At 35.1% G+C, this 121,896-nt stretch overlaps 4 protein-coding genes and 9 non-coding genes across 13 annotated transcripts in view; 11 read left to right on the top strand and 2 right to left on the bottom strand.

The window, feature by feature from the left end:
• Positions 1–292: 292 nt before the first annotated feature.
• On the top strand, positions 293–14,848 carry LOC127861835 (enhancer of split mgamma protein-like). The gene is made up of 3 exons (XM_052400515.1): positions 293–410; positions 1,008–1,103; positions 14,228–14,848. The coding sequence occupies exons 1-3, from the start codon at positions 360–362 to the stop codon at positions 14,846–14,848; spliced, it is 768 nt and encodes a 255-aa protein (XP_052256475.1). The 5' UTR covers positions 293–359.
• A 675-nt stretch (positions 14,849–15,523) lies between these two features.
• On the top strand, positions 15,524–15,595 carry Trnac-gca (transfer RNA cysteine (anticodon GCA)). Its single transcript has one exon. It is a non-coding gene; the product is annotated as a tRNA-Cys (tRNA).
• A 6,194-nt stretch (positions 15,596–21,789) lies between these two features.
• Positions 21,790–21,861, top strand: Trnac-gca (transfer RNA cysteine (anticodon GCA)). Its single transcript has one exon. It is a non-coding gene; the product is annotated as a tRNA-Cys (tRNA).
• A 7,380-nt stretch (positions 21,862–29,241) lies between these two features.
• Positions 29,242–29,313, top strand: Trnac-gca (transfer RNA cysteine (anticodon GCA)). Its single transcript has one exon. It is a non-coding gene; the product is annotated as a tRNA-Cys (tRNA).
• Positions 29,314–33,010: 3,697 nt separating this feature from the next.
• Trnac-gca (transfer RNA cysteine (anticodon GCA)) lies at positions 33,011–33,082 on the top strand. Its single transcript has one exon. It is a non-coding gene; the product is annotated as a tRNA-Cys (tRNA).
• A 7,661-nt stretch (positions 33,083–40,743) lies between these two features.
• Positions 40,744–40,815, top strand: Trnac-gca (transfer RNA cysteine (anticodon GCA)). Its single transcript has one exon. It is a non-coding gene; the product is annotated as a tRNA-Cys (tRNA).
• Positions 40,816–45,981: 5,166 nt separating this feature from the next.
• Positions 45,982–46,053, top strand: Trnac-gca (transfer RNA cysteine (anticodon GCA)). The gene has a single exon. It is a non-coding gene; the product is annotated as a tRNA-Cys (tRNA).
• Positions 46,054–49,751: 3,698 nt separating this feature from the next.
• Positions 49,752–88,961, top strand: LOC127861612 (uncharacterized). Its single transcript, XM_052400262.1, has 31 exons — positions 49,752–49,993; positions 53,722–53,806; positions 55,574–55,771; positions 56,672–56,802; positions 57,368–57,476; positions 58,533–58,690; positions 61,132–61,254; positions 61,755–61,866; positions 62,339–62,520; positions 62,861–62,968; positions 63,700–63,780; positions 65,164–65,287; positions 65,576–65,740; positions 66,087–66,323; positions 67,528–67,649; positions 68,872–68,908; positions 70,094–70,191; positions 73,840–73,951; positions 74,844–75,007; positions 75,792–75,902; positions 77,239–77,319; positions 77,875–77,998; positions 78,935–79,111; positions 79,796–80,023; positions 81,591–81,709; positions 83,764–83,830; positions 84,237–84,473; positions 85,397–85,657; positions 86,309–86,545; positions 87,004–87,090; positions 88,083–88,961. The coding sequence occupies exons 1-31, from the start codon at positions 49,988–49,990 to the stop codon at positions 88,322–88,324; spliced, it is 4,323 nt and encodes a 1,440-aa protein (XP_052256222.1). The 5' UTR covers positions 49,752–49,987; the 3' UTR covers positions 88,325–88,961.
• Positions 88,962–107,353: 18,392 nt separating this feature from the next.
• The window catches only part of LOC127861624 (profilin-1-like), a 368,553-nt gene continuing 354,010 nt past the window's right edge, over positions 107,354–121,896 (top strand). Inside the window, exon 1 of the mRNA XM_052400286.1 lies at positions 107,354–107,670. The gene's annotated coding sequence lies outside the window, so the exon portion shown is untranslated. The remainder of the gene's footprint in view (positions 107,671–121,896) is intronic.
• On the top strand, positions 107,856–108,290 carry LOC127861834 (profilin-1-like). Its single transcript, XM_052400514.1, has one exon. It carries the CDS (start codon positions 107,856–107,858, stop codon positions 108,288–108,290), a length of 435 nt encoding a protein of 144 aa, XP_052256474.1.
• Trnas-aga (transfer RNA serine (anticodon AGA)) lies at positions 110,724–110,805 on the top strand. Its single transcript has one exon. It is a non-coding gene; the product is annotated as a tRNA-Ser (tRNA).
• Positions 112,692–112,773, bottom strand: Trnas-aga (transfer RNA serine (anticodon AGA)). The gene has a single exon. It is a non-coding gene; the product is annotated as a tRNA-Ser (tRNA).
• Positions 113,832–113,913, bottom strand: Trnas-aga (transfer RNA serine (anticodon AGA)). The gene has a single exon. It is a non-coding gene; the product is annotated as a tRNA-Ser (tRNA).

The following is a 121,896-nucleotide window of genomic DNA, read 5'->3' as shown; positions in this document are numbered from 1 at the left end:
CTAATTTGTAATTTATTAATAACATTTATTGTTTGTAATTGCGTCATACTTTGTGAAACATTACTGACTCGTTTAACTTTAAGTGTTCAATTTGTCATGCGTGTCTCGCTAATTAAGGATGTCCAAGCGAGGTGTTAATGGCGATTAACACGTGTCTTTAATTGGCACGCGTCTATTAAAAACTATATAAGGCCTGCTAAGTTTTCCACCATACAGATATTTGTGTTGGGATCTACAGATTTAATTATATAAACAAGCTATAAAGAGTGCACCGACTTCTACACTTCATTTGCTGTAACAATTCTTACATGAATTATATACAAGACACTTTATTGGTAAACACTCATTGAACAATCGTAATGGCTGCCATTAAGCATGAGCGACACGATACTACTCGCTACTTAAGAAAGGTAAGGCATCTTTTCATAAAATAATCACAACGGGACTGTATACCTAAAACCATATTTTAAAGTTGGCCAACGTCAAATAAATTGTATATGTAAACGCGAACATAAAGTAAGTAGAAATAATTAATCGTCAAAAAAAATGCAAACTGTTTACGGATTAATTATGTAAAAATTACTTTTGCATGCGTGGTATTTGCTGTCAGACTTTTAAAGTGATACTACTTTTGTTACTGATGAATATTTTTGTTTGTTAATTTATATCATTCACTAATTTTCATGTTTCCTTAAATCCATGCATTACACTTGTTTTATATTGTATTTGACTAAAAAGCGCTCGTATGCGAGCTAATAAAAATAATTGTATTGTCCAGTTTTCCTTTTTAAAAGCAAACATCGAACGCTCTTCTATAATAACGTCTAATAATTTAAAACATGAAATCATTATAGCATGAACATCCACTTCATTTTTTTTGCAAATGTTACACGCAAGGTACATGTTATCCGCTAGCTAAACTGACTGAATAAATATTCAAAACGGCGAAGAATCCAATAAGCATTCACACGTTTACTTAATAAATGCACAATATTTTCTCTTCTCAGATCCGCAAGCCGCTTGTCGAGAAACAGCGGCGAGAGCGAATGAACAAAAGCATCGACCAACTAAAGCTTCTTATAGCGGACACGATCAAAGAACAGGTATGAATCACGTTCAATAAATTCTTAATATGGATTTCATATATGATTCGCACAACACAATTGTATACCTTGAATCCGTTCTGATAATTTGAAATTATCGTAGAAGTTTACAACTTCGAAAATGAGTGAATGGGTTGTCTTATCTTTATATTATGTTTACCCTTCAACTCGGCATAAACTGACAATTACTCATGATCAACTTGATAAATGGCTAGAAGTTGTTTACATGTTTGTATACAGTTAAACCTGAATTCAGCGGTCAGTCAAGGGAAATGACCAAAGTGACCGTTGTCCACGGGTGGCCGTTGAATTCGGATCACAATTTTAAGACGGTTTGTCAGTCGGTAGTTTTGCTACGTCGTTACCCCACCCAGTCGTTTGCATACGGTGTTAAACAAATGCTCATTGCCGTTAACTAAGCATAATAACAGAATTTACGTACATTGAAAAATACAGAATAATATATTATAGATTGATTTAATTTCATATTGTTATTAAACTAAAGCACTGACTTTATCAATGCTAGTCTAATTGTTTACTCATGCATCTTGATCATTCAATAAATAAAACTTGTCACGTGCCGTTGACGTCACGTCCGTACAAGTCTAAAAAGCGGATTTGCATTCATAAATCGATAGTACGGTGATATTGTACCGTTCTAATAAAAAAAGACGCAAACAGTTTGTTAAAATTTATTCGTACGCAAACATCACACAAAAAGCAATTTTAATTCAACAACCTCATACAAAATACAACGCTTCAAACTCACATTTGCATTCGATTCATACTCCTACATCATTTCTCGCTTATGCTTAAGCACGCTCTGCACTTGCGTACGTCCAACACAGAGCTCACTTGCTATTACACGCGAACTTTTTCCATATTCAAACAGTTTCAAACACTTGACTCGCTCCTCTAATGTGAGGAACTTACGTTCACCACTCATTGTTATTCCGTGATTTATTATTCCGATTGCTTTTAAAAGTGTTGTGAACGCTAGAAAGCTCTTTTAAAGAATGATCCGAAAATTTTACTTTTAAATCGATACTCAATATTATAAGTAAAATGTACTAATTAGTGGTCATTTAATTTGCGATTATTACTTTAAACGTGTCAAAAACTCTGACATATTTTCTGTTGAAGAAACCCCCACAATTATCCCGGGAAAACAAACCTTCTCAACACCTTATTATTTGTTTACTCGCAGCGGGCCGTTTTTATAATATCAAAGGCAATTACCGCTATCAAACGCTATAACCGCAAAATAGACGGACAAATGATGTGCAGTGTTTTTAATTTCGCGACTCGAGACGATTGACGCCTGACCGTTGATTTCAGTTCAAACATGAATTTCGGAGTTGAATATAGTGGCCGTTGGCCGTTATGGACAGGTGGCCGTTAAATTAAGGTGTAATATAGAGTGTTTTTCGTCGGGGGGATTCCAGACTGACCGCTGTCTGCAGGTGACCGGTAAATTCAGGTGGCCATAAGGTCAGTTTCGACTGTATAGCGAAATATGCTTATGTGGTTGCTGTGTAATATGTCAGAATCCGTTACAAATTTCACTTCAATCCAGTAAAATAATGTGATTTGGTGTCCGCCATAAGTTTTGCTTACATCCGATACTAGTATACACCCCATTATTAAATATATATAAAGAGCAACACATTCAAAACTAGTTTCAAATAAATCTTTTATATTTTATATTTTGGTAATTTGTTACATTGTCACTAATAAAAATTCTGATAAATATATATTTTTCCAGGCCGCGCCGATGACACGTGTAGACAAGGCCGATATTCTCGATCTCACAGTGTTTCACTTGACAACGCGTCAACAACAACATCGTTCAGCGGCCATGGTTTCGGAGACTGTAGCTTACAACGCCGGGTTCAATGACTGTGTCAGAGAGGTCATGACCTACTTATCAGCTTGCAAGGTCACAGACGTGAGTTCGGCCTATTATTTGAGAGCTCATCATCATCAGACGCTTACTGAGAAAATCAGATTTAATCCAAACAAAGGCAATGCAAGTGGACGTACCGCAAATATCTTAATTTCAACTCCAGCCAGAACCCGGGTGTCCCCTATTTTTAAGACGCTCATGATAGTAAACACCATCTTGCTATTTCTGTCAAGGGTATTTTAACAAAAACATATTTCTTTTGTCGTCATAAGACGTTCTTTAATCAATAATATGTACTGTTTTATATATTAAATTTGCATTTTTCTTTTATGGAAATGTGTTTGAATGTTTATTTGTAACCTTGTTACAAAAAATGCCTCGCAGTGCTCGCGGAAATAAGTACTTAACTTGTCTGCCCGTACGTTCGTTCTTTCTAACGCACGTTATCTCGTACGTCATAAATTGTTGTCGGAAATGTTAATCTCTCGTAGATCACTCAATCAAAAATAGCAGGCTACAAAGGTAGACGGCTGAAAATGTTAAGATTAAAGTTTGTGTAGACACAAATACATTTTTTAGAGCCGATTACCGTACTGAATTTGGAGATGTGTCACATAGTATCGAATTCGACTGCAGGTCGAGAGGTCTCTGGTTTGACCCCGGATGTTCCCTAACTTAAAATAACAACTACATCCGACAATCTAAAGACCATCAAAGCGGACACAAGCAGACTGTTTCCGTCTTGGATATTTACACAAATAAAACATAACATCGCGTCAAAAAACGCTTAAGTGACCCGAACTGTGGTTGGCATACAGTAATTAACTGGTCTCACGGTACGTGTACCCGTTCGAACGCACGTACGGTCGTACGTCATGAAGTGTTGTCCGGACGGTATTTTACTTGATTGAACATAAATTCATAAATCATCACCATGTCAAGACAGCGTGACACTGGCAAACCTTTCCAGTAAAGTCACGATCACGATCTAAACCAACGGTCAAAATGGAAATTTAAAACAACTGGTTTGAATCACACCTGTATTATCTATCAGAGTTTCCAGATACTTTCCACACACGATATTACCACGTTGAGAACAGAACAGAACATATATTTTATTTGATTTGTACAAAGTACAACATCATATACACATATTATTATATGACAATTTATAACATCACGTATATCAGTATAACATATAAACACGAATTAATGGACATTTCAATATAACATAACACAGCATGTAAACAGGATGATCAGTTTTCGTTAAAATTTGTAATTTTCTTTCTAATTTCCAAGCTTTCTTTAATATATTTTGCAATTTAAACCAATACAGATTTGTTTTTCAGTTTTCTATAGCTCAATAAATGTTGACATTGATGGTCGTACATAATAATGTTTCTTAATATATTTCTTACGTATATTGCTAAAACAAGGACAAATAAGAGTGAAATGGTACTCGTGTTCAATATCAAGGGAATTACAACATTGACAGTATCGCTACTTTCTTGGTATTCTATTTCTACCGAATCTACCAGTTTGAACTCTTATAAATAGAATGTGCAGATAATCTTATTCTAGTGACAAAGAACCATAAACTACTTGGCAATACATCTAGATATAGTTCATATGACAGGAAATCTTTACAATTTTGTAACAAATCTAATACACTACTATTTTCATCAGAACTATGCCAGTTTTGCTTATAAGTATCAATCAATCTTTGTTTAAATATATGTGGAAACGCTTTACAATCAAGAGCATCACTATTTCTAAAGCAATCAGCAAATCCATATGTTTCTAACAACTTTTTAACATTTGATACCCAATTATTATAAACTTTTGAACACTCAGATATACTTTGTTGATAAATCGTTTTCATTATAATATTATCAGTATTTAACAATTTACACCAATACTTAATTATCCTAATATATCGAGAAATATATAACGGGTACCTTCCTAAATCACCACATACACCTGCGTTACAAGTAATCAATCTGATCTTTAAAACACTTTTACAAAACTTGAGGTGTATACGCTCTATTTTTTTAGATTTAATTGCGACCCATACCTCGGCAGAATAATTCAATATTGAACCTATAAAGGAATCAAATAGCTGGCATTGTAATTTGGGTTTGATATCATATTTTCTACAGTTAAACATAAGTAATGTTAATGCTTTTAATGATATACCAATTAAAATTGTATCAAATGCTATTGATTCAAAGCGAAATTGCCAGTGTAATTGACAGACAGACATACAGACAGACATACATACAGACAGACATACATACAGACAGACAGACATACAGACAGACAGACAGACAGACAGACAGACAGACAGACAGACAGACAGACAGACAGACAGACAGACAGACAGACAGACAGACAGACAGACAGACAGACAGACAGACAGACAGACAGACAGACAGACAGACAGACAGACAGACAGACAGACAGACAGACCGACAGACAGACAGACAGACAGACAGACAGACAGACAGACAGACAGACAGGAACAGACAGACAGACAGACAGACAGACAGACAGACAGACAGACACGACAGACAGACAGACAGACAGACAGACAGACAGACAGACAAGACAGACAGACAGACAGACAGACAGACAGACAGACAGACAGACAGACAGACAGACAGACAGACAGACAGACAGACAGACAGACAGACAGACAGACAGACAGACAGACAGACAGACAGACAGACAGACAGACAGACAGACAGACAGACAGACAGACAGACAGACAGACAGACAGACAGACAGACAGACAGACAGACAGACAGACAGACAGACAGACAGACAGACAGACAGACAGACAGACAGACAGACAGACAGACAGACAGACAGACAGACAGACAGACAGACAGACAGACAGACAGACAGACAGACAGACAGACAGATTTTTTATTCAAGACTTATACAAAGTACATCGTCAATATATATATACAATCGCACATATATATTGTCACGTGATTTTATACAAAAATAAATAATAAGAACAAATATGTTAAATACAAAAAAACAACAACACAAAAAGCAAAAATCGTGGTTTTTAAAATAAGATTGTTACAAATGCAGTTGGAAATATATTACATACATCATAAGTATACAGGAGATGAATATTTTATGATATATCATTAATCAGTCTTCAGCGTATAGATAGCGCGTTTTTGACAAACAGTGACAGATTAATAAGTTCAATTTTATCCACCGTTTTTAACAAATTCAAGTATTTATAAACAGATGGTTTGATATAATAGTTGTTTTTTATGTATTTTTTTCTAAAATCATTATACCTAGGACATAAACAAACAAAATGATATTCATCCTCAATGTCATTTAAATCACAGAACATGCAGTATCTTACAGATCTTTCCACTACATTTCAAGTAACACGGTCATAGATCAATGGAAAACAGGTCAAATGCCAAATATGTTCCCAATAAAGCTCCTTAAAATATGTTATATTATGATGAATCTTCTAAATCATGCTTTGTTTGTTTCGTTATTCTGACGACGTACATTGTGCAAGTCATAATGAAAAGCATGTTCTGTTCTGTTCTGTTCTGTTCTGTTAGTTTTTCTATGTCCATTTGCTCTTATAAGTTATAAATAAAGTATTTACGGTTTCATTAAGTCTCATCAAAATAATACCATGTTAAAACTAAAATTTATTACACACGCGAATAACACTGGAGATGTGTAGATCAAAATAATAAATCTAAAACCCCCAGAAACGTGCGTATAGTCGAAATAATATTGCCGTTCAGTAACAAATATTACACACAATTCTTTATTATAAATATAATTGTGCTTGTATTATTTATCACCGTTAAATGCACTTCTTGAATGCACATCTAGTAATGTAGAACAACCTGATTGTTTTCACTGGTATCATCGAAGGTTCAATTGATATTATTAAATAATGGGCTTGGAAATTAAAATTGCGAATGGTATAATCGCTAATTTATTACTTAAATAACTCCTTATAATTAACGATAATTTGTTGAGCTTGGACAAATTTGTGACCATACATTATCATGTTTGAATTAAGTGATTGAGAATTGCTTAATTAAAACTTAAAGTAAGTGGGTCGCATAGATACATTACAACCTGATAATTATGGATGTCTGCGTGTCATGTACTACTTAATTACTCGTGCTTATAATTAACACGTGTTAAGTGTGCCTATTAAAGACAAGTTTGCAGCTTTATTCGTCAGAATATTTGGATTCAAACCCGAAGTTTTAAACTAAAAATTATCAATAGTGATGCAAAAAGCTGAAATAAATCCAAATATTACAATATATTTCCATAGACAAAATTTATTGTAAGATAATTTTTCATGCTATATTGCTCAACGATCAAAGATGGTTAGAGAGAGGAATTCAAATAACTGCGACCAGAGCATCCTCAGAAAGGTGCACTATTTCGTGGGATTAATAAATTATGCAATTTTGCACTCTATACAATTTATTAACATTGCATTTTTTTATATTCTAAAAACTCACACACAACTTACTAATTTATTTCTGAGCATGACAATTAAATGAAATATCAGAATTTAAAAATGGTATATGCTTGTTTACCATATATTTAAGTACTGGTGTACCATGAATACAACTTTAATATGATTGTGAATTATAAATGCCTCTCAAGCTATGGTTCTAATTGTTCATTCTTTATAAAGCAACACTCATATTTTAATTTTTAAAGATCCGGAAGCCGCTGGTGGAGAAACAGCAACGGGAGAGAATGAACAAAAGTATCAACCGACTGAAGCTGCTCATAGCAGATACAATCAACGAACAGGTATAAATATGTTAGATTTTAAATTGATTAAAATATCACGACTGGTATATTACATTACTTGAAATTTTTTCATATTTTCAGTATATTCGGTATTAAAAATTCGCGATGTGAAATCGATAGTACATAGCGAAAATAGGTGACATAAATATATACACACGATAAATAACGCAAGTAGATTGATCATTTTATATATAAAATATATACAATTTACTACTCATGCACAATTTGCATTCCTGGGTTTACCATGTGACGACGATAATCATTCTACTTGCGTTATTTATAGTAAACTGGTAGTTACCTAGCTGGTACACATACCCACTAAAATTGTATTACCTAATATACTAAAAATATGAAAACTTAACAACTTTTTCAAGTAATGTAATATACCGGTCGTGATATTATTTCAATATTAACTAATAATTGTAAAAAAATACGGTATTTTAGAACTTTTCTTTTTTTCGTCAATCTGGTTGACAAAAACACTATTGAATAAACGTACATGATTTTTATGTGGACACTTAAGTTTATAATAGGCTCTTAAAAATTCTTATCTTAATAAATAAATCATAAATATGTTTAGAAAACAACACTATTGTCATTGTTCGTTTTTGCGATTAAATTGTATACATATCATGTTGTTCGATTTTATGAATGACACTATTGAATAAATACATATTTTTTATGTGGACACTTAATTTAATAATAGGCTCTTAAAAATTCTGACTTTAATAAATAAATCATAAATAATTTTGGAAACAACAATATTGTATTTTTTGCGATTAAATTGCATATCATTTTGTTATAAACATATATGATCTCGCACGAGTTGTCATATCAAACCATATTTTATTAAACGAGTTCAGGAATTTTGTTGGTAAGCGAGCCTTTGCCGAGCTTACTAACAAATTTCCTGGACGAGTTTAATAAAATATGGTATGATATGACAACGAGTGTCAGATCTTTTTTTATCACATGCTTTTAAATGAGCAAATTAAATACATATTTACGCAAACATAATGATAAATCTCGAATATTGTTTACATTTCCTGACGTCATTTGGAATGCCTTAGCTTAAACAAAGCAAAATAACAAAATGCGATTGGTCAATAAAAGAAAACTAAGCCAATGAAAACGCTTAAAAATGTTGTATTACACATGTGTAATAAAAATAAATGTAATGGTTGTATTACATTGGAAACAGGGTATAGCATGTGATAAAATGAATTTACTCAAACCGCCGCTGTCATTTAAGGTCGCACCTATGACACGTGTAGACAAGGCCGATATACTCGAGCTCACTGTGTTTCACTTGACAACGCTACATCAACAACAACGTTCATCTACCATGGTTACGGAGGCTGCAGCGTATAGCGCCGGGTTCAAGGACTGTGTCAGAGAGGTCATGACCTACTTATCAGCTTGCAAGGTCACAGACGTCAGTTCGGCCAATAATTTGCGTAATCATCTTTATCAAACGCGTATAAAGAAAGGAAGATTGAATCCAAATGAAGACAAAGCAAGTACAGGTACCGAAAATCACTTATTTTCAACTCCAGCCAGAAACAGTGACGTCATTTTTATGACGTCATCTTCCCTTTATACACCAAAGATGTCTCCAATTGTTTCGATTAGTTCGACCAAAGGATATCTTCGAACAAACTTGTGTACAACAGAGCCTGGAAACACAAGCGAAGCCATGAGTTTCCGTTACGACAGCAGTACCGACTCCTGTTATTCCAGCATGGACGTCTCTATGGCCACCGATTATGGCTACACATCCGGATCAGAAGATGTTGTCGTCATTGGCAACGGTGACAAAATTGGCCATGTGATCAAGGACTCTTTATGGAGACCGTTCGTGGCATAGCCATTTGGCTATTTAATGATTTGTTTCTGTTAAGTTTTATTGCACATATTTTGTTTCATTGTTGATTAATAAATTATTACTATAGTAGTGTTGTTTGTGCTGATTTTCAGCATTGTCAATTCTAAGAAGTTTATTCTTAGTTACAACATGTAAAGAAAAGATAAGTATTATCGTCATTGTTAATGATTTTTTTAACCAACATTAATACTTACCACAATTTTACAAATAGGCTTTTTTACGAAGGGTTAAAGTTCTAACAAGAAATGTCTTTTAAATTGAACATTCGATACGATTGTAAACGCGTTAGCAAATAGCATTCACACATCACTATAGTACGGCATACGGATAGTGCCACCTATAATCTCGCGCTTCTTTCATCAAGGGCGACACTAGACACACGAAGCGATACACGATATTTTTCGCGACAGTCGCCTCGACGCACGATATTTTTCGCGACAGTCGCGGCGACGTATATATCGCCCATGTGTAGGTAGCCCAAAATGCGATATATCGTGTTAAATATATCGTGTGTCGCCGCGACTGTCGCGCAAACTGTCGTAAGTCGCCGCGACCGTCGCGAAAAATATGGTTCGTCGAGGTGACTGTCGCGCAAAATAGCGTGCGTCGCCGCGACTGTCGCGAAAAATATCGTGCGTCGAGGCGACCCAAAGCTGTATCGCGTGACAATGTGGATGTGTCCAATCACGAGTACCGGTATCTAATTTTGTTCAGACTGTTCGAACGTTGGAACAAACCTCAATAATTGCCACAATTTCCAGCTATCCGGTGTGTAACTCACATACACATTCTAATCAGCGGTCTTCTGCTCTTCCAAAACACAGTATCTGTTGGAAACTCCACCTGCCCGATATCGATATCTTATATTTTTATAATATAGTTGTTTTATTTTGCGTTGATTTACATCAATTGCAGCTGGACAATTATTATTATTTAATATTGTCTCATACACATGTACTTCATTACAAAGCATAAAATCTACAACATTATACAATAATCAGACATGGACATTCATAAAAGAATTATAGGGGACAGTACATCACATAGGCAATGTAAATACAATGCTAGTATCACTTGATATCTATCAACATTATACCCCCGTCACACCGGACTGGCGTCCTTACTGCGTCCTTACGGCGACCCAGGTCGCAGTGAGAACGCCATAGACGCCGGAGGGACGCACTAAGGACGCAAAAGGACGCGGTGAGAACGCCGAAAATTGCTAAGGACGCGAACCCACGGCGACCACTTTGAACATGTTCAAAGTAATCGCCGAAGTCCGGCGTTTTACGGCGTTCTGTTAAGGACGTCTTAGGGACGCCGTAGAGACGCAGTAGTCGTAGTAGGGACGTGGTATGGTGGCTGTAAGTTCGCCATGGACGTCGTGTGGTCGCCGCTCAAACCCACAGAAAATGATCATTGACTGCAAGGCGACCTTACGGCGACCTTATTGCGACATTAGTACGTGCTTTGTACGTCTATGGCGTCCTCAGAACGACTGTGGTCGCAATAAGAACGCCAAGGACGCTGCTCAGACGCCGTATGGTCGGCTTTGGTCGCCGTAAGGACGCAGTACGAACGCGGTAAGGTCGCCAGGAACTTATTAAGGACGCCATGAGGAGGCGCAGAACGCCATAAACCAGGACGCTAATGTAACGGGAAGGCGAAAAACAGCATTTTACCGAAAACATCATTGGCGTCCTTACTACGACAGTCAGAAATTTCCAGAAACACTGTCTTATGTCGCTGTAAGAACGCCAGTCCGTTGTGACGGGGCTATTAAAGACATTTACTAAATATTTGACGTGATGCAAGATTAATTACATATCTACAAGATAAAATATTTAAAAAACAGCTTCATTCCTTTAAAATACATGTTCATAAATTGTGTCTGTCGATTTTATTTTTTAATTTCCTAAATACAAACTGCTCACGTCTTCAATTAAAGACACGAGTGCCGTTAAATCTTGTTCAAAACCTCACATAGTTTTCCTTTATTATCGAAAACGAGACAAACAATGTATTGGCACTTAAAGTCAAACGAGTCAGTAGTTTTTCTTTAAGCGTATGATCAATCAGTAACCAATTAATTCCAACAATCAACACTGAAAAGATACACGTACGCAACTAAATTAAGTTACACTTATGTTAATTATTATCTAATTAAAATATCAGTAAAATATTAGTGTAGCCTTCGCACAAAACGAATTCTTAATCAAAGAGATGATACATTTTAAATAGCGTTATTTTAAAGAGAGTATACACGTTAAAAGTAACAATGTTTGTTCGTGTGCGTTATATTCGTAAATATGCACAAAAGTATGTATTCAAAACCGTAATTAAATGGACTCAATCTTTAAGGGACTGCCATTAAGAATGTTTTTATGTAAAAATATAGATAACAACTTAACATTGTCTTTAATGTTTTTACTTTACCTTTAAATAACGCTCGGAGAGAGCATATATCAATCAGTAGAAGTATGTATGTAAACATTAAACATAGTACATGTTTTAAATATATGTTACAAAAACGATGTTTTCTTTATTTCATCATTTCATGAGTTATATATTTTATGTAATATTTTCGGTAAAATGAATTAAATATTGATATGCTCCCAATTATAAATGCATCTTGATTAAAGTTCCATTTAACTATTTTTGGATAAAAGATTAGTTAATATATTTGATTTTGTTGTGTTATCGTTGTTGGTTTTCGATGTTGCTCCAACAATTGAATATAATTTGATAACTAGGGCAGAAGTTAAACATTACAACACAATTATACTGTACATTTTGAATTGTTCGACGCAATATACTTTTGAAAATTTTGAATTTACATCAAGTAATAATATAACACAATAAATTGACATTTTCTGAGAATACTCTTGTTTATTATGATACTAATTTGTAATTAATTAATAACATTAATTGTTTGTAATTGCGTCATACTTTGTGAAACATTACTGACTCGTTTAACTTTAAGTGTTCAATTTGCCATGCGTGTCTCGCTAATTAAGGATGTCCAAGCGAGGTGTTAATGGCGATTAACTCGTGTCTTTAATTGGCACGCGTCTATTAAAAACTATATAAGGCCTGCTAAGTTTTTCACCATACAGATATTTGTGTTGGGATCTACAGATTTAATTATAAAAACAAGTAATAAAGAGTGCACCGACTTCTACACTTCATTTGCTGTAACAATTCTTACATGAATTATATACAAGACACTTTATTGGTAAACACTCATTGAACAATCGTAATGGCTGCCATTAAGCATGAGCGACACGATACTACTCGCTACTTAAGAAAGGTAAGGCATCTTTTCATAAAATTATCACAACGGGACTATATACCTGAAACCATATTTTAAAGTTGGCCAACGTCAAATAAATTGTATATGTAAACGCGAACATAAAGTAAGTAGAAATAATTAATCGTCAAAAAATATGCAAACTGTTTACGGATTAAATATGTAAAAATTACTTTTGCGTGCGTGATATTTGTTGTCAGACTTTTAAAGTGATACTTCTTTTGTTACTGATGAATATTTTTGTTTGTTAATTTATATCATTCACTAACTTTCATGTTTCTTTAAATCCATGCATTACACTTGTTTTATATTGTATTTGGCTAAAAAGCGGTCGTATGCGAGCTAATGAAAATAATTGTATTGTCCAGTTTTCCTTTTTAAAAGCAAACATCGAACGCTCTTCTACAATAACGTCTTATAATTTAAAACATGAAATCATTATAGCATGAACATCCACTTCATTTTTTTGCAAATGTTACCCGCAAGGTACATGTTATCCGCTAGCTTAACTGACCGAATAAATATTCAAAACGGCGAAGAATCCAACAAGCATTCACACGTTTACTTAATAAATGCACAATATTTTCTCTTCTCAGATCCGCAAGCCGCTTGTCGAGAAACAGCGGCGAGAGCGAATGAACAAAAGCATCGACCAACTAAAGCTTCTTATAGCGGACACGATCAAAGAACAGGTATGAATCACGTTCAATAAATTCTAAATCTGGATTTCATATATGGTTCGCACAACACAATTGTATACCTAGAATCCGTTTCGATGATTTGAAATTATCGTAGAAGTTTACAAATTCGAAAATGAGTGAATGGGTTGCCTAATCTTATATTATGTTTACCCTTCAACTCGGCATAAACTGACAATTACTCATGATCAACTTGATAAATGGCTAGAAGTTGTTTACATGTTTGTATATAGCGACATATGCTTATGTGGTTGCTGTGTAATATGTCAGAATCCGTTACAAAATTACACTTCAATCCCGTAAAATAATGTGATTTGGTGTCCGCCAAAAGTTTTGCTTACATCCGATACATGTATACACCCCATTATTAAATATATATAAAGAGCAACACATTCAAAACTAGTTTCAAATAAATCTTGTATATTTTATATTTTGGTAATTTGTTACATTGTCACAAACAACAATTCTAATAAATATATATTTTTCCAGGCCGCGCCGATGACACGTGTAGACAAGGCCGATATTCTCGATCTCACAGTGTTTCACTTGACAACGCGTCAACAACAACATCGTTCAGCGGCCATAGTTCCGAAGACTGTAGCTTACAACGCCGGGTTCAATGACTGCGTCAGAGAGGTCATGACCTACTTATCAGCTTGCAAGGTCACAGACGACAGTTCGGCCTATTATTTGAGTGCTCATCTTCATCAGACGCTTACTGAGAAAATCAGATTTAATCCAAACAAAGGCAAAGCAAGTGGACGTACCGCAAATATCTTAATTTCAACTCCAGCCAGAAACAATGACGTCAGTTTTATTACATCATCCTCCCTTAATACGCCAAACATGTCTCCAATTGTTTCAAATAGCTCAATCAACGGATTTCTTCAATCAAAGATGTGCACACCTGAGCCAGCAAATACATGTGACGACATGAGGGTCCGTTATGATAGCTGTACCGACTCATGTTTTTCAAGCATGGACGTCTCCATGGCTAACAGTTTTGACGCGACATCCGGATCAGAAGATGTTGTCGCCATAGGCAACGGACAAGATGACAAAGTTGGTCACGTGATAAGGGACTCTTTCTGGAGACCGTTCGAATTATAGACATTTGACTGTTATATGATTTGTTTCTGTTAAGTTTGTATGCATAGTTTGTTTCAAGGTTGATCAATAAATTAATACTATACTGATATTGTTTTTGTTGATTTCAGAATTGTCAATGCGGATTTTATTCTAAGCTACAATATGCACGAAACAGGAAAGTCTTATTGGCAATATTAATATACCGGTACATGTATATGTATGTTTGAAAACAACATAAAAACCAATATGGTGCAATTGGTTATTTAGCCCAGTATTTCACTTCTAACAAGATTATTTTTTAAAGATTAAAAATGTGACTTTGTGATTTCACATTTGTTTTTCTAACAGTATATATTAATAGTGATTATCTTACACACGGACATTTATACGCACTTTGCCACAAGTAAGCATCTATTTCAAAAGATTATATTTTGAGCCTAAATCTTCAGCTTACTTCATCAAAAAATGTTTTTATTTATATTTTTTTTTAACATTCGACCACTCAAAAAATACTTACGTTAATGTATTAAATAAAAGACGATAGAAACAGCGTTCGCAAAAGTATTCACACAGCAATATCGCGAACTCAAAATTCAGTAAATAATTTACGAAGTGTCCAATGAAAAGGTTTTAAAACGAAGACCTAAATCAACGTTTGTTACCTTATCTCCATACCGGTTGTCGTTTTTGAAATATGGGGATATAGCTCAGTGGTAGAGCATTCGACTGCAGATCGAGAGGTCCCCGGTTCGAACCCGGGTGTCCCCTATTTTTAAGAAGCTCATGATAGTAAACACCATCTTGCTATTTCTGTCAAGGGTATTTTAACAAAAACATATTTCTTTTGCCGTCATAAGACGTTCTTTAATCAATAACATGTACTGTTTTATATATTAAATTTGCATTTTTCTTTCATGGAAATGTGTTTGAATGTTTATTTGTAACCTTGTTACAAAAAGTGCTTCGCAGTGCTCGCGGAAATAAGTACTAAACTTGTCTGCCCGTACGTTCGTCCTTTCTAACGCACGTTATCTCGTACGTCATAAATTGTTGTCGGAAATGTTAATCTCTCGAAGATCACGCAATCAAAAATATCAGGCTACAAAGGTTGACCGCTGAAAATGTTAAGATTATAGTTTGTGTAGACACAAATTCATTTTTTTAGTGCCGATTACCGTACTGAATTTGGAGATGTGGAACATAGTATCGAATTCGACTGCAGGTCGAGAGGTCTCTGGTTTGACCCCGGATGTTCCCTAACTTAAAATAACAACTACATCCGACAATCTAAAGACCATCAAAGCGGACACAAGCAGACTGTTTCCGTCTTGGGTATTTAAACAAATAAAACATAACATCGCGTCAAAAAACGCTTAAGTGACCCGAACTGTGGTTGGCATACAGTAATTAACTGGTCTCACGGTACGTGTACCCGTTCGAACGCACATACGGTCGTACGTCATGAAGTGTTGTCCGGACGGTATTTTACTTGATTAAAAATAAAATCAGGGCCGTACCCAGGATTTTTTTACTGGGGGGGGGGGGGGCCCAACCGGGGAAGGTTTGGGAGGGATCCCCCCTCCCTTTATATGTACTTTTTTAAATTTGGCACTTTGCAAGGTGAATTTTAATGCTTATAAAAAACGTATTTTGTGATATGAATTAATGGAATATAACAAGTAAATCAGCACATGTCGGAAGTCTTAAACTTTAAACATTGGTGTGAATCCACAACAATATTAAAAGCTTTAGATTTCCGAAACTTACAGAACTCCTGTAGCAGTTGCTTCCATTCGCTGCACGTATCAAAATACATGTTACATCAACCATCGATAGATGAAGCATTCATGATCACAATGGGGGACTGATCGGGGATGTGTGTACAAGGCGATAAGAAAACATTGCCTAGAGGCTTATCTCGATTGGCGAGCGTTAATCCCCTTGTTTATCAAGGACAATAAAACATAGCTGCTCTTTCGTTTTGAGGGAAAGTGTACTGTGGGCCCGTGCACGAGAGAAAAAATTGCAGTGGGCCGATTATTTAAAAAAAATCATAGTTCGACAGCCAGCTGGGGGGGGGGCCCGAGCCCCTGGGCCCATGGCCTGGGTACGGGCCTGAAAATCATCACCATGTCAAGACAGGTGACACTGGCAAAACTTTGCCGTAAAGTCACGATCACGATCTAAACCAAAGGTCAAAATGGAAATTTAAAACAACTGGTTTGAATCACACCTGTATTATCTATCAGAGTTTCCAGATACTTTCCACACACGATATGACCATGTTGAGAACAGAGCAGAACAGAACAGATATTTTATTTGATTTGTACATAGTACAACATCATATACACATATTATTATATGACAATTTATAACATCACTTATATCAGTATAACATAGAAACACGAATTAATGGACATTTCAATATAACATAACACAGCATGTAAACAGGATGATCAGTTTTCGTTAACATTTGTAATTTTCTTTCTAATTTCCAAGCTTTCTTTAATATATTTTGCAATTTATATCAATACAGATTTGTTTTTCAGTTTTCAATAGCTCAATAAATTTAAACATTGATGGTCGTACATAATAATGTTTCTTAATATATTTCTTACGTATATTGCTAAAACAAGGACAAATAAGAGTGAAATGGTACTCGTGTTCAATATCAAGGGAATTACAACATTGACAGTATCGCTCATTTCTTGGTATTCTATTTCTACCGAATCTAACAGTTTGAACTCTTATAAATAGAATGTGCAGATAATCTTATTCTAGTGACAAAGAACCTTAAACTACTTGGAAATACATCTAGATATAGTTCATATGACAGGAAATCTTTACAATTTTGTAACAAATCTAATACACTACTATTTTCATCAGAACTATGCCAGTTTTGCTTATAAGTATCAATCAATCTTTGTTTAAATATATGTGGAAACGTTTTACAATCAAGAGCATCACTATTTCTAAAACAATCAGCAAATCCATATGTTTCTAACAACTTTTTAACATTTGATACCCTATTATTATAAACTTTTGAACAATCAGATATACTTTGTTGATAAATCGTTTTCATTATAATATTATCAGTATTTAACAATTTACACCAATACTTAATTATCCTAATATATGGAGAAATATATAACGGGTACCTTCCTAAATCACCACATACACCTGCGTTACAAGTACTCAATCTGATCTTTAAAACACTTTTACAAAACTTGAGGTGTATACGCTCTATTTCTTTAGATTTAATTGCGACCCATACCTCGGCAGAATAATTCAATATTGAACCTATAAAGGAATCAAGTAGCTGGCATTGTAATTTGGGTTTGATATCATATTTTCTACAATTAAACATAAGTAATGTCAATGCTTTTAATGATATACCAATTAAAATTGTATCAAATGCTTTTGATTCATAGCGAAATTGCCAGTGTAATTAAATTGTACCGATATAGTTGAAGTTATTTACGGTTTCTAACAAGTTCCCATTGTAACTCAACTTCTTATTTGGAAGTACTCTGCCTTTTTTTCTAAAAACCATAACCGTTGTTTTTGAGTGTTTATCTCCAGACCCCAACAGTTACAATAATCATATAAACTGTGTAAGCTATTTTGTAAGTCTTCTTGTGTTTTACCCAAAATTGCCATATCATCAGCAAATAACAATAATGTTAACAAAATATCCTCAAAATATAAACCTGGATCTAAATTACTTTGTAAATGTAGTTCTAGGTCTTCCACGAATAAAGAAAAGAGCAGAAGCGAAATTACCTCCCCTTGACGTAATCCAACAGCGTAGCTGAAAAAGTCTGAGTACGAATTACAACTGCGAATGCGATGGTGTGTCACCAATATCAAATTGTAAAAAGGTCATCTAGATCAATTGTACACAGGTCCAATGCCAATATATTCACAGTACAGCTCCTTTAAATATGTTATATTATGATGAATCTTCTAAATCATGCTTTGTTTGTTTTGTTATACTGTCGACGTTCTGTTGATGGTTAGAGGTCCATTTTCTCTTAAAAGTTAAAATAAATTATTTACGGTTTCATTAAGTCTCGTCCAAATAATAGCAGGTAAAAACTAAAATCTATTACACATGCGTGAATAACACTGGAGATGTCTAGGTCAGAATAATAAATCTAGTAACCACAGAAACTGTCGATTTAATATTGCCGTTCAGTAAAAAATGTTACTCGATATTATTTATTATAAACATAATTGTGTTTGTATTATTCATCACCGTTTAATGCACTTCTTTCATGCACTTCTAGTTGTTGTAAAACAGCATGCTTGTTTTCCCTGGTATCCTGGAGGTTTCAATCGATAGGATTTATAAAATGGGCTTGGGCATTAGAATTTCGAATGGTATATTAATAAACCGCTAATTTATTACTAAAATAATGCCTTATATTTAACGATTTATTTGAGTTGATAATTTGTTGAGTTTGGGCCAATTTTTGGCTATACATTATCATGTTTGAATTAAGTGATTGAGAACTGCTTAATTAAAACTTAATTAGTTAAGTAAGTGCGTCGCATACATACATTACAACCTGATAATTATGGATGTCTGCGTGTCATTTACTACTTATTTACTCGTGCTTATAATAAACACATGTTAAGTGTGCCTATTAAAAACAAGTTTGCAGCTTTATTCGTAAGAATATTTGCATTCAAACCCAAAGTTTTAAACTATAAATTATCAATAGTGATACAAAACGCTTAAATTAATCCCAATATACCGAGATATTTTCTTTGTCAACATTATTGTAAGATAATCTTTCTTGCTATATTACTCAACGATCAAAGATGGTTAGAGAGAGGAATTAAAATAACTGCGACCAGAGCATCCTCAGAAATGTACACTTTTTGTGGGATTAATTAAGTATGCATTTTTGCACTCTATAAAATGAATTAACATTGCATTTTTGAATTTTATAAAAAATCACACATAACTTTCTTATTTATTTCTGAGCATGACAATTGAATGAAATATCAGAATTTATAAATGGAATATGCTTGTGTACCATATATTTAAGTACTGGTGTGTCATGAATACAACTTTAATATGACTGTGAGTTATAAATGCCTCTGAAGCGATGGTTCAAATTGTCCACCCTTTATATAGCAACAATCATACTTTTTATTGTTTAAAGATCCGGAAGCCGCCGATGAAGAAACAGTGACGGGAGAGAATGAACAAAAGCATCGACCGACTGAAGATTCTCATAGCTGATACCATCAAAGAACAGGTATTAATATGTTCGATTTTATGAATGACACTATTGAATAAATACATATTTTTTATGTGGACACTTAATTTAATAATAGGCTCTTAAAAATTCTGACTTTAATAAATAAATCATAAATAATTTTGGAAACAACAATATTGTATTTTTTGCGATTAAATTGCATATCATTTTGTTATAAACATATATGATCTCGCACGAGTTGTCATATCATACCATATTTTATTAAACGAGTTCAGGAATTTTGTTGGTAAGCGAGCCTTTGCCGAGCTTACTAACAAATTTCCTGGACGAGTTTAATAAAATATGGTATGATATGACAACGAGTGTCAGATCTTTTTTTATCACATGCTTTTAAATGAGCAAATTAAATACATATTTACGCAAACATAATGATAAATCTCGAATATTGTTTACATTTCCTGACGTCATTTGGAATGCCTTAGCTTAAACAAAGCAAAATAACAAAATGCGATTGGTCAATAAAAGAAAACTAAGCCAATGAAAACGCTTAAAAATGTTGTATTACACATGTGTAATAAAAATAAATGTAATGGTTGTATTACATTGGAAACAGGGTATAGCATGTGATAAAATGAATTTACTCAAACCGCCGCTGTCATTTAAGGTCGCACCTATGACACGTGTAGACAAGGCCGATATACTCGAGCTCACTGTGTTTCACTTGACAACGCTACATCAACAACAACGTTCATCTACCATGGTTACGGAGGCTGCAGCGTATAGCGCCGGGTTCAAGGACTGTGTCAGAGAGGTCATGACCTACTTATCAGCTTGCAAGGTCACAGACGTCAGTTCGACAAATAATTTGCGTAATCATCTTTATCAAACGCTTATAAAGAAAAGAAGATTGAATCCAAACGAAGACAAAGCAAGTGCAGTCACCGAAAATGCCTTATTTTCAACTCCATCCAGAAACAATGACGTCAGTTTTATGACGTCATCTTCCCTTTATACACCAAAGATGTCTCCAATTGTTTCGATTAGCTCGACCAAAGGATATCTTCGAACAAACTCGTGTACAACAGAGCCTGGAAACACAAGCGAAGCCACGGGTTTACGCTACGACAGCAGTACTGACTCATGTTATTCTAGCACCGGCGTCTCTATGACCACCAATTATGGCAACACATCCGGATCAGAAGATGTTGTCGTCATTGGCAACGGTGACAATATTGGTCATGTGATCAAGAACTCTTTATGGAGACCGTTCGAGGCATAGCCATTTTGCGGTTTAATGATTTTTTTCTGTTAAGTTTTTGCACATAAATTGTTTCGTTGTTGATTAATAAATTATTACTATAGTGGTTTTGTTTGTCCTGATTTTCATCATTGTCAATGCGAATTTTATTCTTAGTTACAACATGTACAGAACAGATAAGTATTATCGGCATTATTAATTTTTTTAAGCAACATAAATAATTATCACAGTTTTACAAATAGGCTATTTGATGAAGGGTTAAAGTTCTAACAAGAAATGTCTTTAATATTGAACATTCGAAGCGATGGTAAACGCGTTAGCAAATAGCATTCACACATCACTATCGCGTACTTACAATTCATGAACTCATTCACTTAGTGTGAACTGATAAGATTCTTACAGTACTAGTAATTTTAATAGAATGAAAGAAACCTTTGAAATGTTATCTGTACCGAACGTTGCTATTAATATATGGGGATATAGCTCAGTGGTAGAGCATTCGACTGCAGATCGAGAGGTCCCCGGTTCAAATCCGGGTGTCCCCTTCCTTTTACCATTTTAAACGAACCACTGCATCGTCAAACTAAAGACACTTATAGCGGACATCAACGCACTGTTTCTGTCTTGTATATGTAAACAAGTGGATCTTATAGATTTGCTATGCTAAGAATACTGTTATATCAATCACATGTTCTAATTAATATTACTAGTTCTGTCATCAGAGTATTTTTTATATTGCTTAATAACATCGCGTCACAATTAACGTTTACATGACCAGTTATCGGCATAAAGTAATTGACTTTTATCTCCCAAGGTATGTCCGTTCGTATGCACGTTATCTCGTACGACAGACATACAGAAAGACAGAAAGACAGACAGACAGACAGACAGACAGACAGACAGACAGACAGACAGACAGACAGACAGACAGACAGACAGACAGACAGACAGACAGACAGACAGACAGACAGACAGACAGACAGACAGACAGACAGACAGACAGACAGACAGACAGACAGACAGACAGACAGACAGACAGACAGACAGACAGACAGACAGACAGACAGACAGACAGACAGACAGACAGACAGACAGACAGACAGACAGACAGACAGACAGACAGACAGACAGACAGACAGACAGACAGACAGACAGACAGACAGACAGACAGACAGACAGACAGACAGACAGACAGACAGACAGACAGACAGACAGACAGACAGACAGACAGACAGACAGACAGACAGACAGACAGACAGACAGACAGACAGACAGACAGACAGACAGACAGACAGACAGACAGACAGACAGACAGACAGTTTATTTCAATCCAATAAGGCATTTAAGCCCACGAGGACATATATACAATACAAGTGTTGACGAACAGTGTAGACTAAAATACAAAATTTTAACAAAAGTTGTAGTTGTATGTTTCCAACATTTGGAGATGATCACTTTGAGAACAATATTTCAAAAAACATACATGCAAGATAATTCTGGAACGTTTTCTAAGCGTTTAACCAATCTATTTTAAACTATAATACACTATAATCTTATCTTAGAGTTTTTTTCAATCAACTACTTTGGGTAGTATAATACATTTATTTTTGTCCTTGTACCGATTACTGGATGATATTCTATTAACAATTTAGAAACATAGAAATTGGCTTTTAAAATGTAGCATACATTTATCCTAATTTGTTTCGTACTATCAAATATTATCATATAAGCATGATAGTATGTTGTTTAAAAGAAGCCTTTTAGGACTGTATTCTAAACATATACATCGATTTAACAAAGAATGACAAAAGGGTAGTAATATATACACATTTACATACATATGCCATATAACACCACTTTATCCTGCATTAAATGGTTTCTCTAAATCGGCCTCTACGGATATGTTTATAAATTAAGTTCAATTTTACTATTACGAAAAACAAGTAAAATAACCAATCGCAAAGAAACCTTTAAATACAATAATATAATATACATTGTAGTTTAATCATTTAACTTGTATGAATTATATATCTATCACAGATGGTATTTTAACATCTATGGAATTAACATTAAGAGTGCCATAGATATATATGCCTTACCGAAACGAAAATGTAAGACTGATATCATAGGCAACTGCTATCACTAACATCTGTACTTAAAAATGTATATCCACTTTTCATATATATTTGTCTTACCGAAAGAAACATGTAAGACAAATATTGTGGAAACTAGACTTATAATGACACGTTATAATACATTAATTGTAAGATCTTGAACTACATTATGATTTAACGAGTAAGACAGACATTATAGATGTTTTTGTCATATCTATTCATACGATAGAACGCTTATATGGTGTCATATTAACATAAACAGCAGAATTAACTTTGCTTTAACAATTTCAGATTAGTTCACTACAATACTTTAAAGTTGTACAGAGCAACGCTATTATAACCTGGTAAATATAATAATACAAAGGGTATTAAGGCAACATGTCTTATCTATTAATCGTAATAGAAAAATGCATGTAAATGTTATAATGCAATCGTATTTCACTACAATACATTACAGTTGTAAAAAGCAACGCTATCATTGTCTGGTATACTTAACAATTAAAACGGCATAAAAGACTCATATCATCTTTATTATCCGTATTACAAAATGTATGTGACAGTAACCAACAGAGTTTTAAACATAGTTTGCGTATGGTTTCTGTAATATACCAAGGAACATATATAGTACATCAGACATATTAACAGTTTCAGCAGAAACACATAGCAAACATGAAATATATACAATTCAAGTACAAAAAAACACATGGAAAGCATGTATTTACAGTATCACACGAAACACATTGTGCATCAAATTTACCATGCCAATGTCTATACATTACCTCATATCTAATAATAAATGCTTAATGAATATAGGTTCCTAAGTTTTTAAGTATATTCTAATTTTTGACTTTATAAGATCTACAAATTTAGCCATGCTAGGTCTAAACCAATATTTTCTGCCAATATATTTTTTCCTAATGTCAGTATACATTACACATTCCATAACAAAACGATATTCATCCTCAATTGTATTGCACCTTGCACATTTTCTATCACTTATTGGGGTACTCAAAGGTCTGGTCCATCGACCAGCCTCAATATACAATCAATGCGATGAGACTCGAAAACGAGAAAACGATTGACAAAACTTACTAATATTAAAACATTCGAGATATGGTTGAAATCTAAAAGATGAAATTGTGTTGTAGAATAAAGCTCTACTAGACTGAGTTAATCTGGCGTACCAGTTCTGTATAAATTGGTCATTTAATCTCTGCTTAACAATATATAGAAACATGTCATTATTACCTACACCTTGAAAAGTCCAGGCATGAACAAAACCAAGCGAACATAATAAGTTATTCAAGAAGGAGCACCAATTTGTTTTATTGGGAATTTGGGATACAATTCTAAATCATTCTTTAATAAATTATACACAAGAAGAATATACTTATTTTTTCTTTCGTTTGAAGAATTCGTAGCCAATATTTAATAGCCTTATACATATGTATAGTTTTAAAAGATACTCTGCCTAATTCGCCATATATAAAATCGTTCTGAGTAGTTTTCTTCACACCAAGCAGTTTTTTGCAAAATCTCATATGTAATGTCTCAATTGATAAGTCATTCGCAAAACAACATATTTCACAACAATAATTCAAAATTGGCGATACAAGCTTATCGAAAAGTTCCAACTTGTGTTTTGGCGATATATAAGTAAATTCATACAAGTATTTATTCAAAGTAAAAATGGCTTTCTGTGCCTGTCCGGCCAAAGTACTTTGTGCGGTACTAAGCGAACCCCCTGTAGTAAAAACCACACCTATATAACAGAATTTGTTAACTATTTCAATTGGTTCGCCATTATAATAAAAAGCAATGTCATTTGGAATAGAACCGCCTTTTCTAAATATCATAACTTTTGTTTTAGCAACATTTACCTTCAGTTTCCATGTTAAACAATAATCATATAATATATCAATACTACGCTGTAATGATTCAGCCGAATTTGCAAAAATGACAATGTCGTCGGCATACAGTAACATAAATATCTTAAACATATTAACATCTATACCATCTGCATTGTTATGAATAAACATATCTTCTAAATCATTGATAAACATGGAAAATAAAAAGGGAGATAAGCACTCCCCCTGCCGTACCCCAAGAGTGCATGTGTATTCATCACTTAACTTATTGCAATGCTTAACTCTAGACTTAACAGAATCGTATATTGATTTAACAATGTTGAGTATATTACCTCTAAGTCCCAGCTGTATCAGCTTAAACCAAAGATTTTCACGAACCACATAGTCAAACGCTTTAGTATAATCAACACATAATGTATAGAGTTGTTTCCCTTGATTCAGAACATGTGTTATTAAACCGTTAAGCACACATATATTATCTACTGTACTCATATTTGCCCTAAATCCTGCTTGGGCTTCTATATACACGTTATACTTTTCGGCCCATGATTTCAATCTATTATCTATAATCCTAGTAAACAGCTTACCTAAACTACTCAATAAAGTTATACCACGATAAGTATCCACATTATTTATACTGCCTTTTTTATGAAGTGGAATCACAAAGTCTTCCGACCATCGCTCAGGGAAATATGCGTTTTCAAAAATCTTATTAAACAATGTATAAAAAACGTTCATCAATGCATTTTTACTGACAGTAAACATTTCGTTTATTAAACAATCAGGACCACCTGACCTGTTGGTTTTCAACTGGTTAATGGCTGCTGTTATTTCCGTAATCGTTATACATGTGTTTAATTCACTTAACATAATTTTAAAATCATCATTACGTCTTCACATGTTGAATGCAGCTCACTTATTGATCAGACAATTCAGAATAGCTTGCCACATTTTATCACCATGTCGAGACAGCGTGACACACGCAAACCAAGTTCAAATCTAAAGATGAGGCTTAGAACAAATGTCAAAATATCCATTTAGCGAGTAATAGAACCAAATAGAACATGCCCAAAATCACAACTTTATTATTAAGCCGCCAATCTTAAATACTTGCCACAAACGATCACCACAGTGAGATTGTATGCTACAAACACGCCGCAAGGAAAAAAAGTCAATAGCACACAGTTGAAAAGCTAAATATGGACTTAATACAGCTTGTTACAGTTTGTATTATGTTCAGTTTTACAGGTCCGTATTATCTAAAAAGTGAAGAGAGTATTTTCGATGTAATAAGATGTCAAGTACCGGTAACATGTATAAACTAAAATCGATTACACATTCATAAATAACAATGGAGATATATATGCAAGAACATGAACTTAAAATTTCCAGAAACTGAAGCTGAAGACTGTAAACAACAGTAAGATATATTTTGTATACTTTAGTCGAAAACAAATGTTGCTATTTTCTTGTTTATTTGAAACATGGTACTAATTATTGGTAACGGCAGAACAATAATACTCAGAAAAAGTAGAAAATACACCAAATATTATATTTTAAGTTTAAACAGTATCAATTTTATTGTAGGAAAGCGGTACATTTTTATCTTGTTGTCGATTAGTTGAATGAGTCGTAAATTATAATACAAGATTACCAATTTTATTTTCAACCAATGACACGACTTCTTTCCGTAACACCGCTTCTGCCTAAAATGGTGGTCGTGATGGTGCGAAGTACACTAAGTGTTGTTTCTTATTAATGTCCGACTTTTTACCGTTCAACTGGGACCACGGACTCTAGATCAATATACGCTCCGTGCTGGGACTTAAGAACGACATATTACGAAGAAACTGTTTGTCAATGAAAAACGTACGTGGAGTTTATATCAAAGTTTTTGTTTAATTGTTAAAATTCGACCAAAAATAGCCTTCCGCAATAACTGATGATTTGGTCGTCGAGAATTATACACTCCGATTTCACTCCATCATATTTGTTAAACTTTTAACTGTTTTGGATATAATTTGTCAAATAAACGGTGTTTAATCATTGATGGACGTTTCCTGCTGGCAACAACAACGACATATGTGTGCATTGTTTGATTTTTCATGTTGTTTCATGGTGTTATTCAATACACCTATGAAATCATCGTTGGATACCTTTTCTTTTATTATATATATATATATATATATATATATATATATATATATATATATATATATATATATATATATATATATATATATATAAGGATCATTTTTTTCAAGTACCTGCGAGTGCAACAACCTCCGCGAAGAGATTTGACGGGAACCAGCATCGCTGGATCAAATTGTATGTGAGAGAAAGGAACGACAACTCAGCGTGGAGATTGGTACCGCAAATCACTTCATTCCAACTCCAGCCTGAAACAGTGACGTCAATTTTTTGACGTTTTCTTCCTTTTTTTACGCCAAAGATGTATCCAATAGTTTCAAATAGCTCAAACGGATTTCTGTAAGTAAACTTCTGCACAACAGAGTAGAAAAATACAAGAGACGTAATGATTTTTCGCTACGACAGCAGTACCGACTCATGTTATTCCAGAATGGACGCCTCTATGGCCAACAGTTATGACGCCTCATGCGGATCAGAAGATGTCGTCGTCATGGGCAACGGACACAATGACAAAATCGGTTAAATGACATACGATTCTTTTTGGAGAATATTCGAGACATAGAAATTTGACTGTTTAATGATTTGTTTCTGTTAAGTTTGTGTAAGTTCGAACCCGGTAGTCCCCATTTTTATCAACTTAAACGAACCACTGCATCGATTAACTTAAGACGCTAATGATAGCGAACACCAGATGTCGTCTCATAGTACATATTTTGTTTTAAGGGTGATCAATAATTAAATCGTTATTTAAGTGGTTGTGTTTTATTGTTTTTGCTAATTGTCAATGCGACTTTTATTCTTAGTTTTGAACTTAACAGAAAAGAAACGTCTTATTGAACACATTAATGCATTCCTGTGACAGCAAATTTAATGAGGCCACGATTTCACAAACCAAGAGGATACAACTGGGTATTTCGCGAGCGGTTTTAAGCGTAAAGGGGTCCCTGTTTGGACCCGACAGTCTCCTTCCTTTTACCATCTTAAATGAATCACTCCATAGACAAACTCAAGACGCTCATAGCGGACATTATCGTACTGTTAGATATTAGACATTATCGTACTGTTAGATATTAGACATTATCGTACTGTTAGATATTATACATTATCGTACTGTTAGATATTAGACATTATCGTACTGTTAGATATTAGATATTTAAGTAAATCAAACTTATAGATTTCTCATGCGTTACGTCACTGTGTTGCTTTTTGTGACGTCATTACACTTTTTCATGTGTTTTCCAACGAAAGAAAAAACCTGTAACTAGGGTGGTATATAAAAGAAAACAAGGTTAATAGATGATAATAAAAAAATTAATCTTGCATCAAAAGATTACATTCTAGTCTCAACTCTTGATAGAACATGGGATACAAATTTCAAAAGTTCTTACATAAAACCATTCATAGTTAAACCAAGAGTAGCAACATCATTTCAAATCCAAAACACAAAGTGAAGGATTATCTTATACGCGGACATTTATACGCACCATAAGTAAGCATCTACATTTGTATTTCAATATATAATGTTTTGAGGCTAAATCTTCAGCTAACTTCATCAAAAATAGTTTTTTTTTAGTTTGTTTTTTAAGCATTCAACCACTGTAAAAAAAAACCTACGTTAACTTTTTAAATAACAAAGGATAGTAACAACGTTCGCAAAAGTATTCACACAACAATATCTCGCTCTTATTCTTTTTAAATAATTCACTAATTGTTAAATGAAAAGGTTTTAAAACGTAGACCTAAATCAACGTTTGTTACCTTATCTGTAAACAGACTGTATTAATTAAAATATGGGGATATAGCTCAGTGGTAGAGCATTCGACTGCAGATCGAGAGGTCCCCGGTTCGAACCCGGGTGTCCCCTATTTTTAAGACGCTCATGAAAGCGGACACCATTGTGCTATTTCTGTCATGAGTACTTTAACAACAAAAAACTTATATATTTCGTTTGCTGTCATAAGACGTTGTTTTATCAATAAAATGTATCGTTATATATAATATGCCTATTTCTTTTATGGAAATGTTTTGAATGTTGTTTTGTAACTTAGCTGCAAAAAGTGCCTCGAAGTACTCGGAAATAAGTAATTAACTTTTCTGTCCGTACGTTCGTCCTTTCTAACGCATGCTATCTCGTACCTCATTAAATGTTGTCGAAAATGCGTAAACCACGCAATCAAAAATATCTGGTTTTGAAAATGTTTATATTTTAGTTTGAGTTAACACAAATACACTTTTTCGCTGCCGATTGCCGTCCTTAATGATGGAATATAGCACAGTGGTTGCACATTCGACTGCAAGTCAAGAGGTCTGTGGCTCGACCCCAGGCGTTGCCGAATTTTTTTTACTAACTTAAACTAGCAACTACACCCGACAATCTAAAGACCATCAAACGGACACCAGCAGACTGTTTCCGTCTTGAATATTTAAACAAATACAACTTATATTTTTATTATGCTGATGACTTATTATAACACATACGTTTACTTAAAAAAATTCAAATAAATATCCTTATTATCATTACACTTACTTATTAATATAACTGTATTAGTGTTCGCAGTGTTTTTAAAAATACTATTTTATAACATCGCGTCAAAATACGCTTAGATGGCCCTAACTGTGGTTGGCATACAGTTATTAATTTGTCTCTCGGGACGTATACCCGTTCGAACGCACGTACGCTCGTACGTCATGAAGTGTTATCTGGATTGTATTTTACTTGATTAAAAATAAAATAAGTCATCACCATGTCAAGACAGGTGACACTGGCAAAACTTTCCCGTAATGTCAAGATCACAATCTAAACCAAAGGTCGAAATGAAAATACATCTGGTCCGAATCACAACTGTATTATCAATCAGCAGAGTTTCCAAATACTCGCCACACACGATAACCGCGTTGAGATGTTGTGTTACAAATTGTAACAAGGTCATAGATCAATGGTACACCGGTCCTATGCAAAATATGTTCACAGCACAGCTCCTTTAAAGATGTATTATTATTTTGGTTTGTTTATTGTTATAGGTCCATGTGCTATTAAAAGTCAAAATAAAGTATTTACGGTTTCATTAAGTCCCATCCATATAATAGCAGGTAAAAACTAAAATCTATTGCACATTCGTGTAAAACACTGGAGACGTCTGGGTCAGAATAATTGATCTAGTAACCATAGAAACTGGAGCTTTAGGCTTTCCACAAAGATACATTTCGTATAGTCGGAATAAAAATGCCGCCAGTGAGTCGTTCAGTAACAAATGTAACACAAAATTCTATATTATAAATATAATTGTGTCTGTATTATTCATCACAGTTTAATGCACGTCTTTAATGCACTTCTAGTTGTGTAGAACAGCATGCTTGTTATCCTTGAAGTTTCAATTGATATTATTTATAAAATAAGCTTGAACTTGCAAGGAATTAGAATTGCGAATGTTATATCAATAAACCGCTAATTTATTACTTAAAAAACTCCTTTTAATTAACGATTTATTTGAGTTGATAATTTGTTGAGTTTGGACCAATTTGTGGTTATACATTATCACGTTTTAATTAAATGATTGAGAAGTGCTTAATTAAAACTTCATTAGTTACGTAAGTGCGTCGCATAATACATTACAACTTGATAATTACGGATGTCGACGTGTCATGTACTACTTATTAACTCGTGCTTATAATTAACATGTGTTAACTGTGCCTATTGAAGACAAGTTTGCAGTTTTATTCGTCATAATATTTGCATTCAAACTCAAAGATACAAACTATAAATGTTCTATAGTGGTTCAAAGCGCTGAAGTTAATCCAAATCTACCGAGATATTTTCTTAGTCAAACATACTGAAGATAATATTTTTTGCTATATTGCTCAACGATCAAAGATGGTTGGAGCGAGGAATTCAAATAACGGCGACCAGAGCTTCCATAGAAAGGTACATTTTTTGTAGGATTAATAAAATTATCCAATTTTGCTCTCTATAAAATGTATTCACATTGTATTTTTGTATTTTTTTTAAATCGCACACAGCTTATTTATTTCTGTGTATGACAATTTAATGAAATATCAGAATTTATAGACGGAAAATTCTTGTGTATCATACATTTAAGTACTTGCGTGCATGAATACAACTTTTATATGATTGCGAATTATAAATGCGTCTTATAGAGGGTTCGCATTGTCCATTCTTTATATAGCAACAATCATATGTTTTATTGTTTAAGCCGCTGGTGGAGAAACAGCGACGGGAGAGAATGAACAAAAGTATCGACCGACTGAAGCTGCTCATAGCAGATACAATCAACGAACAGATTTAAATATGTTAGACTTAGATTTAATCAATAACACTATTGAATAAATATATATGTTTTTTATATGTGGACACTAAAGTTAATAATAGGCTCTTAAAAATTCTGACTTTAATAAATGAATCATAAATATTTTTGGAAAACAACAATATTGTCATTTTGCGATTAAATTGTATATCATGTTGTTATGTACAGGAATTTTCTTAAACCGCCGATGTCATTTAAAGTCGCACCTATGACACGTGTACTCAAGGCTCACAGTGTCTCACTTGACAACGCTGCAACAACAGCAACGTTCAGCTACATGTACCATGGCTACGGAGGCTGCAGCGTATAGCGCCGTGTTCAAGGACTGTGTCAGAGAGGTCATGACCTACTTATCAGCTTGCAAGGTCACAGACGTCAGTTCGACTAATAATTTGCGTAATCATCTTTATCAAACGCTTATACAGAAAAGAAGATCTAATCCAAACAAAGACAAAGCAAGTACAAATAACGAAAATCACTTATTTTCAACTCCAGCCAGACACAGTGACGTCAGTTTTATGACGCCATCTTCCTTTTTTACACCAAAGATATCTCCAATTGTTTCGATTAGCTCGACCAAAGGATATCTTCGAACAAACTTGTGTACAACAGACCCTGGAAACACAAGCGAAGCCATGAGTTTCCGCTACGACATAAGTACCAACTCATGTTATTCTAGCATGCACGTTTCTATAGCCACCAATTATGGCAACACATCCGGATGTTGTCGTCATTGGCAACGGTGACAAAATTGGTCATGTGATCAAGGACTCATTATGGAGACCGTTCGCGGCATAGCCATTTTGCTGTTTAATGATTTGTTTCTGTTACGTTTTTGCACATATTTTTTTTCGTTGTTGATTCATAAATTATTACTATAGTGATTTTGTTTGTCCTGATTTTCATCATTGGCAATGCGAATTTTATTCTAAGTGTATAGAACAGATAAGTATTTTCGGCATTATTAACGATTTTTTAAGCAACTTAATTTAGCAATTTTACAAATGGGCTATTTGATGAAGGGTTAATGTTCTAACAAGAAATGTCTTTTATATTGAACATTCGATGCCATAGTAAAGGCGTTAGCAAATAGCATTCACACATCACTATCGCGTACTTACAATTCATGAACTCATTCACTTAGTGTGAACTGATAAGATTCTAACAATACTAGTAATTTTAATAGAATGAAAGAAACCGTTGTCATGTTATCTGTACCAAACGTCGCTATTCATATATGGGGATATAGCTCAGTGGTAGAGCATTCGACTGCAGATCGAGAGGTCCCCGGTTCAAACCCGGGTGTCCCCTTCCTTTTACCATTTTAAACGGACCTCTTTATCGACAAACCGAAGACACTCATAGTGGACATCATCGTTCTGTTTCCCTGTTTGATATGTAAACAAATGAAACTTATAGATCTCCTCTGCTTAAAATAGTGTTATATCAATTAAGTGTACTTTCAAATTATATAATAGATCTATTGATTACTTTGACACTTAATAATTAATATTAATATTTCTGTCGTCGGAGTTTTTTGTTATATTGTTTTATAACATCGCGTCACAATTAAAGTTTCAATGGCCCTAACAATTGTCGGCATAAAGCAATTGACTCTCCCAAGGTATATCCGTTCGTACGCACGTTATCTCGTACGTCCTGGCATGTTGAATGAAGCTCAATGATTGATCAGGCAATTCAGAATAGCTTGCCACAGATTATCACCATGTCGACACAGCGTGACACACACAAACCAAGTTCAAATGTCAAGATGAGGCTTAGAATCCGATCGACTGAAGATGCTTATAGCGGATACTTCTTTTGTATGAAATAAAGTAAGTAATATGCTGTTTCAATATGATTTAAATAAATAAAACATTAATATCATCAGAATATAAACATAATGTAAGGCTTTCAGTTTTGCGATTTAATCGTTTGAGTAATTGTGATAAACAATTTTCTGTGTTATTTGATGTCTCCACCATAACACGTGCAGACAAGGCCGATATTCTGAATCTCACAGGGTTTCACTTGACAACGCTACAACAACAACACTGTTTAGCTCACATGGCTACGAAGGCTGCAGCGTACAGAGCCGGGTTCAATGACTGTGTCCGAGACGTGATGGCCTACGTATCAGCTTACAATGTCACAGATGTCAGTCGGATTAATAATTTGAGTGATCATCTTCATTTGTCGCTTTTCGACATCAGCAGACTTAATCCAAAGGAAGGCACGGCAAGTGCTGCACGTACCGCAAAACACGTCCTGTAAACCCCGTCCAGAAACAATGACGTCTGTTTTATAAAGTAATCTCTTAATACGCCAGATTTCTGCGAACAAACTTCTGTACAACAGAGTCGGGAAATACAAGTGACGTCATGAGTTTCCGCAGGGATATCCCTATGGCAAACAGTTATGACGCCCCATCCGGATCAGAAGATGTCGTCGTCATGGGCAACGGACATGATGACAAATTCGCTCACATGATTTACGACTCTTCATGGAGACCGTTGGAGATATAGAAATGTGATTGTTGAATGATTTGTTTCTGTTAAGTTTGTGTACATATTTTATTTCAAGGGTGATTAATAATTAAATTATTACTAAAGTTTTGTTTAGTGTTTTTGCGCAATGTCAATTCTAAACATTTATTTTTGTCCTTGTACCGATTACTGGATGATATTCTATTAACAATTTAGAAACATAGAAATTGGCTTTTAAAATGTAGCATACATTTATCCTAATTTGTTTCGTACTATCAAATATTATCATATAAGCATGATAGTATGTTGTTTAAAAGAAGCCTTTTAGGACTGTATTCTAAACATATACATCGATTTAACAAAGAATGACAAAAGGGTAGTACTATATACACATTTACATACATATGCCATATAACACCACTTTATCCTGCATTAAATGGTTTCTCTAAATCGGCCTCTTCGGATATGTTTATAAATTAAGTTCAATTTTACTATTACGAAAAACAAGTAAAATAACCAATCGCAAAGAAACCTTTAAATACAAAAATATAATATAGTTTAATCATTTAACTTGTATGAATTATATATCTATCACAGATGGTATTTTAACATCTATGGAATTAACATTAAGAGTGCCATAGATATATATGCCTTACCGAAACGAAAATGTAAGACTGATATCATAGGCAACTGCTATCACTAACATCTGTACTTAAAAATGTATATCCACTTTTCATATATATTTGTCTTACCGAAAGAAACATGTAAGACAAATATTGTGGAAACTAGACTTATAATGACACGTTATAATACATTAATTGTAAGATCTTGAACTACATTATGATTTAACGAGTAAGACAGACATTATAGATGTTTTTGTCATATCTATTCATACGATAGAACGCTTATATGGTGTCATATTAACATAAACAGCAGAATTAACTTTGCTTTAACAATTTCAGATTAGTTCACTACAATACTTTAAAGTTGTACAGAGCAACGCTATTATAACCTGGTAAATATAATAATACAAAGGGTATTAAGGCAACATGTCTTATCTATTAATCGTAATAGAAAAATGCATGTAAATGTTATAATGCAATCGTATTTCACTACAATACATTACAGTTGTAAAAAGCAACGCTATCATTGTCTGGTATACTTAACAATTAAAACGGCATAAAAGACTCATATCATCTTTATTATCCGTATTACAAAATGTATGTGACAGTAACCAACAGAGTTTTAAACATAGTTTGCGTATGGTTTCTGTAATATACCAAGGAACATATATAGTACATCAGACATATTAACAGTTTCAGCAGAAACACATAGCAAACATGAAATATATACAATTCAAGTACAAAAAAACACATGGAAAGCATGTATTTACAGTATCACACGAAACACATTGTGCATCAAATTTACCATGCCAATGTCTATACATTACCTCATATCTAATAATAAATGCTTAATGAATATAGGTTCCTAAGTTTTTAAGTATATTCTAATTTTTGACTTTATAAGATCTACAAATTTAGCCATGCTAGGTCTAAACCAATATTTTCTGCCAATATATTTTTTCCTAATGTCAGTATACATTACACATTCCATAACAAAACGATATTCATCCTCAATTGTATTGCACCTTGCACATTTTCTATCACTTATTGGGGTACTCAAAGGTCTGGTCCATCGACCAGCCTCAATATACAATCAATGCGATGAGACTCGAAAACGAGAAAACGATTGACAAAACTTACTAATATTAAAACATTCGAGATATGGTTGAAATCTAAAAGATGAAATTGTGTTGTAGAATAAAGCTCTACTAGACTGAGTTAATCTGGCGTACCAGTTCTGTATAAATTGGTCATTTAATCTCTGCTTAACAATATATAGAAACATGTCATTATTACCTACACCTTGAAAAGTCCAGGCATGAACAAAACCAAGCGAACATAATAAGTTATTCAAGAAGGAGCACCAATTTGTTTTATTGGGAATTTGGGATACAATTCTAAATCATTCTTTAATAAATTATACACAAGAAGAATATACTTATTTTTTCTTTCGTTTGAAGAATTCGTAGCCAATATTTAATAGCCTTATACATATGTATAGTTTTAAAAGATACTCTGCCTAATTCGCCATATATAAAATCGTTCTGAGTAGTTTTCTTCACACCAAGCAGTTTTTTGCAAAATCTCATATGTAATGTCTCAATTGATAAGTCATTCGCAAAACAACATATTTCACAACAATAATTCAAAATTGGCGATACAAGCTTATCGAAAAGTTCCAACTTGTGTTTTGGCGATATATAAGTAAATTCATACAAGTATTTATTCAAAGTAAAAATGGCTTTCTGTGCCTGTCCGGCCAAAGTACTTTGTGCGGTACTAAGCGAACCCCCTGTAGTAAAAACCACACCTATATAACAGAATTTGTTAACTATTTCAATTGGTTCGCCATTATAATAAAAAGCAATGTCATTTGGAATAGAACCGCCTTTTCTAAATATCATAACTTTTGTTTTAGCAACATTTACCTTCAGTTTCCATGTTAAACAATAATCATATAATATATCAATACTACGCTGTAATGATTCAGCCGAATTTGCAAAAATGACAATGTCGTCGGCATACAGTAACATAAATATCTTAAACATATTAACATCTATACCATCTGCATTGTTATGAATAAACATATCTTCTAAATCATTGATAAACATGGAAAATAAAAAGGGAGATAAGCACTCCCCCTGCCGTACCCCAAGAGTGCATGTGTATTCATCACTTAACTTATTGCAATGCTTAACTCTAGACTTAACAGAATCGTATATTGATTTAACAATGTTGAGTATATTACCTCTAAGTCCCAGCTGTATCAGCTTAAACCAAAGATTTTCACGAACCACATAGTCAAACGCTTTAGTATAATCAACACATAATGTATAGAGTTGTTTCCCTTGATTCAGAACATGTGTTATTAAACCGTTAAGCACACATATATTATCTACCGTACTCATATTTGCCCTAAATCCTGCTTGGGCTTCTATATACACGTTATACTTTTCGGCCCATGATTTCAATCTATTATCTATAATCCTAGTAAACAGCTTACCTAAACTACTCAATAAAGTTATACCACGATAAGTATCCACATTATTCATACTGCCTTTTTTATGAAGTGGAATCACAAAGTCTTCCGACCATCGCTCAGGGAAATATGCGTTTCAAAAATCTTATTAAACAATGTATAAAAAACGTTCATCAATGCATTTTTACCGACAGTAAACATTTCGTTTATTAAACAATCAGGACCACCTGACCTGTTGGTTTTCAACTGGTTAATGGCTGCTGTTATTTCCGTAATCGTTATACATGTGTTTAATTCACTTAACATAATTTTAAAATCATCATTACGTCTTCACATGTTGAATGCAGCTCACTTATTGATCAGACAATTCAGAATAGCTTGCCACATTTTATCACCATGTCGAGACAGCGTGACACACGCAAACCAAGTTCAAATCTAAAGATGAGGCTTAGAACAAATGTCAAAATATCCATTTAGCGAGTAATAGAACCCAATAGAACATGCCCAAAATCACAACTTTATTATTAAGCCGCCAATCTTAAATACTTGCCACAAACGATCACCACAGTGAGATTGTATGCTACAAACACGCCGCAAGGAAAAAAAGTCAATAGCACACAGTTGAAAAGCTAAATATGGACTTAATACAGCTTGTTACAGTTTGTATTATGTTCAGTTTTACAGGTCCGTATTATCTAAAAAGTGAAGAGAGTATTTTCGATGTAATAAGATGTCAAGTACCGGTAACATGTATAAACTAAAATCGATTACACATTCATAAATAACAATGGAGATATATATGCAAGAACATGAACTTAAAAATTCCCAGAAACTGAAGCTGAAGACTGTTAACAACAGTAAGATATATTTTGTATACTTTAGTCGAAAACAAATGTTGCTATTTTCTTGTTTATTTGAAACATGGTACTAATTATTGGTAACGGCAGAACAATAATACTCAGAAAAAGTAGAAAATACACCAAATATTATATTTTAAGTTTAAACAGTATCAATTTTATTGTAGGAAAGCGGTACATTTTTATCTTGTTGTCGATTAGTTGAATGAGTCGTAAATTATAATACAAGATTACCAATTTTATTTTCAACCAATGACACGACTTCTTTCCGTAACACCGCTTCTGCCTAAAATGGTGGTCGTGATGGTGCGAAGTACACTAAGTGTTGTTTCTTATTAATGTCCGACTTTTTACCGTTCAACTGGGACCACGGACTCTAGATCAATATACGCTCCGTGCTGGGACTTAAGAACGACATATTACGAAGAAACTGTTTGTCAATGAAAAACGTACGTGGAGTTTATATCAAAGTTTTTGTTTAATTGTTAAAATTCGACCAAAAATAGCCTTCCGAAATAACTGATGATTTGGTCGTCGAGAATTATACACTCCGATTTCACTCCGTCATATTTGTTAAACTTTTAACTGTTTTGGATATAATTTGTCAAATAAACGGTGTTTAATCATTGATGGACGTTTCCTGCTGGCAACAACAACGACATATGTGTGCATTGTTTGATTTTTCATGTTGTTTCATGGTGTTATTCAATACACCTATGAAATCATCGTTGGATACCTTTTCTTTTATTTTATATATATATATATATATATATATATATATATATATATATATATATATATATATATATGTATATATATATATATATATAAGGATCATTTTTTTCAAGTACCTGCGAGTGCAACAACCTCCGCGAATAGATTTGACGGGAACCAGCATCGCTGGATCAAATTGTATGTGAGAGAAAGGAACGACAACTCAGCGTGGAGATTGGTACCGCAAATCACTTCATTCCAACTCCAGCCTGAAACAGTGACGTCAATTTTTTGACGTTTTCTTCCTTTTTTTACGCCAAAGATGTATCCAATAGTTTCAAATAGCTCAAACGGATTTCTGTAAGTAAACTTCTGCACAACAGAGTAGAAAAATACAAGAGACGTAATGATTTTTCGCTACGACAGCAGTACCGACTCATGTTATTCCAGAATGGACGCCTCTATGGCCAACAGTTATGACGCCTCATGCGGATCAGAAGATGTCGTCGTCATGGGCAACGGACACAATGACAAAATCGGTTAAATGACATACGATTCTTTTTGGAGAATATTCGAGACATAGAAATTTGACTGTTTAATGATTTGTTTCTGTTAAGTTTGTGTAAGTTCGAACCCGGTAGTCCCCATTTTTATCAACTTAAACGAACCACTGCATCGATTAACTTAAGACGCTAATGATAGCGAACACCAGATGTCGTCTCATAGTACATATTTTGTTTTAAGGGTGATCAATAATTAAATCGTTATTTAATTGGTTGTGTTTTATTGTTTTTGCTAATTGTCAATGCGACTTTTATTCTTAGTTTTGAACTTAACAGAAAAGAAACGTCTTATTGAACACATTAATGCATTCCTGTGACAGCAAATTTAATGAGGCCACGATTTCACAAACCAAGAGGATACAACTGGGTATTTCGCGAGCGGTTTTAAGCGTAAAGGGGTCCCTGTTTGGACCCGACAGTCTCCTTCCTTTTACCATCTTAAATGAATCACTCCATAGACAAACTCAAGACGCTCATAGCGGACATTATCGTACTGTTAGATATTAGACATTATCGTACTGTTAGATATTAGACATTATCGTACTGTTAGATATTATACATTATCGTACTGTTAGATATTAGACATTATCGTACTGTTAGATATTAGATATTTAAGTAAATCAAACTTATAGATTTCTCATGCGTTACGTCACTGTGTTGCTTTTTGTGACGTCATTACACTTTTTCATGTGTTTTCCAACGAAAGAAAAAACCTGTAACTAGGGTGGTATATAAAAGAAAACAAGGTTAATAGATGATAATAAAAAAATTAATCTTGCATCAAAAGATTACATTCTAGTCTCAACTCTTGATAGAACATGGGATACAAATTTCAAAAGTTCTTACATAAAACCATTCATAGTTAAACCAAGAGTAGCAACATCATTTCAAATCCAAAACACAAAGTGAAGGATTATCTTATACGCGGACATTTATACGCACCATAAGTAAGCATCTACATTTGTATTTCAATATATAATGTTTTGAGGCTAAATCTTCAGCTAACTTCATCAAAAATAGTTTTTTTTTAGTTTGTTTTTTAAGCATTCAACCACTGTAAAAAAAAACCTACGTTAACTTTTTAAATAACAAAGGATAGTAACAACGTTCGCAAAAGTATTCACACAACAATATCTCGCTCTTATTCTTTTTAAATAATTCACTAATTGTTAAATGAAAAGGTTTTAAAACGTAGACCTAAATCAACGTTTGTTACCTTATCTGTAAACAGACTGTATTAATTAAAATATGGGGATATAGCTCAGTGGTAGAGCATTCGACTGCAGATCGAGAGGTCCCCGGTTCGAACCCGGGTGTCCCCTATTTTTAAGACGCTCATGAAAGCGGACACCATTGTGCTATTTCTGTCATGAGTACTTTAACAACAAAAAACTTATATATTTCGTTTGCTGTCATAAGACGTTGTTTTATCAATAAAATGTATCGTTATATATAATATGCCTATTTCTTTTATGGAAATGTTTTGAATGTTGTTTTGTAACTTAGCTGCAAAAAGTGCCTCGAAGTACTCGGAAATAAGTAATTAACTTTTCTGTCCGTACGTTCGTCCTTTCTAACGCATGCTATCTCGTACCTCATTAAATGTTGTCGAAAATGCGTAAACCACGCAATCAAAAATATCTGGTTTTGAAAATGTTTATATTTTAGTTTGAGTTAACACAAATACACTTTTTCGCTGCCGATTGCCGTCCTTTATGATGGAATATAGCACAGTGGTTGCGCATTCGACTGCAAGTCGAGAGGTCTCTGGCTCGACCCCAGGCGTTCCCGAATTTTTTTTACTAACTTAAACTAGCAACTACACCCGACAATCTAAAGACCATCAAACGGACACCAGCAGACTGTTTCCGTCTTGAATATTTAAACAAATACAACTTATATTTTTATTATGCTGATGACTTATTATAACACATACGTTTACTTAAAAAAATTCAAATAAATATCCTTATTATCATTACACTTACTTATTAATATAACTGTATTAGTGTTCGCAGTGTTTTTAAAAATACTATTTTATAACATCGCGTCAAAATACGCTTAGATGGCCCTAACTGTGGTTGGCATACAGTTATTAATTTGTCTCTCGGGACGTATACCCGTTCGAACGCACGTACGCTCGTACGTCATGAAGTGTTATCTGGATTGTATTTTACTTGATTAAAAATAAAATAAGTCATCACCATGTCAAGACAGGTGACACTGGCAAAACTTTCCCGTAATGTCAAGATCACAATCTAAACCAAAGGTCGAAATGAAAATACATCTGGTCCGAATCACAACTGTATTATCAATCAGCAGAGTTTCCAAATACTCGCCACACACGATAACCGCGTTGAGATGTTGTGTTACAAATTGTAACAAGGTCATAGATCAATGGTACACCGGTCCTATGCAAAATATGTTCACAGCACAGCTCCTTTAAAGATGTATTATTATTTTGGTTTGTTTATTGTTATAGGTCCATGTGCTATTAAAAGTCAAAATAAAGTATTTACGGTTTCATTAAGTCCCATCCATATAATAGCAGGTAAAAACTAAAATCTATTGCACATTCGTGTAAAACACTGGAGACGTCTGGGTCAGAATAATTGATCTAGTAACCATAGAAACTGGAGCTTTAGGCTTTCCACAAAGATACATTTCGTATAGTCGGAATAAAAATGCCGCCAGTGAGTCGTTCAGTAACAAATGTAACACAAAATTCTATATTATAAATATAATTGTGTCTGTATTATTCATCACAGTTTAATGCACGTCTTTAATGCACTTCTAGTTGTGTAGAACAGCATGCTTGTTATCCTTGAAATTTCAATTGATATTATTTATAATTAAGAATATTGACGACATTGTATTGATTTTACTGTTATTTGCTGATGATATGGCTATTGTAGGTAAAACGCCCAATGAAATTCAAAACCACTTAGATAATCTATATTATTATTGTAATTTATGGGGATTGAAAGTAAATACAGAGAAAACAAAAATTACAGTATTTCGGAAAAGAGGCGGATTATTGCCAAATGAAAAATGGACCTACAATGGCCATGACATACAAGTTGTGAATGATTTTAATTATCTTGGGGTTGTTTTTAATTATACTGGGAGTTTCACATTGAATCAGGAACACCTAACGGGTAAAGCTTTAAAAGCAATGAATATTTTATTGTCTAAATGTAATGACTACGATTTAAAACCCAAGATACTTTGTCAATTATTTGACGCATTTGTTGGATCCATTTTAAATTATGCTTCGGAAGTCTGGGGCTATACTAAAAGTAAGGAACTTGAAAGAATCCATTTGAAATTTTGCAAACGATTACTCAAGGTAAAACTTAACACATGTAATGCTTGTGTTTATGGTGAGCTGGGTAGATATCCCATGTATATACATAGATATGTACGTGTAATTAAATATTGGTTTAAGATATGTAGATCTGAAAATATCATTATTAAAACCATATATAATTTGGCCGTCTCAGATTATCATAAAGGCTGTCATAATTGGACATTTAATGTTAAAAAAAATGTTTGATGACTTTGGTTTTAGTTATGCATTTGATGATATAAACACTATTAATATTGAGATTAACTCATTTGTAGAGGAATTTAAACGGAGAGTTTATGATAACTTCACACAGGACTGGTATAGAACCTTAAATAATAGTTCGATGTTAGATGTTTATCGAAATTTTAAAATCAATTTTGAATATGAGTCGTACTTAGAAATTTTACCAAGAAGTTTAAGATACTTTTTTACCAGATTAAGATTGTCAGCCCATCTACTGCATATTCAAACCGATCGTTATGCAAGAGACGTCGCTAGAAATCAGCGTCACTGCATGTGTTGCAATTCGACCGATATTGAAGATGAATTTCATTTTATTTGCATTTGCCCGGCGTTTAGAAACATTAGAAAAAAATACATAAAACCATGTTATTACAAAAGGCCATCTATGTATAAATATTTAAGTTTACTGCAATCGAATAATAAAATAGAACTTATAAAAGTATGTCTCTTTGTTAAAGAATCACTTAAAGTTCGAACATCTATTATTAACGCAATAATGCTTTAGATGTTCATCCTCTTTTCTTTGTTCTTTTTTCTTTTTTCTGTCTTTGTTGTTTTTATATTTAATTTACTTTGTTAGCTAAGCAGATCATTTGTAAATACGTGTAAAAGTTTGTACCTATCACAATTGACATTGTACTGTTTTCATAATGTGTTGTTGACGATGTACATTGTATAAGTCAAAATAAACTGTCTGTCTGTCTGTCTGTCTATAAGATAAGCTTGAACTTGCAAGGAATTAGAATTGCGAATGTTATATTAATAAACCGCTATTTTTTTTACTTAAACAACTCCTTATAATTAACGATTTATCTGAGTTGATAATTTGTTGAGTTTGGACCAATTTGTGGCTATACATTATCACGTTTTAATTAAATGATTGAGAAGTGCTTAATTAAAACTTCATTAGTTACGTAAGTGCGTCGCATAATACATTACAACTTGATAATTACGGATGTCGACGTGTCATGTACTACTTATTAACTCGTGCTTATAATTAACATGTGTTAACTGTGCCTATTGAAGACAAGTTTGCAGTTTTATTCGTCAGAATATTTGCATTCAAACTCAAAGATACAAACTATAAATGTTCTATAGTGGTTCAAAGCGCTGAAGTTAATCCACATCTACCGAGATATTTTCTTAGTCAAACATACTGAAGATAATATTTTTTGCTATATTGCTCAACGATCAAAGATGGTTGGAGCGAGGAATTCAAATAACGGCGACCAGAGCTTCCCTAGAAAGGTACATTTTTTGTAGGATTAATAAAATTATCCAATTTTGCTCTCTATAAAATGTATTCACATTGTATTTTTGTATTTTTTTTTAAATCGCACACAGCTTATTTATATCTGTGTATGACAATTTAATGAAATATCAGAATTTATAGACGGAAAATTCTTGTGTATCATACATTTAAGTACTTGCGTGCATGAATACAACTTTTATATGATTGCGAATTATAAATGCGTCTTATAGAGGGTTCGCATTGTCCATTCTTTATATAGCAACAATCATATGTTTTATTGTTTAAGATCCGGAAGCCGCTGGTGGAGAAACAGCGACGGGAGAGAATGAACAAAAGTATCGACCGACTGAAGCTGCTCATAGCAGATACAATCAACGAACAGATTTAAATATGTTAGACTTAGATTTAATCAATAACACTATTGAATAAATATATATGTTTTTTTTTATGTGGACACTAAAGTTAATAATAGGCTCTTAAAAATTCTGACTTTAATAAATGAATCATAAATATTTTTGGAAAACAACAATATTGTCATTTTGCGATTAAATTGTATATCATGTTGTTATGTACAGGAATTTTCTTAAACCGCCGATGTCATTTAAAGTCGCACCTATGACACGTGTACTCAAGGCTCACAGTGTCTCACTTGACAACGCTGCAACAACAGCAACGTTCAGCTACATGTACCATGGCTACGGAAGCTGCAGCGTATAGCGCCGGGTTCAAGGACTGTGTCAGAGAGGTCATGACCTACTTATCAGCTTGCAAGGTCACAGACGTCAGTTCGACTAATAATTTGCGTAATCATCTTTATCAAACGCTTATACAGAAAAGAAGATCTAATCCAAACAAAGACAAAGCAAGTACAAATAACGAAAATCACTTATTTTCAACTCCAGCCAGACACAGTGACGTCAGTTTTATGACGCCATCTTCCTTTTATACACCAAAGATTTCTCCAATTGTTTCGATTAGCTCGACCAAAGGATATCTTCGAACAAACTTGTGTACAACAGACCCTGAAAACGCAAGCGAAGCCATGAGTTTCCGCTACGACATAATTACCAACTCATGTTATTCTAGCATGCACGTCTCTATAGCCACCAATTATGGCAACACATCCGGATGTTGTCGTCATTGGCAACGGTGACAAAATTGGTCATGTGATCAAGGACTCATTATGGAGACCGTTCGCGGCATAGCCATTTTGCTGTTTAATGATTTGTCTCTGTTACGTTTTTGCACATATTTTTTTTTCGTTGTTGATTCATAAATTATTACTATAGTGATTTTGTTTGTCCTGATTTTCATCATTGGCAATGCGAATTTTATTCTAAGTGTATAGAACAGATAAGTATTTTCGGCATTATTAACGATTTTTTAAGCAACTTAATTTAACAATTTTACAAATGGGCTATTTGATGAAGGGTTAATGTTCTAACAAGAAATGTCTTTAATATTGAACATTCGATGCGATAGTAAACGCGTTAGCAAATAGCATTCACACATCACTATCGCGTACTTACAATTCATGAACTCATTCACTTAGTGTGAACTGATAAGATTCTAACAATACTAGTAATTTTAATAGAATGAAAGAAACCGTTGTCATGTTATCTGTACCAAACGTCGCTATTCATATATGGGGATATAGCTCAGTGGTAGAGCATTCGACTGCAGATCGAGAGGTCCCCGGTTCAAACCCGGGTGTCCCCTTCCTTTTACCATTTTAAACGGACCTCTTTATCGACAAACCGAAGACACTCATAGCGGACATCATCGTTCTGTTTCCGTGTTTGATATGTAAACAAATGAAACTTATAGATCTCCTCTGCTTAAAATAGTGTTATATCAATTAAGTGTACTTTCAAATTATATAATAGATCTATTGATTACTTTTACACTTACTAATTAATATTAATATTTCTGTCGTCGGAGTTTTTTGTTATATTGTTTTATAACATCGCGTCACAATTAAAGTTTCAATGGCCCTAACAATTGTCGGCATAAAGCAATTGACTCTCCCAAGGTATATCCGTTTGTACGCACGTTATCTCGTACGTCCTGGCATGTTGAATGAAGCTCAATGATTGATCAGGCAATTCAGAATAGCTTGCCACAGATTATCACCATGTCGACACAGCGTGACACACACAAACCAAGTTCAAATGTCAAGATGAGGCTTAGAATCCGATCGACTGAAGATGCTTATAGCGGATACTTCTTTTGTATGAAATAAAGTAAGTAATATGCAGTTTCAATATGATTTAAATAAATAAAACATTAATATAATCAGAATATAAACATAATGTAAGGCTTTCAGTTTTGCGATTTAATCGTTTGAGTAATTGTGATAAGAAATGAATTTTTTGTGTTATTTGATGTCTCCACCATAACACGTGCAGACAAGGCCGATATTCTGAATCTCACAGGGTTTCACTTGACAACGCTACAACAACAACACTGTTTAGCTCACATGGCTACGAAGGCTGCAGCGTAAAGAGCCGGGTTCAATGACTGTGTCCGAGACGTGATTGCCTACGTATCAGCTTACAATGTCACAGATGTCAGTCGGATTAATAATTTGAGTGATCATCTTCATTAGACGCTTTTCGACATCAGCAGACTTAATCCAAAGGAAGGCACGGCAAGTGCTGTACGTACCGCAAAACACGTCCTGTAAACCCCGTCCAGAAACAGTGACGTCTGTTTTATAAAGTAATCTCTTAATACGCCAGATTTCTGCGAACAAACTTCTGTACAACAGAGTCGGGAAATACAAGTGACGTCATGAGTTTCCGCAGGGATATCCCTATGGCAAACAGTTATGACGCCCCATCCGTATCAGAAGATGTCGTCGTCATGGGCAACGGACATGATGACAAATTCGCTCACATGATTTACGACTCTTCATGGAGACCGTTGGAGATATAGAAATATGATTGTTGAATGATTTGTTTCTGTTAAGTTTGTGTACATATTTTATTTCAAGGGTGATTAATACTTAAAATTAAATTATTACTAAAGTTTTGTTTAGTGTTTTTGCGCAATGTCAATTCTAAGCTTTGACATGTACAGAAAAAACGTCGTATTTAATACATTAATGAGTTATTGTGACAGCAACTTAAAACAGGCCAATTTCCCACACACAAATAGGATGAAATTGGGTAATTTGCGAGGAGTTTTAAGACTAACAGATATATCTTACAATTAAACAATATGCATATTTGGTTTGAGAGCTTGTTTTTTGCTAATAGTTTAAATTATTAATCATGATGCTATAAAATATAGAGAGACAGACAGAGAGACAGACAGAGTGACAGACAGACAGAGTGACAGACAGACAGATAGACGGACGGACGGACGGACGGACAGACAGACAGACAGACAGACAGACAGACAGACAGACAGACAGACAGACAGACAAAGAGAAAGAACACATACATACATACATACATACATACATACACACATACATACATACATACATACATACATACATACATACATACATACATACATATATACATACATACATAAAGGATCTGGCACGAGTTGTCATATCGTACGATATTTTATTAAACGAGTTGAGGAATTTTGTTAGAAAGCGAGCCTATGGCGAGCTTACTAACGAATTTCCTGGACGAGTTTAATAAAATATGGCATGATATGGCAACGAGTGTCAGATCTTTTATATCAAATGCTTTTAAATGAGCAAATTAAATACATATTTACGCAAACATAATGATAAATCCCGAATGTTGTTTACATTTCGTTACGTCATTTGACGTTGCAAAGTCATTTCAGCAAAATAACAAAATGCGATTGGTCAATAAACGAAAACTAAGCCAATGAAAACGCTTAAAAATGTTGTATTACACATGTGTTATATATATTGGATCTGGCACGAGTTGTCATATCATACCATATTTTATTAAACGAGTTCAGGAATTTTGTTAGTACGCGAGCATTTGGCGAGCTTACTAACGAATTTCCTGGACGAGTGAGTTTAATAAAATATGGTATGATATGACAACGAGTGTCAGATCTTTTTACCACATGCTTTTAAATGAGCAAATTAAATAAATATTTACGCAAACATAATGATAAATCCCGAATGTTGTTTACATTTCGTGACGTCATTTGACGTTGCAACGTCATTTCAGCAAAATAACAAAATGCGATTGGTCAACAAACGAAAACTAAGCCAATGAAAACGCTTAACAATGTTGGATTATACATGTGTAATAAAAAAAAAAATGTAATGGTTGTATTACATGGGAAACAGGGTATAGCATGTGATACATATATACATACATACATACATACGCGCGCGCGCACGCACGCACGCACGCACGCAGGCATGCAGGCAGACAGACCGACAGACAGACCGACCGACCGACAGACAGACCGACAGACAGACCGACAGACCGACCGACAGACAGACAGACAGACAGACAGACAGACAGACAGACAGACAGACAGACAGACAGACAGACAGACAGACAGACAGACAGACAGACAGACAGACAGACAGACAGACAGACAGACAGACAGACCGAACGACCGAACGACCGACCGACCGAGAGACAGACAGACAGACAGACAGACAGACAGACAGACAGACAGACAGACAGACAGACAGACAGACAGACAGACAGACAGACAGACAGACAGACAGACAGACAGACAGACAGACAGACAGACAGACAGACAGACAGACAGACAGACAGACAGACAGACAGACAGACAGACAGACAGACAGACAGACAGACAGACGTCCTTTACCTAGGAATAAAGTTCAATGGTAGAGCATTAGACTGCAGATCAAGAAGTCCCCGGTTCGAACCCGGGTGTTGCCCATATTTTATCAACTTAAACGAACAACTGCATCGACAAACTGAAGACAGTTATAACAGATATCATAGTCGAAGAAACTGATCTTTTAATGTTGAAATAAAAAATAACAGTTTATATAAGTAATATATCGTGACCTTAGAATAAAACATGCCTTCGAAGGCCAACCCGTATACCCAACATAATAAAGGTACATCTAATTAAATTGATACACATATTCATTAACAATATTCTTAAACAGACACATATTATTTAGAATAAATCTTTTAAAGAGTCAATTCAATATTATTATATATATCATGCAATTTATAATTATATTTATTTTAACTAGACACATTATGTAGGCACGGAAAAGAAATAGATTGATTATTTTAATACACGTTGCCTAATTTTATTTCTATATTTTATTGTCATGAAATCTCGATAACATCAGAGAGTACAACAAGTATGTATATTTTACGCACCTCTATTTCGACACAAACTATCATGTGTTATCAATGAATAATGTAACGATAAGATAACTGTTGTGAGATTTCAACTGTGTATTATGTCTACCCTGGGTTGACTGGGGATTCAAAAGTCAATTATAATCATTTATCTCTTTACCAATTGGTCACCTTTCAATCCTTTAATCAACTCATTACAAAACATATCAAAATAAACCAACCGTGTACAAGTTCATACGGAATATTGCGAATGGATTAATTGTTGCCGCCAGTTCTGTCAGTGGACTTAATATCCAGTAAAACAAGATCTGACTTTCATTAGTTGATTTCATCTGTAAAGAACAAAAATGAAGGTATTTATGATTTGCGAGTGTATGTTAGCACATACAAAACCTTTTCGCTGTTAAGCCATTGTCGGAAACGACGGTATATATTCCGTTGTCTCTACATTTATAACGTGGGATAAAGTTATAAATTACGAAGCTAGCACCGTCTAAATTAATTTATTGATTTTAAAACGATTGATTGGTTGCATTTCCCTGCAGAGTTTGACACATAAACCGATGAGATGTATGGTGAATTATTCATAAATACGATGGTTTGCTTGATTCCCCATGGTCAATTGAGAAGCTTATTTGAGTAAACTCGTTTTCCGTCGATGACGAGCAAGCACCAAACTAATCTCAGGATGTGCTTTCCAGTCATAAAATTAGCCATGTACAATTAGGTTGAGCTCATACTATAAAGGCGTTTCTTAAAGCAGTTACTGTTAGTATTGCGTCTCCATCATGGTTTGCTTTAATCCATGTATGCCTAGCGTCTAGAAAAAAAGGCCTTGGCAAACAGCGTAGACCCAGATGAGAAGCCGCATGATGCGGCGTCTCATCAGGGTCTGCGCTGTTTGCGAAAATATATTTCTGGAAGAAATATTCTAAATATAGAAATAAATATACTAGATATCCCTAAATTTGGAAATATACTGATCCAATTTAAAAGGATGGGAGAGTCCACTAGGCATACATGGGTTAATCGTCGTATTGCAAGTGTATGCCGGTAATGCGGATACTTTTATAACGGATGGCACTTGAACAGAGTACAACAAAAGCCACGCGCGAGATGTGAGTTCTTCAGCTTTTTTGCATTTATGTTTTGTTTATTGGGTTTAAAAACACGGAACTTGGTCGATTAATGGTAAATCTCTGCGTATTGAGAAGAAAGAAATTCTCGGCAAAACGGTCGATTTTATAAAAAAAAGGACGATATAATTCCATCGAAATCACCTGCAGTGAATGATTAGTACAAATTTCAACAAAATAAAATTGCTTAGAAAATGCTTAGAAATTACTCAAGAACGTGTTTACTTTATGAATTAAAAATTCAATTAGTCTATAAATGTAACAACATTTTAACTTTGCAGACTAATGACGTATTTGAGGAAATTCAACTGTTTTTAGTCCGATGCCACCTTTTCATGGACACATCTTAAGCCGATCATCTCAATGACAATTTAACAATTACTCAACACTTTTTAACAGATATAACACACAATTGCTAGTACACCAGTAATGCAAAATTCTTTAGTGATTACTGCTATTGTAAGCAGGCAATTCTTTACCATTTTTGTACTGACGTAAATTATAAACGATTCACCGAAAATTTGTTTCATTTTTTCGCATCCCTTTGGAATATGATCCTGATTTAGTTTTCCAAGGAGTATTCAATGAAGACACATCTTGAGGATTAAAATCTTACCCTTTTAGAGTGAAGTTTCATTCATTTTTCATATGGGTTGTTACGTTGAAGCTTACATATATATTCGTCTTGATGCCTGCTTCCTTGGTACTTCACCGGTACTCTCGCCGGTCTACAGCACATCAGAGTACCAGATTTGTAAAGTCTTCGTTATCCGACGCGTCCGTTAACGGGAATCAAAGTGTCTACAACACCATGCATACTATCTAAACACATAACCCATGCTCTATCTTCGTTCATATTTCATTGAGTACTATCAACATTTCACTATTTAAAAATCGGGGCGCCTTCTGTATCCCGCTCGAACCCCCACTAACACCTCTTGGGGCGGAGAGCACAAAAACCACACACAAACTTTAAGGAATAAACATTAATGCCAATATGGATAATGCTAATCTAGAGATAAAAGGAATACTGCAAAAACCATTTCGATAAAAGGCAAACCTCTACATAATCCATAAAAAAACACAAAAAACACAAAAAACAACAACAACAAAACAACAACAACAACAAAGCATCTAGACACATTAAGGTCTCATTGGCCATCGTGCTCTGATGTATACTATGAACTTATTTTCTCCCCTGAAGGGTCACAGGGGCAGGTCGATACATCTGTAGTCGCGAAGACGCTGGACGACCTGTAAATAAATCTCAAACACACACACACCATTTCACAATTTAACCCTTAAAGCGCTGGAGCTGAATTTTAAAGGACTTTGCAAACAGTTTGGATCCAGATGAGACGCCACAAAACGTGGCGTCTCATCAGGATCCATACTGTTTGCTATTCTGATAGTATTCTTTGAAAAAAATCGAAGAAAATGCTTATTTTAGAAATTCAGCAGACGACATTTTATCAGACGACAAATTTCCCAGCATGCAAAGGGTTAAATCACAGTGCTTATTGTACATACTGGAATAGCAAACACCTTGGTAAGTGGTAAGAATAGTAACAATATAAATAAGCGCATTTTAAGTAGAAGATAAAACACGGACATCAGGTGCCTAATTAGTTTTAAAGTCTCCGTTATCCGACGTCTCCTTCATCGGAAATCGAAGTGTCTACACCATCATGCATACCACCTATTGAAACATGCTCTATCTTCATTCAGATTTCATTTAGAACTATCAACATTTCATATTTTATCTAGAGCTATCAAAATTGATCATCAAGTTTATGCTGTTTCCCGATGAAATGTTCTCTTTTTTTGCAAATACATACCTTTTTTTTCTTAAAGGGATCTTTTCACGGTTCGGTAAATTGACAAAATTAAAAAAAGTTGTTTCCGATTCGCAAATTTTCGGTTTAGTTATGATATTTGTGGCGAAACAGTATTATCGAACATTTGCCATGGTCTAATATATGCATCTTTTGACGATTTAAAAACCTAAAAATTATCAAGCGTTGCAACGCGAAACGATTGAATAATTTGGAGAGTTCTGTTGTTGTCGTTAAAATTTGTGAAACTACGAAAATTGCTTATATAAGGTATAAAATACGCGTCGTAAGTATGCGTGGCAAGATAGCTCAGTTGGCTAATGCGTTTTTACTTCAGGATTCCGGTGGTCACTGGTTTGAGCCCTGCTGCGGGCGACTTTTTTTTCCTTTTTTAAATTTTATTTTTTATTTTTAACTGAAGCTTTTAAAATTTAATGTTTACAGTAATCAATATATAGCATTTAATGACAAACTTCAAAACATGCCAAAATCTGTGATAAGGCCCCTATAAAATTCGTCCTTCACAATCCAAAAGGATATACTTTTTATCACCATGAACCGTGTCTGAAAAAAAACAATATTAAGGATATCCATTAAAAAAACTGAGAAACTAATATTTCGCGCATGGCTTTTGTTTTTCTCTGTTATCGAAGTGCCATCCGTTTTCCAAGTATCCGCATCACCAGCGAGAAGTGTGTTTCATCTAGCTGTCGCATCGCCCCTATGGTCTTTTTACTGCGACGTCTAAATGCAGTCTTGTCTTCATAATCGCACACAAAGTGATTTAAATTGCACCGTAGTGTTATTTACTTCGAAATACAGCGTTGTTATTTCATGCATTAGCAGTCCCATCGAACATGTTTATCAAATTTCAACAATAGACAGCTAATTTAAACTTCCGAAATTATATCAGCGTGTTTTTATCATCATGACATTGCGTTTTCATTATCATACCGCGGTGTATCACCGTCGAACATCTGTGTTTTTGCCATAATATCACGGTATATTCAACATACTTCCATGTTTTGTATCACGGTAATGTTGTACTTTGCGATTATTCATGAATATTTTATTATATCAGTTTAACAAATACAACTTCTTGTCTTGCAGTTTTCCCTCACCATTTTGTTGATCGCGTTGTGTTCTCGCGACAGCACGTGCCAGACACCATACTGCACGAGATTTAATAATACAGGTATGTCACTTTAAAACGCATTCGATGCATGGCTGTCATTACCTGTATCTACTTGCAAACGGCATTAAATAGACCTGTTCACAGCTTTCCTAATGGACACATCTTATAAAGAGCTGCTATCATTTTTAAAACTTACAGAACACAGTGAAATACAAATGAATGACTATCACACAAGAATATATAGTAGGTATGTCGGCGCAAATTCGTTTTCCTTTTAGTTTCCGTGTTATTTTCCACATTAATAAGAACGTGAAAGGAAAAGCAGAACTCGTCCAAATAATTTTTTGATTATAGTTCTTTAGGTAAATAGAGTAAATATGAGTCTTGTTCTGAAAAAACTGGGCTTAATGCATGTGAGTAAAGTGTCATCCCAGATTAGCCTGTGCAGTCCGCACAGGCTAATCAGGGACGACACTTTCCGCCTAAACTTGATTTTCGGTAAGGAGCGACTTCCTTGAAACTAAAAATACCATAAAAGCGGAAAGTGTCGTCCCTGATAAGCCTGTGCGGACTGCACAGGCTTATCTGGGACGGCACTTTACACACATGCATTAAGCCCAGTTTTCTCAGAACGCGGTTCATATGATCGAATGAACCAACAATGTGCGATAACTCAACTTGAAATACTTAAAAAGTGGTCGGCACAAAATATTAGAGTCAATCGGGTAAGTTGAAACATACACAACTGTTTGCGCTCAATACACAAATACTATTCGGTGATATTAACACTAATGTCGGTATCTATATAGGTAATGTCTGGGCCATCGAAACTGATATAAAATGATAATTGAATGAGAAAGAACGCTGATCAAATTATGGTAATTAACTCACATCTTTCCTCTTGGCAATGTTGTATTTCCGGATCTGCTTTAAAAAGGACACAGTCTACGATATCCTGAAACAAAGTATCGTTAGAAGTACATGTATTTTAAAATGTCTGCTTCATACACGGGTGCCTTTTTAGAATGAATTATTTTGATTAATATTTTAAAACTTAAATCCCTTAACATACTAGTACCTCGTAGTGCTTTTAATTGTTAAGATGAAGTAATATTCGCAAAAATGAAGTTTCTAACACACAAAAAACACCTCAATTTAAAGACACCAAAGTCATAACTATTTATCATTCACGGGTTAGTAGGCTTTTAGGGCGCCTTTACAAAAAAGCAACAAACAAACAAAATCTAACACAACTGTTTGTACAATATGACAGAATAAAGCTGCGAAGGCTGTCAATATGAATCAAATTTTTATGGTTTCATCTGGTTCTCGGTCAATAATTACAATAATCGGAGCCGACACACTTATTAAATGAAACTTCGTGGTACACCTAAGTTTTCATATGCAGAGAACATAAAAATACATTCACTTACATGTATGTATCCGTGTGACATTTTTGTTATTGGAATTGAACGTGTATGAAACATTTCAAACTTTGGAAAAACTTCACACACAATGGAGGCATGCTGTTTGATCTCCAAAATATACTATTTGGACGTTAACCCATATATGCCTAGTGGACTCTCCCATCCTTCACAATTGGATCAAATTATTTCCAAAATTAGGGATGTCTAGTATATTTATTTCTATATTTATAATATTTCTTACAGAAATTCCTTCAAGCAAACAGCGCATACCCTGATGAGACGCCACATCATGCGGCGTCTCATCTGGGTCTACGCTGTTTGCCAATGCCCTTTTTCTAGACGCTAGGAATAAATGGGTTAATTAAACATATTATACAAAAATAAATCGCTATATCGACAGGACCGGACTTGCCGCAACTTCCGGACCAGTACCAGACGACGATCGAGGTGAACCTCGTGGATAAGGGGCAGACCATCACAGGGGCGGAGTACTATGACGGTCCCGGAAACCAGGCCACCCTGCAGATGCGGCAGAACAACTCTCTCTTCACGCTCGTCTATGATTACGAAAACGATCAACTGTTCTATATTTATGGAAGTACGTGATTTTGTGGTTGTTTCAATTGTGTTGCGGACTATGAACATATACAGAAAGGCGGGTGATTTATCTTTCTTAACCCATGTATGCCTTGTGGACTCTCCCATCCTTCTAAATTGGATCAATTTATTTCCAAAATTAGGGATATCTAGTATATTTAACTCTATATTTAGAATATTTCTTCCAGAAATTCCTTTAAGCAAACAGCGCAGACCCAGATGAGACGCCACATCATGCGGCGTCTCATCTGGGTCTACCCTGTTTGCCAAGGCCTTTTTTTCTAAACGCTAGGCATAAATGGGTTAAGTGATAATTATTTATTTAAAAAGGTTTCATTTTCTATCAAACATGTCGAGGGTCGTGGCAAAATATAAAATATCTTACTAAAGGTTAGACGGAAAATTAAAGTATACATTTTTGGCGAGTAAAGAACACTTGTAAGATATATCTTCAAAGAATTAAACCAATATAGGAAATCACATACGATAGATCATTAAAAAATTGTCGAAAAGTAAATATGTCCCAAGCTAAAAAAGGTTTCTAATTAATAGGAATTATACCTCGAGCGCTTTAGCTCGTGTTCTTAAATAGCCATACATAAGGACGACTAAGAATTTTTTTACCTATTCATAACGATATTGCGCAAATTTTGATAATGTAATGGTTTGGTATTTGTAAACTTAAAATGAGAACCATATGTCATGATTTTGTTCTCGGGTTTGGTACTTTTGTGTTTTTTATCAGTAGTGTGACCATGCTATGTATATTCTTGAGCTCTACGATCACACAAGAAACAATTTAGAATTAAGGACTCTGGCTTTTAAAATTAATGTATACTTATCTTGCTCAATGCATGTGATAAATGCACATTTATAACATATACTCGTATTATACACGCAGACGGTACCTGTCTCACAGAGGAGTTAAGTACTGACTCGAACAATGTGTTCTTTGGGAACCGGACCATAGCTGGCATGCCCCACGTTTTCAGTACCGGCGGGGTCCTCCACTTCGCAAGCACTTTCGGCGAGGTCGGTGCAACTAAATAAGTATAGTCGTCCAAGATCAGCCTGTGCAGTTCTCACAGGCTTATAAATGACGGCACTCTCACCTTAATTGGATTTTAGCTAAGAAGAAAAGAAAAATACAATAAAAGGAAAAAGTGTCGTCTCTAATTAGCCTGTGCGCACTGCACAGTCCAATATGTGACGACGTTTAACGTACATGCACATGCATTTAACCCCGTGTTCCCAGATCAAGGCTTTTACCAGTGATGCAGTATTGTTCATTCAGTGCGCTGATGTACATTTAAATATAATATTTACTCATAAGCAGGAACAACATATGTTTATTTGTGTTACAATGCTTATATTATCATTTAAACGGGATACAGCTTTAGAATTTTAATTGTATCTCTTTGCAGAGGTTATAGAACGTTTCTTATCACACAAAATACAATCCAATGTCATTTTATTAATTTTTTTTAAACCTTATGCTTACAAGCCAAATTTTGGCTATATGCTAAAATGATAGATTCAAACACTGACCTGACATTTCAATTCTATATTTTATAATAACGGAACTCTTAATACACAGGAATACATGGGTACCGCCACAGTGAGGGGTGTGCTGGTGGACCACTGGCGGAGCTGTCAATACTGGCCCCAGGTCAACTCGAACTTCACCCTAGACTACTACTTCTCCGGTAAGACTACTATTTTTCCGATAAGACTACTAATTCTCCGGTAAGACTACTACTTCTCCGGTAAGACTTCTACTTCTCCGGTAAGACTACTACTTCTCCGGTTAGACTTCTACTTCTCCGGAAAGACTACTACTTCTCTGGTATAACCACTACTTCTCCGGTAAGACTACTACTTTTCTCCGATTAGACTACTACCTCTCAGGTAAGACTACTACTTCTCCGATTAGACTACTACCTCTCAGGTAAGACTACTACTTCTCTCCGGTAAGACTACTACTTCTTCGGTAAGACTACTACTTCTCATGATTATAGCTCGCCCACATCCACACGATCCCATACGTTTTTCGTCATTTTTTTAGAATATATATTTTAATATTTAAAAATAAACATTTTGACACGTGCACATGTTTTATCGATTTAATTAAATTATGAATTAATGTATTTACATTTTAAGAACATATAAATTCTTCAAATATACATTTAATAAAATAAAAAACACCATACATTGATTTTAAGTGATTTTAAGTAAGTAAAAAACCCATAATTTATCTGAATTTTGTGTGTCAAGTCTTATTTTTGCATCAGTTCCTTAGAGCACAATCAAGCCTACCTCAGACGTCATGGCCACACTTAGACAAGAAAGGAAAAATTTAATCAAAAACAGCTTTCCCGGGCTGTGATTTTGTAGTTTATTACTTTGTTATTTTTTGTTTATTTTTTTTTATTTTTATTATTTCTAACCATCAATTTATATCATGAGGAGACTGAGTGTGTTTTGTATAACCCGTCTCATTACCTGAAAGGTCAAGGTCATATTTAGAGTTAAAAAGGCAATATTGCCATAACAAGCGTGTTTTCGACATAAGCAGTCTTGCTATAGAAGAAACAAACTGTTTATTTCCCCCAAAGTCGCTATGTTAATACGAGCCGAGGAAGTTGGAATGTAGGGTTCAAAATTGAGTGGAGTACGTACGTCACTATTGTGTAATTTTTATGCTTGCCAAATATGAGATTTCTTATATTCTGTGTTGAAAACCTGATGTGAATTGATTTCAGCCCGCAACTGGAGTGACCCTATCGCCATCCCTCAGATCCCGGTTCGAGCAGTGGCTAACGGTACCATGGCAACGTCGGGAGGCCCCTACAGTTTCCTGCACTATTACGACTTCATTGATTTTCGATTCTCCATCCCCGATGACTCCACAATATTTGAGGTGATAAAGGCTTAGTAATACACATATTATTATTTAAAAGATGTAGTAGCGCATTTAAATAATTTATAAATTCTTTTTACTTGCAATTATCCTTAATGTGCTTTACTTTGGAAATCCCGCTGATCTGTGGGCAAAAATAACAAGTTTGCAAACTTAAAACACCACTCAAGTCACATGCCGTATAAACACGGCCGTTAATCACACGCGCCACCTCTTTTTTGAGATGCATTAATAAATGAGCTAATGCAACTTCCGAGGTGGCGCTCAGGCCCGGATGTTTAGGAATTTAACGGATAATTTAACAGGGTGATTAGGTTTAATATGTTTTTCAACACATTTCGCAATATTTTAAAAAATCGGCCAATGTAGTGCGATTCAGCGAATATGAATTCATCTAAAAATGTTCAGAAACATACAATCAAAACCAATTTGGAAACGTGAGGACCTTTATAGTTGTGGCATGATAGAAATTGTAAAATCAAATCGATGTCTTTTGCCTGTATGACGAGCAAATTCCCTGCAAATTAAATAGCTCATTACATAAAACGATTGCTTTGAAACTGTGCAAGTTAATGCGTGAACAAAAACATCGGCTTCTAGCCGATCTAATAGATAAATTTGTATTTTTCAAAAAGAGATGGAGCCAATGCCAAGGAGGTGGCGCTCAGATTAGGAGGTGGCGCCAATGCACATGTATAGCTATTTTAAAGTGAAATATTTTATGTTATGGTTTCTATTATGTTTACAGGACTTAAATATTTTTTTGTAAGTTGATTACTTCAGCACATTTGCGTCGCGTGCGTTTTTAATTAGAAAAAGTAGTTTTCTAATAATGTATTGATCGATTTAAACGTTCGTCTTTGTAAGATAACAACATTTAACATGTGTTATACAAAAATGTTAACGGAAAAAGACCAAGCTAACTTCATTTATTTTGGAGTTGACAGTGGGAAAAACAACATTAATCAGCCTAATTTAGATTCGTTGACCTTGGCCTTTTAGTAAATTAAGCATTTGGATTAACAGCCACAAATCATAGTTTCAAGAAGAAGTGTCATATTATACTTACTACGTGAATTATCATGCTGTATACAAATATTGATGTCGATGAACTATTTTGATAATGTTGAACATTAAGTTATTGGTTTGATTGAGTATTACACATTTTTGGTATACACCGTACCATATGTTTTATTCATCACTTATATAAAAAAACGACATCTTATTTATTATAGATTGTGTTTATGTTCTGTAAAGATATGGGCATTCGTATGTACGTTCAAAAATAAATTTAATATAACAAATAACAGTATCTTTCAAATCTACGTCATGCGATAATGTCATTGTGGTACGACTGTTAATTGATACATCCTGCATTAGCGCCACCTCCTATCATTAGCGCCACCCCCTATCATTAGCGCCACCCCCTATCATTAGCCCCACCCCCTAAGCATTGGCTCCATCTCTTTTGGAAAAATGCAAAATTATCTACTAAGTCGGCAAGAAGCCAAAATTTTTGTGCATGCATCATCTAATGTATGTTTTACGCAATCGTTTGATGCCGTTAGCGATTTAAATGGGTGAACATTTTCTCGTCACACAGGAAAAAACTCATTGAAATGCTTTTTAAAACTCCACCATGCCAGAACTTATAAAGGTTCTCACGTTTTCAAATCGGGTGAGAATGTACGTGTCTGTACATTTTTAGACGAATCAATCTTCGCTGAATTGCACTACATTGTCCGATTTTAAAAATGATGCGAATTATGTTAAAAAAAACAAACATGTAAAATCTAATCACCCTGTAAAATTGTCCAGGAAATTTCAAAACATCCGGGCCTGAGCGTCACCTCGGAAGTTGCATTGGCTCATTTATTAATGCATCGCAAAAGAGGTTGCACGCGTAATTAACGGCCGTGATAAAGAAACCGTTTTTATATAACCTTAATTGGTGATAAATGGGTCTGCACGTTGTTTAGAACTACACATCAAGAGTTTTTCCAAAGTTTCGGGGTAGCGGATGACATCTGTTTTCACATAAATGTGATATATTTGTTTTATATACGAGTTTTGTTCGTTCTGAGAAAACTGGGCATAATGCATGTGCGTTAAGTGTCGTGCCAGATTAGCCTGTGAAGTCCTCACAGACTAATCAGGGACGACACTTTCCGCCTAAATTGGATTTTTGCTAAGAAGAGACTTTATTTAAACGAAAAATGTCATAAAAGCGGAAAATGTCGTCCCTGAATAGCCTGTGCGGACTGTACAGGCTAATCTGGGACGACACTTTACGCACATGCATTAAGCCCAGTTTTCTCAGAACGCGACTCATATAAGGGGTTTTAAACGATGATAGGAAACCGTACAAAACTGTAAATGGAAACCTAACATGTAACTGGAGTATGTAGAGAAATAGCATACTAATTCCTTCCAAATGTTAGACCCCTAAAGGAGTCATCTGTGCAAACCGGAAGGACGCTCAACCCGTTCCACAACTTCCGGATTTTTTCCACTATCGACAAGAGATCATCCTTCAGGGTCAAACAGCGGTTTTCCAAGCAGACGTAAGTCGTACCTTCTACTTTCTATTGCGGGTTTTCATAAGACGTTATTATCAGTATGAAGTTATCACCAGTATTTGTACGAGCGGTTTCCTAAGCAGACACAGTGGTATCACTAACAGAATGACGCCAATTTATAACTATAACTACTATACGACGCCAACCAGCTGTTTTACAAGCAGACTTTAGTCTTACCTATTGATGACCTTATGGCGTCAAAAACGGAATTTACCAACATGCACACGTCGTAACAAATATATTTTTTTATAATTGCATAAAACGGAGTTTTTTCGATCAGGCGAAATATTTATAAGCAACTTTATGCAAAAAAGTATATGACACACAACGCATTTTTTCAAAGGAAACATAATTTTTACATTGACTGCAATCAAATAAAAAGCGGATTTTCTCGTGTGTAAACCATACGGTGAGGTAATATCCCGTATTTTTAGTGTTGCTATGCATTTTATGACGACATCTACAGTTGTTAAATCCGTTGCTAGGTGTGGTACGACAAAACCTACAAGTACATCCGTTATGACTACCGGACGCTGTCGCCGAGTCCGCCCCTCAACACGACCAACCCAATTACAGAGATTCACGATTACAACTTCGGTAAGCTGTCGTCTACTACATCTATTACAACTAAAACAAACAACAATGCTTGTTGTATGAAGTTTGTTTCAATGTTAAAGTTATGTGGCCTGTAAACATATGCACGTCAATATGTTTACTTGGTTTCTTGAAGGTTTAAACAATCTACCTTTCATAGGTATAAATTCAACATTTTCATCCGCTTTCTTCCCGCGATAAATGTTGCATCATTTGGCCTTTATATAACAGATGTTTTTTATGCTAGTTTTTCAAGAGTTAATCAATTATTCGGGAGATGACGTTAACAAATAACTTTTATTCTACAGATATGTCTTCCTTTAGTATTATCGGCCCTACGGAGTTATTTACATTAATATACACAATCTTTGCGACGCATGAGTATCAAACGTCTACAAATTACAGACGTCCAAGATATTAACAAAACATTCCAAAAGAGTGTTTAAAATGTATTGTCTCCGCCGTCTTTACACAGGCGTGCGTTACGTGAAAGACCAGGTGACCGGGCGGTGCATATCCGGCGCTCTAGTCAACTCCACGTTCGACGTCTCCGAGAAGCAGACGGTGGCGATCAATGGTACCAACGTGTACGCCATCCACATGAAGAACCCCATGGCCCTGTTCTATCTGAATTCCGACTACGCCTACACCGGGAAGGTACGCGTATACCGGTCTTCCGAACTCTATTGTAGGTCATCAGCATCGTCATCATTATAATCCCCATCACCGAGATCATCACCGACATTATAATTTCAGACAACACTGAAAAGAGCGCTTGCTATTGTTACCACATGTACATAAATTAGTTAAGAAACATGATTTTGCAAACATTTAATCTAACAAGTATTGCCAGGAGGCAATAAATATGTGATCAATAAGGGCACGTGGCGGCTTTTGCCTTAGAAAAAGGCCAATTGGCGCATCAGAACGGCGGCGTGGCGCAGCACCACGCTAAAGCGCCTTGGAAAACACTAATGGATATCTATCTTTTTGTCAGCGGACGGCACGTGGCCTAACTTGCAAGGTCTTTACGGCACTGCGACCTGACTACGATGCTGGTGATGGTAGCCGTCATTCCGCCATCTTTGAGTACTATTTCCTTGATGTAAGATCATTTTGTTTTTATTTTAATGTTGATATAGATAAGACAGTTTATTTTTGTCGGGGCTTAGTTAACATGCGCGTCAGCTTGGGTAACTCAATACACGGTAACCTATGGAGTCGAATATGGTACACCCTGATGCTGTGATGATGTCAACATTCTATGACGGCATGATATGAAAAAGGTGTCATGGCGTAAACAATAACTCATCGTGTCGACTAAAACTATGATGGCAAGTCATTTTCACAAGAGCATGACGCCAAACATTATGTTGATTTGTCGACTTAGATCATGTCGACCAAATATTTTTTCGGGTAAAGCCGAAAACATTTACGTTGAGACTTAAACTTAATGTCGTTATGACAAGTAAAACTTAGAGGGAAAAAACCTACAAAACTATGACGACATACCACGTTATTTCACAATAAGTCGATATAAACTAATCCGGCATGACCATATAATTAGGTTGAACCAGATACGCTTCCATAGGTAACCAGTACCGAAGAAACACAGTTAGCAACATAAGTATGAAATGTATAATAATTATGAAAAGTTTAATGTTCAAATGAAAAAAAACTTTTGTTCAAGTATAAATAAATGCCACTGCAATGAAATTTCGCCGGAGATCAACTTTGTTGAGAAATCTGGTTAATGACCCAATTGCGTTAAATATCCGCATTATTTTGAGGGGATCGAATACATTTGACATGTTTTACTTTTTTGCCGTCACACAGGATCAGTATTTCGAGGTCCCGGATGACGGAAGTACGTATCCGAAGGGTGTGCCCGTGTTTCTTGAAGTAACCGTCCAAGACGTGAGTACATCAGACTGGTATATGATGTTCCATCCCGTGTCAAATCTTTATAAGAAACTCTTAATGGCCTTGATTTTTAAATCGAAATGAGCCGTGCTCTGTGAAAACAGATTTTAATGCATATGCGTAAAGTGCCGTCGCCGATTAGCCTGTGCAGTCCGCACAGGCAAATTAGGGACGACACTTTCCGCTTTTATAATATTTGTCGTCTACAGAGAGTCTCTTCTTAGCAAAAATTCAGTTTTTGCGAAAAGTTTCGTCCCTCATTAACCTTTGCGGATTGCACAGGCTAATATGGGACGACACTTTATGCACATGCTTTTAACCCCCTTTTCAAAGAACACGGGTCAAATGTTTATATACCGGTTTGTACATCGTGCATGCATATTAGATTAACATTTATCAACATAATGTAGAAAATTATTTAAATAATATGAGGGCTTATTATTGAGTTTCCAATAAAATACAAACAAAAATGACCGATTAGTGACGAATAACTGATTCTAAAAGGTTCATTTTCTTTTTAGTAATAAAGCGATATATCAATCTTAGACATGTTTTTGTGTGTGGTTTTTCCTTTATGATGAGTGTGTTTCTGCAGCATGTTATGCACTTCATAGGAGAAAGTAGGAAGATGAAGTTTTGGGTGTTTTTAAACTTGTACTCGGATTAAATTGAAATTTCAACGCCGAAACTTTGTTTTCTACCAGTGTTTGCATTAAGGCGAGATGATGCATTTCTAAGCAGTAACTATAAATTATCTTTGTTGATTGCAAATTTTCGAAGACGACATCTTTTAATAGACATTGGATTTAGTTGAATATAACCTTAAGGAAAACTATGGACCAGTCCTTATAGGACCACATTTTGTAAAACCACTTTGTAGCTGTGCTATTGTTTGACATGTATTGCTTTTAAAGGAAAACGTTTTTTTCATGTCAAAACCTGTGTGTTTTCTGCATTTTTTTTAAAATGCGAAACCTTATTTGTAAGCTTAAGAATGTGTAAACCTGCCATTATCTTCTCACAATACATCCGAACGCATTTTAAGACTCGTATTACTAGTACATGAAGTACGACTCGTATTACTAGTACATGAAGTAGACTCGTATTACTAGCACATGAAGTACACTTCATTTCTGTCACTGTCTGCTATTAGTCCTGATATATTTTATTAGAAGTGTTATGACCTGCCGTTTGATGGCAATTGTTGGAAGGGGATATTGACACCAGGCGTACACTTCCTGATTTGAAGGAGAGGCAAGAAAATAGGCTTTGCGTTGGCTGTTAATTTTAGGACACTATTGAATTTAGTGGAATCTAACCTAGCTAAAAGTAATCTTCATATGCCGGCGTGAAATGCTCGCTTCTTGTTCTCATTAGCTCGCCATTCACGTGATGTACAACTTTCTGGACTTCGACGAGGGTCACCCTGACTACTCGCTCTTCGACGTTTCCTCTTGCTACTCCGAGACTGCCAAGTTGCAGTTCCAGATCCGGTTTCCGGGTAGGTCTTTTGCGGTTTACCCATTGATTGCATACGTTATAATGTTCTCCCCCCCCAAAAAAAACTTTTTAAATTAAATTTTCTGCACATTTGTTTCATAAACAACATATTTATCTAGCTAAATTTCAGTGCATTTTGAATACCACTAGATTTGACTAATTTTCCATTCGCCCCATAGGCAGTGTATTCACGCCGCGATTATATCAAAGGCTAAATACAAATTCAGGGCTTACATTGTAAAACCGGATGTTAAAGTATATAAAATATTTGTTTCATTATTATTAACAGGCGCCTACAAAACGGGCACTTCCGGTCAACTTTTGGCCGACGCAGGAAGTGCTATCCGCGCAGCCGCAAACGTCAATCCGATCCGGGTACAGGATATCCGCCTTGACTATGACAACTCGCAGGTGTTTGTCTCCGGAACAATTCTTGACAGATCTCCAGGACTGGGCAAGTCGGTTTACTAGTAGACAAGTGTCTTTCTATTTTACGCTATACTGGCATGGTAAATTTTAAAAAGTAATTTGCAATTTATCGTTGTTTAATGATCAATAAACAACACTTTTAAGTTTGGGAGGGCGTTTCACTTAAATGCGTAGATTTGCAAACATGTTTTACGTGCGCATACGATTTACGTATAAAATCATACAAATTGAATGATTACATTCATATTAGCATAAGCTGCATTAATTATTTGATTTTACAAAAGCTTCTAATTCTATTGTTTTGTTAACGCCCTTGTTGTTGCTGATGCGTATTTCATGTGAAAGTCTATATTTGAATTTTGTTTGTCTAGCCCAGTTCACCTTTCTGAGCGCCCAGGAGATCGAGAAAAACGACGACTTCACGTTCAGTAGTAACGCCGTCCATAACGTAACGGAGTGTGCGCAGAAGTGCGTGGGTTACTCGGATTTCGTCTGCCAGAGTTTCGATTTCTGCCCGCTCGATCCGGACAGCGTGTGCCGACTGAGCAAGGCCCATATCGGCGACGGAGGCGTTGTCGTTAAGGCCAGCGCATGCAATCATTTCTCACGTATGTATGATAATACAGGTCACATTATAATAATGAATTTAGCTATCCAATGCTAAACTCTCTAAGCAATCATCTAGATTAACTGGAAGGCATATTTTATTTTATTCTTTCCGGTGGTTTATACGGCAATATCAGTGAAATAAAACTTATATTTCACTGCTTTAAACAGTGAAAAATAACAGTGAAAATATTGATATTTTTCACTCTTTGATGTGAAATGACGTCATATTTTTGGACAAAATGACGTCATAAATCCAGCGAAATTGTCCACTTAATCGGTGAAAAAGCATAAAAAAAATGTGTTTGCTTCAATGGAATAACGATTTTAATTCACTCTTGATCATAAAAAATATATTTTATATGATCACTCGTGAAAGAAAATCGATATTGAATCGAATCCAACAAATATCCTCTATTTATTAAATTTTTTCCTCAACTATTGTTTTAGATATGAGACTACATGGGAAAACTTGCGCGAAGGCGGGTGGCACTCAACTAAAAATACTGAAAATACTTTAATACATGTCGAGTATTTTTTACATATAAAATGACCACCGCCCTCTTTTCTATTTTTTTAATTCATTAAGCAAAGAATGCTTTTGGTTGAGATATTGTATTAGTATGGGGGTCCCTGCAAAATGTTACAATTATGTTTGACTTAATTTTAAGTTTAACATAACGTATATCAGACTTGAAATGTGTATATTGTTGCCTTTATGAGTCGCCTTCCATAAACTATTACACATTTGTTTTCAAACGCAAAAATGTGTGTTATTATATTTCAATGAGCATTTGGTGAGTTCTTTTTGCGATAAGAGGAATTTAATTATTTTAGCAATAGCTGGGAAGAAGTTTCAATTTTATGATATTTTATTCGTTGCAAACACTGACGTCTCAAAAACTATTAAACGCGTCGAAACTCTGATCTTACTGTTGTATATTAAACGTTTACTAATAAATGAAAAGTTCACTTTAAATCTAAAAATACAAAACGCAATGAAAAACAAATCTTAAACAAAAAAATCTTACAGATAAATACTTTTCAATTGTAATTGAATCTCAAAACGCATGATTGTATGTGTTATTTTTGTATAATTACTTCTTCACCCAATTAAAAAAAGATGAACAAGGTAACAATCCAGACAAACAAAACAAACTTCTTCATAAAGAACGAAACGGAACGTTAAACTATATCTTCATACAGGGACCGTCGTGAACCCGGGGCAGAGTGAGCCTTCGCTGACCACGACGTTAGCGATGCTCCAGAATGCCGTCTACGGCGGTCAGATCACCGCTGACGTCAATATCGAGGGGCTCGACGACCCGGTGTGTATATGTCTCACAACGTTCATGTTTAGTTTATGCATTCTCCAATTTATTGTCTTTACGTGCACAAGCTGAAATAAACACGCATCAAAACCCTTAAAACAAAAACAAAATAAATTTAATCTTACCGATCAAAATACACAAACGCGCATATAAATATTTCAAACTATAACAATGCGGTTATAACTTATGTATAATGTTGTAACTTATCGTATGGTTCCATGTTCACACACGCGTGAGGCTTGCAGATCCGCGTAAGCCTCTCTGAGACGAGTCAGATAAATTCAAGTCAACAAATACATTAACATTATATTCCAATTACCTACCATGTTTTGTTTTTAAAAAAACCCACAACAACGCCACAACACACATCAGAAAAACAAAAACATTTTATTGTTAAAAGAACTACCATCTGAAACGCAATAAATTAAATGGAACTTACCTGGGGCAGTATTATATAAAATATTTGGGATATTTACCGGTTTCTTCACTCGAAGTGTCCTTGACAGTCCCATACAGAAGCAGCGAAACAAGACAAAAAGCGCCACATGGTCTGGATTTACATTTAATCAAAATACCAAATATAAAACAATGAAGTAGAAAAGAGCTTTTAATCAAATATATATTGTTTCATCAAAACAAAAACAAAAATGCCGCTGTAAACTGTTCTTGTGCTTGATGAATCGGAATATGACTCGGTAATGATTCTTAGTTTTATTATATTAACTATTCTTCTGAATGATAAACCAAAGTCGTTTGGCACACATTTGCCTACTGGCATAACGTATTTATATCTCAGACCTTTACTGCTCAAGTTCTACTAACCTATGTTGTTGCAGCAATTTAAGAGGAACCATGTTGATTGTCGTCAAGTTTCGTTTGTACCTTTAATGGTTGGTTTACTGATTTGATCAGAAATGACCGAAATTCAACTTGGATTAAAACAGCAAATTATTGGTAGGTACAATACATTGGATCGGTAGGGATAGTTGAAACCAACAACTTTTACGCCTTATAAATACGCAATTACATCAATTATCATGTTCGTAACGCATTATATACAGAATGTCGTCATGTATCATTTTGTTACGTTTTGAAGTAAACTGGCATTTTGTAAAGAACGCATAAAATCGCAGTCAAAAACTATTTTTAAAACGATAGAATTCGTAACGATACACTTTTATATTAATAAATTAATAACCACACATGGTTGTATTTTCAGATAACGTACACTGCCGTTGATATCCAAGTGACTTTCGGTAAGTGTTTGGCATATAGAACACGTGCTCTACGATTTTTACGATACATGTATATGTTGTTAACACAATACCAAAATACATCTTTAATGATCGGTTATTTTTTTTAACATTCTGACGACGCTGCATGTACTATGACGAAATTCATGAACAACTAATAGATGGACAATGTATGTGACACGCCCCATTAACAAGCTTCTTCAGATACCCACGCCACTTGTACCAATTCCATTAGATTCTGTAATTCTAATACTGAGCTGTAACGGAAGTTATTAGTAGCACGTATCCGACGTTAAGATACACATTACATGCGACACGTGCAACACACTCCTTTAGTTTAAGTTTCTCTCGAGGTCGATTCGCGACCTGCAAAATTGAAATTACGAACTTTATTTCGTTGATTTCCAAGTTAATAAACAGCCACAACAACAGTAGCAACAGCTGCAATAACAGTAACAATAAAAAAATAGAAAAACGGGACAAACTCGTCAGTCGGATCTCTGATATGTGTCTGGAAACACGCGACCGCGTTAAGTCTGAGGAAGTTAAGCCGTTTTATTGACGTTAGTCCTCTTTACGTTGGACACTAACAGTTCTGGATGCTTTCAATCAGGAATACTTGAATAGGAGAATAGCAATGACCCACGAACACTATGATTTTGAAGTCTTTTTATGGAATACGATTAGAGTAACATTAAATGTGGCATGTCGCCGTTGAGGTCGACAAGTGGCGATGTTCGTGACACAAGACACAACGCCCGCTATTGCAACTCAATACACAACAATGAAAAACGAAGCACGATATTTTAATATTTAATAATAGAACTGTATCGCTAGGTTAGTAAAAAAATGTGGCATCAAAATTGAGTGTCACTGTGGATGCCTGCTTATGGTCATGACGAGAATTTCCTATCAAAAGGGAGAAATCAGCTGCAAACAACGTTTATTTTGGAGAATAAATACGTAATAGCCATCGATGACCCCTTTGACATGCTAGTTGTGATACCTTTGTTAACAAATAAGAAATAATTAATGTATCATTTCTTATCAAAAACTTTCGGAAAAGCGCAATTAAAATATTTACTTCAAACAGCGACAGGAGACATTAACCGAATTATGTTCGTTAATCCTGCTACAACTTTTGCTATATGACAATGCTGGCATTCAAGGGATCGTGTTTCACTCTAGGCTATCTAACCCCTAAACCCCTTCCGACGCTGAGCGGACAGTTCTCGTACCACCTCGAGATCACCGTGCCGCAGTACCAGCAGGTCTTCAACTCGCACGTAAGTCACGTGCTTTATACTTGGGCCGTGCACTGTGAAATAGTTGTTTAATGCATGTGCGTTAAGTGTCGTACCAGATTAGCCAAGGCTTATAAGGGACGACACTTTCCGCTTTTATGATAATTTTCGTTTCAAGAAAGTATCTTCTTAGCAAAAATCAAGTATATGCGGAAAGTGTCGTCCCTGATAAGACTGTGCGAACTGCCTTAAACCCCATTTTCACAGAGCGAGGCTCATTTGTAGTCTATGCTTGACAAATTTCCCTTCCCAAAGTTAAATATGGTTATAAAATCTTTTGTTAATAGTTCTGGTCTCCTTAATTAATAAAAGGTATGTGTGTGTATTTAATTTATTACGATACACTTGATATTTTTTTATCAAATATGGTGAAGTAGGACGAATGACACTTTCAGGTTTGTGTGCAATTACATATGTGATCAAACACTCGGATAAATGATGTGCGTGGAACTTTATAAAACTTCTTTCTAAAATACGAAAAAGGATTTGAATCAGTGGTGAAGCATTCGACTTCAGATCAAGACGTCCCCGGTTCAAACCCGGATCCCTCCCTGTTTACTATTTTTTGATAGAACCACGTTGAAGTTACGTGTTCTCCCTCTTTATGTCATACTTAAAGTAAATGTTCATGACGAAGGCCATTATGGTATTTTTATTTTAAAAATGTTTTCATACGTATATTTAATCATAACTGATGATTCCATTAGGGCGCGGTAAAATAAGTAGCAGCAACTCTACATGTAAAATAATTACAAGTTTTCTGTGGTGCAGTTCAATTGTTATTAATTGTTATTAATGAAATGTACATTATGTACCTCTTAATGATTAAGGTACTGCAATGGAAAGCACACACATATTTTGAGTCAACTCACACTTCTGTTTACGACCCCGTTTTCAGAGGTGCGGGACCCATCGACGTGTCTTTGTCTTTGTCTTTCGTTCATTTCATCCGCACGCACTAGCTTAACTCATTTATGCCTATTGGACTCTCCCATCCTGCTAAATTGGATGAATTTATTTCCAAACTTAGGGATGTCAAGTATATTTATTTTTATATTTAGAATATTTCTAACAGAATTTCCTTTAAGCAAACAGCGCAGATCCTGATGAGACGCCGCATCATGTGGGGTCTCATCTCGGTCAATGCTGTTTGCGGAGGCTTTTTTTCTAGACGCTAGGCATAAATGGGTTACCTTACACACTTATAATTATGAACAAGCATGTGAACTTGCACAACTTCATATTTTGGTTCATATTTTACATTACTGGTGTTATGGTCATTTAATTTTTTTTTTATATCGTCGCAGGTAAAGAAGTGGTGAAACTGTTTTGGCATATTTATAACATGCACGTAAACGTGCACAACGGAGTACATTTGTATAACGGTCCTTTCTTTTCGACATTATTGGCATTTTTATTAAAACAGTAGATTGTGGGAGAATTCGAGTCCTACTGACGCATGTCTAGTTTCAATTTTATTATATAATATATGTTATTTGAATAGTTTTCATGTACTTTATGTTAAAGGTAATTTTAGTAAAAAAAACTAAAGAAAAAACGTTTTGCTTAAAACGGGACTGCACGATTTGTATATGTGTTAAATTGTAATATATTGATAAAAATATGTTACAATAACACGAAATAGGCAAGAAAAATTATACATTGAAGACGAATTTCATAAAATGCAGCGAAGACAAATAAGCGCCCCGTGCCGATTGTGACGAAGATATTTCGTAAATATTTTCCTACAATAACCGAAGCATTCGTCTTTTTATTAGGATCGGAGTAAGTGTTCGCGTGTCGTTTGAATAGATATCGTTGCAGGAAATTAAAATGATCCGCAAAACTAAATTTAGATTAACATCGTACATGCATGATATTCATGCTGGTGAATTCGACTGACCAGGCATTTTCGATTTCAGAATTAAATATCTGGCTTATTTCGCATTTTTCGACACATGTTCTTCTTAACTTTTATTTTAATCAATATTGAAATATATGTATAATAAATTTATTTACACATTTTATTTAAATTCATAAATATTTGACAAAATCGTGCAGTCCCACTTTACACAAACGGTTGTTTTGACAGTTTCATATCGTACACGCGTGTCACACTATCAATAGATAGCTACACTATAGCATGAATGAAACGAGTTTGCGAACATGTTCATATCTGGCGACAGATGACACACAATTTGATATAAAATATACATATTTATAGCTAACATTTCATGTTTCATCTGGGGATATAGCTCAGTGTAAGAGCATTCGACCGCAGATCGAGAGGTCCCCGGTCTGAACCCGGATGTCCCCTATTTTTACGTAAAAACTACGAGCCGCTAAAACCACAAACTCGGACATCATGTTCGAACCCGGATGTCCCATATGTTTTTACTTGTATTAATTTTATTTGTTCTTTGCAATGCGCGACCAATAATAAATAATGATTTTAACCATTTATGCCTAGCGTATAGAAAAAAGGCATTGGCAAACAGCGTAGACGCAGATGAGACGCCGCATAATGCGGCGTCTCATCAGGATCAGCGCTGTTTGCTTAAAGGAATTTCTGTAAGAAATATTATAAATATAGAAATAATATACTTGACATCCCTAATTTTGGAAATAAATTGATCCAATTTTGAAGGATGGGAGAGTCCACTAGGCATAAATGGGTTAATGCGTATGATGACCACTAATTAAAGTTACACGTTGGTTCAATCTCCGTCCGCGTGTTATGTGAGTTTGGTTGTTGGTCACATGGGAGGTTCCGTTTCCTTTTGACCGGGTACTACCGTCTCTTTACCGTTCCCGACAACACGATAACACATCGAAACTGCATTGATTTCAGTAAAAAATTAAATATCCGGAATGTGTAGCTATAAATGAGGTTATCGGTGGAAGTGCTGGATCACGCCTCTCGTCCTCATATATTTCAGACGCAGGCACGTCAATAACCTCATGACCCTCAAAACATTTACACTTAACCTATTTATGCCTAGATGAACTCTCCCATCCTTTTAAATTGGATCAATTTATTTCCAAAATTAGGGATGTCTAGTATATTTATTTCTATATTTAGAATATTTCTTACAAACATTATTTTAAGGAAACAGCGCAGACCCAGATGAGACGCCGCATCATGCGGCGTTTCATCTGAGTCTACGCTGTTTGCCAAGGCCTTTTTTCTAGACACTTTGCATAAATGGGTTGAATATGATGCCTGTTTTAGTCAGAAATAAAATTACATATCGAGTCAAGAGATGAAAAAATAATCAGAAAACAACATTTTTGTAGAATTAAAACGTATAAGCCATCAATAACCCCTTCGCCATATTGTGCTCGCTTCGGTTACTATGTTTTCAGATAAGAAACATTTTATCTAAATACAAATCTCCACAAAGGAATATAGCTCAGTGGTAGAACATTCGACTGAAGATCAAGAGGTCTCGGTTCGAACCCGGGTATCTCCTAATCATTCTGCACAATCTAAAGTTCCAAGCGAATGCTTTATAGGAAACTGATTTTTTTCGCAGTTTGTATGGATGGTCAGTTTTGTATATAAAGAACTTAAAAAATACTGCAAGTATCTCGTGAGACTCAGATTGTATTGAATCTTAATATTTTCAGATCTATTACGACTCGGACTTCCAGCTGGTGCGCTATGACCTTGTGAACACACAACCAAGTCCTCCTCTCTTCACCATCGACCCTATATCCACTATACATGATTATAGCTCAGGTACTTGGAGTTTACTACCCCATATCCGTCAATTTTCTCAGTGATATGAATTATGTACGTAATATTAGCAACCCACGTATTGTCACAAAGTATAACGCAAACAAACGAAACACTCAAATAATTGAATCGTTTCTCGTTTTTGACGCTTTCAATTTGTACCAACTTCTACTGATGATAATGTATTTTCAGTATGTGTCTACTTCATAAGTGTTACTTGGCTTCTTATGTTGTAGTGGTCTTTTTGCATTTGTGACAAAAAGGTGGATTATTGTAATTTCCACTATCTGTGAACAAGTCGCTTTATAAGTCAACATCCCACTCTGTATGATGTATCGACGCTAAAACATTTTTTACATTCAACATTGTCCAACCTTACAATGAAGAAAAAGTAAATGTAATGCTGCAAAATAGTTTCAGAAATATGAAAATTATATTTGTTAAAGATTATACGATAAGAAATACAATGGAAAATTAATAAGATGTTGTATAGTAAAAACTTTACATTTTAGAAGAATGATGTTCTAATATATGTCTGAAGGAACATTTGCGGTAATGGTTATTAAATAAAGCTCTGTGGTAACTTATTTTTGAAAATAAATGTATGGGCTAACGAATACATAAAATATACAGGTAAGCATCCACATCATTGGTTAAACTGGCAAATATAAATCATAGTAGGATCAAGCAGCATTACTACAAAGAACATGTCGGCTAATAAATAAGACGTTAAACGCAAAATTAGTGCTTCTTTTAATAATTGTATCCGACGAGTAGCGCCCATATGAAAAACTAGATATTCTGACGGGGCCGAACTAGCTTAACTGCGCCAGAAGGTATATACATATATAAAACAAAGTTTGATTTGTTTTTCTGACTCCTTCCCCGACCACAGGGTTGTCATATACACTGGACGTTGCTCAGGGCAACTGCACGATAGCGCCCATCGGAAACACGTCTTTTGACGTCGGCGTCACCGGAAACGCCGGCTATGTCGTCAAGATGAAAAGCCCCCTGGATCTGTTTTACCTCAATGGCTCTTACATATACGCCGGGCAGGTAGGCCAGCATTTGAGCGTTTAAATACTATTATTTAAGCAATTCCAGTTAGTTAACATTTTTAACAAAAACTATTTAAAACTAATTAAAACACAAATATTATTTTCGGATATTTTCCCCACGATTAAGCACTTTTACGAAAAGCATTTTTTCTTATAATACTTTAAGTTTTCAGTTTTCATCGATTTATTTACCCAAGTTATTTGCAACCGAGTACGAATTACACTACTAGCATTAAAATTTATATAATTTGATACACGGATGTCCTATCGATACCGGTAACTGTATTGTTACAAATTTGCACTTTGATATCTCAGCGTTTCGATGACATATGAGCTAGGGAGACAGGTGTTTCGCGCGACAGACCGTCTTCTCATTATGACCATTTGATGCAACTTGTAGCCTACAGTGGAACCTGTGGCAATGACCGTGACCTGTTACCCAGACATGTATTTGGTCCACGCGATGCAAACTTCTTAATGTCATAATGTGTGGCAAGTTGTTACATAATTGGCTTATAAATGGGAGAGATTCTTTTCAGACAAGCTGTATTATGGCCTTGACCTTAGAGGTACGGACATATAGTGACTGTTTATGGATTGTTTTTGCTAAAGACTGATAGTTTTCAATCTGGAAAAGTGTTCCCGGCTAACGCACGGACGGAAGAAAAAATGAATTGCACAAACAGTCCACTTTTTACTGGAATCAAAAAGGTACCATTTCACTGAAATGGAATCGTTCATGGTCGTGAAACCTTTCAATGCTTAAAAAAACTCAATTCCAGCAAACTATCCGGGGTATATTCTGCGATGTGTTTGAGACTGTCCGGACCGACTTCCGGTTTGGAAACAATCCCCTCAACCAACCAGCCGTGTTCCAGTTTTATTTTATGTCGGTAAGACCGGTTCCTCATATACCTGTTCAAATCTAGATATTCGATAAAAGATAATTATGTAATAGCCAACCATTAAATTATTCTTAAAATAATTGATATTAAGTCTAATTAATCAATAACATATTGTTCTCGGACATGTTTTACAAAAAACATACTTGGCTCACATGATCGTCATGTGACATGTGGAAGGCTAATATCGAGACCACTTAGACGTTGTCCTTGCTATGCCAGAGCTGTTTCAAAGCACACAATAAAGACTTCACCTTTTTTCTGCAATCTTAATGCCCCTGGTGTGTGTGAATGACCATGTATTCTTTGACGATTGTGATTAAGGGTGGGACTAGTAATTCCAGAGTTGTTGCCCCTTTTCTGTAACAAACAAGTTAATTAAGCTTTATTTGTCATCTCGGCTAAACGTTCACGGCATGTTGATCAGGTTAAGAATTAAAAACTGTCCAAAGGAACCCAGCACGAAACATCAAACATGGGTATCAACGTTTTTTTGCGATACAATTTTATTCAAAAATGTTATTTTTTGTTGATGGAGGGGGCGTACGCTTAAGATACTTCTTTTTGTGATGAATTCTGAACGAAAATTGCAAAGGTTTTGCAATTTCCTTTAATCTTGGACCTTTGGAATAATGGAATTTATCAGAAATACTTAGCTGAGCATAAGAATTCAAAACTTATTGTTTTGACTGTTATGCAAATATAAGAGTTATTGTCCGTTGTTTTCAAGAAAATTAATGCAAAACTATCGACATCTAGAATCATGAAGACTTAATTGTGTGTCTTATCTTGACTAAACTTGTGCAGTTTGGTTTTAGGAAAAGGTCCCTGTACAATGCAATTTATTTATTGTAACCACCTTTATTTAACCCTTTCTCACTCAGAGGCAAAGTGCAAATGGCTATATGCAAACAGCATAAAACCAGAACAGCCTGTGAGTAACTCACAGTCTGTTCAGGTTTTTTTATTTGATGCTCATCAGAAAATGAGGGTTGGAAATAGAGTCGTTAATTCTTGAATTTAGTAAGAAAGGTATTTAATTAAATATTCTTTTCTATGGGACTACAAATGCGTCAAAATACGTATCTACGTGGTAAAGGGCTAAACAGACGTAACTCTTGTCGATAATAAAATACCTGCATGATGAAGGATTTGTAGGCATTCAGCTGTCTTGGCTGGTACCTGTCATTACTTTTACCTAGGCGTGAACTTTTGTTTTAAATGTTGGTCGCGTCATGTTGTGTTTAACTTATTCTATAAAATGCACATGTGTCGATAATTTCCGAATGTCTAACTTTTGAAAGAATCCGCGCTTCTGTGTTTTCAGTCCGACTGGCACGAGCTCTCCGAGGACAGTGGGGCCCCCGTTCTGTCGCAGCCGATAGCACTCGTGATCAGCTCTTCAGTGGTAATTGGCAAAAACGGGTTCTACCCAAGATACGGACTCGATAATGTTTCAATCACCCTTGCCCTTGGATTTGTTATTACATCGAGCTAAAATGAAGGTTTTAACACAACAGCAAAGCTGTGTCTAGAAATATTGAATACCTAAATGTGTTTCCCAAACATCACGTAAAACTTGCTTCACTTACAATTATTTTAGTTAAAAGACATGAAAGCCTGTGGCTTTATAAGCCTTCGGGAACAGGTTTCAAGGGTAGTAGAATGTATTGATGTCTTTTTACTTGGAATGATATTGAAGCTTTCTCTGTCGTCGGTACTTCGGAAGAAACCGCGAACATATTGCGTAATCGTGTTCTTGATAACCGACTTAATAAAGCTATTCAATGTGTACAGCACAGCAATTGTATACGAGACATGTAGCATAAACATTTTTCCTACTTCAGGCATTTTAATGGTGATCTGATTGCTTATATGTATAACATTATGATAAAACATATCATTATATTGCATACATTAAAAATATTTCAAAGAAACTAAACTGTAAATGTATACATTTTAGGGTGGGTTCACATTGACTTACGATTTCTACGACTTCAGTGAACAGCATCCGGATCTGTCCAACTTCGACATTCGACCTTGCTACGCTGGGCAACAACTACGGCACTTCCTTATTAAATTTGCAGGTGATCATAACACGGGTTGATAATAACACGATTTGATAATAACACGGCTTAATAATAATATGGTTTGATAGTAACACGGTTTGATAATAACATAGTTTGATAATAACACTGTTTGATAATAACACGGTTTGATAATCACACGGTTTGATAATAACACGGTTTGATAATAACATGGTTTGATAGTAACACGGTTTGATAATAACATATTTTGATAGTAACACGGTTTGATAATCACACGGTTTGATAATAACACGGTTTGATAATAACACAGTTTGATAGTAACACGGTTTGATAATAACACGGTTTGATAATAACACGGTTTGATTAATAATACGGGTTGATAATAACACGGTTTGATATTAACACGGTTTGATAATAACACGGTTTGATAATAACATGGTTTCCCTCACTCACATACTGGTTTCCTATGTTCAATGTTCCTAATGTCCATATAAAACAACTTTCCACGTAATCTGCATGACAGTCACCATACTATAAATCGTAAAGGAAACGTCCCAGCGCTAGGTTTCGCACTGTTTCCGATGCCCTAGCTAGGGTTTGGCGTTACAGTCTTATCCCAGCGCTTGGTTTCGCACTGTTTCCGACGCCATAGCGAGGTTTGCCGTTACAGTCTTATCCCAGCGTTTGGTTTCGCACTGATTTTGCCAATGCCATAGTAATGGTTCATATTATGTCCGACCCCATATCTAGGTTTGGTATTTTGCTCATTCCCACAACAATGTTTCAATCATCATTCAGTGCAGCTGTTATTATGCATTCCTTCCAAATCGCCACCAAGGTTCACATAGCCAAGCATTTTAGTAAAACCAACGTGCATTCACTCGTATACACGAAATGGTAAGTTTTATAATGCATTTTGCCTGATAGCCATGAACTTGACATTACAAACATCTCATGCATGATGCACATGTTTAGGTAATTATCATCCCACTCTGGACACGAACCTCAAGAAGTTCACAAAGAATGTACAGCAGATGTTGTCGTTTTACACGACGGCGTCCTTCATACGTTTCCAAGACCCGACGATTACGTATTCGGACGACGGCTACGTCTATTACCTAGCAACGATGGTGGAACAAGCACCGTATTTATGTGAGTATTAGTTACTAACAAACATTTTGTTATTTTGTCTTCTTAAGTGTTCATGGCTCGCCTTTATTATAAATGTAATTAAAAAACCGCGGCGATAATGAGTGCATACTTTTGTAACTTTAACCTATTGCAAATATTACATCGTTAAACGTTAAATTCGTTTTAAAAGTTTTAAAAATAGGTTCATGATTTCAATTATTTGTTATACACTAATGGTAAAATACCGATACAAATAGACCAAACCGTAACTTTTACTTTCGAAACTAGTCATCGTCAGACGTTTAACCCATTTATGCCTAGTGGACTCTCCTATCCTTTTAAATTGGATTAATTTATTTCCAAAATGAGGGATGTTTAGTATATTTATTTCTATATTTAGAATATTTCTTACAGAAATTCCTTTTAGCAAAAAGCGCAGACCCAGATGAGACGCCGCATCGTGCGGCGCCTGATCTTTGTCTACGCTGTTTGCCAAGGCCTTTTTTCTAAATGCTAGGCATAAATGAGTTAATTGAAATACATGTTATGTAAAGTTTAACGACTTCTCGTTTAAAAAGTCAATTCAAGTGAGAACCCTTATCACGATTTCGGCAGCAAACGTAGCTTTCACTGTTACCAATTTTGGAAATGAAATAATACACTACCAATCTAGATCTTTTAAACATTCTACAAGTACGATTCCAGTGGACTTTACTAAGACCTCAAACAACGTGGCCGTCTACGACGCCGACAAGATCATCAGTGACGTCACGTCGCCGTTCACGTGCGCGGCGTTCTGTCGTAACGAGACGACGTTCTCGTGCGAGGGGTTTGACTACTGCCAGTCAGCCGGGAAGTGTCAGCTGAGTCAGAAACACGCCGCGCAGAGTGGCCAGGCCATTAGACCCAGCGATATATGTGATCACTATTCAAGTACGCATGCCAAAATTGTACTGATGATTATCAATTTTTTGGAGGTGTGCCGTTATGTTGAGGCCTGTGATGAGCTTTCATGACGTTGTTTATAGTTTATAAACATACACGACCCTTTCAAGGTGCCTTTTCACGTTTGGGTAAATTGACAAAATTGAAAAAAAGTTTTTTCAGATTCGCAAATTTTCGTTTCAGTTATGATATTTGTGAGGAAACAGTAATACTGAACATTTACCATGCTCTAAAATAGCCATTATGTGCATCTTTCGACGATTTAAAAACCCCGAAAATTATAAAGCGTTGCAACGCGAAACGAATTAATAATTTGAAGAGCTCTGTTGCTGTCGTTATATTTTGTGATCCTACGAGGATTGGTTATATCAAGTTTAAAATACAACTGTTATTGTATCCGAGTGGTCTTAGTAGGAGACTTTTTACACCAGGACTCCATGGGTCAGTGGTACGAGCCCTGCTGAGTGTTACCTTTTTTTCTTTTTAAATTTTATTCTTGATTTTTTTTACTGGAGCTTTGTATATCCAATGTTAACATTGATCAATATAAAGCATTTAATGACACACATCAAATCATGCCAATATCTGTGAAAAGGTCCCTTTTAGGCATTTTTTAGTTAACCTAGATTTTCTCGGGCTGTGATTAAAATTTGCGTTTTCAAACGAGTATTAATTTATTTTTGTTCGAGTATCCACTAGCCATATTTATTTATTGCGTAGATCTGTATGTCCTTAAAGCGGGTATATACGATTTTGTCAAATATTTATGAATTTATATAAACTGTGTAAAAAACTTATTATATATATATTTCAATATAAATTAAAATAAAAGTTAAGAAGAACATGTGTCGAAAAATGGGAAATAGGCCAGATATTTAATTCTGAAATTGAAAACGGCTGTACAGCCGAATTCGCCAGCATGTATACCATACATGTACGATGTGCATCTAAACTTAGTTTAACGGTTTATTTGAATTCCTGCAACGATATCTTATCATACGACACACGAACACTATCTCCGATCCTAATACAAAGACGAATGCTTCGTTTATTGTAGGAAAATATGTACGTCATTATCGGCTCGGGGCGCTAATTTGTCTTTGCTGCATTTAATGAAATTCGGCTTTAATGTATACTTTTTCTTGCCTATTTTGTGTTATTGTAACATATTTTATCAATATATTACAATTAAACACATATAAAAAATCGTATATACCCGCTTTAGTTGTATCTGGATTGGAGTAAGTTTTGGATGTTCAGTTCAACATCACAAGGTTGCAAACTTCGGTCAAAATATATCCGATGTTTAAATTGATTTACAAAGGGTTGAAATGACTGAATTAACGACTTGCACTAATATAAACCCGCATTATATGTTGTTTTTATTTTAAGTAAATTTAGTATTATTTAACTATAAGCCATTTTTGCCCAATGAAATGTCAATTGGTAAGTGGAACAAAATCATTGACTAACAAGGGGTAATAGCACCATTAGGCAAGGATGTTTTCATAAAACAAATTTAGTAAAATCTTTTTGCGTTGCAATTCGCTTGTAGAGACCGTGGATAACGTTGCCCCAGTGGAGCCTACAGTCGGTGAGGCGTTCATCATTCTAAAGGACGTCGTCTACGGCATTGGCCTCAACGTCACCGTACACGATGACGTCACGGGGCAGGTGAGACCATCGACGTCATGTGTTTTTATGACGTATATTAAACTTATTTGATTGAAATGGACGGCAATGAACTTGACTTTTATTACAAGAGTATGTGAAATTACGAGTTTAAAGTCTATTTCTATTTATTTTTTGTACATAATGATGCATGATTAAACGTGATATACGGGGTAAGATATTTAAGGGCTTTTAAAAAAATCGTTCACTGTTTGGCAAAATGACAATTTTCAAGACAAATTGTTCATTATATGCAAACTAGCGAAATAACAGGTCTAACTATGAAAAATGTTATAAAAGGTCTCTTCTGTCATTTAAATAATCATCAATCGAAATCGGCGAAACAATAAAGCGTTTGCAACGTTATTCGTCGACAATTTACAAAAAAAAGTAATTTCTATGTCCCCCATCACTATAGTGGGGGACATATTGTTTTTACCCTGTCTGTTGGTTGGTTGGTTGGTTTGTGTGTTTGTTTGTGCAAACTTTAACGTTTGCCATAACGTTTGCAATATTGAAGATAGCAACTTCATATTTGGCATGCATGTGTATCTCATTGAGCTGCACATTTTGAGTGGTGAAAGTTCCAGGTCATCCTTCAAGGTCAGAGGTCAAATATATGGGTCAAAATTGCTCATTTAATGTACACTTTTGCAATATTGAAGATAGCAACTTGATATTTGGCATGCATGTGTATCTCATGGAGTTGCACATTTTGAGTGGTGAAAGGTCAAGGTCAAGGTTATCCTTCAAGGTCAAAGGTCAAATATATGGGGATATAGTACTTCACAAACACATCGCTTTTATATTATATAGCGTTTAAAATAGACTGTTATTTAGGGAAACTTAAAAGCCTAAATGTTCCAGTTACGACGAGTAGCTTTTTTTAGCTCTACTGGCCGATGGCCTGAAGAGCTTATGTCATGGCGTGGTTTCCGTCGTCCGTCCGTCCGTGCGTGCGTGCGTTAGACTTTTTCTTGTTTACGCGATTAAGTCCACAGTTTTCATCCGATTCTTTTTAAATTTGTTCATTGTCTTCATATTAATGACGACTCAAGCCCTATTGAAAATGGGTTACATCAGAGTAAAAAGTTCAGAATTAACTCCCCTTGAATTTGAGAAAATTGTGAAATAAGGCTTGTTTACGCAATAAAGTCCACAGTTTTCATCCAATTATTTCCCAAATTGCACAGTGTCTTTATCTGAATGATGAGTCAAACCCTATTGAAAATGAGCAATATCGGAGTTATTAGTCCAGAATTATCTCCCATTGAATTTGAGAAAAAAAATGAAAATTCAGTTGTTTTTTTTATGTGATTAAGTCCATAATTTTCATCCAAATCTTGGCAAACTTGCACAGTGTCTTTGTATCAATGAGGACTCAAATCCTTTTTTAAAAAGTGCAGTATCGAAGCAATAAGTCCAGAATGACTTTCCCTTGGATATGAGAAAATTTTGAAATCCCGCTTGTTTACGCAATTAATTCCACAGTTTTCATCCAATTATTTCCAAATTTTCACAGTATCTTTATATCAATAAGGACTTGAACCCTATTGAATATGAGCAGTATCGGAAAAATAAGTACACAATAATCACCCCTTGAATTTGAGAAAATTCTCCTTGTTTGTGCGATTAAGTACACAGTTTCCATCTTATTATTTCCAAACTTGCACAGTGTTTATAGCAGTAGAACGATTCAGGACCTCATGGGCCTCTTGTTTTCTCTACCGATGGTCCATTGTTCGAATCCTGAATAATGCAGAGTGTTTATCAAAACTTTCTTTTTCATTATTTTATAATAAATTTCGACTATATTAAATATTCAAGTTTTGAAGGTAAAAAAGATTTTTTTAAGATTACAAAATTCTGTGAACAAGTCCTTTAAATATTCTGGTATTCCAAGCTATGTAAGCATTACTATTTTGAATTGAGATTATAAAATACAACAACATTAACCATCAGTGTGTACTGCATGGTGACTGCATTACATTTGATTTCACAAAGATTAAACTATTTTTGCTTTGTACAATTTACAGCATTGCATTTTAAACTTTCAGAACGTTGTGTACAAAGCGCTTCTATTTGACGAGGACATCTTGAGACCTGATAGCACTGCCACCACAAGTAAATATCGCGTTCCCCATCATAAACAACAACGATGAAAAACTAAAAATAACAACAACAACAATAAAACAACAGTCATTTTCATAAATAATCATGCCATATTCTTCATAATCGCCATAGTCATCAATTGTTTTCTTCTTTTCCATGGTCAGAATCTGCATCATGATAAGAAGCAAGCCCTTTGCGGCTATTTTAGCTAAACATAGTTGTCTTAGTTACAATTTATACGAGTATTGTATTCATGAGCTTTTTTGTTTGCTGATATCTTGAACTTTCTTACAGTAGCCGAGAGAACAACCATCAACAGTATGAACTATACCAACAATGTCCTATGATTCATAACAAATAACATGTAAAAGCAAAGGTCAACAATACAGTAAAATGCAATAATAACATCTTATTTCAGGTACAAATCTCGCGCACTTTATTCCCGCGCGCCACGGTGTCATAGTGACGTCACCAGACGCGCAACTAACGGGCGTTTCCGTGGACCAGTGCGCCGCCAGGTGTCTCTCCGAGGCGACGTTCGACTGCCAGTCGTTCGGATACTGCTTCGACACCGGACGCTGCTACCTGAGCACTCAGCGACCGGATCAGCGAATGAACGTGACGCAGACGCGCATGCCTTGCGATTTGTACTCTCGTAAGAACTCTAGCTGAGACGGACGTTTGAACATATTTTTTAATTGGAATATTTTGATAAACATAAATTTATATAATAACATTTTAAAGTATGTATTTAATATTTTCTGTAAACACGTCGCTGTAAAAAAAATCTTTCGATAAATAGTTTTTTTTATAGACCTTTGCTTTGATTTGATAATGTCCGCAATTTTAACTTCGGTGTCGATCAACTTTCAACTTTCACATATACTTAAGCTAGATAAGTTATAATGCCGCGATTTTAACTTGTTGTATATGGAGAACAAAATAATTGATTTTCAGCGTTCATTTGGGCCCCTTTCTTTGTAACTGTTTGTAACTCCTGTGAAGTTAACAATACTGCCAACAATCCTCGATACTGATTTGTCTGTGACCAAACGATATCGTCGGCTTCGATCATATTGTCATCAAAATTTGCCAGCGCTGATTTGTCAAATGTTTGTCACTTGACACTGACATTTATCCGCTGCTGATGTAGGTTTAAGCTCTACCTTGACCAACGGACACGCACGTGTATATCCCAATAATAACCGGTACAAAGTCTTACTTTTAAACGTCAGAGAATCTTTAAAACATATAAAAAACTCCTCGCATCGGGCCTGCCCTGTAGATTAACGGTTACCACTGACTGATGTTTTTTGTTGTATCTGGTTAATTATTTAATAAAAAAGATTTAACATTTATGCTCAATCAAATTTGTACATGTATAATTTGCAATCAAAAATGAAAAACAAAACAAATAACAAAAATTAACAAATAAAGACCATAAAAAATACGAAAAAATAATCACATGTTTTTTATGAGGACAGGAATTTGCTCAGAGCTTCGCTTGTTGAAATCCATTGTGTCGAATAAAGGTTCATTATTCTGTTTATTAATCTTATGATGTTTTTACATTCATAGGCTCCTACGTCGACAATTACGTCCCCTTCCCTGGACAAACGCTGCAGGCGCAAGGTGACGTCACCATCACGGACGTGCAATCGGTGAACTTCTGCGCAGAAAGATGCTCCAAGAGTACCATCGCCGATGGGGACGGGATCGCGTGCAAGTCTTTCGACTACTGCTATCAGGCAAACGTGTGCATTCTTAAAAGCAAGCATCTCCTGGACATGGCATCCTCGACCCTCAAATCGTCCGGTGGCTCGTGCTCACATTTTTCACGTACGTTCTATTAATTAAAACGATTAAACGGGTCTGTTAGCATTGACGATGTTATTTTTTGTTCGAAGCGACGCTTGTTTCACAAATTACAGAAGTCCGCATGGTAATGTTCTAAAACATTTAATCTACATGCATGTGTCATAAAAATCTGTTCTAAGGGGAAATACATTGTCTGAGTTTTTACAGAGAAATTAAACTCATGTGTATTATGAAGCAATTTAGACCTACCTCTTTGCCTGTTTAACGTTTTTTATTTCCAAATTCTACATGTCAGGTGTAGCTGCAACATTTAAAGATTTTTGGCTGAAGTGTTTACAGACCATGTAAAAGTTGATAACACAGACTGGCTTAAGATTCATCATGTTGAATCTTGTTGTTGTTTTTGTCGATTGTTGAAAGTTTTGAGCGTGTCCGTAAACTTGACTGTTCGTTTTGGGAAAATAATACGGTATGCAATTTTCCCATTATGATGTTTATAAGGGCATCGTATCGATGTTCACATTATGATGTTTATAAGGGCATCGTATCGATGCATAAAACGCTCATGGCCTGATTGCCATGACATATTTGTGTACTTTCTTTTATTAGAATTTGAAATTCATTTTCACAGTAGCCAATATAACAAATTCAATCAGTTTATATACATTACAGGTAAATACATCAGCGACTTTGACCAAACCACGGGCCGCGTGTTCACAACGTCCGTCGACCTACAGTTCAGCAACGTCTCAAAGGACGCATGCGCGAAACTCTGCATGGAGTACACAGCAGACGCTTGTCGGGCGTTCACGTACTGTATGAGTTCGTCCGTCTGTGTGATAACAGCGCTTGACCCGAAACTTTACCGGAACAATATCTCCGCGAACGCTTCCTGTGATGTATACACAAGTACGTCTATTTTTTACTGAGAATATGTTTGTTTCAGGGAAAAAAATCGCCTTTTTTACTAGCGTGATCAAGGACAATATTTTCACTCCACCAAGAGTAGATGAGAATTGTGGTGGTGATGATGATGATGATGATGATGATGATGATGATGATGATGATGATGATGATGACGATGATGATGATGATGGTGATTATGTTGGTGAATATGATGATACTTTTTATTAAATATTATCATTATTTTAGTATTATTTTATTATAACGATGACTGTGGCGATGATAATGATGATTAAAGTAAGGATAACACAGGTTATGTTGTCTAAGATATTGATATTGATGACGGTGAAATTGATGATTGCAGAATAACATGGAGTAAATGATGGCGATGATCATGATCATAACGTTTATAAAGATGATGATTATGATGATTATGATGATGATTGCTCTTCTGTCATTCGTAGGGAACTACTTTTCTTCGAACTCCGGTAACACCAGTCCCCAGTCGCAACAACAAGCCTCGACACGGATGTCAAGTGGATACAGTGGCGGTAAAAAATACCTTTTACCGTCAGCCAAGATAAAATAGTGCTTAATATTGTAAAGCTATGTATAAAAGGAATAGCTTATTTCAACTGTCCAGCAATATTTAGGAAAATGATAAACCTCATTCGTACACTTCAAAGTTTGGAATATAGCTAATAAGTTTTATTACCAGACTTGATTCTCGATTTCAAGCAGACCTTCAAAACATTGACAATTTCAACACGTCGGACATATCGCAATTTGTAGCATAAATGCGTCAGCATTTAACAGTAAATTGCTTTTGATACAAAAATCGTTACTGTTAAAAACATAAAACGTATCACGTGTTTGACGTTTTATTTCCTAAATGAATAAATTATATAGATAAATAAAAAAAAATGTAAAGTTTTGTTCTGTTAAGCGTGTGCATACATGTACCTATTGCACGTTTGGTTAGGTATTAAGAAAATAAATACGTTCACCGAAAACTTATTTCATAGATGTTTTTTTTTCAATCATGAAGAAACACAAGAATGCAACAACTATATACACAATTAAAATGTATCATAGATACTTTTTTATTCTTGTTTTATTGCATGTGTTAATTAGTGAAAGTTTTTTTCGTTTGAGTCACGACTAAAATTTTAACTTCACTCACTTTTGATAACAGATTAATAATCACAAGAAATAACTGGACGCAGAATGTTAGAAACTGTTGATGATTCAATCAGATTGGACTTCGAGCATCGCTTTAATCACAGGGAAAAATGCACTTTGAATAGTTGTAACTATTGAAGTAGCTTCATTAGAGTGTTTATCGAGCACTGATATGATCGCACGAAATTACTGTTCAATGAATAGTTAAAACCCTATGCGTCACAGTACATGAAATAACTTTACGCTGCATAGTAATAAGAATAGTGAATGTTTTGTAATTATCATATTGTGTAGCAAAAGTCGTAATTATCCAAGTTAATAAACTGGAAGCTAACTGTGTGTATCTACCTGTATTCCCCAGGTGCGATGGCGGGTCTCGCGTTCGCAATGCTGATCCCGGGCATGGTTATAGGTGCGGCCCTCCTCTACTTCCTGCGCACCAAGCGACTCGTGCGCGAAGAACAACTGCGCATGGGCTTCATCCCCAGATTCGGAACAGGCGGCCGACGACTAAACGAGAAGATGGACGGCGATATGGAGCCCATCGATGATCCCCATGACGCCCCGCCAGCACATGTACACGCGTACGATTCGCCGCAATGATATTACCTTTTGTGATTTACGTGTATGGTGGTTAATAGATAATTACGCTTGTTCACAAAACAAACTTTATGTTCAAGTTTATTTGGTTAAAGGTGATAAATGTTTCGGTTAATAACGCGATGGTTGTGATGGTGGATTTCGAAGAAAGACATCATTTTTACCGAAACTCTTTAATATTGATTTCGTTCGTTCTGTTAATGAAGAAATTTGTGTTTTGGTTAACAGCATTACAACATAAAAGTATAGATGCGTTCTTTTGTTAATGTTGCAGACAATATTTTATGCATTTAAATGGTCTTTCGGTCGTTGATATAATTTTTTTTTGAAACCCCAAACATGTCCGATAGCTGTGTTTAATTATAACTTATAAATAGTAAAGTGCCAGATCCGAAGATTCCGATGCAATAAACCGATACAAAAAGAAACATGTTACTCAATTGTGGATGAGCATGTGATCTGTGATCAAGTTGCATTTGTGATGCATTTGCTATATTAACTAATTGTATTATTACTTTGACATTATTTTTCTAATACAATTAATTGTCTAAATTGTATAATAATGTTTCAGATGCCATGTGCTATGCTTGCTTATTATGATGTGTGTTCGTTTAACTTGTATTAAAAATTTCAATACTTTCATGTGGTATTATTATTTGATATGTCAGAAATATTCACGTATACACGCACTCTTTTTGACTGTAATCGTTGATTGCAAAGTTAAGCTGTTAATGATAGGACACAGTAGAGGTACAATTAGGCTTCTGGCTCACGGACGTTTCCCGGTCGTTTCCCGTTCGTTTCCCTTTCGTTTCCTTTCCGTAAAGAAATATACTAAAGCAGTTTTCCTTTCATGTCAACATGAAGTAACCACAATTTTATAAATGTATGGTCTTTCTTTCACCATAAATATTAAACAAGTATTAAAACTTTCGAATAACACCTTAACCATGAAAATTTAATTTTCTTATTATCGTGACGGGGCGGCTGGAGGACTTTCGACCGTTTAGGCCTATGCAAAATATTCTCCTTTTATATGTCTAATTTCAAATCTTGGTAAACAGTGTCGTTTGGTTTGATCATTCCGAGTAAAAAAGCGTGGTGATCTTGAAAAGATATTATTTATTCCAGTTCCACAGAAAGGTTAAGCTTTCCCTTTGATATTCGCCTATTGACTTAAGACCTTGAAGAAACGTGTTTATGCCATCCCACCCTCCATTAGCTTCAACCCACGGAGTAACATTCTGTTTAAGCCATATCTCCGTGAACTCTGAAAACTCTGGGTCCTATTTGGATTTGGAAATCCACCACCACAAGATGAGCATCTAAATACATTTTTACAAGATTTAAAATTTGCACAAAAAACATTTAATATCATAAAATTCAAAAGTCATAAACCTGTTACAAACAGTTGTATGTATGATTATCGTATTATGACTTTAGTAGATTATAAAAGGGATTAAGGTTCATTTCCAAACCCAAACTGGGTTTGAAAATGACTATTACAAGTCTATAAGGCTTTTATTGTCAACCCATGAATTAAACGAGTCGTGATAACCGAGCTACTTGACTAACGACTTGTTTTCGCGTTTTCGAATAACTTTTCAATTCTATATACTTCTTGACTTGTCTTTTGAAGTTCTCTTTTATAAAACGTACCCTGTATTTCGTCACCATTATGATCAGTGATTTTATACGTTGGCGGATCCGTATATTGAACTTGTGACACTGTAAACATTTCCTCAGTCCATCTAGGCGTATTTCCTTTTTCAAATATTCCCTTTTTCTTAGTGATTCTCACCTTATCGCCGACTTTAAATAGTGGCTTACCGTACTTTTGAGGGTGTTTGGAAGACAAATTGAACCAAACAAAGCTTTCGTTCTTTTTATCAGTAGCATCAACAGGTGTCAGTTTGATTGGTGAATGCTTTGTGTTGTTATAATCATTGACCATTTCATCTAAGACATCGATATATTTTCTGGTAGAGTTGGCTGAAAAATATTTAAACATCTTTTCCTTTATTGTTCTGTTCCACCGCTCTACCACGGAATTTTTCTCTTCGTTTTCTGATGAATACAACTCGACTCCCAAAGCCATTACATTTTTATTGTAGAACTCTTTTACTTTATCGACCCACAACTTTTGGGGTTGCCTTTCCTTTAATATTTTGTGAAATGCTTCTGCAACCTCAACTCCGGTTTTACTCTTTAATGGAACAATCTACCCATATTTTGAAAATACATCTACAACTGTTAGCAAGTATTTTACACCATTATTAAACTTAGCAAAAGCTTGCATGTCTACTAAATCAGCAGCCCATATTTTATCAATGCTAAGGGCAACGACTATTCTTTTTCTAAAACTTTTTATAATGGGTCTATGCAGTTCGTCTGCGAGCTGATCAGTCCATTTTAGTTATTAAGCCACGACTTTTTTTCCCCTTATAACCTAACCCAAACTTTGCCTTGGTAGATATTATTGGCTTTATTATACTACGCTCAATTCTTTCACGGATCGTTGGGTCTTTAATAGCATCCATTTGTTCAAGCATAATTTTATCAGCTGCGTTTCTACTTGCTGTATCTGGAAAATGTTGGTAAGCTAAATCATGATGGTAGGCAGCATTATCAACTCAATCAACTGGTTTAATCCAGTCTTTATAAGCACCCGTTGAACTTAATCGTTCGTTTAAATTAGTTCCAGGTCCTGCAAAGTTTATTCCTGGAATATGCATTTCACCGGGAAATTTAGCCCAGGGAAGCTTTACTTCACTAGTTACCGAATTCAACGAAGAAACCAAGTCTCCTCCAGTTTTAGTATGCGTTTTTACAAACTGTGTTTTAACACAACCGCAAACGACGCGCTTTTCGCGAAGCATTCGTTTTGTGTTTTTACTTACAACATTTTGCACATCAACTGTTTCAGTTTTGCTTTTGAACTTTACGCAAAACATTTTTAATGAAAAAATAATTTATATTTAAAATGGAAGTTACAGATCTTTCGTGGAATGATGTTATTTTAAAAAGATGTAACAGTAGACGTTTACCGAGATCAATACGAGGTCGTCTTATTGGGAAAAGCGGATGCGGAAAAACTATACTATTGTTAAACCTTTTACTACGACCAGGATGGTTAGACTACAACAACTTGCAAGTTTTTGGCAAGTCGCTATTTCAGCCGGAGTACAGAATTATTAAGAAAGCGTTTGAAGAAAAGCGGACGAAAGAAGAGATTCTGAAATTGTTTGCCGAACAAGACTATATAATAGAGAATGACGTTTCACCAGCTTTTTTAGTTGAAGAAATGGCTAAATGTTTAGATAGGCCAGCTGATATTGAATGTAATTTTTTTGAAACGTCTGATGATGTACCTGATCCTAGAGACTTGAGTAGCTCTAAAAAGAATTTACTGATTTTTGACGACCTTCAGTTGGAAAAACAAAACAAATATGAAACTTATTACATAAGAGGACGCCACAGCAATGTAGACTGCTTTTATCTCGCACAAAACTACTTTAAACTACCAAGACAAACAATACGTGGAAATGAAAACTTTATTTGTTTGTTCCCACAGGACATGAAAAATATTAATCACATCCACAACGATCACGTTTCAACTGATATGTCAAAAGAAGAATTTAGAAATTTTTGTATTGTAGCCTGGTACCGTCCTCGTGGATTTGCTGTTATAGATCTTACTAGTGAAACAAATAATGGTAAGTATAGACCAGGATTTGACTATTTTTACATACCTCACGAATATTTTTTTCTATATAAAAATGGAAACAAGAGTGCTCGAACACATGTTATCAGAATTAAAACAAATTAGGATTAATACAAGTCCGAATAATTCTTTTCACAATATATTGAGAGGAAATAGCTCTCGAATTTGTACTTCATTAAGTCCAACAATTCAACTAGATGTAGACAAAAAAATACGAAATGACCTTAGTTAATTTGGAGACCTACTATTCATTTCCAAATATAGACTCGTTAAACAACAATTTTCGCTAAAGTCCTGACAACGGAGATTGGGTTGATATAAATATTCCCAAAGGTTCATACGAAGTTGATGATATTAACCTTTACGTCCAACGAATAATGAGGGAAAATGGGCATTACAACTCTGCCTGGGACGAGTACGCTATAACGCTAGAGTCAAACGACAGCAAACTTAAAACAGTACTAAAAATAGCACCAAATTATAAAATAGACCTGACACCTGCAAACTCTATTGGGGTTTAATGCAGAAGTATACGCATCAGGATATCACGAGTCAGAAAATATTGTAAATATATTAAGTATTAGTAGCTTGAGAGTAACTTGTGATATAATTTACTCATCATATGTTAACAATTCCACTGACAACGTTATACATAGTTTTTTCCATCAATCGGACCTGGTTATAAAATTATGGAAAAACCCGTTAATTTGGTTTATCTACCTGTTCATTTATCGACAATTTCGTCAATTGAGACAAAACTCACTGATCAAAACGGGAAACTTGTAAATTTACGTGGTGAAGATCTTTCGATAAGATTTCATATAAGAGAAAAATAAAAATAAATTAAATCCTATATAAAATGAGTCGTTACGAGCATGTAAAAGTAAATATTAGCGAAGGTCAGAGGGAAACAATTAAAAAAGCTATTCTAGCAGGAGAGGCAGTGTCTATCCGTCTATCCGTTTATCACATAAGGATACATCCGGAGAAGATGTGTTAGCCCTCACTCAAGCACAGATCAACAAAATAACAAAAGCGTACCAAAGTGGAAAAGGAGTGACGATTCAAATGTCAAAAACACAAATAGAACAAAACGAAAAGTTGAAGGGGGATTTATTGGAGCTATTTGCCGATGTTGGCAACCGCGGGTAAATTTCTTATGTCAAGCGTTTTACCAGGACTTGCAACCGGCTTACTAACAGGCGTAGGAGACGCAGCCGGTAGTAAAGTTGTCGACAAAATAAGTGGATCGGGTGTTATGTATTTAAAGAAAAACGGTAGAGGTTGTAAAGTAACACAAGCAGGTAAAGGATTGTATTTAACTCTATGGAAGAAAGGTTGTTCGTTAGGAGAGGGACTGTATCTTAAATCTGGAAAAGGAATATACATGAGAACGGGAACAGGATTGCTACTAGGACCGAATTCACCATTTACCAGTATTCCAATAATAGGGATGCTTCTATAAAAATATTTACATTTATTAAATGAAAAGATATAGTATGCCAATTCACAAATTTATCCACAAGTCTAAACGACCACCACTAGCGTCAGTTAAATGGTTACCACACGAGAGTCTTGCACATCCTGCAGAACCTCTGTATGGTAAGTGGAACATTTTTGCGCAACTATCGATCACTATTCAACCGAAAGCAGCACTAACTATTGCATAAGGAATAGGTGTAAGGCTTTTTCAAGGTGTTTGATCGGTATCGCTCAGACAAAGTTTAAAAGAAAAGAGATGTAGTTTACAAGATGGAACTATTGCTGAATCTGTTAACGACATAATTGTTACAATTCAAAACAACTCAGACGCTGCAGTAGATATTGATGAAGGAGAATCTTTATGTTTAGTTACACATCAGTCGTTCAAAAAAACACCAATGCTATTGTGAATCTTGACACGGGTAAGGTTAAATCAAGTTATGGAGAGAAGTACAGAAGCATATTTAAAACCTAAAAAGGCACTTAAAACAAATACATAATTCAAGAAGAAAAGAGAAGGAAGGGCGTTAATGCCTTCTGAACCAAAAAGACTCATTGAAATGCTTACATTACGAGTTAATAGTTATAATGCAGGTAATACTGGAGTAAAAAATGAAATCATAGACATAGCAGATGAACTGGTGAGACACGCGGTAATAGATAAAGAATATTATAAAAAATAATGTTACGTATTTAAAAAATGATTGTTAAACGAAGGCATATAAAAAAAACCGTTATCGGCGGTTCTGGAATGTTTATTACCGTCTCAAATTTCTTTAAGCGAATGGTAGGTTCAACAGCGGCGAAAACTGCTGCTAATGTCGCAAAAACGGTGGCATCAAAAGTGAGTAACGCATCGAAAACAGAAATAGGCAAAACGGCTATCGAAGCCGGAAAATCGGTTGTAAAAGAAGTTGGTTTAAAAGCTATTGATGTTGGAAAAGATGTAGCTATAGCCAAAGCTAAAGCTTTGTTTGATGGATATAATGCACCAAAAAAATCGCGAAATAACGCAAGAATCGAGGGACGCGTTAGCGTCTCTCATAAATATGGATTCTAATAAAGCAACAAACATTAACAACTTGATTGCGGGTTCCGGCGTTGGGGTGAAGAAAGGTACTGCAAGGGCAAACGCAATTCTAGATCTTGTAAATGGTTGAACACAGGATCCGGTCTTCGTCTGGCTTAAGAATGTTTTTCTTTTATAATTAAAATAGCAACAATGTCGAGCGATTTTTAAATTTTACGGAAGCTGCACCTATTGACAAATCCATTGAAAAATATGAGTTTAAGGCGAATGAGCCTGTAAATGGTACGAATTTAAATTCATCGGGTACCATAACTATCGATATCGGGTTTTATGATGCCTTTGCTCATCCTGTGGAATCGTACCTACTTATTGAAGGTAGACTAACTATAGTTAATGGGACTGCATACGCAGACGATAATGCAGTAACGTTAACAAACAATGGACTTACGCATTTGTTTTCCAATATCACGTATTAACTATCCGATCAACAAAGTAAAATCGTTGAATCATCTTGGACAGGCTACAACCATGATTGGAATGCTCAAGTATCCGTGTGGTTTTGAAAAAGCGCAAGGACTCAATTAGCTTTGGACTAAAGATTCGACGGCAACAGCTGTTTTTGCAGACAACATAGGCTTTGCTATCAGGCAGGCATACCTTATTCAGAAGCCAAACCCCAAGGGAACATTCTCGTTCGTTGTTCCGCTGAAACACATTTTCACTTCTACTTGGATGGGTATAAGGATTGCTCAAACTGAAATATGCATATGAGAGAGGCTTATCAGCAGTGTCCTATTAGCGTATAATTAACACGCAATAAAGACAGTTAGCATGCTGGCATATTTTTTTTACTTAGGGCCATATGCAATTACCAAATGCTCTTATCAAGCAGACATTTTCTTGAAAACTGCGTTTCTCCAGATCTCAGAGTATATTTTACATGAAATGTGCAGGAATTCGAAACCAAAGAAATTGTTTTAGAACAATTTAATATCCAATCTAAATTAATAGATGACGTTACACGGATGTACAGTGAAAGCAATGAAAATTATGTCACAATAAACATTCAATATTAAACAGTAGTTACATACAGTTGTTAGGTAAAGTATGTAATTTTGCCACATCGTACTTCTAGTAAGTTGTACTTTTTAAACAAAACAATAAATATATACTACTTTAATGCTCGATTGGTCATTGTCGGCTCGGGTAATACATGTACCCAGGGTACTCTAAAGTATACTTACATGTGCCCCGGGTACGGTAAATATACTAAAACGTACCCGGGAAATTTAACGCTAAATCGGTCGTTGTCGGCTATTTTTTTAAATCAATTTTATTCACATTTATGTCAATTTTCTGTAAAATGGCCTCTATATTATCGAAATTCGTACTCAAAAAGCATGTTGATGAAGTTTTTTAAAAGAGGAGTTTGTTTAAGATAATCGGTAGCGCGTTTTACGACAACGGATTTTTTGCGGGAATACAACTCGGGTACAGTCTAATATCGACTGGGTATGAATAAGAATATTTACCGCTACCGGGGTACATGTAAGTATACTAAAGAGTACCCGGGTACAAGTAAGTAGTACCCGAGCCGACAATGACTAATCGAGCACTACTAATATTTAACATATTATTTAAAAAGTTTTGATTACTTGTATTTAGTTCATAAGAAGTGTAAAATGTGAGATATAATTTCAGTTTAAAAAATATATTTAGTTGTAAGAGAAACTGAATTTAGTAAAGACATAGTGAATAATAGGTTGGTGACGTGGATGGAGAATGGTTATCTGGCAAGTCGGACGAATTTATCGGGTGAGCCGAAGGCGAACCTGATAAGATCCTCCGACGAGCCAGATAACCATTCTCCATCCACGTCACCAACATATTATTCTTTTTATCGTGTCACATTTACAACATTCGTTGAAATGTTTCTAAAACATCTAGTTTTCGAGTATTTTGTGTTTAAATATTTAATATGGTAAACATCACGCGCGAAAAAAACATGGTTACGTCACGTCAGGCAAAGCGCTTAGGCTAGCTTCCATCTTGTTGAGACACACAGAAATCGAGTTACTCGTTATTAATTCAATACACAAAGACGAAATTATGCTGGTTAAATAATAATGTTTAGACAAACAGTTCTTTACATTTATTTGGTATTTTATGAATAGAAAAAGTATCTTTTATTAATAGAAAATAGTAAATGCATGCGCATGCGCGGATAGCAACTGACGGATATTCGAGGTCACGTGGTCATCTAGCCTAATATCTTTTGGGATATTAGGTTACCTGGTTATCGGGCTGATTTAAAGGCATGTGACAGGATAAAGCAAAATATTAACCTCTAGACTGTGCCATAATATCAAATCATTTTGAAGTAAAATACATTCTTCTGATGTTTACTAACACAGTTGTATGTCCCATCACATTCTTCCTGGTGCCATGATTCTGATTTTTGCGTCAAACGGGAGACCTTGTAGTGTGATAGGAAGGGTGCAAAGCTGGTTCGATCTCACCACCCCAGGAAGTGGGTCGGTCTTAAACCGCCACCGAACAAGGATGTCAAGCATAAGTATGAGATGACAGTCCCTGAGCCGTGCTTGGTCTTTGGGCCCAGTGGTGGATATATATGAAAGCTCATGTTTTTTCAAATATGTATTACAGTAGCACAAATCTTCATTTCCTTTTCTTTAATTTCCTGTTCAGCTACTAACAAGCAGGTTGTCGCTCCACATTGTGCTGTAATATCGAAAACAGAATTCACATGCTTATGTTCTATCAACAGACTGTCAGTATTTGCTTGTTGGAAAATACCTATGAAATGTTTGTTGTACACATGAAATAATCCATCATACAAGCGATATAACTTTTCCAATTGTTGGTTCACAAAAATAGTTGAATCCTTGGCTTTGATTAGAGAGCTTTTTGTTAACAAATACACCAAGAAGAAGTTGTATTTCTGGAGGAATTTCCAAGTACCACTCTTGCAGAATGTCAAATTGCCGCAGCAACAGATGCCGAATTGTAGTGCTCAGGAAGCACGATTCACAGCTACCATTTTCATGCGTTTGTGTTTCACTGTATATCAGGTCATAAGCATGCCATGTAATGAAAATATCCTTGAACCGCCCTGACTCTAATACATCCCTTTAATAAAACCTGGATATATCACCACCAGTATATAAATCACTCACATTGTCCTTAAACACACAAAATATTGTCTCAGCATTCACAAAATGTCGTTGTTGTACAAAGTAAGACTCTCGTTTACATATATCGTCATGCTCAAATCAAAGATTGGAATCACACATTTCAATAACAACCTGGATGATATTGTTTTTGACTGATTGAGTTGTGTCAAATGCGACTATGTTCTGTATTTTGTTTCCACAATACTTCTGTAAAACAGAGAGAATGTAATCATCTAGTGTATGGGCAATATGTGTCTTTTCGCAATTTAACTCTACACTATGTTAAACATTTGATTTTCAATTCGACACAAGCTGTCCTTTATGTTCTTTAGGGTTATGCCTTTTAGTGTCTGAGCACATTCCGTGGCTCTCACAAGACACTCAAACTTAGAATATTTCAAGGAAATAACGTCTTCATGCTTACGCGATATATAGTTTGCTGATTTTGTAAAGTGGTATTCGAGCCAACATATCTTTTGCCACTCAAGTGATGTAAATTATGATTTATGGTGTTCTACTAATGTTTCTATTATAGACTCTTCTATTTTGATATTTTTATTTGGAAAATGTGATACTTTGAAATCACATGTTGCTATTTTCTGGAAAAGGTCAAACGGTGTTTTTGTAGCTTCGTTTTTCTTTTGATTTCCCACATGCTTCTGTTCAACACAAGTTGCAAGTAATATACATCCTGTACACGATTCTGCGTAATTAAATATATATTTGATTATAGATTGTACACTGACCACCTCTCTACCGCAGACTGTGTCTATTCCCCCTTTATATCCTTTTAGTGTTCTCTTTACATTAAATTTCCTCACACTATCATCTTTCTGTTTTAAAAAGTCAAAACAATCTTCACAATATATGTATTTTTGATCACAGTCTTCAACACTAAACACTTCAAAAGTCCTTGCGAATTTCATTCTTATGATATCTGCAGCAAAACTGAAATAATTAAACATAAACAATGATAATCAATGATTTTGCATATTGGTTAATAAAATGTGATTTATTACTTCGGAAAAGATATAGTTATGATAATGTCCGATTTGTTTTTACTGATAATAAACTTAAAATTTACAAACATATTTAAACGCATCTTAATGCAGGCTTAATACTGGCTGTCATATTGTATTTGAAATAAAGTTGTACTTGAACACAGGCTGCATGGGGTTCAATTACTGATGCAGCCCATTCAAGATATATTTCATAAAAATAGTCCAAGTTTTGTTAGTCTTAATAATTTCACTTTACAACTTTTTAATCATATTAAATATTCGAATACGACACATGGAATTCCTTCTATAAATGTACATAGAAACCACCTATATAAAGGAATATCCGTTAAAAGTATGTTACTTGGTGGTGTTTACTTATATGGTAAAATAGTTTTTTAAAGAGAAATCATTACAACTAACAAATCTTGTTCATTTTAATAAGAAAAAAATTCCGATCAGGCTAAATATACATTAATTGAAATTCTCAACATCAATAACTTGATTACTATTAAAGTTTGCAAAAAGAAATATTGAATAAGCACTTACCTGCTGAATCTTCAAATGTAGCATTCTCATCATGAACACAAAATGAAAACGAAATGAAAATCACATATTTATTGTTAGAGACTTAGCAGTCACATTTGTCTTGTCCAGTGTTGTATGAACTTAATTATGATATTTTATCTGCAACTGTTATCATAACATAGGAGTTCTGTTTCCTAAGCTCCTAAAGCAGAATGCTATAAATTAGCCAGGTGGCACACTCTGGGGTCAGTTTTTTTACTTGTTAATTATACGCTGCGGATAAGCCTCTCTCATATGCATATTCCAGTTTTAGCAAACCTGATACCCATCCAGGGGAGGATGTTTTCGGCTTTTGCGATGACTTTGTCAAAATTGTGTATTGATTAAAACATACGCTAGCACTTGTTAGAAAAACTGAAAACGATATCATCTTTCGAGAAGGTGAAGAAGATGACGGTAAAGTAAGCTTTGATAAAATGTCATGGTTTATGCTTCAGATTTAACCTGCAGATATTGAACAATTTCAGCGATGCAAATCCATTCAAGCAAAGGTAACAGTACCTGTCGCTTTCAGTTCTAGACATTGTGAAAGTATGACAGTTCCACAGTCTACGTCGTTCAACTGGAGACTTAGTGTTAGAACACCAACCGAAAAACAGCGATACAGTTTGGTAGGATTCTAAACTGATCGCAAAAATAATCAAACAAGAAATACATCGATATTCGATCATTGCGATCTTAATAACATATATGTGACTGTTAACAATCAGCGATACCCTGAAGCTGATTACAACTTATCTTTTCCAAACCAAACGTTCTCACGAGCTTTCTATGATGCGGCCAGATTTAGCGAAAAGTTTCATGGAATGGATCCGCTGATAACACGAAGTAACATTACACCGGTGGATTTCAAAGATCTGTTTCCAATTATGGCGTTTGATGTCAGCAAACAAAGTGAGCGGTTAAAATATGTATCGGTAGAGATGCAAATCCAAACGACATTCCACCAGAATGTGCCAGCGGGAACAGAAGCGTACGCAGTTGTTATTTCCGACCAAATGATAAAATTTACCTCTGACGGATTTTAAATGTATATAGTGATGAAATAAAAAATTGAATTGACTAAAGTAATTTATTTTACCATTATAAAATAATGACAAGAAAAAAGATGAATATTTGCATTGGCTAAACCAGAAAAAAGATTTATATTTTGAATAGCAAGATTGGGCATACAAAGACCAATGTCAACAAGAAAAAGACAAAAGATGAGATGATGATGATGAAGATGATGATGATGAAGATGATGATGAAGGTATTGTAGAATCGCTGAAGCAGCTTACAAAATAAAAACGACTTAAAGTATTTTATTTTTATTATAAAAATGAGATACACGAAGAAAGTGCTAATTAACATGTTAAAGGATATCAACATTACTGCAACGACTAATCAGAGTATAATGGAGTTAATGTTGATTGCAAAGGAGAACGGATTAGATTGGACTCGAAAGGATATTGTTATTCCAGAACCTAATGCCGATGAAAAAAGACCGCGAGGTAGACCTAGAGAGTTTTCGCCAAAAGTAATTGTTAAATTGACGAATGTTGAAACTGGAGAGGAAACAACCTATAAATCAAAATACCAAGCAATAAAAGCGCTTGGTTGTAATATAAAAAAGAAAAACAACGGACAAGTGGTAAATCGAATGAGGTATAAGGTAACGTTTTTATAAGCAAAATATATGCTTATAAAAATGGAATTGACTTAAGTAATTCTTAATATAAATAAAAGGAATACCAAAACTGTGAAAGAAAGAGTTAAAAAAGCCGCAAAAGATCAAGATCTGCGCGGATATTCGAAGCTCACAAAAGCTGAGCTGATAGCGAGGCTGAGCGCACGTAACAATGAGGATGATGATGTATGGAAAGATGCGAGGGGTGATGCAAGGGCTGATGATGTATGGGAAGATGCGAGGGATGATGCAAGGGCTGAACCAACTCAAAAAGGTTATTTAATTGGGCTGTTAGACCTGTAAAGACAGCTGTAAAGAATATCTATGGTTGGATTATTAAGCATACACCAGAGCCTGTAAAGAGAACGATAAGCAAAAAGGCTGAGGCTTTTAAAGCAGAAGTCAGATCTATTTATAATAAATATTACCATAAGAAGCCGCGAAGTAGTGAACGTGATATTGAAATTAGTAAAAATTCTATAGTAATTAGAGAAAGTTAACCTGCACTTCGACGTTTTGCAAGACAATATGTTATTGATGGAGTTGAAGGAACTGATGCTCCAACATTTTTTGATATTGTTAGGCCTGAGGTTTGAAAGATAATGAGCAAACATCGTCAAATAAAAATGAATGCAGTGCTCATGTGTAAAATGGAGCGGCATTCCATGGTACTTGAGTCTGGTGAAATCGAAGAAATACCGTTTGTTTCGAAAACTGAAATAGTATTGGAGGGAACTGATGTCGGTGAATTATTTACCCAAATGGTTGATAGGATTTTGGAATCGTTTGCAAATTTTCAAATGACGGGAAGCAATTGGATACTAAAGTCCGTCACTGGTAATTAACACCGTAACGTATAAGCCAATAAAAGGTAAATCATACATTCCATTTCCAGGTACGTTGGCTGCTAGAAAGGCAATTATTAACATGAAGAATGAAGATGACGAATGTTTCAAGTGGTGCGTCGCGAGAGCATTAAATCCAGTTGTAACAAACTCCGAAAGAATAACCGAACAATTAAAAGAACAAGCAAAGTTGCTTCATTAGGTTGGTATTGAATTTCCAGTTGCAGTGGATGAAAATGTTATAAGTAAATTTGAAAGAAACAACAACTTAAGCATCAATATATTCGGTTATGATTCTAAAGAAAATGATATTTACCCACTAATTATTAGTAAAAACGAAAATGAAAAAGCTTTTGATTTGTTGTTGATTTCAAATGGAAAAACAAAGCATTATTGCTTGATAAGAAATTTTAACAAATTTGCATCGGGACGAACTGAAACCGGTCACAATAAAATGTATTATTGTAAAAGGTGCTTAACAGGACATCGAACAGTTGAGGGTCTTCAAAGCTATAAGTAATGATGATTATGAATTTGCAAACAAAGTATGGAAGGCTTTTGACTGCAAAACAATTAGAGACTACCTTGAACTCTACATAAAGAGTGATGTCTTGCTGCTTGCCGACGTTTTCGAAAACTTCAGAGATGCTAGCAATAAATATTATAAAATAGATCTAGCATGGTATTATACAGCGCCAGAACTATCTATGGATGCGTGTCTTAAGTTGACAAAGGTAAAACTTGAGCTTATAAACGATTATGACGTGTTGCTAATGTTAAGGCAAGGTATTCGAGGTGGCGTTCGTACAATTTCAACGCGTCTTGGTTGTGGAAACAATAAGTATATAGGTGATGATTATGATGAAAGCAAAGAATCATTGTTTATAATTTATCTGGATGCTAAAAATCTCTACGGGTGCGCGATGAGTAAGCCACTTCCAACAGGGGAGTTTAAGTGGATGAATGAAAATAAGCTTAACGATTTGAAAAACATTTCATGCACAGAAGGACAGGGGTGTATTTTAGAAGTTGACTGATGAATTACATAATCTTCATAATGACTATCCGCTAGCCCCTGAAAACATTATTTATGAGGGATCAAAAGTTAAAAAGCTTATTCCAAACTTGAACAACAAAAGTATGTAGCGCATTATGAAAACTTGCAGCAGTACGAAAAGCTAGGGCTGATAGTTACCAACATTCATATAGGAATTAAGTTTGATTAAAGTCCTTGGTTGAAAACATATATCGACTTGAACACTGACTTGCAAACAGCTGCAACTAACAAATTTGAAAAAGACTTCTTCAAGTTGATGAACAACAGTGTGTTTGGAAAAACAATGGAGAACATCGAGAATCTTGTTGATATCCGATTGGTTACCAATAATGCACAAGCGAAAAAGCTCGCTGCAAAGGTTAATTATAAACGCTGTACTATATTTGATTAAAATTTAACAGCGCTACAAATGAGAAGAACCAAGTTATGTTATTACAAACCCATTTATCTTGGAATGTCTTTTCCCGACTTAAGCAAGACAATAATGTACGAGTTCTACTATAACTACATCAAGGCTAAATTTGGAAATAGAGCGAAGCTATTGTTTACGGACACAGACAGTCTTGTCTACGAAATTATAACTTAAGATTTTTATGCAGACATTTCAAACAATGTTGAAAGACTGTTTGATACGAGTGAGTATCCAAAAGATCACCCCTTCGGAATTAAAACTGGTGTAAGCAAAAAGGTTCTCGGAATGTTCAAAGATGAGGCAGCTGGAAAACAAATAGAGGAATTTGTAGGACTCCGAGCTAAACTGTATTCGTGTAAAATGTATAAAGGGAAGAAAAACAAAAAGTGTAAGGGGGTTAAAAAGAGCGTTGTCGAAAACACAATTACACACGGCGATTAAAAGAACGCGCTGCTTCTCGCCAAGAATTGCTAAGGTCAATGAACGTTATCAGATTATACGCGCATGAAATGTATACTGTAACGGTTAACAAAGTAGCTCTAAGTGCAAATGATGATAAACGTATTATACAAAAACGAGGTATTCACACACTGGCTTATGGAATTAATTCCTAAGAAAAAACAAAATGAGCAATACTCTCACAGAGGATCAGAAGATAATGAAGAAGTTTAAGAGCGTAGGTGGGCGAGTCGTACCCATTTACAGCACGTTCTCAAGCACATCAAAACTTATTGACGTTACAAAGCAACTAAAAAGCTCAAACGTTAGAGTAAGGTATGTACGTGACAACTATCCACGTCATCCCAATATGCCGGGTACACACTGGACGGCATGGATCAAAAACGATAATGAAGAAAATATACATTGACACTTACAGTGTAGAGCCACAACTTGAACTTGTAACGTATCTAAACGATCAAATGAAAACAAAACATTGATAGCACTATATACAATGAGTTTTAATACCGAAAAATGTATTAATGTTGAAGGAGTTGTATTACCAAACGAACCTCTATACAATTTTCAGTTGATAGATGCTGCTAAAAAGTTAAAAATTGAAAACTTTAGAGGTGTCTATGTTCGCGATGAGCTTCCGAATAGCCCCAAAAAGGTAGAATGTGGAATTCTAAATCTATGCGACTCGCGAGGAAATGGTACACACTGGACTGCATGGATCAAAAACGGTCATGAAAAACTGTATTTTCACAGTTATGGGTTAGCACCGCCAGTTGAACTCGTTAACTATATAAGGAATCCTGTGTATTATAATAGCGAAAGAGTACAGACGGATGGTGAGGTGTTTTGCGGACACCTGTGTCTTTACATTCTTAAACAATGTGAGAGCGTAAGCTTTCAACATGTAATAAAATCATTATATTAAAAAATGTGTATATAAAAATGTATGTTAACAACGTCGGATTGTCGAAAAGAGTGAATTTCAGGAGGTGTCACATTATCACAAGCCATTAATACGTTCTTAAGGCGAGATGGTAAAAATGCAGCAGCTGAAAATATTAATATGGATTCTCACAATCTAATCAGTGTATTGGATCCGGCTAATGCTCAAGACGCTCCAACAAAAAAAATATGTAGATAATCGAGCAGTTTCAAAGTCTGGAGATACTATGACTGGTGATTTAAACATGGGTGGTAGGATGGTTAAAGGATTACCTGTTCATTATCCTACATTGTACAATGGAAATGAAACACCCAGTTGGTCACAAGTCACTAGTTTAGTGAATGAAGCAACTACTAATAATAAACAGTATATAGCTGATCAAGATGCTGTTACTAAATATTATGCTAATAATTTAACTAAAAATGTTATTCGGGTTATGTTCCAATTTTGGAGGATAATATTAGTAGTGCTGGATTTGTAACAACTGCAAGTTCAGTTACTGATGATAGATTTAGAGCATACGGTGCATTGTATAGTCTTAACGATGATGGGTCTAATGGAAGCTTGGCTTCACCTTCAAAAACTGCTTGGCTTCAAATTAAATGTCCTGAACCCGTGACAATTTGGAGAGTGGCGTAAAAAGCTAGAGCTATAGATGGTAAAAAATTAAACTGGATGGACTATTAGTGGAAGCCATCATGTAAAGGATTTGAACCACTGTTGACATCTAACTAAATTGTTTGTATCTGCTAATGCTCCTTTGTTTTTCGATGTTTCAACTACTAAAGCATACCAGTATTATAGACTCAATACAACAGCAAGTTCTGGAGCCGAAGATCTTGGAGTTCAAGTTATGCAGTTGTATGTTTTATCAACTTGATTTAAGAGTACCAAAATTTAATATAAAAAATAAAATTTTATCCGTTTTTTTTAGAATGTAGTAAGCGCGAGACTGATAAGGAAAATAAGAGGTATTTCGAACTTTTTGGTTTTGGAAAATGTGGTATGATTATTGAAAATGACGATGGAACGTCTACCTTATTATAATTTAATAAAACGTTTAAAATACCAAAAACATACAGCGTCCAACTGCATGGTAAACTTAAGCAAATGCTCTGGACTTAAAACGATGAGTTTGAAAAGATGGAAGCAACCATTAAAGAGTCAATAACACAGGGGAACAACGTTAAAAAATGGGATCAACTTAGGTTAATTGATAAATTCGTGTTAAAATTAGAGTGTGATATGAAGGAGAAAAAATATCGCAAAGGTGCTATTACCACGGCATTCTTACTCGGAGTGATCAAACAAAACGACATTGTTTACCAAGACTTTGAATTAAACATATAAAAGGAGAATATTTTGCATAGGCCTTAACGGTCGAAAGTCCTCCAGCCGCCCCGTCACGATTATAAGAAAATTGAATTTTCATGGTATAGGTGCTATTCGAAAGTTTTAATTCTTGTTTTAAATTTATGGTTAAGGAAAGACCATCAATTTATAAAATTGTGGTTACTTCATGTTGACATGAAAGGAAAACTGCTTTAGTATATTTCTTTACGGAAGGGAAACGAAAGGGAAACGAACGGAAAACGACAGGGAAACGTCCTTGAGCCAGAAGCCTACTTTTACCTCTACTGGACACATTCCAATATTTTAAGTGATCGATATTTGTTGAGGCGTCCACAACAGCACAACTGTAAGGGTCTATATCGATTATTGAGTCGATAAGCAGACATGTACAGATGATGTACATACATTTTCTATTCGAAAAATAGTACAATTTAACGGCACATTAAACATTAGCATGTAAAATGAAGCATCGGTCGAAAATGAATTACAATAATGTTATGCATACAACGATTACACAATATTATTAATAATTGCATAACCTAGACAACAGCAATACTTCAAAAGAGGATGTCGTATATATTTTTAAACACTATGCTAGAATTTATTTTGAAATATTTTCAGGGTTGAAATAAATGAGTCAAGTCTGTTCGCAAAGCAAGTCCAATGACACCGTTTATCGTTGTGTATATTTATTGCTATTCAATTCTAACACACGTGCATATATCCGTTTACATATACAATACGGCTGATCAAATTTCATTTTTTTGCAAAATTTCCAATGTTCAATTCGGGAAATTTGAGGCAATCATTTTATTTGCAAAAAGTGTAAACTTCTGAAAGTTTATGTCGGTACAAAACGTACGTGATTTTAAAGCAACCAAGAACATATTTCATAAGCAGCAACATCAATGCTAAAGCGGAATTTGATCCTATGCCTAATTTAACTGATCATTTGCAGTCATTTTGTAATGAATTTTATTGCGTTTATGTTCGTATCGTAAGCAGAAACAAACAGACCCTTAATTGACTTGAACACATAATGCTAAAATTCTAATAATTGTTTTAACATGTACGTTGTTGTTGAAAATAACGTTAACAGTATGATCGTATTTGTATTGATAGAGTGTGAAGATTACCGAAGCATAATTTATCTGATTTCAATTTCGTATTCAAATATTAAGCTGTCAACGTTAAAATCCAATCATTTATTAATCCTTTATCTCGACTGTATACAGGTGCCAACCTGATAGCCGGTTTACCCATGCTGACTACAATATAAACTAAATGTATAGACGGTCGATGTATATTTACACAATTATCCCATTTTAATTCTTTAAGCTGGAGAATGTTAAAGAAAAAGAACCTAAGTGCTCTTTAGAATAAGATATACATAGAGAGAACATTAAATAATAATGTGGATCTTTACAATTATTGCGGAAGATTGGTTTGTGCGTGTTTTGGGCTAGGATATAATTGAATCGAACAGTCGATAATTCGGTGTATAAATATTTAAAAACGTTGTAACAGACAGTTTGCAATATCTATACGATTGTTAGATGAAGGCGTATTATTTGTTGAGCATTTTGGACTGGTGGCATGTATTTATATAAAAAAATATGTTGGTTGTTCCATAAATAATTAACGTTGGATGCAACTCTCATTATTAGATCTAAATAATTTTTGAAAGGTTCGGGACACTTAATATATCGGTGATAAAGTGTTTTATTATCAAGGATATATAAAGACTACTCTCGGAATAAATATACACAACATTTACGTTACCATGGAGGTTGCTATGCGAACAGACGTAACGTTACGCGAGGAGTACGTGTTGAAACTCTGGTATACGTACATTAACGAGAACTTGGTGCAATCAACGCCTTGCAAGGCGGCCATTTATGACGCCTGCTCACTAAGACTGATAATCGCTAGCGACGGATTCTATCTCCTTAACAACGAGATTCACAACATTTCTGAAGGAATGAGGTTCCCAGAGGAAGCGTATAGAAACGGTATTGACATTCAAAGCCGCCATTATGACGTGAGGTTAGCCGACGGCAGAAACGGCATCTACGCTAGAGATGGATCAGACGGCTGTACCGTGTGCAAGACGTCCACGTTGTTAATAGTCGTCGTCAGTGACCAGAAAGTTAAAAGTGAAGAAAGTAATGAGCAAATCATGAAACTCGGGGATTTCTTCAGAAAAATTGGATTGTAGTATCTGAACGCTTTGGTCTGATTTTGAATGTAGATATCAAGATTATACTTTAAAGTCGTGTGTAAGAATACTACATAGTGAGCTAATGATATATTTGATCCTGACTGCTGGCTTTTTTGACAATACAATTAAAGGTGGATTATATAATGAAATCATATAGTCCAATAATCATATAATTATTTGAGATAATTTCATGCCTGTATGCTGGGTACCATTATATGAATTGTAGAACTGTTTAATGTATTTAATGTACCAGTATTAAACTTTTCCTTGGCATTTCGACTTACTACATCTATATCTTTATACTGTTATGAACGAGATTTAATAAAGAATATTTCACTACCATGATTAATTCTAATGATGATTTAAATAGCACATGAATCCGTATATAAATTGTATAACTTGATATTCCCCCTCACGTGAACCTTTTTGTAACACGACTTCGAGTGTCGAAAAATAAATAAATGTTCTCGGTTAACCAGAATGTGATTGTGCGTAAGTCGGTATTTTAGTCAAATATACCCTCGTTAATGAAGTTGTGCGACCAAAATGGAAGTATTTAAAATATACCTTTTCTATGCATGTCTAATCTAGTTTGCTTTAAAAAAATAATTTAATTTACATTGTTATAAATGCTGCTTTTATGCATTGTCATAATTAATCAAATAAGTTAACATGCGTAGAGTATGGATAACGCTTTTATGCTTTGTTTACTACGAACGATGTTTGCACGTGTTAAATACGCAATTAAAATAACGAACTCAAAAGAGTGAGTATATTTTTATTCGATATTTTTAACGTTATAATGCCAAGTATCTTCAAATCTGACGTTTATCTGCGTTAAGTTTAGGTTGCAATTCATGCGTATTCAGTCAAAATACATGTCGAGGGTAACGATTTAGGCAATAGTATTTATTCATCTTATTCAATGAAAAATTTTGATATGATAAGTAGAACCATTTATTATTACTTATTCTAAACATGTATGCGCACTTAGCACCATACAAAGTGTATTGACATTAAAAAAAATGTACATGCAGTCGATGTTAATTGCGCGATTATAGCATTAAAATTGTTTAAACTGGCAAATTTATAATAAAATAGACATTTCTCTTGAAATAAAATGCTTGCACCGAGATTACTATTTAATGCAGAAATTGAGGATAATGATACAACCAAGCGGTTTTGTTGAGAAAAGAAATAAAAGAAAATTACAGACATGTATATCTATAATTCGATGATACATATTTTATATAATACATCATGCTTCAAGGCCATGTGTGCATCACATCTGGTGTTTGTATACATATGTTTATGAAAATATGACTTTATAATGGATTATACTTTTTTAATTATAAATCATATGTTATTGTATCTGTGGATTATACCCTCGTTGGCATATTTATAAACAACTTAAAAGCCGATTTCATAGCCGATGAAAGATCTGCGGTTGAGTACGTTTCATGCGTTTATCGAATGTTATTACACCGTTTTATAATATTTAAAGTTGAATAATTTTTACTAATTTATCAACACGTCATCTTCGCATGTGTTCTCATCTGGCCGGCAACCAGCTTTTTTAGGCGTCTCGGTTCTTGGCGAGTCTATTCAGCTGCCCCTCCACGTTTTTCTTTTGGTTAGCATCTGCATCCGCGCAGGTCGCGGCGCCAAGTGTTTCTATGCTGCAATGTCTTCCTTATCACTTGGAGGTTCAAGTTGAAAAGTTTCCCTTTCGTATTGGATGCAGGATTGCCAAGGATGTGACCCTCCAATCGCCAATGTCACTGGAGGATGTCTTCTATAACCGCCTGCTGCTTTTTTCTTTACCATAATTCTTCGTTGGAGTTGCTGTCTGTCAAGCGAATCTTGATGATCTTTCTAACGCAGGTGTTGATTAGGGCCTGTATTTTCTTTATGGTGGGGACAGTGGTTCACCAGGTCTCTGCTCCATAGAGTATGGGCTTCACGATTGTATTGAAGAGCCTGATCTTGGTTGTGATGCCGATATCGCTGGATCCACAGATGTTCTTTAATTGATGGACTTCTGCTCGTGCTTTACTGATGCTGGTTCTGACGTCTGCATCCGTTCCTCCATGGTTGTCCAGGAAGATGTCCACCTCCTCCAGTGCCTTGCTGCGGACATTGATAGTGTGTCGTTCGATGCGTTGGTCGTGAACACCTTGCTCATCTCTGTGTTGATGGTTAGGACCTGTCTAGCTGAGTTGTCCAGTATCATGTTAGTATTATCCTGCATCTTTTGTTGAGTGAAAGAAAAGAGTTAGATCGTCGATGTCTTCCAACCCTAGTAGATTTCTAGTCCGACTAACCATACGGCGAACATATTAGATAAACACTTCTTTTGCAACCTGAAAGATCAAGACACGCTGTAAGAACTCCAAAGAGTTGACAACACTTCAAAGTGACTATAAATTAGTTGTCGTGGCCGAGTGGTTAAGGCGATGGATTAGAAATCCATTGGGATCTTCCCGCGCAGGTTCAAATCCCACCGACAACGATAGATATTTTGAAATTGTATAAACTAAAACTTTTTCCAAAACAGGTTGCTTACTTGACTCCTTTAATCTAAGGTTGCAATGTATGCTAGTTCAGTAGAACATAATTTCTATCCATCGAGATTGCCGATTATTTCAACTATTTATTTGTATGATTTAGCGACATATTTTGCTATGATAAGTAGAACATTGACTTATCTCTGATCTCAATAGTTATGCCCAAATAGCAGCATCCAAAATGTGTTGACATTAAAAAATGTACATATGGTCGATGCAAATTTACGCCATTATATCATTAGAAAATTGCCAGCAAAATTTGGATTGAAAGGACATAAAATGTTCGATTGAAATAAAATGTTTGTATCGACAGTACAATTAAATACAGATCTTCGAGACACGTATTTTACCAAGCGGGTTTGTTGATAAAAGAATTAAAAGAACATACTTCAGTGGTGTCTTGGCCATATTACTTTTGTATAAATGTTCTTGGCCAAAGGCAGAATGCCGGATTGCAAATATACTTTGAAACGTGAACTAAAATATAATATATTGTTTTTTATATGTGCATATCTGGTGTTGGCATATTTTAAAACCCACATACAAGTCGATTTTTATTTATAATAGTGCGTGGTATACGATTGGGTATTGTTAATATTTCGTATGTTATTAACTGTGTCATTGCATCATTTTTAAACACTTTTCACGCTTTAATTTACAATATGAAATGACGCTTTGCAATAAGTGGCTCCATACAAGAGCAAACACTAAAATATTTCGTTGTGGACAGGATTAGAAACTGCGCGGGAAGATTCCAATGGATTTCCAGTCCATCGCCTTAACAACTTGACGACTACAAATTTGACCTTTAATATTGAAATCTTCTATACATAATTTCGTTTTATAACTCTTAAAAGTGTGTGACATACGGACATCATGCATTACCAATATAAATTATTAAAGAAAGATTAGGGTTGTGGTTATTGTGCATAGCACGTCTCCTAATTTATATCTACAGATCATTGACGTTTTATGTGTAAATCTTATATACTTTCATAGATATAGACCTGCATAATTTGTAACAGCCGGACGGACGAACGGATACAGCCACAAAAATATCTCTCCGCCTTCGTCAGGGGCTAATAATTCACAATATATAAATGTAATTTTACTAAAAGTATGGTTCTACTGACCAAATCCGAACGCTGAGGTCAATATACAGTTTGGGACTGCCTTGCAGGTCACCCTGATATCGTAAACCACGGATTTTCTATTTCTTATATTTTACCGAACATTTATCAACTATTTGAGTACGCAACGATATTTTCAGCACTAACACACATTGACAAAACTTGCATAAATCTTTTATTAATCAAGAACATATTTTCACGATTGAATATGTGTCTTACACGATGTATGATTTTAAAAATATTGTCAGTAATAATTTAAGAAAAATGTTTTTAGTGACAACGTAGAAAATAAGTAAATTGATTCCGCTTTTTCGAAACCTATTGAGACTTTTCCCCGCAAGTACAAATCCTGCCGACAACGATACATGTTTTGAAACACCGCGTAACTTAATCGATTTAAAGGGAACAATGTTAAAGACATAATGTGTTTTCTTCGCAAATAAAGTTGCTTATTTTGTAATTTTGTAATTTTTATTTAATCAAAACTATTTCTATACATAACATGTGTTTATATTATCTGGTGTTGGCTTTTTTTTTAAACCACGCAAATATCGTTTTTAGATACTAGTACGTGATAAACGATTGAGCCATTTTCAAGCAATATCTCGAATATTATCAATAGTGTGATGCACTTGATGTTACAATGTGAAATGACACTCTTCAACAAATCTTTACATACAAGAGTGAACACTAAAATATTACGTTGTCGGCAGGATTCGAACCTGCGCGGGAAGATCCCAATGGATTTCTAGTCCATCGCCTTAACCACTCGGCCACGACAACTGCTTGTTTAGGTAAACACTACGGTATCTCACACTTATATTATATATGCTGTTACATCTATTTAAGTTGTTAAAATATCAGGTAAATATACTCTGGATAGACAGCATGATCATAGTTGACGCCGCCGTTTGAATCCTGTCGACAACGATACATTTGTTGAAATACAATCTAAAAATGAATCTCTTTATTGGGAATACAGAACACAAATTGTAATGCTGTCAGACACATAAAGTTGCTTGTTCTTGTTATATGTTTATATATTTTTTTATTAAAATGTGAAAAATACGTTTTAAAGCACATTCTCTAAATCACAAAATTATATATAACTATCTTAGTAATTCATAACCCACTAAAGCTTTGAAATGTTTCATATAACATGTTAGATTTTAAGAATACTTTCAGTAATATGCTTTTATTTTAGTTTTAAACAATCGTCATTGAAATATCGAACGCTTCCATACAATTCACTTATAATGCTGTTTTTGATCCGGGCGATGACGTCACACTTAAATATTTTGAACGCGCGGTCCATATAAAAACTAGTGACCGGTCCATATACACCTGATTGCCTCAATTGTATTTTACGACCCTTCACTGGTCATTGATAAAAAAGGACAAAATAATGTAATAACAATATTAACGATTATAGACAGATGGGGATGTAAAATGTCCAAGGCGTGGTTTATTAAAGTTAGTCGGAATAGAAATGATGAATTTAACAGAACGGAAGTGATGTCTCATAAGTTGAATTAGACACATGACATATCGATAGTAAGCCCCACTGTTTCGTACTTGCGCGGGAAGATTCGTATATATCTTACGACTGTCCGCACACAATAAACAGTGTTTCAATGCGTGTGGTTTGGGCATAATTAAACTTTTGAATTTAAGATAATGATTAAATATAATATGTGCGCTTCACCTGAAAGTCGCTTATTTCGAAATAAAAACTTTGATTTTAGATAATGAGTGTATATTCCCTACGCGATAGTTTGAATGTCCACTATTTATACTTGATTTACAATAAACTGCTGGTAATTATACGTCAAAATTAGTCTCATTGTCGGCAGGATTCGAACCTGCGCGGGATGATCCCAATGGATTTCTAGTCCATCGCCTTAACCACTCGGCCACGACAACTATTTTTTAAAGATATTCGCTCAATATAAAGATACATCATAAATGCGGTAGAAAAGGACGTAATTCTGTTCAACCGATCTAATTCCACATTCAAAAACTTTGAAGTGAACATACCCAAAAAAGTAAATAAATCAGTTGTCGTGTCCGAGGGGTCAATGCGATCGACCAGAAATCCATTGGGATCTTCCTGCGCAAGTTCCAAACCTACCGACAACGATAAACGTTTTGACAGATCAAGCACGTGCAAATAATTATAAAAGTATACACTTTTCTAGTTATTCAAAAAGGCGTATGAAGAATGAACTTTCTCGATTCGGAAAATACGGTTTTATGTTGGAATCGTGCATGTTATTAAGTGTGTTAAAGGTTTAGCGCGGAAAATGCTGGGGTTTTTCGTTTTGGCATTTATGAACGTTGTAAATCTATTTATATGCCATTCGAGGTGTCTATTTGACGGGGATAAAATATAGAGAAAGAAAAAGAAATGATAGTTAAACCGTCTTACCATTCCGTAATTTGTTCGTCTGTTAAATAATCAGCCACCTGTACTTAAGTTTATTACAGTTTAAGTTCTTTTTCATGTCAGATGGGACCTTTAGACGATCCGTTCCATTACTGGTATAAAGGATGTCGCGACGTAAACGGACGCTTTTAATATTCTTCAACTGAGCGGTGGTACAAAGTTGATCACCGTTGCACATTAAAGACATAAGAGCGACAGAAGAAGTTTGTTTGTAATAGTGTGTACAAAGGCCGGTCAAATACGAATGCCTTACTGCAAACGGCAATACCTACTCACGAGAACTACGTTTTTGATGCTTAAAAACTGCAATTAATAGACGTCAGAACTGCAATAAATACTGATCAGAACTTTAATTGCGAAGCAATGAAAACTGTGATTCCAACACATCGGAACTGAAATTCCTATACATGGAAACTGCTATTTAAACTCATTAGAACTGAATAAACTCTTAAAAACTGCGATTGCAACTCATTAAAACTACAATTCCGTAAGACAGGCAGTGCCGAATTAGTACCGTGGGGGTATAAAGACAGATACACTTTTGGAGCTCATGTCCGAGGTCAGTAGAAGGCCTAGTGCTTACTAGAACGCCAGTACCAAGTCGATTTCACTCGTGTTTTTTTTCTAACACATTTCTTTTCGAAATTGAAAACAAGTATGTGTATAATATGAGTTTAACAATAATGATTTAGCAAAGTTTTGTGTTGAAAACAAACATGTACAAAGTACATAAAAAGGAAACAAACATCATCCAGTCTGAAAAGACAACACATAATGTGTATATTGTAATAACAGATAGAAAAGGCATAAAGAAGCAATAATAGGTGCATATAGTTATAGTTTCTACTAAATAGGTCCTACAGTAACTTTGCACTTTAATTAGAATTTGTAAAAAGTGCTTAAAACTACAACAATCATCAAATTTGAATTCTAAGTTTGTGAGACAAATAGCATTAAAGGTTCCCATTCCCGGTCAAAAGAATCTAACTTTTTTTTTAAATTGATAATTTTCTCAAGTTATCATATTCATACTTAATTAAAATCATTGCTCCTTTTATGCGTGAATGCATTTTTTCAATTAACACTTGTACAATTATAACTTAATAAACCAAATAAAATTATTTATGTCTCTTAATTAAGACTTAATTAAATATCCAAGTAAAGATTGTCATGTTAGAGAAAGGAAAAAAATGTTCTGGTTTCATTTCATCAATAACTGCTTTAGATATCTGACATGCTCATAATTAATGCTCTAAATTGCACTGACTTTGTTTGCAAAATGAACATAATAGGCCATCAGTATTTAAATTTTATTCAAAATACTATTTGTTCCCAATATCCTGTGAATTAACCTATATTGGAACCACTGAACCTTTACATCACTGTCTATTAAAAAGGATAGCTAAAAAAAGCAATGCTATTCTTTTTCATTAATTATGTTATTAAAGTTTGCACACTATTGTGCTTTACCTAATGGCTGTTCATTATTTTTATTTAGAATGGTGTTTAGTCTTTTTGCACCGGAATCTGTTTTTAGTACACATTAAAAAAATGGGGGATAAAGGGGTTTGATAATTTGCTGTGTATGGCAGATAAACAATAACAATTCAGTCATGGACGTAGATAAATACGAATGATATCACTTTATTATTCTCAATGTCGCTAAGCACTTATAATTTCGGATTCTGCGAACCCGCAATGAAAATGACTTAGTATTTTGCTGATCCAGTCATATTGACTTAGGATTGCAACAATCAATCAAATGCATTTATGAATCCCAAACCTTAAACAACTGTTCTCTAAATATTCAATAATAACATAATATTTGAACTAATAATACCATTTTAAGAGCATATGCAGATAAACAAAACATTATACATTTAACAATAAACAATTAAACTTTCATCTAACGTAAGTGCATTTTAAGTTATGACAGAGAGGAAATAGTTCTGGAACAAAATATCCTAAATTATGCCACGGCTAAATAGTTATTGTAAGAATGGCAACATTAACGCAACTAACAACACATATGAACATTTAAATTAACTATAAGTCGCATTTATATTTGTTTGCAACGTTACATCACTTAGATATGATTACAACCGATATAATCATTGCAAAATGACGGTGGGGATAGCATTCTTACACTTCAGACATGGACAGTAAGTATTCAAGTCCACGTTCTGTTCATCATCACTAGATATTTCAATGATTTTTTTCAGTCCATATAACACTATAACACTGTGATAAAATTTGACAGTTTGTTTACTTCGAGGCCTTACGGTACTACCTTACCTAAACTAAGAAAGTTTTGAAACTTAATCAGGACAGAAATTCTTGGAAAATTCAGCTGTTGTTTACTTGCCGCGTCCTGTTACAATAATCATAAAAACAGCGAAACTGCCAATTGCTGCAAGACTGACAAGGCATAAAGCAACTCCGTCGATCATGTAGCTAATGTTCTTCAACGTGATACTCTCTCTAACAGTTAAATCTGTTGGTTGTTTCTCAAAATTATTGTCATTTTCAGCCTTAGAGATAGCCTTTACAATTTGTATCCTGATCGCTGTTGATGTTTTCCTGAATAACTTTCTCATCTCCAAAGGTCCCATTTTTCGCTTGCGAGAAAGGGCGCAGGTCAATATCCAGTAAATTGCGATCATCCATTTCGGAACGGGACTTTCCGGATCCTTGTTGTAGATACGAAGGTTAAGAATGGCCATAACGGTAATAGCCGAACTTATAGCAATATCTATCATAAGTGTGAAGGAGATAATCGGAACGGGTTTTGAGGTTCTTGGTAGCATAGCGCTAACTATTGTCACGAAGACCGCGATGGAAAGGAGTACGGTAATACAGTACGCAATCCGCTCACCTGACTCCGGCACCAAAAGAAACACCAACATATTCAGGACGCTTAGGAAAAAAATGGGTAGTAACACAATCACGATAACATATTCCGGTTTTCTCTTGAGTTTGAAACCAAAACTCACTTGTATTGTTCGGATGAGGCTTGGGTGTCAAATACGTACCACATAGGGTGCTCTGTAAATAACGTCATGTTAGCTTGGTCCGATTCTGGCATGACGAATACTTCATTAAACTCATACCCCATTGCGCTAAACGAGAGCTTGCACATCTGTATATCAAACGGGTAAATTTCGACGTCTACTGCGCACGTGGAACCAATTTGACCGGAATCCAAACTGAGGTTCCATCGGCATAATACCGGATGCGATTCCATGTCGCCCCTAGGCTCTCGACGTCGTCTGACGGCTACGTCAGAATACGTTCTGGCACCCAAACGTCATCATAGGATGTCAGAATTTGATAAGCATCACCATAACACGCAGGGTCCCACATCATACTTTCGTCCTTCCAGATTATCAAAAAACCAGCCACAACCGAGAACTTTTCACTGACTTCATCGAACTACTGAATCGACTTAACGTACATTTGAACGGTGACGTTTAGATTGTCATCCTGTTTGCGTACCGTACAGGTCGCACATTTTTGTTGTACTCGCTAAGCAGGTATCGTAATAAAGTCTTTGTGTCATCTATCATCGCTCCAGAAACACGGTAAATGCATGTTACACAGAGAAACAAGGCTATACCTGACACCCTTACCATGGTTATATTGCGTATGCTTGTTTGTTTTGACGCTATATTGTCAGTGTACAAAATACGTCATTTATGTAAGTTTCGTGTTCGATAGTTTCCAGGCTTTATGATCATAGCGGTAACAAGGACCTTTATCACATTTACCTTTAGTAGCGTTCTTGTATGTGTCAGTTTCTTTAATATTCAGTTATAACAATCGTATGCCAAGTTTTTCTCGGCGCATGACATATAACACTAGCATTAGTATTTTGAAAAAAAAAACTCCAAAAAATTCGCAAACGTCAACGGCAGTGTCTGGACGTCAAATAATACTGAGGTTAGTATCTCAAGTAGTGCAAAGCCTTTGTGATCTTTTAAAAAGATATTCACGCTTATTGACGTTTAACGCGAATAACGATCTTGATTAATTATTTGAATACTTTATTATTTCATGATCCCTTTAATAATTGTCTATTCGATCCCTTTGCAAATTATTTAAGACCGGCTATTTACTCACGCCAATTAAACAACTCAATCAATAACACTACATATTGAACGGTTGATATACCCAGAGGTCGGACTGAGCGCTGGGGGCAAAATAATTTGATTTGCCGACTTGTATTGAAACAGCAACATCATCTATCAAGATTGGAGATTTATAACACTGACGTTATGCTTCGTGAGTTGAATCAAATCTCCGTTGTTCAATGCTACAAATGACAAAATGAGTTTGATTTCTGTATTACTCTGTGTGAAATATATGTGAAAACGTGTCTAAAACATTCCCTATAATGTATTACATAAATACTCTTAAATTTTCTATATCAGTGCTTGACTTTTGGGTGCATATCTGTCTGATACAATCTGCACTGTCCTGCTTATATGATACTTTAGACGGCGGAAATCAATTGAACATGCGATGCATCAATTATTCATGATATATGATATAATTAAATATTTACCCGTATTGGGCAAACTATTGACGTTGGAATTTCGACAGAGATGTTTTCACTGTGCCTTCAGCCATGTATTTATATGGGTTCTAGATGACCGCCAGATATTACCGCAAATCAGTCAAAGGCAAACGTCAAATGCATTCGTGCGAGCTTTATGCGCAAATCTAACAAATATTGTATATCCAGATGTATGTGCTAATTTAGATAAATACATAGTCGAAAAACGTCGATATAAATATGTTATTGGCATCCCATCAATAAACGAATGAACGATGGTCATATGAAATCAATTGTGATCTTCCCGTGCCAGTTCGAATCCTGCGGTCAGGACGTTAAAGGATTCTTCAAGATATTAAATACATAAGAGCGACAGAAGAATGTTGTTTGAATGTATGTGAAGAAAGTCCGGTCAGATACAATCAAAAATGCCTATTTGCAAAATCCATTTCCTTCTCCTCAGAACTGCGTTTTAATGTATAAAAACGGCAATTCTTGCATTTCAGAATTGCAGTACCAACTGATCAAAATTTCAATTCCAAAGCAATCAAAACTGTGATGCCTACACATTGAAATTCAACCTCACAAGAACTGCAATTCACACTAATCACAACTGCATTTCCTCAACTTTTAAACTGCCATTAAAACTCATCAGAATTAAAATAAAAACTCTTAAAACCTGCGATCATAATTCATCGGAACTGCAATTGTAACACATTAGAACGAACTACATATTAGAGCTGCGATTCCGAATAGTAAAATCTGCAATTTCTAGTCATCATAACTGCAATCCATACGTATATGTATATGCCTAATTAAAAGGAAGCGCAGTGCTTGAACCATAACTTATGCCGTTATATTATGGAGATGTTGCCCCTATTTAATTGTTATATCTAAAGTTTGGGCTATTTGTATACTAGAGAGTAACCTGCGAATTTCTCGTGACGCATCTTTGTCAGCACAAATTACTGTTATGCGGCTTGTCAAATGTCGACCGATATTAGGGTTGGTAACTAATAGCCTCATCTCTGCACGTGTATGTGTTGAATTTCAAAGTTAATTTAGAAGTCCTGCTGCAGATTTCGCAGCCAAATCAGATCTTCCTTCCACCCGAAGCTATACTACCAGAAATCAGTCAAGCGCTATCAGCTTGGTTACGCAAGAGACGCATGATAGTGTATTGCAATCTCGACAGAAGTAGTTTTATTTTCCCAGATCTATTTATTGCTCCTGATTTGGAATGGACTGTGCTGCGCAAAGATACAACTTGAATGACGTAACACCCAGTTGACTATTTTAATAATTCATACACATACTCTTCCGCGACACGTATAGCTTAAAAATTGATTTTTGACTTATATACTTATTTTGATTTATTTAAACAGGGTGTAGAATCAATGGGTTTTCTCGGGTTTTACACACGGGAAGGACAGAATGTTAACACACCGTTAAGAGCTTTATTTTTGCAAATATCTCAAGTATTGAAAAGCATTTGCAAAATTCGAAAATGCATACAAGATAGTTTCTCTTGCGGTTTATGCCGCTATCTCAAGGCATAAGAATAAATCCTTGAATACGTCTGAAATTGTTGACAACATTTCACGTTGCGTGAAGCATATCCGTGTACAATGAAAACAGTAGATACCGAATTTGTGAACAAGAGCAAAGTCTTATTAAAGTTATTTCGATTTATTTCACATGGCCATAAGCAACATAAAAATCATTTATGCACTAGTTGAAATTCTTAAGAAACATAATTTTTTTAAAAGTTATTTGAAATTAAGCACCACTTACCGTCGTGTATACATCCATTAAAGTTAAAAGGGGAACCCCATAAAGTCACTTAATCCTGAACCATGTGAACGATCCTTTCAAAATTATTTAATTTAACACGATATTATGTTTCATTTTATCACTGTGTGCAGTTCAAGAACTGAAACAACGCCGCAAATTATTTATCGGCGCGTATGCAGGCAGTAATCGGGTTTCAGGTCATGATCAAATCTGTCATGCAAAACTTGCTCTTAACCTTAGTTGTTCGCAAGCGAACAACTAACAATGTTTCACAAGGTCAAGTTACGGTTAAACATGCGATAAACGGAAGTCCTGCGAGCAGGATTACATGCACTCAGTTGTATAATAAAAACCCATTATGTATACTGCAAAAAGTGTGCATTAACTTCGATTTGGAGGTGGATGTGTAAGCAGGTACAAAACAACGATGTTCTTTGCATTTCATACAAACAACATTATTTAAGATTCTGTTCCTGTTATTTTACTGAATATATCTAAATGCGTTTATTCTAAGTTATTGCTTAACGAAAACTTAATGAAAATTGCATAAATACGAGAGATCTGTGAACAAGATCCTTGACAGATTAATCCCAATCACTTTTAAAGGGGCCTTTTCACAGATTTTGGCATTTTTTAACTTATTCATTAAATGCTTTATATTGATAAATGTAAACATTGGATCGTAAAAGCTCCAGTAAAAAATCAAGAATAAAATTAAAAAAGGAAAAGAACATTGCCCGGAGCAGGTTTCGAACCAGTGACCCCTGGAGTCCTGCCAGAGTCCTGAAGTAAAAACGCTTTAGCCTACTGAGCTATTCCGCCAAGTACACATACTTAACGTATTTTATACCTTATATAAGCAATCTTCGTAGTTTCACAAAATTTTACGACAAAAACAGAACTCTCCAAATTATTCAATCGTTTCGCGTTGCAACGCTTTATAATTTTTAGGTTTTAAAATCGTCAAAAGATGCATATAATGGCTATATTAGACCATGGTAAATGTTCAGTATTACTGTTTCCTCACAAATATCATAACTAAAACGAAAATTTGCGAATCTGAAACAACTTTTTTCAATTTTGTCAATTTACCAAAGCGTGAAAAGATCCC

This window comes from Dreissena polymorpha, chromosome 16 (assembly GCF_020536995.1).
Source record: "Dreissena polymorpha isolate Duluth1 chromosome 16, UMN_Dpol_1.0, whole genome shotgun sequence".
NCBI lineage: Eukaryota > Metazoa > Mollusca > Bivalvia > Myida > Dreissenidae > Dreissena > Dreissena polymorpha.
This window is presented reverse-complemented; position numbering and strand designations above follow the sequence as displayed.

Coding starts and splice junctions, on each gene's coding strand:
- LOC127861835 (XM_052400515.1), top strand. CDS start 360: ATGGCTGCCATTAAGCATGAGCGACACGATACTACTCGCTACTTAAGA. Junction 411..1,007: donor CTACTCGCTACTTAAGAAAG/GTAAGGCATCTT, acceptor TTCTCTTCTCAG/ATCCGCAAGCCGCTTGTCGA. Junction 1,104..14,227: donor CGGACACGATCAAAGAACAG/GTATGAATCACG, acceptor ATATTTTTCCAG/GCCGCGCCGATGACACGTGT.
- LOC127861834 (XM_052400514.1), top strand. CDS start 107,856: ATGGAGGTTGCTATGCGAACAGACGTAACGTTACGCGAGGAGTACGTG.
- LOC127861612 (XM_052400262.1), top strand. Junction 62,521..62,860: donor ACTACGCCTACACCGGGAAG/GTACGCGTATAC, acceptor TCTTTTTGTCAG/CGGACGGCACGTGGCCTAAC. Junction 86,546..87,003: donor TTCCTGTGATGTATACACAA/GTACGTCTATTT, acceptor TGTCATTCGTAG/GGAACTACTTTTCTTCGAAC.